Source organism: Rhinolophus sinicus, chromosome 5, assembly GCF_057876585.1.
Source record: "Rhinolophus sinicus isolate RSI-liver-muscle chromosome 5, RSI-T2T, whole genome shotgun sequence".
Lineage (NCBI taxonomy): Eukaryota > Metazoa > Chordata > Mammalia > Chiroptera > Rhinolophidae > Rhinolophus > Rhinolophus sinicus.
This window is the reverse complement of record NC_142505.1, coordinates 10074663-10218841: the sequence shown is the minus strand read 5'-3', so window position 1 is coordinate 10218841 and position 144179 is coordinate 10074663. Positions and strand designations below refer to the sequence as shown.

The 144179-nt window shown below is 44.0% G+C and overlaps 2 long non-coding RNA genes across 3 annotated transcripts; one reads left to right on the top strand and one right to left on the bottom strand.

Annotated features, from left to right (window-relative positions):
* The first annotated feature begins 28620 nt into the window (after positions 1-28620).
* On the top strand, positions 28621-129825 carry LOC141567169 (uncharacterized). The gene is made up of 3 exons (XR_012489600.2): positions 28621-28815; positions 32803-32861; positions 129401-129825. It is a non-coding gene; the product is annotated as an uncharacterized LOC141567169 (long non-coding RNA).
* On the bottom strand, positions 125481-132597 carry LOC141567168 (uncharacterized). Of its 2 annotated transcripts, XR_012489599.2 has the most exons (5): positions 132422-132597; positions 129897-129975; positions 129703-129768; positions 128421-128519; positions 125481-126747 (listed from the first exon to the last, which is right to left on the bottom strand). It is a non-coding gene; the product is annotated as an uncharacterized LOC141567168 (long non-coding RNA). The 2 variants fall into 2 exon arrangements; XR_012489598.2 differs by lacking the exon at positions 129703-129768 and having other exon boundaries at positions 132422-132587.
* Between the last annotated feature and the right edge of the window lie 11582 nt (positions 132598-144179).

Below are 144179 nucleotides of genomic sequence, written 5' to 3'. Positions count from 1 at the left end.
TAGGGACATTTTGCCAGCCCCTGCACGGCTTCACTTAACATGTGAAGCCTGGTCCAGCAGCATCAGCAGCACCTGTGAGCTTGTTAGAAATGCAGATTCTCAGTCCCACCTGCAGACCTACTAACAGCGTTTGCATTTCAATAGATTGCCAGATGCTCCGTGTGCACATCTGTCATTTAGAAGTGCTTGCCTCTGGGAAGGGGATTCAGGCGGGAACCAGAAAGTGGGAAGGACTAGGCTATTGCTGTTAGCTGGGTGGGCATAGGACTAATGAAAATGTAAAATAATACAGGAAATAGATGCTTTAGAATATTATTTAAAGTTATAAAGTTTAAAAACAAAAGAACTACATTTTTTTTAAAAGACACAAATTGTGTGAAGTAGGGTGAGGGCAGAGGGTTAGAATACATTTGCTAAATGTCCTATCTTTCATAACAAGGAAGCCAAAATATGCAAGTTAAGAACTAGAGGTATAAACATGTCATTTAAAAAAAATGTGGATAACTACCAGAAAAAAAACACAGAAGCAGAATCATTTTAAAGCTATTGGGTTCAGGGAGCAATACTAGTGGAAAGGAGGTGGGCAGGAAAAAGGCTTTATTTTTTATGTTGGGCTTTCTGTCCTGTTTGAATTTTTATTGGCATGTGCATTCCTTTGCTATTTATAAAATTTGGTTTTAGAAAAGGAGAGAGATTAAAGCTAAACAAGGTCACAGGGTAAGAAAGGGTGTTTTAGCATACAAACGACTTGGACAAATTTACAGGCAGAGGATAAGGGAAAATAGAAAGGTATTAAAGACCGAAGAAATAAGTGGCAAATGGACCTTGGTTCTTTACTTGTCTGTGCCTCTGCCAACCTTCCAAAGAACCTTGACAGGAACTTACATTTTTCTGAATCGTAGAACATCATCACTACCCAGTTTTTCTTTGTTAAAATTTATTCTTTCCCTTTCGATTGCAAAAGCCACCCCATTCCTCTCCCTTCCTCAAAGCTAATCAGTGTTTTCAGTTGGGTGTCTTTTGTTTCTCTATCAGCAAATGCTACATAACTACACTTTGGTGGTACATGACACTAGACCTTTCTTGCTTGCATGTCTGGTGTGGTCGGTTTGGCAGTTCTACTCATTTTGACTGGGTTTGCCCACAAGTCTGAGGCTTACCTGCCTATCAGCCCATCATGGGTGGCCTCAGCTGGGACAACTGACGTGACTGGACACTGCTCCATGCATCTCTCCTTTTCCAGCCAGCTAGCCTACGCATGTTCTCTGAGTAACGGAAGAGGCACAAGAGCAAGCAAGCCCCATTGCACCAGTATCTCTCCAGCTTCTACTTGTGTCACACCAGCATCCCATTGATTCAAAGAGAATGATAAGGCTGAGCTCAGAATCTGGAGGAGGGGGTGAGACAAAGACACATAGCAACGGGTACCGATACAGAAAGGGGTGAAGAACTGGGAGCATCACTGCAATCAATCACTCTACTAGATCAGCAGTTGGTAAGTTATGGACCACAGGCTGAAGCTGGCCCACCACCTGCCTTTGTAAATCAAGTTTGATTGGAACACAGCCATGCTCATTCATTTATGTCTTGTCCATGGCTCCTTCCACATTACAATGGCAGAGTTAAGTAACTGCAACAGAAGTGACATTGCCTAAAATATTTACCATCTTGCCCTTTACAGAAAAGTCTGCCGACACTGATTCTAGACCTTTTTCTAATCACTAATGTAATTATATATATATATATATATATATATATATACATCATGTTAACTGTTGCTTTTATATATTTTATATATTTTATGTATTTTACATAAAGGGGAAACACATTGTACATATTGTTCTATAATTTCTTTTCTTACTTTAACTATACCTTGGAGATCTTTCTATGTCAGTACATATAGATCTACCGCATTCTTTTTTTAAACTTTTGCATAGTTTTCTGTTGTATAGCTATAGCATAGTATATTTAACTATGCGCATTCATGGGCACCCCCTACACACACCTTTTGTTTTTATTTTCTGCTTTACAAACAATACTGCAATTTCTACCCTTATATATAGGCCTCTTGGCACACATGTGAAGTTTATTTCTTTAGGATAATAACTAAAAATATACAGAGTGAGCCAAAGGGTGTGCTTAGTTTTTCCAACACCTTATTATAAAACTTTCAAACAAACAGCAAAGATGAAACAAAGTTGAATACCAATATATCACTACCTGTCATTCTACCATTAACATTTTTGTATGCTTGTCTTATCACATATCTGTTCATTCCTCTATCAATTCATTAATCCATCTAATTTTCTGATGTATTTCCAAGTAAATCAGAGAAATCAGTACAGTTCCCCCTAAATAATTCAACTTGCATATAGTTGACTAGAGTCAAATATTTTCGTTTATTTTGATGTAAAACTTAGGCACAATAAAATGTTCAACTCTTAAATGAACATTCATGGAGTTTTGATAAATTGTGTACCTGTGTCACACTGAACTTCATCAAAATATAGAATATCAACCTCACCGGAGAAAGTTTCTTCATGCCCCTTCCTGCTCAATCCCCCCACCCTACAGAAGCAACTACTTTTCTGATTGTTTTCCATCCTTTTGCCTGTTCTAGAACTTCATTCAAACGGAATCATACAGTACATAATTCATTGCTGAAACCATCTGGGCCTAGAACTTCATGTGCCAGAAGATTTTTGATGATAAATTCAATTCCTGTATAGTTATAGGACTATTCATATTTTTCTTCCACCTTATGTCCATTTTATTTGTATTTGTTAAGGAATTTGAAGGAATTTTCCCATTTCATCTAATTTATCAAGTATGCATACATTGCATAAAATTATTTCTAATGTTCTTTTATTATCCTTTTAATACGCATAGGAGCTGTAGCAATAGCCTTTCTTCCATTCTTGATATTGTTAACTTGTGTTCTCTCTTCTTTTAAATTTGTTTTCTTGATCTGTCTAGCTATTTGTTTGATCTCTGGAAATAACCGACTTTTAGTTTTATTAATTTATTCCATTCTTTGTCAGTGTCTATTTCATTGATTTATATTCTTTTATATTTTAAAACATAATACCAAACAGACTTCCAGAAAAGCTCTCAGTATTCACTCCCAACAACAATGTATAAGAGAGTGCAATTCCCCTTTGTGGTCTTCAATTCAGGATATTTATCAACATATAACCTTTAAATAATTGGATGAATTAAGACTGACGCTTCATTGCTTTAATTTTTATTTTCCCAATTACTGTTGAGATTGAGCATTGTCACATGTTTATTGGACATTTGTCTTTCCTCTGTTAACTGTCTAGTCATATTTTTCTTATTTTTAATTGGGCTGTATTGACTTTTTTCCTTGGGTTGGTGATTTTCTATATATCTTTACATCAATTTGTTCTTACCGTGTTTCCCTGAAAATAAGACCTAGCCAGACAATCAGCTCTAGTACGTCTTTTGGAGCAAAAATTAATATAAGACCCGGTATTATACTATACTATATTATACTATACTATACTATACTATACTATACTATACTATACTATACTATATTATATTATACCTGGTATTATATTATAGTAAAATGAGACTGAGTCTTATATTAATTTTTGCTCCAAAAGACGCATTAGAACTGGTTGTCCAGCAAGGTCTTATTTTCGGGAAAATACGATATGTATGTTGCAATTTTTTTTAGGTCAATAGCATGCAATATGATTTTTTAGAATGTCTTTTATACTGTAGTTTTTAATGTGAAAAAATTTAATATTTTACATTTTGGGTCTTCTTAACAAAGCTAAATTTACTCCCAAAGCTGTAAACATTCTAATTCATAGTTCCTTATATGTCTAATAACTGCTCTGTAATCCACCTAAAATACTTAGGTTTAGGACAAAAAATAAAATTTAAGTTTTATCCCCTCTTCAAAGGGATAGCAAATTATCTTAACTATGCTCACTGAGTAGTCCACTGAATTTAACATGCTTCTTCACTGAGTTAAACATGCTCCCTTTGTCCTATACAAAATTCTCATGTATGTGAATTTGTCTGAACTCCCTTTTCTGTTCCATTAATTAGTTCATTTCTAGATCAATACCATACTTTTAATTACTAAAGCTTTACAGTATGCTTTTGTATTTGGGATACTTCATTGTTTTTCTTTTTCAAAGATATGTCTTGACTATTATTATTTATGTTCTATCCAGATTAATTTTAGAATCATCTTGTCAATTTCCAAGACATCCTGTTGGGATTTTGTTTGACTTTATATAAAACTTATAGACTAATTCATTAAAAACAAACATCTCTATTTTACTGAGTCTTCCTATCCAAGAAATAGTATATCTCTTCATTAATTCACTTCTTTTAAATATTTCAGTGAATTTTGATTATCTTTAACATATAGGTTTTCTACATCTCTTGTTGGATTTATTTCAAAACACTTTATTGTTTATATTGCTATTGTAACTGGGATTTTTCTCTATTTCATTATTTATTTTGTTATTGCTAGTGTAAAGGAAAGCTGTCGATAACTTTTGCTACCACGCAAGCTGGAAAATTCGCTGAACCCTCTTATCAATTTAAAAAAGTTTCAAAAGAAGACATATGAGTAAAATAACTGAAAAATTAACTTTTAACAACCATAGATATCATCTTCATTGTTTGTGGCAAAAACAGCAAAATAATCTGTCATTATTTCGCTTCCTTGGAATTCACACCAGATTAAGGTACAAAAATATTCACACTTATCATCCTTATCTGTGGGTTAATTTTTCCTGATCCTGGTTTACATTAAATTTAGGATTAAGAGCCTTTAATAATGATTATAAGACCTAAAATGTAAAGTGCTGCCTTGACATCTTTGAGCCACACGGTGCCCCATGAGTTCCCCTGCCCTCTCTGGACATGCTCCCCACCCCACACTCAATGGAAAAGATTCCCCTCCAGGCTAGTTCCCCATCAGCCAGACCACTGTACCCTACTTAGTCCTCAACTTCATGGGTTTCACTGCTCTGCCAGCCTGTGAAATGAAAACCAGTCCTTCTGCAGGAACAGGTGGCACCCCAACCTCTGGTTACTATAAAGCCTTCCTCCCATAGCCCCTCTGGTTCACTTGCTCCCCCATATAACCCTTGTGTGGTCCTATGTGGTGTGTGGTGTCCTCCTCCCATGGGCTGTGAGATTATGTGACTAATAAAAGGCTACCAATTTCATCTGTCCGGTGTCAGATGTGTGTTCAGCTGCTTTGTACTATGTAAGGCAGGAAATCTCTCCTTCGCCAATAGGGTAAATAGGAGGTGATCAGAACAAGGAATCCAATCATTTTTGTTCTAATGATGCTTCTCTTTAGGCTTAACTGGATGATGATGGTGAACTAGATAGAATTCTTCTTGAAATTCCTAAAGATGGAGGAGCAAGGTTCTCTTTGGACCTGACTTGCCTTAAGTCTGACTCACCAAACTGTAGCGCCCATGTGCTCCAAGGCAATTGGAGCAATTTGTTCCAGAAGCAGACCCAGGCATGCATACGTTCTCCGCTCAAAGGAGATATTGCTTAATGTGTTTTGGGTAGCAGGCCACCTAAAACACAGTTCTCACAAACACTGCAGGCCTCGGCAGGCTCAGCTCCATCTTGGTGCTCTCTGTAAGGCACATACCTCCCATCTCTCTCTCTCCTTCTAAGCGCCTCTTTATCCCAAAGAGAAGACTCTTAGTGTATTAGTTTTCCTTTGCTGTATAGCAAATTACCACAAACTTAGTGGCTTAAAACAACACCAATTACACATCTCACAGTTTCTGGGGGTCAGGAGTCCAGGCACAATTCTGCTGGATCCTGTGCTCTAGGAGTCCAATCAAGTTGGCCAAGGCGGTGGGCCCATCTGGAATGTGGTGTCATCTTCCAGGTTCATTGAGCTTCTTGGCTGAATTCAGTTCCTTGAGGCAGAACTCACGTTGACTTTCATCTTCTTTGAGGCCAGCAGGAAAGCATTTGCGGTAGCTTTAATCTTTCTGACTTCTGTCTATGACTCGAACCCCAAATTTAAAGGGAGCACAGGATAGTATCAGTCTACCCAAGAGAACTTCCCTTTTGGTTAATTCAAAGTCAACAGATTAGCGTCCTTAATTACATCTTTGCTTTATAGAAGAACCTAATCATGGGGTGACAGCCCATCATGTTCCTAAATCCTGCTCACAGCCAAGGGAAGATGATCTAGAGGGTGTGTCCTCCAGGGTCGGAACCACATTCGCTGTCCCTATTCTCTCCCTCAGGCCCTCAGTCTGGCTTCCTCTCCAATTCCTTCCAAAGCTCCTCTGCCAAAAGTCACTTGACCTTATTACCATCAATTAGCATCCCCTGGACAAAGTGGGAAATACCGTTTTTGTCCCTGTTCCTTCTAGAGAGAAGGAATTTTTTTTGGCCTTGAATTTCATTCTTTTCCTGCCATTTTTGTAAGTTTTGGGTTGTTAAGCTTATTTTCTCTCTTTATTGCCAACTTCCCCATGTCATTTGTTTTAAGTGTATCTCTTATATAAACAGTATCTATCTAGTATTGTGTGTTTTTTAAGCTAACTAATCTTTAAACAGGTGAATTTAAGACATCTACAATTGTTTTGAATACTGATATGTTTGGAGTTATTTTATGTTTTTGCTTTATCCTGCGTATTTTGTTGTTCCTGTTTCCCTCTATTGTCTTGATTGCATTTTCTTTGCTCCATCTTTTCTAATAGTCTGGCAGATATAATATACTCTATTTTCCTAGTTATTATTCTGTAACACAATCTTAAACTTGTATTTATCTAATAATTTTTAGAAAGATTCACCCTCTATATTCTCACCCTAAGAAGAAAAGAAAACCTTATCATAGTTTCATTTTCTGACCTTCATTCCCATCTTCTGGTTTACCACCTATATTGATTTCTTTTTTTTTTTTTTTTTTTTTATTAAACAATCAATCATTACTTAGACCTAACAATAAATTGTACTGGGGTTTTTACTAACCAGTGCTGTTTTAGATCCTACTTCTTTCTCTTACATTCATTTTTTTTTCCCTCAGAATGTATCTTTCAGGCATCTTTCAGAGAGCACCAGAGGCTGGTTAACTGAGTGTTTATGTCTCTGAAAATACCATTTCAATCACACACTCACCTGAGAGTTTGGCATCCTATGCTTAGAACTTCAAAGCTATTACTCCATTGTCTTCTTGTGACCCAGCTGACCTATAAGAAGTCTGACAATACAATTTTGTTCCATTGTAGTTAATATCTCTGGAAGTTTTAGAGTTTACTTTTTCCTTTGGTGTTCTGAAAATTCACTACAATTTGTCTAGATTTGTGTGTGTGTGTGTGTGTGTGTGCACGCGCGCGTATGTGTGTGTGTGTGTGTGCACGCGCATGTATGTGTGTGTATGAAGGAGAGAGAGAGAGATTGATTTTCATTTTATACTTGATGGGCCCTTTTTATTATATTGGAATATCATTTTTTTATAGTTTGTATAAAGGTATGTTTTCCTTCTATTACTTTGTGTGTTCCATTTATTTTCTCTTTCTAGAAATCCTGTTAGATGAATGTTGAAAGTTTTGGATGTACCTTATCTCTTTTTTTTTCTTCATGCTTTCAATTCTTGGTCTTTTTATGTTGTCTTCAGGGAGAATTCCTTGATTTAATCTTTCAACTTAATTCATTGCCTATATTTATTCTCTTATTCAGGCTAGCTACTGACCGGTTTTTTGTTTTTTTAATTTCAACAATTGATATATTTTATTTCTACGTTTCTACTTGTTTCTGTTTCATGGATATAGCAAACTTTAAAATCTCACTCTGTTTGTTCTATTAACGCTGTTTCTTTGGGCATACTTTTTTAATTGGTTAAACTTTTAGGGTATCATTCTTTCTTTGATCCTCTCACTTACCTTTTATATTTTAGAGATTCCTCACCGTTTCTGATTCACCAAGAATGTTCCTTGTTATTGTCCAGTGCAGTTGTGGATTTATTAGTTTTTCTATCAATTTTCTTTGATATTTAATTATTTGGGGCAGGAAGAAAAGGTTAGACTAGGAGCTTAGTCCATAAGCTGTGTTGAGGAGTTTGGATTTTAGGCTGCAGAAAATCCAGTGCAGGTTCCATCTCCTCTCCCACCTCATCTGCCTTTGCACTTGAGCCATGCATGAAGAGAAGTGTCCCCATTTCTCCCATGTATCTGCAGGTCCCCACGTCTTTACATCCTCTACATTAAAATTGCTTCCCTACCATGTGCCAATTTCCTACTCATTTTTAAGACCTGGCACAAACATTATCTCCTTAGTGAAGCACTCAGGGACTTGAGGACTTTTATGTCCTGATAAACCCATTGTAAGTTGAAAATATCGTAAGTCAACACACATTTAATACACCCAAACTACCAAACATTAGCGCTTAGCTTAACCTACCTTAAACATGCTCAGAACACAATATCCCAAAAAACACTGGTGACGCAGTACACTGTAGAGTATCGGTTATCTATACCTCTGATTGCCTGGCTGCCTGGGAGACTCGAATCCCTGCCAATGCCCAGCATTATAAGAGAGTATTGTCACTAGCCCAGGAAAAGATGAAAATTCAAAAATCGAAGTATGGTTTCTGCTGGATGCAAAAACAAGTGTATCACTTTTGTACCATCTTAAAGTCAAAAAACTGTAAATCAAACCATCATATGTCAGGTCGTCTGTATTTTAGGCTGCATAAGCCATCTAGTCTCTGTTGTAACCTGGCATTGTAGCACAAAAGAAGCCACAGGCAATACACAAGTAAATAGGTGTTCCCATTTGTTCCAATAAAGATTTAGTTCCAATATACATGTGTGTTCCAATAAAACTTTATTTACACGAACAGGCAGTGAATTGGATTTGGCTCATGAGCCATAATCTGCTGACCCCTGTCCTAGGGCTCAAGGGTATCCACATATGGGTAAGGGATTAGAAATGACCAGCAGAGGTTGTCAGTGCCATGCATATCCCCTTACCCTTTTACTTTCTGTGCTTGCTGCTAACTTCTAATTGCCAGCACAGGCATTTCTGTGCCTGGGGGCTTTCTCAGACCTAGAGCCCACTCTGTCATCCATGTACCAGACCAGTAGTGCCAGGGAATCAATGCCCCCTAGAAGCAGCTTTCCGTCAACATATAAATATATTAAGTCACTCACCTCTTGAATGGGACAATCTGAGTTGCATGTGCAAAAGTTAGAACCACTGCCAATTTGGAGGAAGTCGCACATCCACAGAAGACCACCTTCACTTCTGACACCAATTGCAAGTTTGGAGTTCCCCAAAACCACCTTCAATTTCAAAAAATCACTAGAGGGACTCGTAGAACTTAATGAATGCTGTTATACTCACAGTTACAGTTTACTACAGAGAAAGGAGAGAGATTAAAATCAGTCAAATGAAGAAATACATAATGCAGAGTCCAGGAAGCGTCAAAACATAAAACTTCTAGTCTCCCCTCAGTGAGGTCACGGGCAGCATTGACTTCTCCCAGCCACAATATGCGACGATACGCACGGAGTATTGCCAACCAAGGAGGCCCACTCCGACCTCAGTGTCGAGAGTGTTTATTGGGGCTCGATCACATACTGCCTGTGTGGCTGACCTTTAGTCTCCAGCCCCCCAGAGGCAGAACTGATACCACATGGCCCAAAACCCCCATCATGAATCACATTGTTACACTGTTTGGTGGTCAAATACCCAGGCAACAAAGGACACTCCTATCAGGCATGACATTCCAAAAACCTAGAGATCACCTCTCAGTAGCCACGAACAAATGCCAGACCACTCTTTGGATAAGGTTAATTCTTCACTACACATATTCTGCATTGCCTCTCCAAATCTGAGGGGCTAAGCTCTAGATGTCCACGGTGGTAAATTTTTGATTATGTTCTCTTTATTGCCTTCCTTCACTTCCCCCAATACATGTCCATTATTTACTCCCATGATGATGTTTCTTGGGATCATCCCCCAAATAGACGAAATACATTTGAATCTTTGTCTCATGGTCTGCGTCTAGGGGATCCACACCAGGGCAAAATGTGACAAAAAGCACACAAAAACATTAAGAATTGAATTCTGTTTCGAGTCAGTGACCTGACCTGGCTATTGCTTGAGAGTAATTTTCCAAATTCCTCTAGTTCCCATTTATGTCATTGTTCTTCGAATACTGAGTCAATGTGCAGAGAGTTTTCTACTAGTGTAGACAAGATACTTCTGTCAGCCATTAAGGCTTAGATGAAGTCATAAAAAAGGATACAATGTCCAAACAAAAAGAAAGGGAAAAGCCCACCCCTCTCAGGTTCCAGGAGATTGTGGGGAAGAGAAGAGGCAAGAACAAAGCAGGAGAATGAGACAAGCAAGTACCGGTCACACACGTAGCCACATACACTGGCCAGACATTAGTATTATGGAAGGGAAGGTGGCACCACGGATAGAGAAGGGACTCGACCCATTCCCAATCTTCCAACTTCCTGTTCATGGTTAGGTTTGTAAATCAGTTGTTTCAAAATCTGACTACCGTTGAATCAGACTGATGACTCTTTGCCTCTGAGGGTAAGATCTCAGAATCTGTGCCTCTCTTAACAGCCACCTGGCTAGTTTTTGTGTAATGTCATTTTTAGCAGATATTGCCACTAGATTTTCAGTTTGAAAGCAATGGTCTGGATTACCTGTGAACCCCCACACCACCTCACCTCACCCCATCTGACTAAAATTCTGAGTTTAATTGATATTTGCTGTTATTTTTCACTGTGTGTTTCCTGAAAAGTGCTCCATTGTCACATCAGTGTGGATCCCATTGAAGGCTCTGGGTTCTATTGTCTTCTTTTGCGTAGGGAAACACTTTTCATTAAATAGGAAATGGATTATGAACATTCATAAAGAATGCTCTCATCCTCCCACCCTTTCTACCTCTTTCTTTTACCTGCACATCCTCAAGGCTGAAAGGAAGAAGAGGAGCCATTGTGCCGTCTAAATGGGCTCTCATTTGTACCATCACAAAACTCTATGCTTAAGCCTGAGTTTTCACATCAAGCAAATTAGGGGTAATTTTTTGCTTATAAAAATTATTCTTTGTTGTACAAAAGGATTCAACGCTTGTTTTCTTTTAATATCCAACTTCTTTAGTGCATTTCAAATATAGTTCAGTTTCCAACAATTCAGTTGACTTTTTTTAAGGAATACATCAATTGTATAAAACCAGTATGCCAGAAAGTTATTGGTTTTTACGTCTTTGAAGTTCAGGGATGAAATTCTGTAAATTCATAGAAGATATTGGAGGACCTGGTTATGGTTTTTGGAAATGTAATTCCCCACTGAGTTCAGATGAAAGAAAACTAAGAAAGAAAAATCACAAGCTACCCTGAGACCCTATAATCTACAATCATGCTCTATTTTTGATAATGTCATTTTTTAACAGATATCGTCACTAAATTTTGCAAAAACAATGATTATAACTGATATTTCAACTTGAACTACTGGAGTCATCTTACTTCCTAAAGGCTTTGAGGTGTGCAATACTTGTGTTCCCATCTAACAATCCAGGGAACCAAGGTATCAAAGATTGACTGAAATGCCTAAGATGACAGATTTATCTGCACACTATGAAACACTTAGCTCAGGGCTAAGTTCACTAGTCGGTGCTCAATAAATACTTGTTAAATAAAGAATCTGCATCTTTCATCTGGCTAGTTTTGCAGACTTTTCATTATGCTGCCTCCCAATTCATCAGGGGATACTCCTTAACATATCCTGCTAGTGAGGGACCAACTATGCGGCAGGTTGGAAGATTTGTCTCCTGTTTGCGTTATTTGTGTATTAAAATTCAACCTACACATAACTTTTCTATGTGCTCAGGGTGTTCAGTCAACTTGGATGTTTTCTCAAGCGAGGGGTGGGGGTGGGGGAGTGACTTTTTATACACAGACAGAAAGTGTGAGACCTGGGCAGTCATACAGAGAAGGGCCATGTATTTGGTTTAATACTCTACTTTCTCTACTTTGAAATTCTTAAATTTTTGAACAAGAGGCCTATATTTTCATTTTGCACTAGGTCCTATAAATAAATAGCCCATCCTATGGCCAGAGACCAATCTTAAAAAAAAAAACACACAAAAAAAAAAAACAAACCTCTAAAATATTAAGCCTTTTGATATGAGTGATACTTAAATGAGTAAGATTTTCAAATGTCATGTAAAGAATATCTTTGTTTTAAAATCTGACTTATTCTCTGTAGTAAGTGGGGGTACTGAATATTTGTCGTGGGCAGCACAACATTCCAGGACCTTTTATTGTCTCATTTTAAATGTGAAAGAACTTTGGGGGTCCTCTAGCCCAACCTGCAAAGATTACAGATGCAAATAGTCAACCTTGAGAGTTGGCTCCACAAGCCCATGTCCACATTGATGGTTAGGGGCACACTCAAGGACTCTTGGGTCCCAGTGCTGCTCATACTGCATCATGGTCTCAATATCAGAATGCAGTAGGTCAAAGAACATGGTTTCTGCCTTTTTTGGCAGGCTAGGCACAGACATGAATTTTTTTCCCAATAATTGCATTTTATCTTTGTGATGATATGGTCGTAATAACAGTGAAAGCTAAAAAGAATCAGGGAGACAGAAAATGCAGAGGAAAAATAAGAGGTCAGGCAGTTTTTACTTAGCGCACATAATTGTCTTTGAAGAGGCAAGTTAATGAGACTAAGACGACCGAGGTGACTGTTTGCCAAGGTCAGTGTTTTCTTCAGTGACCACATAAGTGGGGAGATGAGAACCTGCTTCCTACACCAAAGGCACTGATATGCCTCAGATATTTTAATTCCTATCATCAGATGGTGGAAGAAAATACCCTCTAATTGATGCAGCAGGAAGCCTGAGTGAAATAGATTAAGGTCACCAAAAGTAAACAAAAACAAAATTGGAGTGGGGATGGGAGTGAGGGAGGCACGCTTAATAGTGAGCCACTGCAAGCAAGAAGGAAACACCTTTGTAGTACAGGGTAAATGTTTTTGACAAATCATAAGCTTTTTGCAGAATTTTATTGTGACAAAAAATAGATAACATAAAATTTACCATTTTAATTCTTTTTAAGTATACAGTTCAGTGGCATTAAGTGCATTCACAATGTTATGTAACCATCATCACTATCCATTTCCAAAACTTTTTCACCGTCCTAAACAGAAACTCTTTAACCATTAAACAATAACGCCCTATACCCTCCTTTCCCCAGCCCATAGTAACCTCTACTTCTGTCTCCATAAATTTGCCTATTTTGGCATCTCATAGAAGTGTAATCATATAATATGTATCCTTTTTTATCTGTCTTCTTCCACTTAGCATAATGTTTTCAAGGTATATTCATGTGGTAGCATGTATCTGAATTTCATTCCTTTTAAGGCTGAATAATACTCCATTTATGTATATTCCACATTTTGTTCATCTGTTCATCTAATGATGTACATTTGAGATGTTTCCACCTTTTGGCTATTGTGAATAATGCTACTATAAACATGATGTACCTGTTTCAGTCCCTGCTTTCAGTTCTTTTGGGGATGTACCTAGAAGTGGAATTGCTGCATGATCTGGTAATTCTATGTTTAACTTTTTGAGGAACCACCAAACTGTTTCCCACAGCAGCTGCACCATTTTACATTCCTACCAGCAATACACAGTGTTCAATTTCTCCATTTCCTCACAAACACTTATTTTCTGTTTTGTTTTTTTAATAGCCATCCTAATGGGTGTGAAGTGGTATCTCATAATTTTGATTTGCATTTATCTAATAACTAGGGATGTTGAACATCTTTTCATGTGCTTATTGGCTATTTTTATTTCATCTTTAGAGAAATGTCTATTCAAATCTTTTGCCAATTTTTCAATTGGGTTATTTGTTTGTTGTTGTTGAAGAATTGTAGGAGTTCTTTAGATAGCCACTTATCACATAGATGGTTTGAGAATATATTCTTTCATTCTGTGGATTGTCTTCCTATCTCTTGATAGTATCCCATGATGCACAAAAGTTTTAAATTTGATAAATGTACCTGTTTTTTCTTCTGTTATCTGTGATTTTTGGTGTTATAACCAAAAACAAAAATCATTGCCAAATCCAATGTCACGAAACCGTAAGCTTTTTTTTTTGGACAAAATGACTTTTAGAATGTCATCAATTGCCAGCAAAAAAAAAAAAAAAAAAAAAAAAAAAATTAGAAATGCATAAATGTTTAAGTTCTATTATATACATAAGATAAAATTGAAAGGATAAAAAAAGATATATCATTCAAATATTAATTTTTTCAAAAACAGGAGTGGCTATATTAATTCCAAACAAAGTAGTCTTCAGAGCAAATCAAATTACTAGAGACAAAGAGGAACATTGTGTAATGATAAAAGGATCAATCTACCAGGAAGACATAACAATTCTAAATGTGTGTGCACCAAATCACAGAACCTCAAATTATATGAAGCAAAAACTGATAGAGCTTGAAGGAGAAATAGACGAATCTATAGCAACACTTGGGACTTCAATATCTTCTTGTCAGTAACTAATAGAACTACTAGACAGAAAATCAGTAAGGACATAGAACTCAACATCATCATCAACCAATAAGTTCTAATTGATATATATATATATATATATATATATATATATATATATATATATGAATGAAACATTCCACCCAACAACAGCAGAATACATATTTTTTTCAAGAGCCCATGGAACTTTCACCAAGATAAATGATATCTTGTCTCATAAAACAAACCTCAACAAACTTAAAAGAATTGAACCATACACAGTGTATTCTCAAACCACAATAGAATCAAACTAGAAGTCAATAACAGAAAAATAACAGAAAAATCTCCAAACACTTAGAAATTAAAAAACACACTTCTAAATAAATTATGGGTCAAAGAGAAAGACTTAAAACAAATTTTAAATATAATAGAACTGGATGAAAGTGAAAAAACAACAGGTCAAACTTCATAAGACACAGCTAAATTAGTGCCACGATAAAAATTAATAGCACTATATGTGCACATTAAAAAATAGGGAAGGTCTCAATCAAATAATGTAATATCCTATCTCAAGAAGCTAGAAACATAAAGCAAAAAATCCCCAAAACAATCAGAAGGAAGGGAGAAATAAAGATAAGAACAAAACCAATGAAATGAAAAATAAGAACACAATAGAGAAAGATGAATGAAACAAAAAGCTGGTTCTTCAACTGGAACTATCACTTCAGATACTGCAGTCAATAAAATGGAAATAAGGAATACTATGAACAACTTATGTTCACATTATTAAAACAATTTAGAAGAAATAAATCAAGTTCTTGAAAACCAAAAACTATCCAAACTCAACAAAGATGAAACAGATAATCTGAATTGTCCTATAACCATTAAAGAAATTAAATTTGTAAGAAATGTACTCATTTAAAATATTTCCAGGCCCAAATTGTTTCACTGAAGAAGTCTACCAAACACTGAAAGAAGAATTAACACCAATTCTATATAATCTCTTCCAGAAAACAGAAGAGGAGTGAGCACTCCCCAATTCATTTTATCAGGCCCCGATACCAAAACTAAACAAAGGAAGTACAAAAAAAGAAAAGTTTATGTCAATATCTCTCATGAACTTAGATGCAAAAACATTCAACAGTATACTATAAATTGAACACAAGAATATGTAGGAAGAATTATGCACCATGACCAAGTGGGATTTATTCCAGGTGTGCAAGCCTAGTTCAGCATTCAAAAACTAATCAATGATATTGATCACCATATCATATGATCATATCAATTGATGCAAGAAAAGCATTTGACAACATCCAATACCCATTCATTATACAAATTCTAAGTAAGAGAGGAATAGGGGAGAATTACCTCAACTTGATAAATAGCATCTACAGAAACCCTACAGATAATAACTATTTGACGGTGAAAAACTAAATGTTTTTCCCTTAAGATCAGGAACAAGACAAGGATATCTGTTCTCACCACTTTTATCCAACATACTACTGGAAATTCTAGTTACCGAAATAAGGCAAAAATTAAAAATAAAAATAAAAAGCATACAGATTGGAAAGGAAGAAATAAAACTGGCCCTATTTGCAGATAATATGATTGTTGACATTAAAACTCCTAGAACTGATAAGTAAATTCCGCAAAGTTGCAGGATACAAGATCAATATACAAATATTAATTGCATTTATATGTATTAACAAGGATCATGTGGAAACCAAAATTGAAAAAGCAATATCACTTACAATTGATCCAAAGAAAATGAAACCCTTAGGTATAAGTCTAACAAAACATGGATCTGCGTGCTGAAAATTGCAGTGCTGATGAATAAAATCAATGAAGACCTAAATAAAAGAATAGATATACCATGTTCATGGGTGAGAAGATTCAACACAGAAAATATGTCAGCTTTCCCCCAAAATTTATCTATAGACTTAATGCAATTCCTATCAAAATCACACCAAGTTTATTTTATAGATATAGCACCCATTCTAAAATTTACACAGAATAGCCCAAGACCTACCATAGTGAAAGAAATCTTTTAAAAGGGAGAATAAAGTTAGTCACTCTACTTGATATTAAAGTTTACTATATAGCTACAGTAGTCCAAACAGTGTGGTACTGATGAAGGGATAGAAACATAGAAGAATGGAACTGAATAGAGAACACAGAAATGGAACTGCAGAAACACGCCAAACAAATTTTCATAAAGATTCAAAAGCAATTTGATGGAGAAATGATAACAACTGGATATCCATATGCAGAAAAAAAAATCTCAACCTAAACTTCATACTTTATTGGAAAATTTAAAAATTGATCACAAAGTTAAATATAAAATGTAAAACTATAAAATTTTTTTTAAAAATTGGAGAAAATCTTCAGAATTTAGGGCTAGGAAAAAAACTCTTAGACTTGATACCAAAAGTAAGAACCATAAAATTGAAAGATTGATAAATTGGATCTTATCGAAATTAGAAACTATTTTTCTGCAAAAGCCTATGTAAAGAGGATAAAAAAGACAAACCAGAGACTGGGACAAAATATTTGCAAACTACATATCTGGGAAAGGACTCTTTAGAGTATATAAAGAACTCTCGGAAGAGTGATGGCAGCAAGATGGCAGAATAGGAGATCCCAGCCCTCATCCCCCACAGAAATACTAATTTAACAACCACCCATGGATCATCATGAGAGCTCCAAAATCCAGGTCCAAGGTTACATCATGCCAGTGGAACACAGAAACACGAAAAGATGCATTGAGAGGGTAAGAAGAATAGTTTTATTTTACCTATATCAGCCTTCCCCCAAGCCAGCACAGTACACTGCAGTGCCAAGAGAGATCCCCTCAGCCTACAAGTTCTCCCAATGGGGAAAAGAAAAAGCAAGCCCACCCACAGACCCTGGCACCAGGCCCACCCACAGTCTCTACCAACCAGCTTGCTCAGAATCTCTGGCAAGGCTGACTGATGAAGCCCTTTTCCTGCTAAAGACAGTCTTTAAAAACTGGAAGACATGGCTGCTTTTACAAATGCTCAGAAACCAATGCAAGGCTACAAGAATCAAAGAATCAGGGAAACATGACACCACCAAAGGAAAAAAATAAAGCTCCAATAACTGACCCTCAAGAAACAGAGATCTAAGAGCAGTAAGGGGAAGGAAAAATAAAGCTCCAATAACTGACCCTCAAGAAACAGAGATCTAAGAGCAGTAAGGGGAAGGAAGAGAAAGAAAAACGTGGGGAAAAATATTATAAGGTCATCAACAACTACACCCCCCCCCCAAAAAAAGAAAAGAAGTGGAGACCTATAACCATAAAGAAACGGAAATCTCTGAATTGCCAGACAAAGAATTCAAAATAATCATCTTAAAGAAGCTCAGTGACACATATAGGACACAGATAGGCAACTAAACGAAATCAGGAAAACAATAAATAGACAAAATGAGAAGTTCAGCAAGGAGATAGAAACCATTAAAAATCAAACAGAAATTCTGGAACTGAAATATACAATGATTAAACTGAAAAACTCCATACAGAGCTTCAACAGCAGACTCAATAAGCAGAAGAATCAGTGAACTGAAAGACAAGTCATTTGAAATTATCCAGTCAGAAGAATAAAAGGAAAAAATAATTAAAAAAGAGCGAAGAAAGCCTACAAGATATATTAGAACCAAAAGAAAACCAATATATACATTATGAGACTCTCATAAGGAGGAGAGAAAAAAAAGAGGCAAGGGGGCAGAAAGCTGGTTTAAAGAAATAATGGTTGAAATTTTCTTAAATCTGCAGAGGGAAATGACAGCCAGATTCATGAGGCCCAGATGACCCCAAAAAGATTGAACCTAAAGATGTGTACACCAAGACACATTATAATTAAATTGTGAAAAGTGAAAAACAAAGAGTTTTGAAAGCAGCAAAAGAAAAGTGACTTGTCACATACAAGTGAATCCCCATAAGATTATCAGTGGACTTCTCAGCAGAAATTGTAGGCTAGGAAGGAATGGGATGGTATATTCAAAGAAAAAATTGCCAATCAAGAATGTCATACCCAGCAAAATGGTCCTTTAAAAATGCAGGAGAGATAAAGACTTTCCCAGATTAACAAAACTAAAGGAGTTCATCACCACTAGACCTGCCTTATGAGAAGTGTCAAAGAGAGTTCAAGTTTAAACAAAAGGACACTAAGCATAACACAAAAGCCATGAAAGTATAACTATCACTGGTAAAGGTACATATATAGACAAATACAGAATAATATAATACTGTTATGGTGGTGCATAAATTACTTTTGATCCTAGAATAAAAGTTAAAAAAAACACACCATAAGCATTAAGAATAACTATAACCATAAAAACTTGTTAATGGATATACAATATAAAAAGAAGAAAATTCTGACAAAAATAAAAGAGGGGAGACTAAAAGTGTAGTTTTTTTTTTTTTTAATGCAATTGCACTTTAGTTGTTATCAGGTTAAAACACACAGTTAATATATAACAATTATAAATATATATGCACCCCAACATCAGAGCATTTAAACATATAAAGCAAACATTGACAGATCTGAAGGAAGAAATAGACAATACAATAATATCAGGAGACTTCAATACTCCACTTTCAATAATAGATAGATCATCCAGACAGAAAATCAATAAGGAAACAGCAGACTTAAACAACAGTATAGATCAAATAATCCTAACATCCATATGCAGAACGCTCCACCCAACAGCAGCAAAATACACATTCTTCTCAAGTGCATACAGTACATTTTTCAGGATAGATTACATGGTAGGTCATAAAACAAGTCTTAATAAATTTCAGAAAATTGAAATCATTCCAAGTATCTTTTCTGAAAACAATGAAATAAAATTAGACATCAATAACAAAAGGAAAACAGAAAAAAAACTCACGAATACATGGAAATTAATCCAAACACTCTTGAACAACCATTGGTTCAAAGAGGAAATCAAAAGGAAATTTTAAAAATATCTTGAAACAAATGAAAATAAAAATACAACACACCAAACTTATAGGATACAGCAAAAGCAGTACTAAGAGGGAAGTTTATTCTGATAAATGCCAACATTAAAAAAAAACTCAAAAAAAAACAACTTTACACTTCAAGTAATAGAAAAAGAAGAACAAACTAAGCCCGAAGTTATCAAAAGAAAGAAAATAATAAAGATTAGAGCAGAAATAAATGAAATAGAAAAACAATAGGAAAAAATGATGAAACTAAGAGTTGGTTTTTTGAAAAGATAAGCAAAACCAACAAACCCTATATAAACTAAGAAAAAGAAAACTCAAATAAATAAAATCAGAAATGAAAGAAGAGACATTACAGCTGATCCCACAGAAATAAAAAAAAATCATAAAAGACTATTGTGAATACTTACATGCCACCAAATTGGACCACCTCGAAGAAATGGATACATTTTTAGAAACATACAACCTACCAACGCTGAATCAAGAGGAAATAAAAAGCCTGGAGAAACTAATAGCAAATAAAGAGATTGAATCAGTAATCAAAGCCCTCTCAACAAAGAAAAGCCCAGGACCAGATGGTTTTACAGTGAATTCTACCAAACATTTAAAGCAGAATTAATACCAATGCTTTTTCAACTTTTCCCAAAAAATAGAAGAGGGAACACTTTCAAACTCATTTTATTAGGCCAGCATTACCCTGATTCCAGAGTCAATGACACCACAAGAAAAGAAAATTATAGATCAATATCCCTGATGAATACAGATGTAAAAATCCTTAAGAAAATATTACCAAACCAAATCAAACAGCACATTGAAAAGATCAAATGTGACCAAGTGTGATTTATCTCTGACATTCAAGGATGATTCATTGTATGCAAATTATTCAATGTGACAAAACATGTTAACAGAATGAAGTATAAAAATCATATGATCAACTCAATAGATACAGAAAAAGCATTTGACCAAATTCAACACCCTTTCATGATAAAATCTCTCAACAAGTTAGGTATAGAAAAAATTTACCTCAACAAAATAAAGGCCATATATGAAAAGCTCACAGCTAACACCATAAAGAAAAAAGAAATGAAAGCTTTTCTTCTAAGATCTGTAACAAGACAGGAATGTCTGCTGTCACCACTTCTACTCAATATAGTACTGAAAGTCTTAACCAGACAATTATGCAAATAAACAAACCAATAAATAAATAAATAGCATCCAAACCAGAAAGGAAGAAGCAAAATTATCTCTGTTTACAGATGACATGGTCTTAAATGTAGAAAACCCTAAAGATCACACACACACACACAGAAGTGACAACATTTAGTAAAGTTTCAGGATACAAAATAAACATACAAAAATCAGTTGCATTTCTATACACCAACAACAAACTATCTGAAAAGGAAAATAATCCCACTTATAATAGCATCCAAAAGAATAAAATACATAGGAATAAATGTAACCAAGGAGGTGAAAGACTTGTACACTGAAAAGAAAAAAACACTGATGAAAGAAAGCTTAAAGCAACATAAATAAATGGAAAGATATCCCATGTTAATGGATTGGAAGAATTAATATTAAAATGTTCATGCTACCTAAAAAGATCTATAAATTCAGTACTATTCCTATCAACAGCCTAATGGCATTCTTTACAGAAATAGAAAAAACAATCCAAAGATTCATAAGGAACCACATAAAATCCTGAATAGCCAAAGCACTTTTGAGCAAAAAGAACAGCCAGAAGCATCACACTTCTTGACTTCAAAATTTATTACAAAGCCACAGTAATTAAAATAGTATGGTACTGGCATAAAAACAGACACATAGAGACTAGAAACAGAATAGAAACCAGAAATAAACCCCCACACACACAATCAACTGATTGTCAACAAATATGCCAAGAATACACAATGGGAAAAGAATAGTCTCTTCAATAAATGGTATTAGGAAAACTGGGTATCCACATGCAAAGAATGAAATTGGACCCTTATATTACACCACACACAAAAATTAATTCAAAAAGGATTAAAGGCTTAAACATGAGACCTGAAACCATAAAACTACTATAAGAAAACATAGGGGAAAAGCTTCTTGACATTGGTCTTGGCAATGATTTCTTAGAGATGACACCAGAAGCACAGGTGACAAAAGCAAACATAGACAGGAGGGACTACATCAAACTAAAAAGCTTCTACCCAACAAAGAAAACAATCAACAAAATGAAAAAGACAACCGACACAATGGGAGAAGATATTTGCAAAATATATATCTGATAAAGGTTAATGTTTAAAATATGTAAAGGACACCTATAATTTAGTAGCAAAAAAAAAAAAAAAAAAAATCCCAAATAATCCTATTTAAAAATGGGGAAAGGAACTGAATAGATATTCTCAAGAGAAGACATACTAAAAGGTATATGAAAAGGTGTTCAACATCACTGATCTTCAGGGAAACGCAAATCAAAGCCACAACAAGATATCACCTCACTCCTGTCAGAATGGCTATCATCAACAAGACAGGCAACAACAAGTGCTGGAGAGGTTGTGGAGAAAAAGGAACCCTCCCGTATGCTGCTGGTGGTAATGTAAATTGATATAGCCACTACAGAAAACAGTATGAAGGTTTCTAAAAAAAAAATTAAAAATAGGACTACCATATGATCCAACAATCCTGTTTCTGGTCATACCTCTAATGGAATTGAAATCAGGATCTGGAAGAGATATCTGCACTCCTGTGTTCATTGCAGCATTATTCACAATAGCCAAGACATAAAAGCAACTTAAATATCCACCGGTGGATGAATGGATAAAGAAAAGGTAGTGCATACATATGCTGGAATATTATTCAGCCTTTAAAAAGGAGGGAGTCCTGACATTTGTGACAACATAGATGAACCTGAGGGACATTATGCGAAGTGAAATAAGCCAGGCACAGAAGGATAAATACTACATGATACCACTCATATGAGGAATGTAAACTAGTCAAACTCATAGAAGCAGAGAGTGGAATGTTGGTTGCCAGGGCCCGAGGTGTACAAGGCGGGGAGAGGAATAGGGAGGTATTAGTCAAAGGGTATAAAGTTTCAGTTATGCAAGATGAATGAGTCCTAGAGATCTACTGTATAGCATACTGTCTATAATTAATATTGTATTGTATACTTAAACATTTGCTAAGAGGGTAGATCGTAATTGTTCTTATAACAAAAATAATAATAAAGAGGGTGGCAGGATATGTTTATAGACTGTGGTGATGGTGTTACAGTTGCATACTTCTCTCCACGCTCATCAAGTTGTATACATTTAGTATGTACAGCTTTCTGTATGCCAATCAGACCTCAATAAAGTGCTTTGAAAAAAATAAAACAGTAAAAAACACTAGAAAATGGGCAGAAGATGTGAACAAACATTTCATTAAAAAAAGGGGTACAGAGATGGCAAATCGGTATATAAAAAGATATTTGATATAATTAGCCATCAAGGAAATGCAGATTAAAACCACAATGATGTTACTACACCTATCAAAATGAAAAATAGTGACAACACCAAATGCTGCTGAGGATGAGGAGAAACTGGATCACTCATACACTGAAGGTGGGAGTGTGAAATGGGAGGCCCTCCGGCTAAGAGCCTGGGAATGTCTTATAAAACTAAAAATGTGCTTACCATATGACCCAGCAACTAACCTCTTGGGCAATTATCCCAGATAAATGAAAACCTATTCACACAAAAACCTGTATACAAAGGTTCACAGCAGCTTTATTTGTAACAGCCAAAATCTGGAAACCACCCAGATGTTTGTCAATGAGTGAATGGTGAAATAAACTTTACCTTTGTGGCACCTCCCTACCATGAAATGCTGCCCAGCAAATTTTTTGTTAATGAACTATTGATACACACAATGACGTGGATGAATTTCAAGGGAATTATGCTGAGGAAATAAAGCCAGTCCAAAAAGACTACGTTATTGTGTAATTTCATTTACGTAACACTCTTGAGATGACAAAATGATAGCAAAACAGATCAGAGGTTGTCAGCCTCTCCCTACCCCCAGGTAGGTGTGGTTATAAGACCACGGGAGGGGTCCTGTGGTGATGGAACAGTTCTGTCCCTTAGCCATGGTGGTGGGTATGTCCCTACCTACACATACCATAAAGCTGTATAGCATTAAATACACACAAATGAGTACAAGCTAAGGAAAGCTAAATAAGATCGGCGGAATGTATCAATGCTGATATCCTGGTTGTGATGTTGTATGATAATTTTGGGAAGTGTTATCATTGTGGAAAACTGGGTGAAAAAGTGCTCAATTTCTCTGCATTGTTTCTGAACAACTGCATGTGAATCTAAGATTATCTCAAAATACTTTAATATGTTTAATGTGGGAAGTCTCCTGGGCTATTAACTTTAAAAAAAATAAAGTACAATCCTCTTAAAAATGCAACGGCGAGGGGAAGGCTATTTCAGACATTTTAAGAATCCACCCAAGCTCATAAATGCTACTCCCTCGCCTTGCTGTCAGCAACGTGATGTGGGTTGCACAGTGTTGGAATTGAGAGTTTGAGAGGCGGATATTGGCCGTGGCCTCGCGGTGTTCAGGTGTGTGTGTGTGTGTGTGTGTGTGTGTGTGTGTGTGTGTAGGTGGACACTGGTGTAAGCGTGAGAAAGAAAGCAGAGGGAGCAAAGCTATGCCTCCCCTACTGTCAGGGAGGGTGGCCGGCTGGTGAAGGTGCTATACTGACAGCCTGGGAAGTGTTTAAGGAGGGTGCCTGTGCCTCGGGAACGCCCTCCTGCTGGATCCTCCAGGAGGCCGTGGCGGTGGCTGAAAGCCCGGGTGCAGTTACTGAACCCCATGGTCCACAAGAAAAGGTGAGTGCAAGACGCGGGCGGAAAGTGGGGGCGCTGGGCAGCGGCCCGTAGGCTGGACAGCCCCGCTCACAGAGGCGGCGCCCAGTCTTGGATGCGGCAGCCGAGACGCCAAGAAGACTCCAAATGCAGGGATCGAAGCGTTGCGGCCGGGGAGGGTGGGGCCGCGCGGAAATCCTGGTGGCGCCAGCCGGGTAGCATCTGCAGGCCTGGGGCGCGCACACGAGGTGCACGTGGGAGTGGAAGAATCGGCGCCGCGGGGTCTCCTTCCTGCAGCGCCGCGGCGGCCAGGTGCCGGCGCTGGAGAAACAGCGGGTGGCGTGCCTGCCAGGCGCCCCAGCCCGGCACCCAGCCGGCAGGCCAGCGACGCGCACCGCTCTGAGGCCCAGCGCCTGGAGGCGCTCTCCGCGCGTATCTCTTCTCTTGTGTCGAGGCCTCCTTCCCGCTCCGGTGCGGGAAGCTTGTCGGCTTTGTCGGGAAATGGCTGGGGCTGCGGGCGGCAACGAAAGGGCTTCCCTACTGGCCAAACCCTGGCCTGCGGGAAAGACTGGGATGGACAGAGACCGGTGGGAAAGTCGTGGGGCTTCAACGGAACCGCACGCGGAGCCGAGAGTCGGAGACTGGCGCTGGAGACCGGCGCGGGCCGGCAGGCTCCACTTGGGTGTACCCCGAGCTGCGAACAGTAGTGGGGTCACGGGACGCCGTCGTGTGAGCTCCCCTACGCCAGCACACGAATGCGGGCACACGGACCTGGGTTTCCACAAACCTTGGCGGGGTTGGCCCGGGGAGCGCGCAGCTCGGAACTCAAGGTTGCTGTGCGGGGGGAGGGTAGAGGGGGATGGTAAGCGGCCTAGGTGTGGCCGCGGGGGAGGGGGCGAGAGGCACTGCAGGCTGTGGCCCAGCGGCTACCGCAGCAGCTCCGCGGTTCGCGTCCTGCGCAAAGGAGGCGGCGGGGGCGGCGGGTTGCACCCAAGTCCCTGCTGGCATTAACCTATCCTCCGAATGGAAGGAAAATGGTCCATGTAAAGGGGCGAGGGCAAGCTGGTTCCAACCGGCTCGGAGGGGTTTGGCCGCGGGCATGTGGGAGTTGCAGGGCAACGCCCGGTGTCCTAATGCGGTGAGGTGACCGCGAGCGCTGCGGCGCCTCCACCTGGGTTGAGCTCCGGAGAGCGCGACCCGAGACGGGGGGAGTCTTTAAACTGGGCATTTTCCAGAGTGGTCCCAAACCCAGTATTAACCTCTTTCCATCCCCAACCCCCTCCAAATTCCTAGTGGAGAGTCTTTCAAGCGCTCAGTACTACCAGCTTCATTCTATGTAAAAAGCCAGCACAAATTCTTCACTTTGTTAACCTCTCCCTTCCCAGGTCCCCCAAGAGCAGCTTTTCCCAGCCCTAAGACGTGGTCATTCCAAACCCACAGCGAGCTGCTCTAGTGTTCCGGGTTTGCTCCACAAACTCCGGACGGTGCCACCGGAGGACGCTGGAGGCAAAGTCTCGGCAGCCCCCGGGCGCCAGCGAGACTGCGGCGCGAGCCGAGTGTGGAGCAGCCTCGCGTCCTCCTCCCGTGGCGAGCGGGGCTTGCGCCGACGCTTGGTGGCTCTTTTCCCTCTCCGGTATCGCGCATTTTCTCAACAGAGCGTGACCCTGTAGACAATGAACTCGGAATCCCGAGAACCCACCTGACCCGGTCCCGTCTCTGCCTCTCGACACCTCTGGCCTTCACCGCGGCCCGCGATGTCTGTGCATCCGGACCGCCCCGTCACCTCCGTCCCCAGCTCCCTACTCTCCACTCCCCACTTCCAAAGCGGTGGGAGGAGGGCTTTTCCGAGTTACCTGTCTCACAACAGCAGCCACGCCGAGGCCGTCCCCCTGTCTCCGCTTCCGAAGGGCAGAGCCCATAGAAGTCCAAGGCACGGATGCCACTCACCTCCCCCATATGGGGCCAACCCCTGCGCGTGTGTGTTGGGGGTGGGGGGGTTGACATTTAACCGCACAAATTCCCAGACGTGCAAGACAAAGTATTTCAAGCAAAGGTGGTCCAGAGTTCAAGTAAAAAAAAAAAAGAAGAAGAAGAAAACTACAGGCACTGAGTCACTGCTTGCCCCTTGCCTCGGCTTCTAGAGCGTCCACATCCGGGAGAAGGGATTTTAACTGAATTTTTTGCCAGATCCGCTTGGAAATTACCTCTTCTGGAGATGCCGCAACAAGTGGCCCGCCACCTGGGGCTACAGTCTCCCGGTCCCCAATCCTGCCTAGCGTAGCTGACTGTGTGTGTGTGTGTGTGTGTGTGTGTGTGTGTGTGTAGGATATGGGCTGCGGGGGAGGAGCACTATTTATTTTTAATTGTGAAAATTGTCTGCGTCCTGTGCTCTGGGATTCTCTTGTTACAATCACCCTGCAATTTTAACGTGGCGGTATCATTAACACCTGGAAATGGAAAACTTACCGACCTTCCTATTAAAGAGGCGTTTTTTGAACAAAGCATTTTTCCTCCCGACGGACTTACACTTTATTGGTGCGACTGTCCCGACCTTTGTGGTTTGGAGACATTGGGGGAGGAAAGGGGGGCGTAATGGTAGGAGGGCGTTTCTTTCTGTCAAGAGGCTTCTCTCTCCCCCCCGCCCCCATCCAATTTATAGTGGTTAGAGTCTCAGCTTCCGCAAACGTTCCCTATGTAGCGTTCGTGCCAGAATCTTTATCGGTAAGCCCCCTTTTTGAGTAAAACTGCTCCTCACTTGTCCCACGCACAGCGAAACCCAGGTACCAATGGGTCAAGGTTCCCGGCTTCAATACGAGAGTCACATTCTGTTGGAAAGGTCCTCAGGGTAGAAAAACGTGGTGCCGGTCTGGTCGAAGTGGAGAACAGAGGCAGCAGCCCCGGGGGTCCAGGGGCTGCCGTCTTCCTCCCTGAGGTTCCCGGGACTCAGCTGAGTGCCGCCGCGACCTCAGCTGGAAATCACGCCCTAACCGAGTACGAAACGCCCATGGACAAAAGTTTGAAAGAATCTAGTGTATAGACTTCTCCTTCCAATCTGATTAAAATAAATAATCATGGAAGTACACCCACATAACCACCCAAACGGAGAGCAGACGCCCAGATTCGCGGTCCCCACGTGTTGCTGGAGTTGGCGCAGCCGCGTCCGCGGGCACAGTGGCGAACGTGACACCGCATTTTCTCCAAATTCCTGCCTTCTAGGGTGGTGCAGCCAGGAGGGAGGGCCTGGGAGCGGTGGGGAAGAGGTTGCGGAAGCCATTGGTTCTGCGGGAGCACTCGGCTTTAGAGCAGCGCGCAACTCCGGGGGGTTCTCTCTCGATCCCATTCTCCCACCTGAGAAAAGCAATGCTTGTTGTAGATGATTAATGGTCCGGCTTCCCACGATTTTGCGGCGAATCCCTTCCGGCACCACTACCTTAGTTGTTTTAATTTGATCTTTATTATTAAAAACGTCCTCCCAGAGGCTGGGAACTGGATTCACGCCCCGAAGGCCTCCCTCTCCCCGCTCCACCCGGCCTGCTTCCCGGGGAGGATCCGGGATTTGCAGCTCCCGCGGCGCCCCTCCTCCTCCGAAGGGAGCAGGCCTGAGACCCATTGCGACCTAACTCGGGAACTGTCAGACATCCCCGGGTGTGGTCCGGGGTCTCCCGGGCCTTGGAGTTGGGCGGTGTCTGCAATGCATCGTAGTGGGTTCTCTCGGGCACAAGGTGCCGGTGTGCGGAGAAAAACAACAAAACCACACTCTTAAGTGCCACTGGCTTCTATTGAGTGGCGGTGGTCCATACAGCGTGCCTGTGCCTGGAGGTGTGGGGGGAGGGTACTGCGGCCAAGGGCAGGGCGAGAGGACAGAGAAGGCTGGCTGGCCGCGGGGGAGCCCTTCCTCTCTGGGTAATGACTGGGAGCACCCCAGGCTGCAGTTAAAGGGGCTGGTAGGCTCTCCTGCACCCCGCGCGCTCTCCCGCCTTCCCTGTGTCCCCCGGCTTTTCCAGGAGGGAGATGGGGTGCCCAGCGGGGGTGGGGCGCGCCGGGCCGCGGGGCCAGGCTGTCACGTGCCCCCCCGCCCCCGCCACTGCGGCGGGAGTTCCAATCAGAGCGCGCCAGGGGGCTCCTCCTGGGCTGGAACCACCCGGCTCCGCGGCGTAGGGTGGGCCGCTGTCACCTGACCGCCCGCCCCCGCCCCCCGCGAGTAAGGGGCGGTGGTAGCGTCTGCTCGGTTACAAATGGCCCCTCCCGCCCCGCTCGCCCGCTCGCTCCGGCTCGGCGCGGACTCGCCCGGGCGCGCTCCTCCCGCCGGCTCCCAGCATCGTGCTGCCCTGCCCGGAGGCTGCCCGCGATCCCGCCACCCCGGAGGGCGCTCCCGGCACCTAGCGCTGAGGCTTGCCTGCGGAGGTCGCGACGAGAGGCTGGACCGCGGTGGCACGCGGCTTGCGGACCCGCAGGTGATTGTGCAGTGTGGGCGTGGGATGCCGCGGGGACAGTGCGGGAGACATGCGAGTCTTCGGATGCGGACACAGGTCGGTGCGGTGCTCAGGTTAAGTTTTGCAAAGCGAGTCCGAGGTCTCTCTCCAGCTCGGCCTCCTCTCGCTGCTCCCGTGGGTTGGGAGCTCCCGCAAAACCCCCGTCTTGAGGGAAGGGCTTCGAGAAATTCTTGTCTTGAGATACTTGACAAAGGTTGAAAAGATACATCAGGTGGAACGTGTGTAGCTGCAGCTGAGGGGGGTTACACAGGTGCATTGAGTGTGTCTTCGCGTGTGGCTTCCGGGCGAGGAGGATGCGCCGAAATGGAGCAAAGCCTCTGCGGCGGGTCATTTCATCCCCAAAAGGCACTTAGATACCGGAGAGAGAAATTGCACTGCTCTGAGGTGGTCGCTGGATGATAGGGAAGCAAACCAGTGACCCCCGTGTGTCTGATATGCCCCTGTAGTAGCAGAGGGGGCTCGTTGAAAAGTGTGTGAGGTTTTATGGCACCCAGAAAATACTCCCTTTGCCTTTTTACTTCTTGGCATAAATTAGTATTGAAAGTGCTGAATCATGCAAAAAGACGTGGAAAATAATTGACTTCGTTTTTTCGTAAAGTTTTTCAAAGCTAATAATATCTGTGTTTTTGGAATAAGGCTTTAAAAATAAGGTGTAGGTGCTGTGTATTTAAAATCACATTCAGAGACTGTGTCCTTGGCTTTATGGCTTTTGATTGCTTTTCTTTCTATAGGGTGAGTTGTATCCATTCATTGTGTCTTAAACACTCTACCCCCTCGAAAAAAAGAAAAAGAAACCCAAGATTTTTTTTTTTTTTTTGCTGTGTCCGTGATCGTACAAGGAGCAAAGAAACAGTCCTCAGAAATAGAAAACATCCTCCTTTGATGAGTGCAATGATGGCCAATTTAATTTATCATATGCCACTGAAGGGAATGTCAAGCTGATAACATGCAGACTAGAGAGAAAAAGAAACAGGAGTTGCCCATCAAGAAAGAAATGAGCCCTAATCCAATTGTGCTCAGTAATAGAGTGAAGGGAAGTGCTTCCACAGTGGAGCCTGAGTCCTGTTTGGTGGAGGTGGAGGGTTGCAGTTTTTCATGCAGTTCTGAGGTCTGACACCAAGTAGCATAAAGACGATTTTTTACAAAACCAGAGTCAGGATTAGTAAAATGGGTGTGTCCAAAGACAGTTCTTGCCGGTTTACTGTACTGTCTGAACTGTCAGTGGCCTGCTGACTCATAAGGGAACCAGTCTGGCTTAGGGTTGTGGATTTTACTTGTGGACTCTAAAGAACCATACCTGTGAAAAACAAACAAACAAACAAAAAGCTTCAACAGCCATGTCCATAAAGAAAGAAGCTCAAAGCTCATCTCTCCCTCATATTTCTTCTTCAAGGCGATCTTCTCTGATTCCTTGAGTTGTCACCTTCATTTCAATACCTGTCATCCATGCTCGTGGCACAGAACATTTGGTTTGACACAAAGATTTTAATCTGAATCTTAACATTAGAAATAGTGGCACTCTGAACAACGTGATTATTTGAAAGGTATTTGGGAAGGATACTGAAAACCTGGAACATGAACGATTAATTGAGTTTTCTTTGCGGCACAGACTCCCTCACCATTGCATGCAAGACCAGGGAGCCCCACCCTGTTTCTGAGCATCTGCATGAAAGGCCAGGAAATGAATTCAGCAATTGCAGTGGTGCAGAGAGAGGCAGTTTTTAGGCTTGGGGGTTACATTTATTTAAAGAATCAATGAAATTTTAGAGGGTAGGCTTGAATCCATAGGTAGGTCTTAAAAGCACAATGTTATTCAATTTCACCTGTCAGCTTGTTAAAAATGTCCATTAACTTTGAGACGTTGGTTTTGATGGAAAAGGGATATGAAGTGAGAGCTGCTTCCAAATTTTAGATCCTAGATCTAAAAGACACAGTTAGAAAAACATATCAAAGCATAGAGTGAAGCCAAAAAGAGTTATTTTTGCTCTGGTATTCCAAATAAAATTTCTTTATAAAAGTAAGGTTTGTTTGTTTTTTTTAGAAAGAAGGGGCTCATTTTCAGGCAATAAACCTGCTTGCGGAGTAGACAAGCACCTGGTATCTCAGTTAGAACAGTGATGCATAATGGGAGCAATGAGCAGGTGAGTGAGCTTTTTACTGCTTGGTCCTTGCACCAGAACCCAGTCGTGTCAGGTCAGATTAGAGGAAGGCCATCTCTGCAACAAGGCGAGAATATTTCGTGTCTATAGGAAAGAAAATGTTTTGAGCTGCTGCGAAGAAAGAGGCGTTCATTATAAATTCCAAATTCATTATTGTCATAACCATGTTTACCTACACTGCCTACTGCAGACAGCGGGTCCAACCATGAGGAAGAGAGAAATCAAGATTTCCTGCTTTCCTTTTTCAAAAAAAAACAAAAAAAAAAAACAAAGAAGTTTTCCAGAGGACACCCACTTGATGTTACCATTCACTTTTTAAGGCAAATAAATCCTTTAAAGAAGAGAAAATGATACTTTTCTCTGATGGCTATTGGGAATTAATGCATTGCTAAATCTGGATGCAGTGACCAGTCAGCAATATCTCAGCAGTGTGAAGTAAGACTGCAGATGGAACTAATGTTAAGTTCAAAGCCGCTGGAACCACCTTCTGCTTTCCTTCCTTCTTATACTATCTTAACCCTCTTGTAAATCCACAAACCACACCTACAAACCCTAGGACTTGGAAGGCTTTGAGATTTCACCAGCAACACACGATCAGATAAATTGCCTGTGATTGCGGATCATTCTACACTCATAGATTTCAGCTTTGGCATCAAGAATCAAATTGGTAGGACGTCTCTGGTGCTTTCCTCAGACACTGGCTCCCTGGCAGCTTGGTTTCAAAGAGAGTCATTTCCTAATATTTGCAATGATTATTTTGTGACAGTTAGCTCTGTCCACTTGCACAGTTAATTACAGCGTGAGAAGTTTCCAGAACAGTACCTCCTTGAGTTCTGATAGTGACAGTGTACACAGCACTGTATGAAGAGCATTCCAGAACACCCATCTCCCAGTGATGTGCTGGCTGAATAAACTCCTAGGCTGCTTTCGTCCGCCAACCAATATCATCTTTTACCATGTAAGAGATTGTGTTAATGTACACCCAGCTTTGGTGGGATCGAGAGAGCCTTGCAAAGGGAAGAGGGGCATCTGATGTCTGACTTCTTTTAGAGTCGGCCTCTACTGTTTCCTACCTTTCTCCGTTTACGTTTTTCCTTTTAAGGATGTCCAGTTATGTGCATTTTGCAAGGAAATTAAAGAAAACAAACTTTGTTAATTCACTTATTACATGGAGTTATAAAATAATAATATCATTGGCTTTAAGTATTTAAAAATTAATATATTCATATATTTTGGGGTGTGTGAGTATTGAATTGGGTTGAGTATCAGTAGGGAGTTGCCTTTAAAAACCCGTCTGGAAATCGCTGCTTTAAAATTATGACATTAAATACATGCGCATACATCTCTGCAGAATAAAAGAATGATTTTTGGTGGGCATGTTTTGCCACATACACCCTACACAAACTAGAATTGCTATTTAGGATTATTCGGTTACTTGTTTTGAGGTGGTCAGGTGAGTTTTTATTTGCTTTCCTGGTATACATTAGGCTCTGATTTTGCTGTGCGTGGGTACCTTAGTACTTAGGACTCTCAAGAAGAGGCCGCAAACAAATACAGTCGTTCATGTTATAAGCAAAATATATTTTTTGCAATGTGTCTTCTTTCAGGTTGCCAATTTAAAAGTAGTCATGCTCTAGGTTTTAGAATTAGAAATCACGAGTAGTAACTTTTATCTAGATGGAGCTCGGGATACATCTCCTCTCGTCAAATTACTGCAGATCTTCTGTGCTACTCGTGAAATCTGGAAGCTATCCAGACTGCTAATGATCTAAACATTTTGGTCTTCCAGGTGTTCCTTTGGTACAGTGGATGGTGACTCTGGTCTTCTGCCTGAGAGTGGTTCAAAATGTAAGTTCAGCAAACTCAATCACATATCGATAATTCTAGACCTCTATACAGAGCAGTTCTTCCCATTTTCATTCTGTCTATCCAAGACTTTAGCCTCATAAATCAGAGTCTAGAAGGAGATTATATCATCCCCTTGGGTGGGGGAAGGAATGCCTAATGTAGACCAATGTTTGTTCACTGTACAGCAATGTAACTTTATATATCTGTCATCAGTCATCGGTTGGCATTCTTTTCCACCCCTCCCCACCACAGTATTTTTCTGGGGGAAAAAAATGTGAATCTTTGGTGTCTGGGTAATGCTGAATTGACACTTCCCCAGATGTCGCATCTTTCTGGGTGGCCCTGCCTATTCTAATCTTCTCCCGGCTCCAGCAGACAGATTCTCTAATATGTAGCTACATCCAGCCTCAGAGTTCTTTTGTACCAGATGAAATCCTGTGGCTACGATCGACCTACCTTTCCTACCATGTACATTAAGTAAAATGCTTCTTTAGTTCCTCCAATGCTGGTCACACAGTTGGGATCTGGTAGACTAAAGTTATAAAATGGAAAGCTGTTGAAATATGCAGGAAGCTATTGCTCTGCCACACAAACTCATTGGATGGTGTGGGATTTTAGATTTTCCAAGGATGGGATGATCTGCCTTCTCCACTTTATGGATATCAAGTACTTCCAAGGATGGCTTTTGATGGAGGGAACTGTCGCTTCTTGAAAAAGGACCCAGTGCTGGTTTAGACCACCCTCACCCCACACACACACACACACCTGCTTCTTTAGAGACCTCAACATGTAGTTTAATATATTTTTGAAATATTTGTAGACATTTAAAGCATTTCATTAGTGTTCAGGGTCTAGAAAGTTGATTTTTATTAGGAAAAACATCTGCCCTACCTTCTTTTCCCCTTGTTTTTCTGCTTTACTGTCTCTGCTCCCTCACCCAAACATGGATTTCCATATAACTCGGTTCACTAAATATCTCTCCATTTTTACGTTGCTGCGGAGTTTATTGCTAGAGCTGCTAAGACACTTTCAGCACAAATAGTATATTGATTACTTGAAATCTTGTTTGAGCTTGACTGAATATACATAATAGGGTGTCAATCGGGGGGGAAAATCTCACAATAAAAGGCAAGCAACTTATATGCATGAGAAAAAATATCTTGGGCAAAATATCATGTTTACTGTACCATGACAGACTGATTTCGCTGGGATCCATCACCTCTGAGTCGATATTTAACACCAAAGGCAGGGTTAAAAGACCAAGATCCTGGAACCTTTCTCTCTTTGTTTATATGGGGAGGTATTTTTGTACACTCTACAGAGTACAAACACCTTCTAGAACCACAGCCAGCAAGAAAGAGCCTTTCTACCTGAGGAATTCAGAAATTGCAAACAAATCTGTTTAAGTTGGTGTAGATTTAAAATCAGCTACTGATTTATGCAGTCCATATTTTTTAAGTTTTTACCATGTGTGTATCAGTGCACACACTCGCTGTATGCAAATATTTTCAATGTGTATCGGAGAGCACAGTATATTTAGAAAAAATCCTGCTTTACATAAATTATTTTAGCCATGCGTTAGGAAAGCTAAACCTTTTTTTTTTCTTTTTAAATTTCCCATTGAATGATAAAGTGATCTCAATTTTAAAGTTTTATGTGTAATTCTTTAAAATCTTATCTTCCTGAGTGAGCAGTGATTATGATGCTTGGTATTTCTGGGCGACTGATGTTTTGGGTTACTTTCTGTAGCTGACTTCTATTTGACACGGTTGCTATCGTCTGTGTGAAATCTGACCACAGAGGGACATAGGGTATTGTAGTAGCTGTAATCCAGCTTCACCCCACATGAGTGTAGGGTCCGTTCCACTTCCCCAGCCCACTAGCTCCCATCAGAAATTCTTTGTCTCCTATAAGTGAAAGAAGCCAACAGGCTTCACTAACCAGCTTTTAATTTGCGTTTTTTATGGCCAAAAAAAAAAAAAAATCACACTCTAGACAAATGTTTCCTCCAGTTCCTGTACAGTATTCAAGATTTTTGAAAGTGTATTATGGCAGAGTTTTCAATTTTTGAATCTCAGATCATATCCAATAACCAGAAAAATCTACTTATCACGAAGAGTGTGTGAAATAGGACAGGAGAGGCTATTAAGGTATATCAGGCATGACATCAGGCCCTGACTATATCTACTAATTTTCCAGGGGGTTTCAGGAGCTTTTGCTTGTTTCTGCCTACTTCATTAAAATGCTCCTGATCTGTTCTTCAAGGTTTCTGATTAGAGAATGCAAAGTTTGCTGAGAAAATACGATGATCTCAGAATTAGCCAGGTACAGAAGTTCAACAGTATGTGATTGTAGAAGAGCTCATATTTTGGTAATATCTTTTATAAGTAAAGATTTGTATCTGTATATTCCCTTATATATGTATACAGGTTTGTAACAATTAGAAACTATTTGTAGTATGTGGCTTTTTGCACAAAGAGAGGCAATCAAAGTTGATAGTTTAAGCTATGGGAATTAGGTTGTGGAGATTTCAGCAAAAGCTAGGTTATACAATAACTTTAAACTCAGGAATTAGCTATTTAGATACACTTCATTACTTTTAACCTACAGAGAAATGTATGTCTTCAGATGTTAAAACTAGGACTTATTGGGTACCACCAATAAAAGGAAAAAATTAAATCCCGGGGTAAAGAAAATTGGAAAGAAAAAATTTCCCAGAGAAATTCAAGTCTGAAACCTGTATTTCTAAGCCTTGCTATTGTCTTAAATTGGGGATAGTTTTACTAATTTATTCAATAAGCTGAAGGGAGCCCAATTTATAGGAACTAAGTTGAAGTTACATGAAATATTTTCTGAGTAAAAGATATTCAAGATTATGTGTTGGATGTAAGTACCCAGTTTTAACAGATCGCTTGCTTACCACTCATTACCGTTTTATAATGAGCACATTTAAAGACAAATAGAACACCTGTAAGCACATAGCCTTTATCAGTCTTCTCCGTAGAACTAAAAACATCAGTGTAATCACCAGGTTCTGAGTAAAGCTTTTAAATTATTTTTTTATATAAAAACTTTATTCAATATAAATTTCAAAGGCAGAATTAAATTTGCAGCTGTTTCACATAAATTGACATTATAATTTCTGAGGTTTGCTTTTTATATTTGCTAAATGAAGCTTAGGAAGTACCTGGAACTTCTGCATTTGTGTTGTATTAGAACTGCTATATTTTCATAAACAGAAGAGTCTGGGTTCTCTACCATTAAATAGATGCAGCATATTTAAAGTTATATGCATTTAGTAGAAGAATAGCAGTGGGACCAATTTTCCTTCCAGCAAGGATTTAAATAATAACTAGGTTGATGCAATGGATTCAGGAAAATAATGCTTTTTTAGAAAAAATTGGTGGATTTTTTTTTTCACTTTAATAAAAACACATTGAGGCAAAGTAAAGAAAAATTGCAATATACTAATTCAATTATCAGTGTAGTAGTAGTTTGGTGTATATTACTTTTAATAAATCTAGCTTTACATTTAATAGAAACTATTTTCAGGTTTAGCTGCTCATGCTAATAGAAAATCAACAGACAGTGTTCTTAGGGCTTGTAATTGCTGAGCTTTTTTGTAAGTTAGTTTCACTAAGAGAAGCACTGTAACGCAGAAGAAACCTTTATTAAACCTCCACCTGCCTCTTGTGAACCCATATCCTCCATATAAGAGGGGATCACAACCAGCTGATGACTTCTTATAGTATACTTATTACTATATTAATAATATGTGTATATTATGTAAGTATATACTATACTTATTACAAGCATATTGTTATGCTTTAATGCATATACCATTTCAAATGAGATGAAACCATTCCAGTTTAATTTGAAACCTAATACTGAAAAATAGGCATAGCAAATGTCCTATAACATTAAAGAAAATAGGCCTGACTACTTCCCCAGCTTAGTTTTCGTTTGAGATGCATGCTGTGGCAAAAGTTCCTTTCTTACTGACAGGCGGATTCACCGTGGTTATGTTGGAATTTAGAGAGAGTAATACACAGTGATTTTTTTGTTTTGTTCTTGGTGTGTGTGTGTGTGTGTGTGTGCGTGCGCGTGCGCGCGCTACAGAATGGGAGCCTCATTTTTAAAAATCTAAAAATCAACTTAAACCAGTTAATCCCACTTTCAGTTTAAATTTCTTTATCTTGCCGTGGCCTTGTCCACCTCAGACTGTGCTTCTGTCACACTGACATATGGACACACAAACCCATCATCTGATGGACTTTGATTTTGTCTCAGCCAAGCCGAGGGGGTGGCCCACCTGTGAATTTTGTCCCCAAACCAAGAATTTGAAAACGCAGTGTCATAGCCTGTGTTAACCTCCTGCAAGGTGATCACACCTTCACCTTCAGAATCACCATTTCATCGCTGTGCTCTTTTCATACTTCTGCAAACTCCTATACCTTTTCACAGGTTTTTCAAAATTGTTTTTTCTCTCTTATTGTTAAAAATAAAAGATAAGCATTCAAGATAAGACTTAAAAATGTGAAACATTCTGTAGACCCACGTTGTCAGGCTCTTCTGCTCTCAAATAATCTCGAGAAATGATGAAGGGGTATGAATTTTCAGCCTGGACAAAGCTCTAACTCAGGCCTTCATCATGGATCTTGTCTTAGGAGCTGGGTATTTGCAGAGCTGGGATGCTGGGTTAAAACACACAGATAGGCATGCTCTCGAAGGCAAGGATTTAAATTGACAGTTAAATTAAAAAACAGCATAAGGTGAACATTTATAGAAATGAGAACTGCTACTGTTTCTTCGGAGATGTTAGTAAGTGCCGAAAATCGGCCAAATTCCAGAGTTTTTCTTTTGTTTTTTTCCTCTTGTAACAGTCCAGGAATGCCACTGATGGTGGCCATGATGACTAAACATATTCTTAATTTTTCTAGATCTAAACAAGAGGCTGGCTGGATTTGTTGAGCAGCATTGTCTGGTGGAATTTTCTGTGATGACAAAAATGTTCTGTGGCTGCATTGTCCAAAACAGTAGCCCCTCGCCCCATGTAGCCGCCGCACACTTGAAATGTGGCTAGTTTGACTGAGAAACTGAATTTTCAAAATTGTATTTAATTTTAATTAAAATTAAAATTTACGAAGCCACAGGTGGCTAGTGGCTACGTACTGGGCAGCGTCGTCTTAACCAATGGGGAGGTGGGTTAGCTTTCCATAAAGTCCTCTTTGTGGATGGGTGTGAGCAAGGGCCGTGCACACTCCAGAAACTGGAGACCAGTCAGTGCTGACTACGGCGCCCTCTCAACATGGTGGGGCCTGTACAGCTGCCTAGGAAATCATGGTCGTGCTTGTTGCATTCTTGTTTGTAGCCTTTTAAATAGAACCGAAGCCTCCTGGTCGAGACACAGTGTGTGATATTGTTACTGGTGTGTGTGTGTGTGTGTGTGTGTGTGTGTGTGTGTGTGAACGCTTAAAATGAGACCCACCCTCTTAACAGATTCTTAAGTGTACAATACAGTATTGTTATATATAGGCACAATGTCATACTGCAGATTTCTGCAATGTAGTCATCTTGCATAACTGAAATTTTGTAGTTTTGATTAGCAGCTCTCCAGTTCCCCTCCCCCTAGCTCCTGGCAACCACCATTCTGCTCTTTCCTTTCATGAGTTTGACTATCGTTGCGGCCTTGAAACCCAGTCCCCAATTGGACTGTCTCAGTTGTTCCAGAGCCTCGCTTTGGTCTTGGCTAGTTTGTTTGGCTTTGAATGTACATCTGAGGTGATCTGAGAGAGAAGTCTGGCTTTGGGATGAGGGGTTTCAGGACAAAAGTCTGGATTTGCCCTTCCGGAAGGTCCTTCTACCGCTTCTTCCTCCTTTTTGGCACCACACCCTGTTGCAATGGTGAAAGCTTCCCCATTTGATTAACATTTGGACCCCTGTGCCTGAAAGGATTTTACCTCTAGTGTGCTTTAAAAAAAAAAAGGACAGACCCCTTTAGTCAAGGCAAGACTGAGTAAGAAGTTGTGACAACTCACTCATCCCATAGACAAAGACGTCTTACTAAAACCAGCTAAAGCTTTCCCCATAAATGCAGAGGGTCTCCTGACTGGATTGAGCGTGACGTTTTTAGAGCCTGTTCTGAGACACCAGTCCTTGGGCAAGTGGACTTTTTATTCCTGGTGGAACTCCGTTTCTTCAGCTCCCACCATCCTAAGACTTTACAAACAGGTGTGTGGGGAGGGGAAGGGGTAAAGGCTGCCTCGCCGCTGTGACCATCCTCTTTGTGCCTGCCCCGCACACACTGGAGGCCTTGCTCTGTGTGGGAGAGACAGACTAAGGGTGGCAGGCACAGGTGGAGAAGGCAGCGCTGTCCTCAGGTAGCTCACTGCCTGCACCCCACCAACTGCCCCTTGAGGTGACATCCTGCAAACGGGCCCTACCTCAGAATCACCTAGGAGATTCTTAGGAAAAACAATACTGGTAAACAAATTCCTCGGCCTCACTCCTCGTTTGTGGAGTTAGAACATTTCTTTCAGTTCTCTCAACCCTGTCTTCGTGGTTAGGGGGTTCTCCAAACATGCTGATACAGCTCAATCTGCGTCTCTGGGGCTGGGACCTGGACACCTAAGGATTTAAAGTCCCCCAGAGGCTTCTGATGCAGCCGGCACCTGGCTGTGTCAATGGAGGATGTAGGATGTACAGTGAGATTCTGGCTGGGAGGTCCACCCCTTAGCTTGTTGTACTCACTTCCCGGGCACTTGCTATGGGCCAGGCCCGCCCTGCTGTGATGTGACGTGTCCTCTTCGGTCTCATCCCCTTTTCCTGCCTCCTTTGCAGTCTTTTCACTTCTGCTCGGCCCACTGAGCAAATGACCCGCAGGCCTGTGTCCCAGCAATGACCTTTCCAGACCCAGCTTTCTGGCTCCTGGCTCCCTTTCCTGTTTGCCCTGCTCTGGAAATCGCCCTGCTCAGCAGCTGCTGCGTCTCCACATTGCAGTCCCTAAGTCCCACCACGTCCGCCGCGGTCCCCTGCAGTGCCGGTTTCTCTGGTCACTCTGATGTTGTCCTGGCACAGGCCGGCACCACCTTACGCCCAGGCTGATTAAAAGGGCTCTGAGCTGGTCACCGCCTCCCTGATTGCTCTTCTCTCCAGTTGTCTTTCCCAGATGCTAAAACAGGTCAGTTCACAGAACTCACACCACTCAGAACTCTGAAGGACATTTTGGTGAGGACGGGCCCATGCACATCTCTGTCACCGGCCTTCATGGCCCCTGCCACACAGGCTGCTCGCTAGGCCCTCCCTACGCTGCAGCCCAGGCCTCGGTGCGCGGTCCAGGCACTCTTCTGTCCTCTTCCTCTGCGTTTGCTGACCTCGGTCTCCCTCAAGGCCTGGTTCACAGGTCACAAGCTTCCTATCATGCCTTGGGCCAGAGCCCTCATTCCCAAAGCCTCCCAGCACTTTGGTGGGACTGTGGGAACACAGTTTCCTCCACCCGCTTCTTCTTGGACAGAATGAGACGTGTAAGATACAGCTGGCAAGGATTTGTGGTAGAGGGGGAAGGAGACCAGGAACCCTCCCCTGTGCTGTCTCCTTACGTCCCCTGTTTCCAGCTCAGCCCACCCGCCGGGACACCTGGAGAAGCACACGCCACCCAGCACAGCATCTCTGTTTGGGCCGGCCCTGGCCGTTCCTGGTGAGGCCCCTTCTTGGGCTGCTGCTTCTAGGGGAGCCTCAAATGGCTGAGCCAGACCCTGGGGGCCACCCTTCTCCCTCTCCAGGGAATGTGGGGACATCCGGGTCCCTGCTCTGGACAAGTGCTTGGACACGAAGAGCACTGGCTCTGCCCGCCCTTTTTCATGGGGGAAGGGCTGGAAACACATCAGGAGAGGGAGACATGCTGGGAGGAAGTTGATCCAGGGTGCTAAGGGCCTCATCAGGCAGGCCGAGCTGGAGACGCTCCCAGAGCTCAATCTTGGTGAACGAGGAGGAAGAAGAAGGTGTCCGAGGCTGAGGTTGTATGCAGAGGCTGAGGGAGGGTGAGAAGGCAGCTTGTTCAAGGAACTGCAAGTATGGCAAGTATTTTAGTGTGGGGTGGAGATGGCGGTGGGGCAGAAGAGACCAGAGTGCTGGTTCTCGGGCTGCCTGGATGTGCACAGCCTCCTACACTCTCCAGTCAGGGCAGAGAGAGCAGCTCAGCAGCAGGGCACTGCAAATCGCCAAGTGGCCGACGTGGGCCGCTTTCCTCATTCTGCCTCTATCTGGGAGCCTGCCCCTCTCAGGGCCACCACACTGACACTCCCGGCTGGCTGGGCCAGGGCCTGGCGTCCCCTGGGCTGTGTCATCATCCCAAACCCAAACCACACCACACCCACCATGTGGAAAGCTGTTGCTGTGGTGTCCACAGTCGGGTGAGGGGACCCCTGAGGCTCACCCTCCCCCCCGGGCTGGAGTGGGCATTTTCTCCGCCTTCCACAGATGGTAGTTGACACACAGCCTCACGTGGAAAAGGAGAACTAATCCCAGAGGGGAAATGACCATGAAGCCCCAGTGGATTATGGCCCTAAGGATGAGCAGTAGCACATTCCAAACTCGTCCCTCAGCCAGGAGCCCCTTTGGTGACTTTTGGGGGAAAGAGCATAGCCAAGCTCCCTGGCCCCACTCAGGTTTCCTCCCGGCTACAGCCCCACCCAGTGCTAGGGGCACATCAGGCAGATCCCCTTCCCAGCCCGTCCCACGCCCACGCCTGGCCACAGCCTGACGGTGACTCAATGGGGCCCCCCAGTGAGTACTTCCCCTCAAACATGACCAACGCCTTCTCCGCTCTGCTGTCAGTCTCTGGGCTGACAATTAAGGCACTGAAAAAGGACGATTCACAACAGGCTTCCACAGAGAAGTCCTTTTATGTGTGAGAAAGGCCCAGTCGTGCACATTAGTACCATTTATATCTTTATTTGTAGGAGTCTGTACTTGAGAATGGTCAAGCGGCGTTGCTTTAGATTTAAAGCACCCTGAGAGGGTTCACTGTCCCCAGGCAGCACGGTGGCCTGGGCCAACGCCGGGATTTGACCAGTTTGCTGAGTGGGCGTCAGAGCGGCAGAGCACAAGCTGACACAGAGGGCAGAGCACGCTGGCAGGGCCTTTGTCATGGAGTCTGTGGGCCGGGGGAGGTGGGGAAGCTGCCTCAGGCATGCAGACCGGTGACAGGCCCAGCCAGCCAGAGGCCCCCTGCAGGATGACACAGCAGCCCATGTGGGCAGTGGGGAGCCAAGCTCGCCCTCTCACAAATCCAAGAAGCTCAGGTCAGTTAATGATTTAAGGTGCTAGTAAGGGGATCCCATGGACACCCCCTGAATTTTTCACACCAACAGGTTGGCCTGAAGGGGTTGATTGTCAGAGACCCAGCACAGGTTTTGAGATAGAAGAGGCTCCAGAGTACATGGAAAGCCTTCAGCTTGTCCCGTCTTTTCCCTCGCCCTCAACCCGCACCCCCACACACCCCAATTCGGGCCACTTCTTTCTGGTCTCCCATGTCTGCAGTACCTGCTCTGCCCTGGGGGCCGGGGACAGATGGGGTGGTCCTGGGGTCTCATTCCTCCCAGGGTCACACCCTACAGGTGGCTCCAGCTCTAGGGACATCATTCAAATCGAGAATGTTCAGGTATGTGCACTCTACCCCTTGGAGCTGGACCTGCGTTGGCCACCCAGTCCCAAGCAGCATGATCCAAGACATAAAGATATTTGCTGGTCTTCCCTACACCCCCTTAGCCATGGGTTTATTATTACTACCTTGTTAACTGCCTCTTTGTAGTGTTTCCTCAGATCTTTTCATTAGGTCTTTTCATTTTATCTTCATCACCATTCACATAGTAGGTACTGTTATAAACATTTTGCAAATGACGACATTGGTTCAGAGAGGGTAGGCCAATGGCTCAAGGTCACACAGCTAGAAAGAGGTCGAGGTGGGCCATGTTGTGATCCTGCCTCTCCAAGGCCTGAACTCTGAGCTGCCTTGGTCCGGATCCTGGTCCCACTCAACACCTACCCCAGGTGTTTCTGAGTCATGAGCTGTGGAAGACAAAAGAGAAGGGGTAAGTCAGAAGCTCAGATGAGCTCCAGGGGCTGCATTTCTCAACCTCCTCTCCCAGCTGCGACTCAAGGCCCCTGTGATCCTTCCCAGTGGCTCCCCGGGGCCCACTTTCCCTCGCCTCCATGCACATCAGTGAGTCATTTCCTCAACTTTTTTTTTTCCTTAGGGTTTTATTCCTATTAGAAGAAAAAGTTCCCTACACAATGATTTATGTCTGCCTCTGCAGATCATTTTTTGAAGTGTTCCAAAGACTTTCAGAATTATTTCTTGTTTGAGCATTAGATGCCTGTCTCTGGAAAATAATGTAACCATATGCTATCAACTCTGGAGATTAGCTTCAGTGAAATATCCATCCTGACTCTTATCCCAGATAACAGTCAAATGTTCTGTCTCAGGACCACCTAAACCTTAGCCAGAGAGGTGCTGAGAGAGTGGGGAATGGGATCGTGCTCAGGGCTACAAGTGCCTGTCATCCCTGATTCCCCGCGTACCCATAGAGCAAGAAGGGAAACCAAGACAGCTGGGCACAGGCTTCAGGGCTGGGGGAGAAGAGGGACGGAATAAGTGAAATCCTCAATGCAGGGCTGAGTTCCTGAGCCTATTTATGACAGTGATGGATGCAGGCTTGGATTCTGACAGCCTGAGTTCACATCCTGGCTAGTCTACTTGCTCGCTGCTGTGTGCCTTTGAGCAAGTTACTTAACCTCTCAGTGCATCAGTTTCTGAATCTGTAAAATAATGGTGCTGCCTCAAAGAATGTTTGCGAGGACTGAATGACTGCATTCGTGTAGCGCCCTGAGAAACGTGCCTACCACATCATAGGTGCTCGGTGCTGTGAGCAATGAGAACAGACTGGTATCTGGAAAGGGCTGTTCAGAGTGACGGCTGGGGATAGCTTCCATCCAATGAAAACCAGTAGTAATTCCTGTTTGATGTAGGCAGAGACAGTTGACAGCTCCAGGGAGGCGCCCACCTAAAACCAGAAGAGGCCTCACCAGCCACCTCACAGGATTCAGGGAGTTTAGGTGCTTTATGGCTTATTTAATTTATTTATGCCATGCCGAGTTCCACGTGGGGTCTGAGCTGTCTTCTGTCTGCTTTCTCTCGATGTGCTGTTGCTTCTTGGTGAATGAGATTAGGTCAGGAATGGCCCCGGTTCTGGAAGGTGGACTGGTCCTGTAAGAGCAGCTCTGTTCTTTGCGTGTTCGTCAGCACCTGATTCACTGCTTTTGCCTTCGGCACCCTGGGCCATTGTGTACACCCCTGGGTTTTTGAAAGGCACCGGCTCACATGACTCTGTCCCGTTTAAGAAAGCTCCTCTCACGATCCCAAATGAAGGCCTCACCCTGTGGCACAGTCGTCTGTAGGCCAACTGGGTGTTGGGGGCCAAGTCAGGTTTCTCACAGGCACTTCTACCGGGTCCAGATACCACACATGAAGCAGACATCAGATGGTGGCCCAAGGGCTCAGGCCATTATCTACAATAAGGGGTGTAGTTCAGAGACCCCCACGTGTTTCCTTGTGGAACATTCTCAGCCTTATGGCCAGGATGTGGGTACATTTCAGGGGACCAACAAATCTCCCCTGTAGTTGCCAGGCACCGGGAACCCCAGCAAGCCAGCTGCATAATCCTCAACCCAGCTGTCATCCCTGGCACTTTTGTCTCCCTCATGCCACATCCTCTACCCCATCTCCAGAGTTGCCACCCAAGCAAAGGCCCCCACCTCCCCCTTCAGGCCCCCATCCTGGCCTCCATCTGCATCTGGTCTCCCTGTCTCCAGCCTCTGCTCCCAGTTCCGCAGCCATACAGCATCCAGGGTGGTCTTTAGAAGCATAAATCTGATCAGGTTCGGCCCTCCCCCACCCTCCCCTGCCGTGGGCTCTAGCTTCTGTGTTTCCTCATAGCACTCTGCAGCCTACTTTGTTCCTCCTGCCCCCGTTAGCTGCTAAGGGCCGGGAGGGCAGGGCTGTGCCCGTGTTGCTCGCATCTGTATCCCAGCAGCCAGCATGGCCTTGCTGTCGTCACTCGGGGGTGGGCAGAGAGAGAAGCCGGGAAGGTCTAAAGACAGAAATGTCTGGGACTAGCTCCTGGTGTGTGAAATACTCAGTAGGTCAGAGAGGATTACCGAGATTTGTTGAGTTCCTTTGGTGCCAGATTTCTCACACATCACCTCAGTTCGTCACAAAACTTGGTGAGGTTGGCTGTACGCTTCTCATCTGACTGATAAGGAAACTGAGGCTCAGAGAGGCTAGACGCTGTCCTGTCTTCTCCACTCCTGGTCTGCCAGCCAAGCCAAAACTGAATAAAACTACTAGAAAGCAGCAAGTGTTCAAACCCTAACTGGCTTCATGTCATCAAATCACTTCATTTCTGGGTCACAGCCAAGATGAGGTCCCACAGTGAGGAAGGGTCAGCTATGATGATGGTCTGTTAAGCCAGGTGGACAGTTTTTGCCTGAAGAATCTAGGAACCGTCTGGGCCTGTCCAGGAAAGAATTGCTCGGGGTTGTCAGTGTGTAACTGGGATAATGACTCACCTGTCTGGAGCTGTTGAGGTCTGACGACAGGGTCAGGAGTTGTCACTCTCCAGATGGAGCACTGACAGTGGCAGGGACACAAACAGTGGTAGAGGTGGAGGAAGAGCAAAATCGGATCTCCTTCTACGGGGCATGGTTCTGCCTACGTCCCTATCAGCCACTGAATATTTTGAGGTGAGAGCTTAACAGATGACAATAAATGGGGTAAATGGAGTTTTTGTTAGGGCAGCTGTGATAGCCAGGCCGTGAGAGAAAGACTGTAAGATGGTGGTAGGTGAGACACAGTCAAAGCAGAAAGACCAACGCACTCAGAAAACAAGAATTAAAGATACTTCCTGACCTTTTCCTCCTCGGCCTGAGACCAGTCACACCCTCATGTGTCAACTCTTATCGTTGCCCAGGCCCCAGGTCCTAGATGCTGGTGTGGGTCAGATAGACTCAAGCTCCGTTCTTTCCACACAGATGGAATCCCAGGAAAGGTGGACATCACACAGGGGTGACCTTTACCTGTGCTTATGTAAAAGAGTCTCACATTCAGTCTCAAACTGCAGCGTCGCTCATGCTGATGGGCCAGGCCGAGCAGGGAATGGTCGTGACCTTTAGTATGTGGGTGAAGGAGATTAGGGTTGAGAGATGGTGGTGAATAACCAGACTTGCTTTCCACAAGGAACCACAGGACAATCCCGTCCCAATATTAACTGGAGGGAGAAGACCCTGAAATCAGTAAACCTGATCTTGGACTGGATCATTGGTTTGCTGAGTCATCTCATTCCTGTCATTTTGCCTCTTCTACAAAATAGAATTGCCACCTATCATCGTATGCTGCAGTGTCAAGTTTGTATAAATGCAAACCACATTCGGGTCTACTGTATTTTCTTTTCAAACACTGATGCTTTAATGGCTTAAGCTACTCTGACCCGGTAACTCTAGAGGGTAGTGTTGGTTTTTATAATTACTATCTTGTGATCCCTTATGAGCAACTCACAAAGCATATGTGGTCCAACCAGAGACCGCCTCCGTGAAAACAGTGAGGATCACACACAGCCAATGACAATTAGCACCAAAGCCAAGGAAGGAACATCCAAAGGAATCCAGACCAGGAGGAAAGCTCAGGGCATTGGCCATAGGATGCGCGGCCCGAGTGGTCCAGACTCCTTCAGGGAGGACTCTGTTGACACGGACAGCCCTCCCCCCAATGCAGTCAATACCCTGGCTCTCCATCCTTTCACAACTTGGCCAGAAAGCAAATCAGCTGGCTCTTCAGGCTTCAATGGTCCTGCCTTCGTCCTTTTGTTTTAGGGGTATGGACTGATGCTCCAATAACTTTATATCTGGTACTGTTGGGTGAACAATACAGAAGGGGGGCTCCAGCTCAGAGAACATTAACAAGTGCCAAAAGGCCAAATGGAGCTAGTCCTGCTCTCAGGTGAACAAAACAGGGGTTTTGGTCTGAGTAGTGCCAGAAATAGTTGAGACAAAAAGCTCAAAATGTATAAACAGCTGTAAACCCTGTGAGCAGTGGAAATAGCCCCCACATCCTAAGAAGGTTATTTTTTAACTCTAATCATTACAATAAACATTTTTCTATAGAAGATAAAAAATTCTAAATCTGAACACTAGTCTATAGTCTGTGTGATGGCTATGAGAATAATGAGGTTTTTATTTCCCCTTAGAATTGGAAAATTCTTGTACATACCACTCAAAATGTTTTTTAATACCAAAGAGGAAATTGTTTATCATTAATATGTGTTCTCCCAATGAATAATAATAATGATGATTATTATTATTATTTGCTATAAAACAATTTGTTAACATGAGATGTGGTGAGGCCTTTTTTCTTTCCTCCCACCAAGGTGAATTTTTCCCTACTTTAATAATGGCCTCACAACACACTTGCGCAGTGGTTTTTATACAGGAAGTAGGGGTGACCCCTTTGTCCCACCTGGTTAAATTTATACCCTCTTCAAAATTCTATTAATTCTCCTATTAATACTTTGTCCTGTGGAATACTTGATGTGCTTCTGTGATGGCTAATAAGAAGCTTGATATTGACTTTTAGCAAACCCATACTAGTTACTTTCTAAATAATGAATTTATTGAGACCCTTCTCTTGAACAGAAGCTGTAATCTGGATGCAAATGCTTCATGATAGAAATTGGATGAATATATCACAGATCCCAGCTGAACTCAAAGGAAGTAGTTTGGTTAGATGTTGAATGCAGGAATAAAATTCCACCGCTTCTGAAGCTCAAGTTAGAATGTCAGTTGCCCAAAAGAGAGGGATTTTTAAAAAGGGAAATTAGTTTTTTAAATCAGCAAGCTAATCAACCACAGCAGATTTTGAATTCCTGACCAGGAAGCCGAAGAAAGAATCTTCAGATGTGCTGTTACGAGGTGGCTGTGTATGTGGAGAATACAAATTGATTTTAATGTTAGAATAAACACAGCATAAATTTGAAATGCCAATCAACAACACATATATTGTCTCCCCAAACCTATTATACTCGTATATTTGTTGGATGAACCCTGTCATGGCGTCTTCTGAAGGGTGGAGGTGAACGAGCAGAGACGTTTATGTTCAAGACAGATCCTTGCTGGCAGCCATGTTCGTCTGTGAGTGGTGAAAAATACAGGAATCTGAAGGTGATTTGTCCCACTGTGGGCCTGATAAATTAAAAATTTGCATGTGTGTGACAATAGTTTCGCAGTCCTAGGAAGTGCGTAAGAAAGTAGAAAGCATTTAAATTAAGGTTGCTCCTAACAAAGCTTTCAGAAATAGACAAATATAAATGATATTGATTGATTTAAATTGATTTTTTTTTAAATCTTTTATTCTGTGGAGTCAAGGAAGTGACCCAAAGCTTTGAGGGAGTGTGAGAGCTGAGTGCTATGTGGCTTTCTGTTTTTATGAGAGCGGGAGCAAATCCGAATATCAGTGTTGCCTGAACATTTTCTGTTTTCAGGAGACCTGCACGAGAAAACAACACCCGTTAAGTGGGAACAATGAAGCAATCTGCTTTGTCTGCATATAGGGACTTTGAAGGGATGCTCCAGCTATAAAATACTAACAGTCTCCGCGAGCCTCCTTTCCTCATTTCATTTCAGGACATTATTTTTTTTAAAAAGCCAGTATCTTCTAGGTTCTCAATCTTTGTGTGTTTCTGCACCACAGATATGTTCTTCGTACCTATTCCAATACTTTCCTGGGAATGAATGAGGAAAATGGTGTGGTCCTGGGTATTTATTTTGTGACACTGCCCACAAGGGCACACTGGCCTGTAGGCTGGATGCCAGCCACCAGCCCATCATTTCTCAGTGAAAAGAACCTTTCAGCTCAGTTACCTCCTGGAGAGAGCTGATTTTCCAGCAGTCAGGCTTGATCTGGGTAAATAATTAGAGAGCTGAGAGCTAAGACATCACCCTGGTGCTGTCTGTGATTTTACTAATATAGCCAGACCCTGTGATTCCATCGCTGCTGCAATCTTAGTGATGCCTTTCTCTAAAGCTGGAGAGAGAGAAAGAGAGAGAGAGAGAGAGAGAGAGAGAGAGAGAGAGAGAGAGAGAAGAAAAGAAGGGAGGGAGGGAGAAACAGCAACAAAGCCAGTTGCTTGCATATTTGTCTTGAAAGGATTAATGACATTTTTTATGCTTTTGGTGAAACCAAGAAAACAGCTTCAGTTCTTCATGTACATATAAGGTGAATCTCAACATACCTTCCTCTCTCCACCATCCCCACCTACGGGACATACATGCCCGTACAATTACTTCCCCAGATTGATTGATTTTAAAAACTATTGCCCCTAGTTTACTGGAATTTGCAGGGCTCTTGGTTGTCCAAGCAGATCACATTTGTCAGAGAGCAGATCCTGGAGTAGTTAATAGCTTGTTGTTGAACTTTTGCAGCTGCTCATTAAATGCCAATTTTTAAAAAAGAAACACTGGCTATTGTAAGGTATACATGTCTCTCTACATGTATCCAGCATTCTGAAACTTTATCACATTTTATCCTGTCTTCCTGTGTGATCCCCATGGATAGAGAAGAGCAAAAGAGTCGGGAATTAGAAAAAAAACGATTCTAAGATTCTAGTGAAATTCCCAGTTTTTCTCTCACTTGTCTTGGGTCGCAACATCCATAGTTATTGTACCATTAATGCTCATTGATTGAGAATCATGGTAAGAAGGCCAATCTGATTTATTGAAAAGTAGTAAATTACATTAATGAAATTTTATTACTTCTGAGAATGATAATATAGTTATGAATGAATACTAAGAACTACAAAGATGTAACTTAATTAAAATAATTAAAATTCACAACAGGCATGTATGTTTAACATGATAGTTATGTATTAACTACAAAGGTCCCTTAACAAACAATTTTCTGGACCAAGAAGTGGAAGGCATATTGAAGAAACAAAAGCCATTAGTTTACATAGCCTTCCCCCAAGAGTGTGGAAGTTCTTGGATATCAAGAAAGTTGGAGTCAACTAGTCCCCCACCCAGGGCCCACCTCTGCTGATTTATTTATTACAGATTTCAAAATTACTGAGGTCTTAATTGAGTTGAACTGCATACTTTTCCAGCAAACGCTAGGTGAATTTGTAACAGGGGTTGCTCCAGTCACCAACATGGCAGGCGTAGCTGCATAGTTGGTGTGTGACAAACCAAGAAGGTCTGGCCATCTAGGCGATTAAGTAGGCCAGCCAAAGGGCACTGCATAGCAGTATTTTGTATTTGCCCTGCTAAAATGCATTCAGATTGGTCTCCTGACCTTAGATTTCAAAACAAAACACAAAAACAAAAATTTCACCCATTTAGTAAAACAGTTCGTCTTGAAAATGAAAGCATCAATAGTTGATTGATATTAACCACGGCATCTAAGCCCTCCCTCCTTCCCTCCCTCCCTCCCTCCCTTCCTCCCTCCCTTCTTCCTTCCTTCCTCCTTCCTTCCCCCTCTCCATCTTTCCTCCCTCCCTCCCTCCATCCCTCCCTCCATCCCTTCCTCCCCCCTCCCTCCTTCCTTCCCTCCCTCCCCAAACCCAAGGAGCTTTTTCAGGCTGTTCTGTGGCAAGACTGAGGAAGGTCTTCAGACTGGAGGCAGGTAGGGTGGGTGTGTCAGGAGAGAACCTGGGGCCAGAAGGCGGCCAAGTGCTTTCTGGTCTCACACAAAGGAGGTTGGGAATGGTGGTGTGTGTTTTTTGGAGAATCGTGGGACATGATTGTCTCACTGCCATGGGACAGCATCTGGGACAGTGTAGGACTTAAGTATTTCAGGGTGTCATGAAAGAATCCCCTGGAGAAAACCAACGTGTAGGACCCCTTACTGTAATGCCACTTGCGGGTTACCGCTCTCAGAGCAAAGCCAGACTGGGGCTCTGCCCCGGGTGAAGTCTTTGTCTGCCTGCACGCCGGGATCGCTCCGGGCTCGGGATTGATTTTTGGCCCCCGCTGCCGCAAGTTGGGGGCTGGCAACGAGTGTGGAGGCGCCTGGGGGCGGCGTGTGACTCGCCTCCACTGCACCAGGGAGCCCGCTGCTGCTTCGGCTTTTTGTTGTTTTTGTGTGTTTTTGAACTTGGAATTTCCTAGTGACAAAAAGAAAGCGGTTTCTCCCCATCTAACGGAGCCATTAGCATCTATTAGTAACGCCGATGGGGTAAGTAGCAGAGCCGCGCGCTCCTCGGCCGGGCTCAGGCGGCCGGTCGCCCCTGCGCTCGGCTGGTGCGCCTCCGGGCGGGCGGGCGGGCGGGCGAGCCGGTGCGGACCTAGGCAGCCTGCCCGCCTGCTCTTCAGCTTCTTCTAGGTGAGGGGCCGGCCTCTCACCCCCCGGAGCTCCTGCAGGCTGAGCGCCCCCTCCCCCGACTTCTTTGCAGAGCATTCTCTCCTGCCGGTAAATTGCGTGCATTTCTCACGGGGCATCGCCGGCGCCTTCCTGGAACTGTTCTTTCATATTTCGTGATCCTGCCCCGGCACAGAAGCTCTCCTAGGAGGTGGCGCGTATGCATATTCATTTTGTCTAGTAAGCGGCTGTCCGTCTTGCCACTGCAGGCTGATTTATTGATTTATGTATAAAGTGTGTTTCATTTTCGTCATTAGGCGATCTTTGAATTCATGGAGCCGTCTGCCCTTCTCAGTCATGTTCATTGCTCGGCATGAGAGACAAAGGTTGTCTTATCACCTCTTCCCCAGGGCCCCCCACCCTCATTTTTTACCTACTGACCACTGACTTGTGTTGTTTTATGGAAAGCTAGGTGGGAATGGCACCCCCCTCCCACCCCCACCTCACCTCCCAGAGGAATTACTCGATGAATTAGTGTTTATAAATAAAGCACACAGTAATTTTTTAAAAGCCCAACATTTGACAAGTAACTCCTGGGATGTGTTGTAGAGAGGGGACAGTGGCATGTGGTTTCAGTTTGGGGATGATTCCAACTCGAGGTTTCTTCTGTGAAACAGCCACTGGTGCCATCCAGGTGCATGAACATAAATGTTGTCTTTCATTACAGAGGGTTACAGTGCAAAGGGAACCATCACTTTGTATTTTCTCTGTTCCTATTTTGTTCTTCAACTTCAGTTTTGTCTTGCCGTGCTCCCTCCCCTCCACTCATCCATCCACCGTCCGTCCCCATCATGAAAAAAAAATTATCTCCTCAGACCCGCTTATAGTTTTCAGGAACTCTATTATGCCTATAAACTTGACCTGGATTGTGTTACTAATTTGGTAGGTTATTCTGTGATACAGGAAATCACAGCCTATGGGTCGATATGTCCATATGAGCTGCTCTGCCAAATTATCTAAATTGTTTTTAAAAGATATTTGTAGGCCAGTGAACCCTTAGCAAAAATGTCTTTACAGAGATCCTAATAGACCTATTTTTAGATGGAGAACTTTAAAAGCCTGTTCAACCCAACCAGTTCTAATCAACGTAAAATGTACTTGTAACAAAAGATGCTTTTACTGTTAATGGTTAAGTCATTATAAATTTCCTTTGTGGGAATAGCTGATCTAACAATAGAAATTTCACCACATAAAGTATATTACTCTGATTTTAAACTCTAGAAGAAAGTATGTATTTCTTATATTTTAGGGGGGAAGGAGCCATGTAAATAACTAAAAGTAGAGTAACATTTGTTTGGGGTTTGTATTTTCTGCAAACTTTTTGTATATTCTGTTTGATACGCTTCTTTCACTTTTTAAAATTGATCTAAATGTTCAATATACTGCTAATTTACATTATATATGAAATAGATGAACATACTAGACATATACACATAGGTGATTTAATCCATGGGTAGAAACGACAGCCATTAGGGTAAGAATAATGAAGCATCTGCCTCTATGAGAAAGAGCAAGAGAGAAACCACTCCAGATCAATAACTTATAAGTAACCACATGAAAGGGGGCCTAAAAGCTTTTCTTTTGCTTCAGTTCTTAAGCTTTTCCTGCTGGCATCATATTCATGTTGGAGTGAATAAGTAAAAACAAGACAGTACATTTACTAGGCAATATGTTGTTTTTATGTTTACTACAAACGTTTTTGAAATGCCTTTATTGTCTGCTGAAAAGTAATCGTAGAATTGATATTCTGAAATTGGTGTGAGGATGGATTTTTAGGAGTCATGGCAGATATGAGTTGGGATGTGATTGTTATGCTTATGGGAAAGAATGTGGCATGTAGACATAGAGTGTGTTTCTTGTGTCTTTGTGTCTGTTTTATAGGAAGCACGTTCCCGTTGTCTGTGAACCACAGCACTGATGTATCGCACATGGAATGAATGTGTAACGACTTAACACAGCAATAATACATTTAGCATAGTAAGCAGTACATAGACCTCTCTGAGGTCATGGGGGGAGAACAGAAACTTAACCACAGAGAATGTAAGGAAGGAAAGAATTAAAGTGAGCTGGGCTGGCTAACCCCAAGCAAAGAGACAGTAGTCTTGAAAAGTGGATTTTTGAGGAAGCGGACAGTAATAGTCCCCCTCACCCCCAACACACCTCCCTTTAGTGCCACTGTCTCTCTCTGTGGCCTTTTGTTTGTTGTAGGTGGAGTTGGCACTAAATCCCGAGGAAGATTATGGTGTATATAATCTTTCACCGATGATCTAAATTCTATTGTGCTCCTACGAAATACATACAAACACACATTTATTTTTTATTTTATTTTATTTTTATTTTTTAAGGAGGGCACAGCTCACAGTGGCCTATGCAGGGATCAAACCGGCAACCAACTGAGCTAACCGCCACTCCTAAACACACATTTATTGGATAGTAACCCATGCAAACATGTGCAGGCCTCTTTAAATTCATTTAAAACACTATATTTAAAAATGCCATGCCAGACTATTACCCTTCAGATCACTAGTTGTGATTTTTTGTTAACCTAGAAAGTGACCTTTTCTCTACCAAAAACTCTTGAAGATTAAAAAGGGTGTGTTGTTTATTTCTTTATTTCTTTTTTTCTTTTTTTATTGTTTAGGCTTCTGTCCTAAGAAAGAATAGCAGTGGAATATTCCTCAGTACCATAAACATTTAAGACAAACATCCTATTTGACTGATAAAAGGATGCACTAAAAATATGTGTATTGTCCTCATTTTGATGAGTAATTGAAAGGGAACTAATATAAAAGCCTATACCTGGGCAAAACTATATTGTATCATGGTCTGCTGTAGTGGAACCCAGAAAGAAGGGAAAAGTAACGTCCACTTTGGAAATACTATTAGTCATCTTTCATTTGTCAGGGGTGATGTTGGGAAAGCAATGATTGGGTAATATTAGAGATGATTTGTGCAAACATTTACTGGCACACAAATCTATTCTTTGTAATTTTAAATGTACCTCAAAGTAGGATGGAATTCTTTGAGTGGCTGTTGGTATTGGCCTCCTGTGCACTGGAGACTAGGGTATTCCAGTTACCCCACTGGGATGTCTTGAATCCCCTGAGAAATTTGATGGAGTGAAGACCCATTCACACGAGTAGAGTTGGCCTCCCTTGGCAGCCAGCATTTAACGTCTAGCTACCTCTAAATCAAAGCTGTCTCTAGGCTCATTTTAACATTATCATTTTAAGGTCAGGAAGATTCCCCTCCCCCCCCCAAAAAAACTACATCTTCTATGTACTTGAACAGGACTTGATTTGGGTATAGTTTTGCAGAACTCAGTTCCAGGGAGACAGTAAAATACCTTAGTGGTTCATCTTTATGTAATTTATATATTTTAAGCTCTTTATTTCAGGTCAGTGGCCTACTTTGCTACTCTAGATGATGGACCAATGTTAACAAACCCAGTGCATCTTAGAAAGAATAAATTAAGAATGACTCTGGCAGCCCCTAAGGCCCTCAATAACTAGTTTCTAATAGATTCAAAGAGAAAAAGCTCTCGCCCTTTCTTCCAACTTTATCCCAAATACAGCGCTCTATGGCTGACAATCAATAATGATTCATGTGGGGTCTGATTTATAATGACGCTTCAATGTCTCTGCCCCATAGGATTTCTGTGTAACAGTCTCCAGGTGGCTGAGGGGTTAAATACACACTTTCCCACTGGGCTTCAAGGATAACAACACAAGTGTACAATAGCACCAAGGTATTGTTTCATTACCTGACAGCTTATGTGTGTTGTGTTTTTTTTAATTAAAAGGGGTAGTAGTAGATTCATGAAATGTCTAAAAATGCATGACAAGTCCTGGGTAGTAGATGTAGTTATACAGCCCAGAGATAAACTTGTGTGCCCTATTCTCACATACATTTTAAAGCATAACTGTGACAGCATCGTAACTGAGTGTCATGTGCACCTAAGTAAAATGTGGATGGGGAGAAAAATAGGAATGTGTGTTAATCTGGTCCGAGTGCTCCGTCGGGCTTGGCAATTCAGCAGTCTGCATTTTGCTGAACGACAAAACCCTTAAGCCGGGGACCTGTCAAGCTTCAGGTGGAGGCTTGTCGCTGTATGGAACAGACAGCACTGATCAAATGTTGTGGTCGCCTCTTACACAGACCCGTCTGTCCTGCTCCGAAGAAGTTCTCTTCTTCCAAGGAAGCTCGAGGCCGTAGGAGAAGTAAGAGCAAGGAAGGAAAGCGATTGCTGAGGCCCTCCTCCCCTGTCATGTGTCTTGATAAAGCAGATAAGCACGTGTGTCGGGGGCACTGGTGGGGAGTTTGCTGTGTGCTGGCACAGCAGAGTAACCTGACACCCAGGAAGTGGCGCCAGGAGACCCTAACTGACAAACCATTTCCTGTGTGCTGTGTGGGTCTTGAGCACACAAGAGACGCCCCCTGCGCTGTGTTTCTACCATCAGCCCCCTGAGGGGTTCAAGGGCTCCTTCTAGTTCCGCGGCCGATGTCCAGGACTCTCTTGGAGGACCCCATGGTGGTTGCCGGCATCACAGTCTTATTATCACATTGTTCTTGGTCCCAGGGAAGGTCTAACAGGACAGGAATCAGGGTGAACTACAAGAAATTGCCAATGTTTGGCCATTTCTGACCTACAAAACCAGCAGTCACTCATTTCCCAATTTTGAATCTTGCTCTACTTCTCCTCACAGCAACCAGATCATGTAATTCCCCTGCCTAAAAATGTTCCACTGCCTTCTCGGGGCGCTCAGAATAAAATCCAGGCGCTTTACCTTGGCCTCCGTGGAGGTCCTTCAGGACCTGGCCCCTGCCTGCCCTTCCCCCATCTCCCTGCTCTCCCACTGCTCACTGTCCTCCGGCTGCCCTGCCAGCTGTTCCTACCACTCACCTCAGGACCTTTGTATTTGTCCCCCCCCCCCCCCCCAGTGTGCTATGGGTGGCTCCATCTTATAATTCAAGCCTCAATTCAAATTTCATCCACTAGGGAGGCCATTTCTGGTCTTAACATCTAAAGGAAGCCTTTCCCTTAACCCCATTAGCCCATTTCATCTGCTTCTGAGTACTTTGTCCCTATCTAAAATTACCTTTTTTTACCTGCTTGCTTCTCCATTGTCATCTCCTTCCTGACAGTGGACGAGGGAGCAAGCATCTTAGCTGTGGTGTTCTCTGCGGTGTCCCCGCTCCCTGGTACACAGCTGGTACTTAGCAAGGATTTGTTGAGTGAATATATTAGATGCCTTGTGCACCGCTGCAGTTCCTCCCAGCCAGCAGCCTCGGTGCAGCCTGGTAACAAGAACTGGGGGCAGCTCCCTCAGGTGCCACCAGGGTGCCCTGCCGGGAGTCCCTCTTCTGCTTCCACCTGTGCTGGCCGTGACCCCGGTAGCACCTCATCCAGTGGGGTGGGGTCTGGCAGAGATCTGCTTCCCCATTCGTCCTCCACTGACAGTTCTGAGCCCATTTCCTTAGGTTCCCAGGACTGTCCTTGGAAGACGCAACCAACCCATGCCATTTTCCTGTCCCTACTCCTGCTAAACTATCTGCCTGCAAACCCCTGTCACAGGCAAGGCTCTGGGGGGAAACTCAGGGTAATGAAGGTGCAATAGGTTTTGTGATCTTTTTCTAAAAAAAAAAAAAATCTCCCTCTACTACCCAGTGAATTTGGTTACAGCCCCCGTGGATAGCCATGGGACTGACTGGTGTGGCCACATTCCTGGAGACAGAGTCTCAGGAGCCCTTCCAGAGTGCATTCCCAGCCGCCTGGAGGAAGGGAGAGGTAGGCTGGGGTCAGACTTAGATCTCCAGGCCACCTGATTCCTCTGCAGGGACCCCCACCCACTGTGGGCAAAGTCAGTTCACCTCCGCCCTCTGGGAAGCGGTGAAAACAGCGCACTTACCTGCCTCCTGCCCAGTCCACGCACTGCAGGGCATGTGTTTCCTGCACGTTTTCTGACTAGAGGCGATGCAGTATTGCGGTTTCTAATGGGTTTTTATGCTGAGAATGTTGCCCACCCAGAGACATAGTGCGAACCAGAGGACATGTGTTAGCTTTGAGAAATGCTGAAGTGGCTTTCCTGCCTAGAGCCCTCCAGGTAGCAGGTGAGTGACCTGGAGGCCACTGGTTATGACAGATTGGCACACCTCAGACTTCCTGTTTCAGCATTTATTTGTGCAGACTGCCCATGTCCTTCAATACGTAGAACTCTTAACTTGGTAGGTAATCCATTTCCTGTCCACACCCAGGATGCATGGGAATAAAGAGCATTCCAGGTGTAGCTTCAGATTATATGCTGTTGATGGTATTTACAAAATCAAGGAATAAAACATCAGGCTGAAATGACCCTGAAAACAAAGTCTCTTTTCTTGCCAGGCCCTTCCTATGAAGAAGGTAGAACCTTTGAATAGGAAAGGGATAAATTGTCCCGGGGTATCTCAGTACTTTGGATTTCTAATGCAAAACTAAGTCACACTTTGAGAAAAGAAACTTTCAAGTCTTATCTTCAACTCTGATGGTAGGTACCAGGGTCTTTATGGAGCATAAGGGACCAGAACAGCCATTTTTCTTCTTCTAGGTATATCATCATGCCCAGAAAAGAATACTCTAAAATAACACTCTGTTTTTCCACTTGGGCCTCTTTAAATCCCATAGCTCTAAATAGCCCATTACCTGGTTTTGGAGAGGAATTTGTTGACTGTTTTCTGAGGCTTTTTCTTTAATATTATCTTTAAGACCTTGTTCATGATTCTGTGATTCTCTTGCTTATTAGCACATCCAGTCAGTTTTTTCAAAAGCAAGTCTTTTATCTTCCTGTTCCTTCTGGCGGAGCGTATGTATCATTTACAGTGCTGTGTGTGTTTCTGCCGACAGCTAGAGGGCAAAGCGATCAACATCTTTCCGTAAAAATCTGCATGTAGTCCAAAGATCTTTTGTAGATCAGTCCAACTCCTTATCTTTTCTAGACTTTATAGCCCCAGTTGATTTGTGACTCTATCCTCCGTCTTATTTGGAGACATAAGAGGAAATGTCCCTGTGTTTTCAAGACTCTGGGGGGAAACTCAGGCTAATGAAGATGTGATAGGTTTTGTGATTTGTTTCTGAAACAATATCTCAAAAGAGAACTGTGTCGAATGTTTTAATCTTTTGCTCATTTGTTTTTTAACCATATTTTCATGTTTCTGAAAATCTAGAAGTGAGAAAGAGAAGCAGGAATGTGGAAAGGTGAAACTGTAACTGGTCAGCAGATTAGAAGTGCAAAATTACCAATAACTAACACATCAGTGTCAATGTATAGAGCTACCACCGTACCTAATTTATTCTAGTGTTTTCTTCACTGTTCCCTGGTCACTTTCAACAGGAGGGGGTGGATTGGCCCTGTGTACTGTGGAGAAGCACTTTGCATGTGAAATGGTTGACGTCCTCGCCCCTCTTCCATTTAATTTTTTTGTCCTTACACAGGACCATTCTAAAACCCACTGGTTGCTCTTGGTTATCATTTTAAAATTCATGTTGATACCAGTATTATGTGAATGAAGTACCTTACAGATTCGCATGATGTTGGGGAAAAACAGAGTAGGCTGGCTTAATTTGCCCCCGTATAGACTCCATGAATGCATCGGCTGGCTCAGTTCCCAGGACAGTGGTTTAAACCTAGAACTCCCACATGACAGGAGTTTATGTCAATCGAGGGCGATAAATGGGAAGACATATAGGGAGAGTATCATGTGGGCCTCCCAGTACCATGATCACCCAGGGACCTAGCGGTTCCTAAATAGAGGTGCATTGAGACTACCTGGCAGTAAGTTCAGATCCCCAGGCCACCCCCTCCCGAAACCTGAAGTTCTGATTCAGTTGGTTTGAGGGTGGGGCTTTGGGATTGTACATTTTAACAACCACTCTGGTGGCTTTGACTAGCAGCCTGGTTTGGGTACTTCTCTTAGCTGCGGTTTTTATCTACATCCCTAAAAAAAGAGTAATAACATCTATTTCACAGAGTTGTTGGCAGGAACTGAAAGAATGTGTGGGAAAAAGCCCTGGGAACCAAGAAGTGAGACAAATTAGGACTTGCTGAATTAGTGGGTTTAACTCTCAGCCTCCTTCTAAGAGCTCCAGATTGAAGTAGGCGCTGCCCATGGGTCCCAGGATGCTGAAAAATATTCTGTTCCCAATGGAATATCACTGTCAGTCTTCATCTTTTCACAGCAAAATGCCAGGAAGGGTCTTCTACCCCCTAACTCCTTCCTTCCTTTAACAAATATTATATCCATTGAGCACCTGTTATTCGAGGTGCTTGGGACACCTCTCAGCTGGTTGTCCTGTCTTTCTTGACCCAAGTGGGTGGAAATGCATGGTGATTGGGTCCACGGAGAGAATAATGTCTGTCTCATTTCTGCCACTTTTCATATAACCTTTAAGATAATCTTGATCAGAAATGACTACACTTTGTCCTGAAAGCACTTCCTAAGAGAGACGTGGTGGCTCAGAGCCCTTCTAACTCAGGAAGTAGCAAAGATGGGCTTTCCCCTGTCACACTCAGAGTACCCACATGCGCTCCAGGGAGACTCCTGCCAGGCGCTGCCCACAGCTGAGCCCAGAGTTGGAGATTTCCTCATGCCTGCCTCATCCAGAGGGCCCAGAAACCTCTCAGACTAACACCAATCCCTGGGCAAAAAAATCCCGAATTTTTTTTTTTTTTAACTTACTACAGACTATAACTAGAACAAGATAACAAGGACTGTGAACTAAAGATATGTTTTAATGAGGTAGCTTCTCAATGACTATTCCAGCCCACGTGACACGGGCAGTCCTTCGTCAATACAATTTGATGATAATATAGTAGTAGATGCTCAATCAACAGAAGAGAACGTATCCCAAGCTCCATTTATGAATGATCTCATAGGGTTTGTTGGAAGAAGTAATGAAAATAGGATTGTGGGAGCTGAGACAGGGAGGTGAAGAGCTTGCCCAAGGTGGCGCAGCTTGTGAATGGTGGAGCTGAGGTTTCAACCCACGTGTCGTGACCGCCAGACTATTCTGCCTCCCCTGGTATAGATAGTAGAGCTTTGTATACTGCAGATTTGGCTTTACACCCCCTGAATGAAATATATAGTTACTAAAATAACAAAAGGAGTCTCCTGAAATACAGTCAGTATTTTTCAGTCAGTTCCATGAAAGTATTAAGCCCTCAGCTATCTATCATGTAGTGAATTAACTGTTCTCCAGTGCATCTAGGATGGTACCAGTTATGAACTATCCTTGGGAGAATTGAGAAACCATTCTCTTCAAAGCTTTCCCTTACCTTTAAAAGGAAGACCACAATCCTTTACCCTGCTCTCAGGGCCTTGCACTCTTGGGGCCCTGCCCATCTTTCATTTCCTTGAATGAGCCATGCTTCCCCCCACCATGGAGATCTTGCCTTGAAATCCTCACCCTCTTCTCTATTCTCATTCTTCAGATCTCAGCTTAAAAGACACTTCTTTTTCTCTTTTGTTTTTCCAGCCGAATTGAGATGGTTTTGATGTATAACACGTGTAAGTTTAAAGTATACAAGGTGATGATTTGATACGCATATGTATTGTGAAATGATTTCTACAATAAGGTTAGTTATTAACACCTCTATCCTCTCATAGAATCACCATTTTTGGTGTGATGAAAACATTTAAGATTTGCTCTCTCAACAACTTTCAATTATCTATTACCATACTATTAATTATCATCACCATGCTGTACGTTAGATCCCCAGAACTTATTCATCTTATAAATGGAAGTTTGTACCCTTCGACCAACCTCTCCCCATTTCCACACACCCCAGCCCCAAACCTGCACCCCGGCCCACCTCAACTGCACCCTAGGAACAAGCCACTGCCCCTAGGCATGCAACTCGGATCTAAAGGCTGTTTCCACTTGGTGGCAAAGTTGAAAGAGTGCCCCCCAGTGTTCTCTGGCATGGTGGCCCAGCTTTGTAGCGTGGTGCTCCCAGCCGGGTCCAGTGGGCCCCCGCCTGCCTTTGTAGTCAGACGCCCCACGACTCACGTGACCCTTCAGCCACTCCGGAGTACTCACCGCTCTTACAGGGGGGTTTTAAAGAAGATGGGGTTTGCCAGGGCTAGGAAGGAGGCCACCAAAGCAAGAAATCGGCTGGCTGGCCTTCCCTAGTCTACACCTTCTGGCCAAAATCCCCAGGTCCTCCTCATTATCGTGACTTCCTCTGATGTCACCAAGCCCTTTAACTCTTCGTCAGAGGATGTCTGGTATTGCAGGTCATTTCTGTTACACACCTCTCTCTTCTTCACTTGACTGATTTCCTTACAGACAGGAATTTTGGCAAATCTAGCTTTGTCTTTAGCATCCAACACAGTGAGTGGTACACTAAATAAATAAATATGGATGGATGGATGGATAGATGGATGGACGGACGCATGCACTTCTGGCTTTCATCAGCCAGAATAAATGGAAGTATTTGCGGTTTTCACTACTACACTCCAGACTGTTAATTGTGAAAAGATCAAATGCTTTGCCTAAAACCCACATTCTGTTTCTCTGTTACCTGCCCAGTTACCTTGGGGAAATCAGCTCGCACAGCTGGCCCTTTTTACTGGTGCCCCTTCCTTGCCGGCCCTGTCCCTGGAATTTCAAGGTGCCTTTCGCCCTGTTGTTCTGGCTTTCCCATCCTCATCCTGAGATCCCTACCTGGTGTTCTGGGGGTATATGAAGTCCTTTCCCCAGCATGTGGTGGCTCCTGGCCAGGTCTCACACTCACCTGACATCCGAGCCAGGGCAGGGCCACCACGGCACTGGCTGCTCCCTCTGAGGAGAGCTGATGGGCAAAGGGCAGCTGTAGGCTGCACGGTGAGCTTTGTCCAATGGGTTCAGGAGGTTTGGGGATACTGGGATGCCGTTTCCCTCGAAGTGGCTGTGGCCCTAATCTGAACCCACCTTATCCCCCTAACCACTCCACCTCAATAATTAAATAGTCCTCTCCCCATCAGTGTCGTGTGGTGCAGTTGCTGGGATAAGAGGAAACTCACTTTTGGGCCTCTTTAATGCTATTCCTTCAGGAGCATTAGACATTCTGAGATAAAGACCCAAAATCAAAGATGATATTCTATTTCAGATCTTTTTTCAAAGAGGAAGGATGTGAATACAAAATCCCACACAGTAAAAGTACTCATTCCTGTGGGGATGTAATAGTCTTTCTCTTTGGCGATAAACTCCAATTTCTCATCATTTAAATTCATAAATCTAAGGCCATTCTCCCATTTCAGACAATTTACCATTTTACAGAATAATATTATACTAGTAATAATGATACTAAAACAATAAGGTGATCCCTAAATGAGCCTCTAACTGTACGTTATGTAAAAATAAGGTCATTCTCCCTGAGAAACTTTTCTTGTGTCTTCAGGGTTGAAATTCTAAAATACTCCTGAAGGATTTTCTCTGTTTTCTTGTGGCCCCTCGTTTTGCAATCACAGTGCTGACGCGATTCCTCGGGCTTTTAATCACTCATTTTGATAGTCTTAAAAGCCAGTGTTCCAGCTTTTTTGTCTTGGGGTTGGAATCAAAGGCTCTATTTTCTCTGGTGACGAGACGTGAGAAGCTTTTCTGTCTCCACCCTCCTGGCCCATCTGGGAGAGCCACACCTCAGTGGAGCCCTCCTTTTCATAACATCGCCCCTTCTTCTAAGTGCTAGATGGCATGCATTTGTTTCTTACCCTGTTCTTTCTCTGTTTCTAAATGTACTATATGTTCATTTTAGACAATTTAGAAAAATACCAAAAAGTATAAAGGAGCAGTAAATACCACCCACATCTGTACCCCCGGGGATGACAACGGATGACACTTTCATCTGATTCCTCTAGTCTTGGGCGATGCACGTATGAGCTTGAAATTGGAATTCTACTGTACGCACAGTTTCATATCCTGTTTTCTCCCCACTTCTCATTTTATGTGGAGCATGTTCTCATGACATTAAATATCCTCTGGAAATGTAATTTTAATAGATCATATTTTACCGTGTGCAAGAACCTGAATTTGTGTCATTGTTTACCTACTGCTGGATATTCAGGGGGTTTCTCTTTTTCACTCGTACGAATAGTGGTTCTGTCCATGTCATTAGTAATAAACCGCCGTGCCTATCTCTGGCCCTACACGTCTGCTCCTGTACCTTTTTAAATTGAGGTATATTGTCCGTCCAATAAAACACACAGATCTTTAGTGTCCATTTTTACATATGTGCACACCTGTGTGTTATGTCGTGTTTGAAGGCTCCTTGTCTCTTCCTCTCGAAATTAATTTTGCTTTAGGTTGTTCGTTCGAAGTATTGAAACCCAAACACTTACCGGGGACTTTGTCCTCCTATATGGTTTTATTTAATGCTCTTGGGCAGGTGGATGTGGAGATGCTGTTACTCCGATTTTCTAGGTGAGAGCGTTGAGACTCCAGGCACCTAAGTAGGTTGTCCAAGGTCATAACAGCCCGTGAGAGTGGAGAAAGGATCAGATCCCAGTCTTGCCTGCACCCAGAGCTTTGGCTCTTTGTGATACTGTCTCTTAGATAATTAAAAGCTGCCCACATCCTTTGATAGAATAGGAAACCATGGGTTTTGGTTTTGTTTGTTTTTCCCTTTTAAAGTAAATGTTAGGAGTCAGTAACTGACTGCTGACTCTCCTGGTTATCGTTTACATTTAAAATCCGCATAGACCTGTCATTGCAACTTTCTGATTTGGGTTGTGCTTTGCTCGTACATTCTGCTCAGGGCTGGAAAGTGCTCTCACTGTCATCGAGTACAAGCCATAACCCACCCACTCACGCCCCTCCCACGGACTCAGGCTTTCCCCAGTTCTGTTACCAAGAAGAGGAGCAATGCTGAGGACAGAAGCTTATGAAAACCAGTTAACAAGTTGTCTCAGGCTTTGTTGGCAAAGCCTGGAGAAAGGAGGCTTCAGTTAAGATGCACAGTTTGGATTTGAGACATGAGCGAAACTTCCGGGCTATCTTGTTCATCAACCTGCCTGATTTGCGAAGGTGACACTGAGCCCAGAGTCCTCTGCCTGGGGAGACAGCCTGTTAAGGGAAGGCCTAAGACTGGAACGAAGGATGTTTGCCTCCAGCACAGGGTGCATCTCATCAGGACACTGGACACTCGCATGGGGTGGGCAGCCTGGGCCTAAGGTGAGGCCAGAGTCACGGCTTCCTCTTGAGGACACAGCCAGATTAAAGGTAGTTAGGTTGGACAGTGTCCCGAGAGCATTCCCACTGCAGGGAAATTTGACAAGATGGAGAAAATTGTCTTTCCCAGAACTCCTCAGTGTGTGGGCTTTCCGGCATAAGCCATTTGGCGTTGGATGGGGGTTGGACCCCCAACTCCCTCAAAGAACAAGCTAAGAATAGATGATGGACTGCCATCCAAGGTGCGGGAGGCCGGTGAATTCTAGGGCTGCAAGTTTGGGGCCAGAACTGCCTGGCAATAGGGCCGCCTTCACCTAGGAATTCAGACACAGCAGCTGGGATTGAGTCCTGGTTGTAAGTCTGGGACCGTTGTTCCCCTCTCAGGGCCTGGTCAGCACACTGGGGATGACAACAGCACTCACATCCAAGGTTAATGAGCGAGGGACCGTGAAATGTTTAGAACAGCACCTCGCAAAGTGGAAGCACTTGATCCGTGTAAGGGTCACTGCTGCTGCTGCTGAAGATGAAGATGACCCTGCCGCTCCCTGGGGCCCTGGACAAGACACTGACCTCGGCCACCACCAGCCTCTGCAAAACGCCCTTGGGGCAGCAGGGAACCTTGCACTTTAGAAATGCTGAACAGTATTTAAAGCCTTGATTTACACAAGTGGCAAACCACGGACTTGCCCAGGGCACTGGCATGCCTCAGTCTCAGCGAGACATGCAGACATTAGACCAGCCCCCTCGTTGCAACCCAAGGCCCCACGTGGCTTCAGGAAGATGTCACTTCTGAGGGGTTCCTTCTGGGGAAGTAGAACTGGAGGTTAAGAGGCCGGTCACTGAACCCCTCGTGGCTCTCAGCTGGTTTCTATCTTCTCTGTGGGGCTGATGAGAGTAAGAATGATACCACTCAGGGAGGTTATGAGAACAAAATAAGTGAATGGATGCAAAGCATTTACAATGGGGCCCAGCCCAATAAGACCCAAAATATTGGGCTTTATTTTCCTCTTCCTGTTTCTGACCCTTAATCTACATTCCATTTTTTTTCCTTTTTTCTCTCTTCCTGGTATCTTCCATAGTATTAGACTTCTATGCAACTGTTCTCGACAGAAGGCTTCAACCATGCTGCTCTGTGAAATCCATACTGATTTAGTTTATTTAGAGATAAGCCTCTTCCTTTTTGTGTGTGGTTTTTCTATAACACGTTGCATTTTTCTGTTAAACGACTGAAAGTTTTGGTTTAAACATTGGAGTTTCTCAGCAGATAGTAGGCTCCTTGAAGGCAAGGACTGCTGGGTCTCCAGTGCTTAGCCAAGATTCTGGCCCAGAGCAATTGCTAGCAGATGTTTGCTGAGTCAGTCTTTCTCCTTACAAAAAAGCCATAGGTAGAGAGGGTCACTGGAGGCAGATAGATGCCCTCAGGAAACCTACAGAGACACTCATCGGCAGCCTCATATCCTCACTCCCACAGCCAACTCTGCCTTCTTTCCCCACCTTGCCTGACTTCTAGGGTCCTTTCTGCAGCAGATGAAAAAAATAAAAATGTTCTTTTACGTTGTCCTTCTTCCATCTCCTCTGCTCCTTTGCTGTCAAGGCAAATTGAGGAAAAGATGTAGGAGCAAAGGACATCTGTTCTGTTTTCTACCTGGGGCTTGGAGGTGATGAGAAACCAACGTGGGGTTTTTCCCTTTGGGTTTGTGGCATCTCTGAGAAGTAGATAGATCATCAGCGTTTCTTTTTTTTTTGTGGGGGGGGGGATTTTTTTTGTGTTCTTTTTTTTGGTTGTTTTTTGTGGTTTTTTTTTTTGAAAGCTTATAAGAGTTTATTTGAGCCAAACTGACAACAATTGCTGGGAAGCAAAATCTCAACGGATTGAGAAAAGGCTCCGCAAAATGGCAGTTTGCAGCTTATTTTATCGATCATCAGCATTTCTTATTTGTTGAGCTGGCTGCTAGAATAAGGGATCTGGGGTGCTGTGGGGTCAGTGTGCCCCCCCTAAGCCCCTTACAGCTCATACCATCTCCTCTTCCCTCATCCTTCAGGTATGAACAGTCCAGAAGGCAATACTGTAATGGTAGTTGGGCTGCGTTTGGTTTCTGAGTTCAGTGAGGATAGCTTCTGACATGGAAATGACATTTTCAGACAAAATCAAATAAATACATCTTTCCAGGGCATCTGTTGTAAAAAATCTACTGTGCAAATAATTTTTAGACTTTTTCTTATTGTATAAAAAGTATTTACTATAAAAATCTTTGGCCCTACAGAAAAGTAGAAGAAAAGATTATAAAGAGGATCATATCATAGGTACATCACGATGAGGAAATGCAAGGATGGCTGTACGTTTGAAAATCTCTTTGCAGAATTGACCACGATCACAGATTAAAGGAGAAAAAGTGTTCAGTCATCTCAATAAATGCATAAAAATGTTTGGTAAAAATTTTACACTCATTCCCAATTTAAAATTATGGATCAATGTGAATAGTGGGACTAATAATGGGTATCTACCAAAAACTTACTGTAAACACCCTGCTTACTAGTCAAATGTTACATGCAGAAATACAGCAAAGATGCCTGATTCCACCACTTTTCTTTAGCATTTGTATTGGCAGTCCTAGCCAGTCTGATAACAACCAGGAAAAAGGAGGTATTGAAAAGAGAAGAAATTTGTCTCTCTTTTTTTTTTTTTTGAAACCCATATGGTAGTCTTCTTTAAAAATCCAAGATAATTTACGTGATTAGAACTACTCAGTGAATTCAGAAAGTTTTCTGGATAAAAGTTCAATAATATTCCTAAACTGGCAACTTCTAATTAAAAAATGAAATGTAGAAGATTCCATTAACTACAAAAACTGAGAAACTCAGAGATAAATCTAATCAGAGAAGTGTGAATCTATATGGAGATAATTATAACAACTTCATTGAAGGACAAGAAAGAATAAATAAATAGAGACCTAAACTAATGCTGTAAAAATGGTAAATTTCCCCAAAATTAATATATTCATTCCGAGCAATTTCAATAAAAGCTTTGATAAAATCTTCCACAGAATTTAACAAGCTGATTTTCAAATTCATGTGGGAGAAAAAAGGGCCAAGAGAACCCAAGACAAAGAATGGAGAAGTAGCCTCGCACAACGAGATAGTTTTTTTCCATAAAGATAGTGAAATAATGTGGTATTTGCAGGGACATATTTGGGTTCTCTAGTCTGTCCCTTTGGCCTCAGTGTCTATCAGAGTTTTAGTTCACAGGTGGCATGATTTATCAGTGGGAAAAGGGAGCCAAGTCAATATATTGTGCTAGGATGACCGATTTTTCCTACAGGAAAATAGAAACTTTGCTTTCTCACATCTCACACAAAAATAAATTCCAGATGGATCGAAGACCTAAATATGAAAGACAAAGTTTTAAAATGTTTAGAAGAAAAACAGACAAATGTCTTTATGATCTTGGGGAGAGAAGGATTTCTTAAACAAGGCACAAACAAACAAGCAAACAAAAAACCACAAATGATTAAAGGAAAATTATGAATGACCATAGAAGCCATTTTTAGAAAGTGGAAAAACTAGCCCCTACCTGGGAGAAGATCTTTGTAACTGTAACAGAACTAATTCTGTTTACCCAAAGAACTCCTAGGATTTAATGAGAAAACCACCAACTAGCAGAGAGAGAGAGAGAGAGAGAGAGAGAGAGAGAGAGAGATTAAAGAAAGTATAGGAAGAATCTCACTGCAGAAGGGGAAAACTGATCAGCCATAACATATGAAAAGATGCTCAATTAGAATGAGGAAATGCACATTAAAACCTCAAAAGGCAACCATTCCACAGCCAACAGATTAGCTAAAGTGTTGAAGTCTGGCAAAAGCAGAGCATTGGAGAGGAAGCATTGAAGTAGAACCTACCATACTGGTCAGTAGGATTGTAAATGGGGATAGTGCCTAGTACACCTCAAGATCCAGCCCCTCCCCCAGCAACTCCCCTTCAGTGTTCTACCCCAGGGAGACTCCTCCATGAGCCCCAGGAGATGCAGCACCTATGAGAGAAAAAATGGGGAGAACAACCGAAACACCTACCTATAGGGGATGAAAAATTACTTTAGGGCACATCCAATTAACGCAATTCTGAGGGGCAATTGAAATGGCAGGGATTAACATGGATAAACCTCAAAAGTATATTGGTAACTACAGTTGCTAAATGATACAGTGGTGGAACTTATGAAAAAAAAACCTTTATCTATATTTATAAAAACTTTTTTGTTGCTGTGACTTGCATTTCCTCGACAACTCCTGGGCTTGGCCATCTTTCTTTGTGTTTATCGGCTATTTGAATGTGCCCGTCTGTGGCCTGTCTATTCGTATCTCTTGCCAAAATAAGAGTTCTTGTCATTGAGCTTTTAGGTCTGCATGTTTTAAAGGCGTTCTCTGAGCTGGGAAGTGAGCAGTGATTATCATTTTGGTAATAAGTATTACTCAGCAAACAGGATGCCCAAGATTTTTGTCCCCACTACTCTGCCCCTGTCGCTTGTTTGTGGTGTCCCATTAGGGAAACTGAGGCCCAGAAAAGGAGGCAAAGCACTTATATGTAAAATGAAAGGACTGCATGATTATTTGTAAGGGGTTTTCCAGTTGTGGTACTTTGTGCTGCTACTATGGACAGGATTGGAGGAGCATTGTGTGCCCTCCACTCACCAGAAGTTCAAGTGTCCCCTCCTCCTTTGTGACCCATCACTGGATAAGCTGATCTCTGGGACTGGAGTCCACCTTTCTGGGCAGATAGGGACCCTTCCTTCAATTTGTAGATTTGATTGCGTCTTTGTCCCATCTGGCATTCCTCGGCTGGGAGGCAAAGCCTTTGCCCATTTCAACCCTCCCTCCCTGCTCTGAGTAGGGCATGGGTAGGAGTTTCTGGTTCTGGAGGTAGGGGGAATCTTTATTTCTTTTCAGAGCAGGCCTGTAAAAGCAAAGCCTGACATCAGGGCCAGTGTTTGATGGCAAAGCAGCAAGGCGTCAGTTACACATATCGCAAGCCAGAGGGGTGGAAGGAGGCCAGGAGATGTCAGCCCACAAGGGAATGTAGCAGGTTCTCAGTCACGTGTCTCTCTGCTCATTCTGATCCAAATCACTTATCCCAAGAGTACCTTTTACCGGTGAACACAGTCATAGCAATGATGATGCCAATATTAATGACCCAAGCCATACAGAGAAGGCAGGTCGTCGTGCAGTGGCAGGGCTGTGTCAGAACGTTTGGTGGAGAGGAGGGCAGGTTGGTCCCAAAGGGGCTGTGGAGTGCTGGAGGGCCGGGGTGTGTCCTTCCCACCCGCCTGGTGGTGCTCCGCTGGTGAGCGAAGGCTGTCATGCATTTATAATAGAATGCTGTGCAGTGATTGACCGGCCTTGCCGAGTGGACTTCTCCACCATGTGTCAGAAGCACCACACTCCACACGCGTCTCTTGTTCAGAGGTGTCGATGCAAACTTTTGTTTTCATGGCTGAGGAGGTTGGACAATGCCCCCAAATGGTGCCCGTTTGATAAAAAAATGTGGGTCAACCTGTTTTTCTTTTAGCAACAGACTTTCACCAGTTTACCTCCCAATGTTTACTACCATGTTCTGGAAGAAGCCTGTCATTAAGGGTGAGGACTGTAAAAATCCACTTGGACAGGCTGGGGAAATCAGCTGGCTGGCATGTGCGGTGGGAATGTGAGGGGGCAGGGGTGACAAGGGGAGCTGCCCCAATTGAAAGCCAACACTGACCTCCTGAGTACCCAGAAGGGGACAGTGGAAAGCAATGCCCAGCTGTACCCTTCGCTCCCCTGTGGCCTCGTGCCCACAGCACATTAAATGGTGGGCATAACCCTGCCAAGGGCGTCCGGTAGCTTCTGGCCTTCCCACAAGCCCTAGACACTGTCCCCTCTTGGTATATAGTGACTTCACATTGCTGAGCCCTTTCTGCATCTTGAAGAACACCTTCCAAGTTCCTAGCTGTTCCTTCCTACAGACTGGAGCATGTAGAGTTCCAGTAACGCCCAACCTGTGAACTTTACCCGCCCTGCAGCCTACACACAAAAGCAGTTTCGTAGTGTCACAAAATCTTGCCACTCGGGATGGCAGATGGTAGTTTATTCCACCCAATAAGCTGCAGCTTTTCTGTACCACGCTCTCTCCTGAGGAATTTCCTGCTTTTTCCTCGGTGACTTGGAAGGACAGAGGCAGCCACAGAAGTCATTTTTGTGGTGTGTCTTGGACACGCGTAGTGTTCTTCCTTGTTTTCCTGGTTTTTAACATAACGAGACTTGTCACATTATGAAGTCTGGTCATCATTTGCATGAAGTCTAAGTCATCATTTGCATATAGTTGTTTCCGTTGGAACATCATCCAGCACACATCTCTAAGCAGCTATAGTCAGTTTCTCAACTGTACATAAACAGTGGGACCCCGTTAACTCAATTCTTTCCAAATCTGAAACTCATATTGTTCCATATAACGAACATCCATGGGGTGTACACCACGTATAGATCTCCGCACTCAGCATCTCTATGGAGCAGACTCCCCCCCCCCATCAGTCTGAACAGTGCCTCTGCCCCGTTATTAATGATTTGGAACTGGAGATCTTAATAGAGAAGAACAAAAATGCTATTTTAACATATCTGAGCTGATAAATTATCATTGGATATTTCCTATTTTCATTGTTAGAGCTTTTTTTTCTATATATAGTTTTGTTTTGTTTTTTTTTTCTAAAAAATGCAGAAGGAGAAGACTGTGTCCTGTTTAAAATCAACTTGTTTCCTCATTGTGCAGTCAGTCTGCTCCTCCGGGCCTAAACATTTGGAGCTTGTCACTGGTCCCATCACACGCTGCCCTGCCTCTGTGCGTCCCCACAGGCTGCGAGTGCCCCTCCACGCCACCTGCACCACCTGACCAGCTGCCCTCACCCATCACCTCCAGCCCGCCGACCAGCTCCTCCCCACAGCTTTTCTGCTCACCCATGTTCAGGTTTCCCCACAATGTCCTGCATCTTGCTCAGACACGCATGAGAACACCCTGGGTTGACCTCTTTCTTCCTCACTCGTCCTGAGCTCTTGGAATCCAGGAGTCTTTACTACCATCTGTGTTCCCAGTATGTAAAACAAAAAACAAAACAAAAAAACAAAAAAACTCGCCTCTGGAAGGCCTCAAGTATCTATAAAACAATCACAGGAGCACACAGGCCTTACACCTACTCCTGGACGATGTACTTCAGGTACGAAAATGATGTAACGCATCATTTTTGGTTTACCAAATTATGATTATGTTGAACAATGTTTTATAACCCTGGTTTTTTCACTTAATATGCATTTGTCCTCGTCAAAAGGGTGGAAATAAGATAATGGGGACAGGGTAATGATCGTGAAGGTCATTTGTGGTGGTGTGGCTTCTTGGTTCTGAGACTCAGACCTGGAAAATCTGCCCTTGTCGCTTACAGTTCCTTTGTAATCCAAGTGAGCGGTCATTTGCTCGTTCTTTTTTTCATTCATTTGTTCATTCATTCATTCTTCAACAATGGTCCTGCTTTCTGCTAATTCTTGGGTGTTAGACCAGCTGCTGAAAATTTTAGTGACTCTTCAGACTCGCCACCTGGCCAAGATGGACTTGAGGTTAAAATATTTTTATGAGACTGTTTTGGGTTCACATAGTTAAGAGGTGATTTTGGTTTTTTTTTTACTTTTGATCTTCATCACCCTCCAAATTTGAACTTGAAAGAGTTCTCTCATGTCACTCAGAACTTGTTTGCAGGAAATAGAAAACCATGCGGATTCTCAGCATTTCTTATTGTCTATTTTAGAGACAGATCTGGATGCAGCATTGCACCAAGGTGTTTTGACTTTCCTGAATGTCCTAATTGACATCAGATTTTCATTTTTTTAAAAAATCAGAAACCTCTGATATTATTACTCTGACAGCTGTCTATTTATAGTTATAAAATTCTGAGCAGAAAAAAGAATCACTAAAGCTTTTCTATTTAATCATCTCTAGACAAGCCATCTGAAAAAAATAAGGAAGTGCTTCATTCTCAGAGGTTCCATGAAACTCAGCCAGCTGCGTGGAGGTCCCCAGGTATAGCTGCTGTGAGGCTCGCTGTGGGAAGGGACTTTCAGGCCAGGGAAGAATGAGTTCCTGCTGGTGTTCTGCCAGGTGCAGATGGTCGAGGCCACTCCATCATCTGGTTGGGGGTTTCCAGGATGTGGCTGCATGTGAGAGATGTGAGTGGTGGGGTTTTCTGGAACCCCTGCCCTGGAAGCCTTCCAGAGAGCAAATTAACATCAGCCATGTCATGCTGACCACTTTCTTCTCTCGTTGTCTAAACTTGAGATCTCCAAAGTGGGGTTCACCCAAGGTAACCCGCTGTGGTACAGGAAAATTGCAGGTTGTTACACTAGAAGAGTTCTATCTTTATACATTTGACAATGCACCTAGTATGTTAGTATAATAGTGCATGCATCTACTTTATAAATGAACATGTATACGAGTATATTGGTGGCATGACCGCGGTTTTTCTTTTACTAATGAGGTCATGTGCTCAGAAAAGTTTGGAGACCACTATGTTAGCCGATTGCCATTAATCTAGAACAGAGAAGGTCAATTTTCAGTTGAATAGATGAAAATGCTAAGAGACTTCAAACTAAGCATCAATTGTATAAATCAAGTATATGGTAATTTTCCTCACAGCATCGCATGGTATGTTGGTGGGTTATTTCCTACAGAAATCTAAAAGTGTGAGAGGATGTATTTTACATACATTGTTAGCCTCGGTGTGTGCATAATACAATGAAGAACTTTCTAGGTGGGGTACAATACCATCGATGCTATCAATCTATATGATATGAAAACTGCAGAGGTAGATGGTTAAGGGGACCACCATTCATATTTGGCTCCATGTTTCAGTATTTTTTCCATAAGTCATGCATCATTTTTGGTTTAACAAATTATGATTGTGTTGAACAATGTTTTATCACAATCTTTTCACTTAATATGCTTTTTTCCTCTTCAAAAGCATAAGAATACGATAATGGAGACAGGGTTTTAACGATAGTGGAGGTCGTTTGTAGTGGTTTGGCTTCTTGGTTCTGAGAATCAAATGCTGGAAAAGCTGTCCTTGCTGCTTACACTTCCTTTGTAATCAAAAAACTCATCAGGTGCTTTGCAGTGAGAAATACCAGCCTCCACACACACCATAATTCAGGTAGACCAGGAGTGCCTTTCTCTTTCCAGCATAGAAAACCGTATTGAGATGAGGAGCCTTTAGAAGATGTGTAGACATGACCTGAAGCTGGAATTCCTCCCAGGCAGGTGGTACCTTAGGCTCCCTGGGCCGAGCTGCTCCAAGCAGCGACCTCCTCGGTCCATTTCCAAGTTCTCCATCAAAAGATTTTTGATTGCTTCAGAGAAAATTCTTGTCCCTCCACCACCATCCCAATCACAGGCATTAGCTAACATTAACGTGTGAAATAGAATTCCACGGGTATCTTTAGATTCCAACAAAACTCACAGTAACAAGATCTCGGGCAGGAGAGTAAAGCTCAGAGGTACTTAGTAATTGCCATTAACAGGACAGGATTACTGGGTACTCACCAAGGGCAGTGGCATAGACACAGCAGGCTGCCAGCGATGAGCAGTCCCCTGGCAGTCACCAAAAGTCACCCCCTCTCTCCCACTCCAGCAGCTCATTGGAATGCAAGGGATGTGGTTATAAGGATAGACCTGACAACACTATTTTTAGAAGCAAATCTTATTCTTAAATTTTTAACACTTTATTAACTCTTAATAGTTCAAGTTACTGCATGACACAGCACCATGCCTCAGAAACTTGGCTGTGGGTAATCGCCTTCTGAGCACCAATCTCCACTGCTGATTGTCTTTCCACCGTGAAACCTGCTCCCCCTCCACAGGGGTATTAGGAACTGTAGTGCCCTCACTGGATTTTTGTGACCCGATCAGGGTCCAAAAGTGTCCTCAGCATCCACATTTCTTATATCCCGTTCTGTTAACAGCATGGGCATGTTTGTAGAAAGCCACGGATTCCTATCCCTCTGTTAAGCATCATGTTCCCAGGATGAAAGGGGCAGGAGAGTCTTCTGCAGTCTTTAGAGTGGTCTCTGGGTTCCACCGTCATGAACCAGTGGAGGCGGCTCATGATAGAGGGTAAGCCGGTGATCCAGTCACCACATAAGTGATTTCACAGCCTCTGCGACTTCCTTCATTATCTGTGGAATGCAGTTTGACAAGAAGGTCTGGCTTCCAAATAAGCCATATTTTATCAGTTCTCTCTTAGTGGCCAGCCCTCCATTGCTAATCAGTTCACAGCAACCCAAGAGGTCTTTGGTGAATGGTCATTTCAGCTCTTTGTAAATGCTTCTGAATTGGGACATTTCTCTATGAACAGCCCACATAAACAAAGGCCCCAGTGTATTGGATTTAGTTGGTATTTTTAGCGAGTTTGTTGAGCCAGACTTCTTCATTCCAGTCCATTCTTGGAATTCTAAACGTGACTGCTGGTCGACTTCTGAATGCTATCTTTAAGCACAAAGGTTTTGCAATCCATCCTTTTAGCAGTGTCCCTAGGTTTGTGGTCCAGAAGCTGTAGATGAGGAAATTGCTTTCTGGGTTTGGACTGGAGGATGTTCCTTGTCACAGTTGGGGGACTTCACTGAGGTGTGCAGAAGTGAGTTGCTGCCTGAGGTCAGTGTTAGGAGGTATGAGGTTGCGTGTGATTGATTAGTAATATCTTCTGTGGGGCCAGATCACGTGCTGTTCATCTGTCACCCCAGAGCCAACCAACAGTGTGAGGTCCCACCCCACCAACCCTTGAAGCCAGCCATTGGGGGTTCACACCACCTGTGGGGGAGGCCTCTTCACTTACCTACAAGCACCAGGAGTCAGCTTCCGAACTCTGAACACTGTCGGACCAAAGCATTTCTTCTCCCCTAAGAGAAGGTGAGTTTTCTACCTCAGAGTCTGTGCATCTGCATTTTCAGGGCCTTTTCGGAAGCGCAAAGACTCTGATTCTGTGAAGCATCTTCCAGATTCAGACATCTGAGTCGATGGCTGTTCTGTAGGCAGAACTGTCTGGGTTGATCAGGGTTTTCTCCACACATCTCTCTGTCAAAGGTAAGAACTTTTAATACAGCTGCAACTCCATGGTGCCGAGCTCTAGGAGACAGTCTAGATTTGGTGCTTGTACTCGAACACGATGCCATCGATGTTAAAGAGCGATCTTCTGATAATAGTTTTTATAAGAGGATTTGATTTGGGGATAAAATTGCATTTATGGTTTTTGGCCCACTCATGCCGTTGCATAAGATTTTGAAAAACTAGAGTAAATAAGTAGATATTTTTATTGTACTTCTTTGCCACGGATGTTTTTATACATCCGTGTGTGAAGGCCCTTTTGGCTCATGGCAGCAAGATTTCTTTTTTCTACTTTTAAGGGAATTTTATCTGCACACTCATTAGATGTCACTTCAGTCTTCACATTTCAAGGACGATTTACCTCTCAAGCTTAATTCAATTTCAAACATCAACTTTAGTTCCACTCGGAAATCAACATATCGTTAAGCTGCTGAGATTCACGTGTGAAACTACAAGGGCGGATGGTGAAAGGGTGTCACGCCGTGGGTTCTGTGGCCTGTGCTGAGCAGAGATTACAGGAGTGTAGAGAAGAAAGCATTTAGTGGAGACATCGGCACCCTCTGGGCATATTTATATTTCTGTGGCATCCACCTTGCTGCCTGCAGAGGGGCAGTCAGTCACCCTGAAATGCTGCAGAACGAACCATCCTGAGCAGAAAGCAAAGGTGTACCCACTTCTTTCTCAGTGGCTCTCAGCATCCACAGCTACCCCGGACTCGGACTGAGTGGTTCCACGTGCAGGAACAATGGTAGCAAAGATCCCCACTGTTCAATTGGTGCAGCGTGATGCCAGGGGCTTGGCTGACAGACACTGGTGAGCTGCAGCCCTGACACCACTGTCTGTCTGCTGTCCCTCGTGCCGGCCTCTCCCAGAGCTGAGTGCCGAGCCTTGCACCTGGTGGGACCTCAATACATTCTTGTTGAATTGAAATGGCTCCTTCATCCCTGGTCCTTAGACCCCTGCCCCTGAGGATGGGCCCAGCACAAAGGGCTTTCCATGGAGCCGTTGACGGCTCTGAATCAGTCCTTAACACATCCTCAGACATCTCCAGATGGACGTGGCTGCTCACCCCACCCCTCGCCAGTCAGCACATCTGCATTGTCGCTGGCACAAAGGACAGAGCTGGGTGGGGGGCAGGGGGCTGGTTGGAGTCTGATAGAACTCTCCCCAACAAACCCCCACTGTCTGTCTGATGCTGCTGATACAACAAGCCCCATGTATCTGTAGAAATGTGTTTAGTCTTGCGCTTTAGGTCACTTTTATATGTATTTTTAATAAGCCTCTGTAGCCTATGGGGTATGAAATCAGTTTCAGAACTGTTGGGTATCTTATACACATGCCTGTATCCCACTTTACTGAGAAGCAAACAGAAGCATGATTTTTTTTCTTTTTAAGAGTAAAAACTATGTGTTTTCTGAGTTTCAAAGAAAACAAGCAAATGCAACATGGACTCCTTGATAAAACTGTTTATTGGGCTTTCCCTTAAGGAATAAGAGGAAGTAGGGGAGCCTTCAGGTTTGGGGGGATGCCAGCCATGTGGAGGGCGGGGGAAGCAGAGTGTCTCAGGTCCCCAGCACAGGTCTCAGAAGAGGCGTTGTGGGACGAAGACTGGGAGGAGGGCAGGAGAAAAGCCTGCACAGGAGAAGGGTGCGGACTCCCCGGCCCCAGGACCGAGCTCTGAGTCCCACTGATGAGAATGCTTGGTGTTAGGTTATCAGTGTGTTCCTATCCCCTGGGGAAAGCAGAGGAAATGGTGGCCACAGGACACCCACTGAGGGAGAAACTAGAGACCTCTGTTTATCCAAATCAGCTTAGTCTGCCATTAAATGCTCTCAGGCCAAAATGTTTGCATTTGCAATTCAGGGTGCCTGGGGCCCAGGGAGAGCTCCCTGTTTAGGGTGGGCTCCAAGCAGCCCCTCTCTCTCCCCCCACCTCTTGGTTTGCCATTCCCACACCCAGAGCAGCGTCTGCCCAGCAAGGAAGCACATTCTCCACGCCCGAGGGCTCTCGATACAGACACAAACTGAACAGTTCTGCCCACCCCACCAGCCTGGGGGAAAACACAGACCACAGTTCCTCTACTGCCACTCTGGGCGGGGTGGGGTAGGGGTTTGGGGTAGGTGGTTCCCAGACCAGTTCTGCCAGGGCCTGATGCTGATTCTCTGCCCCGACTGCTGCTCGTCCCCAGCCCCTCTCCCTGCAGGGTCAGGGCCACCAGCCTCCTGGCACTGACGCTGCTGCGCTGTGTGGCCTGGAGAGAGCAGGGAGCCTGCTCCTTCTGTCACTCAGACCCCATCCCCTGAGCACAGCGGAGCTCAGCCTGCCACGTTTAAACCCAGGTCAGCAGTGACTTGTAACAGAGAAATGGGAAAGTGGACACTGGATAGGCCTGCCGCTCCACAGACGCCATCCAGTGAGCACCCATCCCAGCTCTCTCCCTTCTCAGAGGCAGAGGATGCCCCCCCACCTGCAGAGAGGACCAGCCTCCCCCGCCCAAGGGCCCACCCTTCGAACCCTCACTTTCTGCACCAGGTCTGGCTGTGTGAAGTTAAACTCCCCCCAGAAAATACTTTGTTTCTTACACCAGGCTGGCCTGTCTTCTTTCCCTCACCAGGAAAAGGGTCCCCCAGCTGGACCCTTGGCCATCACCCTGACTGCTGCCAACTGTCTACCTTTCAATGGGGAGTGGTTCTTATAGGGACACACCTGAAGGATTGTGGCATGAGGTGTAAACGGACACGGGCTGTCAGTCAGTGACACTGTGACACACCTTAGGAGGTCTGATGAGTTGATATGAAGGAAAAAGTAAATAAGACCTTTTCCTGCCCTCAGAAGGCTAACGCTGTCGCGGGGCAGTCGAGGCAAACCCTTGCAGCAGGAAGATCAGGCTAAAGCATGAATGTGGCCACGTCGTCCTGCCACCTAGAATATCAGAAAGCACGAGAAGGGCTTCCTGGCTCCCCTCTCCTAGGGGAAAGCTGGGGAACACAAGGCCTGAGGATTCTTTGGCATCTGGAGAAAGCTAAGGGGTTTTGACTATTTTCAAAACCAAGAGGGAAAAGGCTAGATGGGGGAGGGCAGTGGGTATCTCCAAAGCTTGAACAGGCCTTAGAGAGGGAGGGGGTTCTATAAGTTAGGACAGGGCCCTCGCAAGCGCTGAAGGAGGAACTGGCAACTGAACTCTACAGGCTGAAGGGCAGGCTCTCTCGGCCATGACTCAACCGTTTACATGTTTTTGCTCACATGAAAATACTGATTAAGTGACATGAAAATATTCTCGCTAGTGTAAGTGCTGATATTGAAGTCTGGGGTTGGGGGAGGGGACACCATTGTGACGGTGTGTGCCATGTACTGCCAGGTGCCCTCTTCATTAGCTCTAATTGTCATGAATCCCACGTGGAGGCATTATGGGCCCACTTGTATGGACAAAGAACAGATAAGAAAATGAACTCAGGAAAGTTTAAAAACTTGCCCATCGTCCTACTGTGTTTCCCCCAAAATAAGACCGGGTCTTATATTAAGGTTTGCTCCGCAAGATGCATTAGGGCTTATGTTCAGGGGCTGTCATCCTGAACAATCATGCTAGGGCTTACTTTCTGGTTAGGTCTTATTTTCGGGGAAACACGGTACCACCAGAAGACCTGGAGTCAGGCTTCACACCCAGCGTGGCTGGATGGCAGGCTCTCTCTTCCACCTCACCAGGTCACCTCTCAGCTTCTAAATGGCGCCAAGGCTAGTGCAGTAGAAGCATCTCTGGGGCAGTTTCCTTATTTGGAAAAACACCTGCTGGGGGTGAAGGGGTCTATGCCTCAGAACAGTGTCTGGGCTCAGTGTCCTGGATTCAGTCCTTACCATGCCCCCCATTCACTGTGTGATAAGACGCGTGGCTTCTAGGAACCTGTCCTCATCAGGAAGGTGGGGAGAGGAAAACTCTAGGGTGGCCGCCAGGAGGAAGAGGCTGCTTGGCCTGGCTCCGGGACAGGGTCAGTGTGCATAGAGAAAAGGCGGCTGGAATCAGGAGCGTGGTATCAACGTGATCAAAATAAGAGTGCATCACCACAGCTGCCTTTTAATTAATTTAGGATCTGTGTTGTCAGAGCAGTGGCATTTCTGTTTCCTTTGTAGAAACATCGGCCAGGGGGCAGCTCTGCCTGTGGGCAGGTGCAGTGCCTCATGCAGGCAGGTCGCCACCAAGGTGAGAGCAGACACCCGCAGGGCCCCAGGAAGGATGAGGAACCCACCCCTGCGCTGGCTGAAGCTCCTTACGGAGTCTTGGCTTCCAGACGCCGCGTGCACATCTGCTGTTCTGCTCAAGTGGCCAAATGACCTGGGCTCAGACAATACACGGGTCACCCACAAGCTAAGTCACCCTCACAAGGGGCGGATTGGAAAGTGACAGTCAGTGAGGCTGATGGGAGAGTTCTCGTGCTCACAGGTCCTTCATACAGCAGTATGCTGTGTGCTGGTGGCCCTGTCTTGATAAGGGATAGAAGACAGGCCAGCCTGGTGTAAGAAATGGAGTGTTTTCTGGGCTCCCCCAAACCCAGGTATGAATGAAGGGGGTCCTGTGTGGTGAGGATCCAGCCTTGGGTACCGTAACAACAGCTCCAAGGGCAAACTAGGGGGATTGTAGATTGAGAGAAATGATCTAACACTTTTCACCATAACGTCCAGCTCCCTGCTGTCCGGGGTCTGCCAAGCGTGGGATGTGTGTGACACCCCACGTGGAGGAGGGGATGAGCATCAGGCAGGAGCAATGAGCATCCGCAAAGAAAGTCCACTGGATTATCAGACACAGTTGTGTTTAAACAGGATGAGGCAGAATATCAAGGGGAAAAAACATCGGTGCAGGAAGGAAGAAGGTGTTTAAAAATAAAAGAGGTGACATTAAAACCAGAGAAAAAACCCTGCATTCCTTTGTTTAGTAAAGTGTTGCTTTTAAAAATCTGGATCTGACGCAGAGAAGGCAAATAGATCCTTCTCTACATAGTCCTGAGGGTGACTACCGCTGATTGATCGGGCTTGGCATCTGAGATGAAACCTGAGACCTAATCAACGCTCAGCAAGAGTCCTGTAATTGATTATTAATGTCTGCCAAGGGCACAGGAAGGAGGAGGTTGGCTCAAGTGCCATTCATTTGCCATCTTCCCCGACCAACCTTTTCCAAGTCCTCCTGTCCATTCCCCCCAACCCAAGAAGATTTCCATTCATGTAAAAAAGGGGAAAGCTTAGCTGGTCCTACTAAAGCTGCAGTCAACTGACTTGGCCATTCATTCAGTCGTTCATTGTTCACTCAAAAAGTCATTGTTTGTTGCCTGTACAAAAGACACCAGGCGAGTGTGCTGGAGAATGCTGAAAAGACAAGACATTTGCTGCTTCCAATCCCTTACTACCTAATCCCAGAGATGGAATGAGCGATATCATTGATTACAATACAAGTGATCACTGATTACAATACAAAACGACCTAAAATAAAAAATTTTAAAAAAGATGGCCTTGAGTTCCTCAGCATTGTAGACGTTTGTTCAGTACCTGAGGAGCACTTTCTAAGTGTTGTTTGTTTGCTTTTTTTGTTTGTTTGTAGTGTAGGCAGCTAGACTTTTCCCCTTCCAAACGCACACAAAGTAATGTTTTTGGTAAAGGGCAGAAGGCAGAGGAAAGTCCCTGAGGGTCAAAAAAAAAGTAAGCTAAATTTGTAGACCTTTGATGAAGGTTTCAGATATACCCAAGAATATGTGGGCTGTGTTTTCTGAAACTTCTGGGTTGTTTTGAGACCTCGGTGTTCTGTGAACTGTAACCTTGGGGATAGAATCTCTCTTAGCTATGCTTTTCATTTCTTAAAAGAAGCAGTATTTACCTAATTGCAATAACCTAAGATAGAATACCCTGCAGTTGTGGAATGGATGAGACAGGCAGAACGTTCCACTGAAAGTATGTTTATGTAAGAAAGCCAAGTCTCTTCATGAAGTGAAATTGTGGTCTTCCCTCACTTCTCCTTCCCTCTCTCTGTGGAAAAGAGGACAAGCAGAGTGAGTCAGCCAGAAGCTCAGCCAGTGCCAGGAAGAGCATGTTTGGATTTTTTTTTTTTTTTTTTTTGCGTTTTCTCCTTTTTTAAGTGCAATTTGCAATATGAGGTGAAAAGGTTGGTTATTTTGTTTTGTGTAATCACCTGGCATCATGGACATGGGGTCCCTTTGAGAAGGTTGTAAGCCTGGGGGTACACTGTGGGGGTTCTGTGGACTCATGGGGGACTCAGTACCCCTGCAGAATGCTTCAGGGAGCTGCGGTTTAAATGGAGGCGTTAAGGCCATCTGTGGGAGGCAGCAAGGGTGAGGGACATGTGGCCGAAGCAAGAACAGAGGCACACCTGCTTCCGCGTCCCCCTCCTGCCGAGAATCGGTGCTTGTAGTAACTTCAGCACATTGCTCTAAAACTCTGTAAAGTGCTCGATACTTCCTGGAGACAGAGCCCGATTCCTTCATCCTCCCTGGTTTTCCCAGGGCCAGACCATCACCGTGGCTCTTCTCCCTACTGACCAGAGAAGAAAGTTTTCTGGGCTATAAACTACAGCCCTTCCAACCGTGGTTGTAAAATGCCAGCCTTTTCAGTCAGGAAGCTGACCAAGGTTCTCATATTTCTTTGGCTTTTACGATCGTGTCTTGTGCCCCCATTTCATGGTCGGTCCCACCAAGATCCTTGTTTCAAGCTCACTTTTGGTCCATAGTTTTCAGCCCCACAGCGTTGGATGATGCTGTGTTAGTTAATGGCTGGAGGTTGACCTCTCACCATGCACTTGACCCTCCCCTCAGCACTGAGGTGTGCAGGGCACAGTAAAGAGGTCAGCTGCCCGTTGCCTGGGACCCAGAAACGGGGAGATGACAGTTCTGCATGAACATGCTTCTCTTCTGTGTATTTCCTGCCCTGGTTCCACCATGAGCTCCACAATCTGTCGTACCCTGACCCCGGCCACCTACCCTCAACCTCTCACTGTGGATACATCCTTTTGCCTCCGTCCTCACTCAAGCCCCCATCCTGTGACTTCTGCCTTCAAACTGTGTCTCCGTTTTGACCATTCCTTTCCACCACCACTGTTCTCACCCTAGTTCTCCCCTCTGCACCCCCCACACTCTACCTCCACACCAGAGCCAGTCATCTCTCCTCCCCAGCATTTGATGACCATCTCCTCCCAAGGGGGTCTTAGGGGAGGCATGTCAGCCCCTCCGAGCTGAAGTCACCAGCTCCCTTCCGAGCCTCATGTGACCGCTCCCTTGAGCAGCTGGCAGATAGGCCTCACGCCTGCCCATCCACTAGTGGTTCCAGATATCTGGATGCCCTCCCCAGCAAACCCCTCTTCCTTCCCCTGCCCCAGCCAGTTTTAAGGCCCAAATGCTGTCTCCATCAGGCTCTCCTTGATTCTGCTGTGCGTAACGTAGTTCCTCCTGTGTTCCGTAATGTTTCCTTATATTGGTTACCTTCTCTGGTGGTTTCATATACAGCGGTACCTCGGTTTTCAAACGTCTCCAATGACGAACATTTTGGTTTACGAATGCCGTAAATTCTGTGGATCTATGGTATCATTAGACAGTAAAATTCATGCTAACTTTGCAGTTGTAGGGGTTGATTTTAAATGTCTGGAATGGATTAATCCATTTTGCATTATTTTCTATGGGGAAACCACGCCTTGGTTTTCGAACATTTCGAACATTTCAGAACTTGGTCTACCGGAATGGATTACGTTCGAAAACCGAGGTACCACTGTACTTGCCTGCCTTCTTCTCTCCCCAAATCATCAGTGGTGTAAGGGGCATGGCCGTTCCTCGTCCATCTCTGAATGTTTTTGGAGCTGAATCCGCAGTTGTCTGAATTCCCGTCTCTGTGCCAGGCAGGTGAATGACTTCTCAGTATGTTAACGGTGACTTGAATATTTGGGAACCTGTCTTCTTCTCAGTTGTTAAAGGAGAGGTAGAGAATAGGGCGCACTGTTGATAAATCCCATTTTGCTTTCACTAACATTCTCGCCTACTCACTTTGCCGTGTCTGAGGATAATTCTCGGTGTCGTCCCCCTCCCCCCACCACCACCACTAGTGGCCCTGCGTCAGGCACGTCCCTGGTGCCCAGGCTTTAGGTTGACCAGCACTGACAGTGTCAGGGCTCAGCCCGGCACGTCTGTTGTCTCGTCCTAATTTCTGTCCACTCCGCCTGGCTTCCCTCCTGTGCCAACACGCCTGCCCCAGTGGGACTGGGGGCCCAGGTCTGAGACACTGCTTTCTTTTGGGGGAGAAGTTCCTCCTCCATTTCAGGGCAATGAAATGGGAGCTCATAAGTCAGAGGCAGGCTATTTATTCCCAGAGAAATATTTTAAGTCAGGCAGGTGTGTTGTTTTTGTTTGGTTTTGAGTGAGACAAATGTGCTTTTCAAAAGACGGTGTGTGTGTGTGTGTGCGTGCGCGCTCACACCCCTGAGTCTGCTTGAACATCTAACACCCACCAGCTCCCTGACAAGAACATTTGTGGCAGATAAAAGGCATTAAGAAGTCCTAAGAATGAAACAGGATGAGTCACAGGGAGAACGAGCCTGCCAGAGCCTTTGAGAGCAGCGGGTTGCAAAGCTGTCCTCCATCTCCTCGTTTGCTCACACCTCTGCGGAAGCGGCGGCGGGGTGGGTGTGATCTCCCTCCTTCAGCCCCTGCCACCTCCCACACATAGCACACACACACACACACACACACACACACACACACAGTGCTGGGTTCTTCTGAGTCCTGAAGGTTTTCTTTGTCAGCTGGGGCTGTGGGAACCAACCGAGGATTGCTTGTGCCCCAGACACTGAGACTGGTACCCCAGTGGAGTGGCTGTTTGTCTGGCCAGGCGGATGCATGGTAGCACAGGGAAGCAGCAGGAAGGTGTGCCCTGCTGAGGCTGGAGAGATTGGAGAAGTGCCTGCAAAACAGCTGAGAAGATCTGCAACTGAGGAGCACAGGAAAAAGGGATCCTATCCTCTGTATTATATACACGGCAACCCCTCCAGTCTCTTTCACCAGGGGCTGCCTCATCCAGCCGCACACTCCTTGCTTTCAGCATTGCGTGGCTGTTTGCAGCCAGGAGGAGCGGGGACCCAGGAAGAGCAGGGAGGAGACTCCTGCTCACTCCTTTGTGGAGCTGGGGACCAGGGAGTCACTGTGGCAAAAGCTGGGGATTCTTGTGGCGCCTGCTGCTTTCTGAGGTCTTTGAGTAATGCTCAGAGCTGATTTAGGAAATGTGGGTTCTCAGGGAAATTGGAACAAGAAGTGGGCATCGTCATTTGTGGGAAGGGAGGATGCCTAGACATTTGGTGAGAGATGTGTTTGCGGAGTAATGAAAACGAGTGACTTGCTGAGGAACTGGGGATTGGAGCAGCTGGGGAGAGTTCTTAGGACCCCCAAACATGCCGGGGAGAGCTGGTGACAAAACCCATTCATTGTCTGTGTTCATCCACATCTCTTTAGAGCAGGGGTGTCCAAACTGGGCCCGCGGGCCAACTGCAGCCCATGATCCATTGTTAATTGGCTCGCAGCAAATTCCAAAAATATATTTAGTTTACTTAAATAAACCAGGTGAGGCAATATGTACTTCACCTCGAGTGAGTGGCCCGGATGTTTGTGTATTTTACCACATATGGCCCTTGGTGAAAAATGTTGAACAAAGTTTGGACACCCCTGCTTTAGAACCTATCGCCAGTACTTCAGGGGCCTTAACTGGAGGGGATTCTGAGCCCCACGCTTGCTTTTCCCAGAGTCTCATGAGAACCCAGGGTCACAGCCACACGGACACGCCTGTGGCCATCCAGAGACCTGAGAAGAGATGGCGCTGGCACGGGCAGCATAGAAACTTCACAGATCTTCAGGTCAGCATGCCCCATTGCTATTACTAACATGATAGCTGTTGAGTGAAGGTGATAGGAACGGCTGATGCCTTGATGTGGAACTGCTTTTGGGGTGCACCCTTGCCTATGTTCAGGACACACCTGGGTGTGCCAGGTGCAGCCGTGCTGTGCATGCTATTTTGTATTCTGAGCTCAAGCTCTCTGGAGAACCACCAATGAAGGCCTTTGACCAGGTTTTAGGAAATTCAGTCATAGGGGAGACGGCTGAGCCTCCAGTGGTTATGGGAACTACTCAGCTCTAGGCTGGGCCCAGCACGTGTCAGACTGTGGTTTGGAAATTCAGTTCAAATATGGTAAGCAGGTCCTTTTACCCCTAAGTCGCAATGTGGCTATTGTAAAGAAATGTGCCAATGAAAATGTGTTCTCATTTTTTATTTATGCAGAAGCAGGAGACGGCACATTTAAACCCCAATTTTAATCAAACCTGGGGGGAAAACACTGTTAAGATTTGAGCAACTCGTTGGAACCTTGCCTCTGTCTTTTTGTTTCTGTATGGGTCTGTTTCTTCATAATTACTAGAATCACTAACAGAACACAGTGTATTTAGTTAGTGCATAGGGTTCACATTTGTTAGGCCATAATGGCCCCACTGGAAACTCAGAAATGGAACTTGCTTTATTAGAAAACTTGAAAGAAGGTATCAAAAAGGGAGGAAAAGAAAGAAAAGCAAAGCAACTAGCCACAGGTCTGCCTCATCAAACAGCCAATCAGTGTGCCCACCAGAATAAAAACAGCACATTTCTGTAGCCAGCTGGCAGCCGACAAGAACACAAACTCTCCTCTACCCTGTTCATTTGACAGGAGCCTCGGGAGCTGCATTCATCATTTTGGTCTTGCACAAGGGATGTCGTTTGTAGAAAAGGTTTTCTTTTTTAACCACTTTTTCAGGTATGGTGTTTTTTCCCACCATACTGCAATTTACCCTGGAAGTTAATTGCCTTATTCTTTTACATTGACCTTGCGAGTATTTCATATCTGAGAAAAGTGACGTGTAGGTTTTCTAATTTAGAAGCACAAAGGAAGTTGAGAGAGATAGTGTGTGAACCTGATTCAGACTTTGGGGGAAAGCGCTCGAGTTAAATTATAGACTCCTGGAACTGGGAGCCGAGATAACAACACCCTTAGATGCATGCATTAAATATGGTTAATGGGACTGCAGGGATAACATCAGTGTTCCTTCGTGAACACAACTGTGGCTTGCATTTCATCCCTGAAAATGTGTGCAGGTTGAAGGCTATGAATATACACCGTGAAGTTCTGGGCTCACTTCAAACCCTAACTTCCCCGGCCATAGCCAGCAACGCTAGCAACCATTTGTCCCGTTTCATAGTCTGCTGATTTAGAAAAGGGGACACTTACCCCAAGAAACACACTAATAGAAATGTCAGCCCGTTGGCAATAGTCACTGTGAGATGAATTAATGGAAAGAGAAGAACACCAAAATTGGCGGCCTGGGAGGATGGGGAGCTTAAACTTGCCTGAATCAATTAGCGTGCTCTTTGACATTTTTCAAGGGTGGTGAATGTGATTTTACCTGTCAAGTGAGGGGCTGGGTTCCTATGGATCCCACTCACCCCAGGGCTGGGCGAGGGCTGCTAATTCTTGATGCCAGCACAGGTTTCTGGAACACATTTTGGTGATGCTTTGCGTCGTCTCATCTCTCAGTGGAAGAATTAGAGTTCTTATTCAGCTGACAGAGGAAGCCACATTTAAAATGCAATGATTTTTGGAATGATAATGACGGAGGGACAAGGGCAAAATGTAGCTGTCAGCGTGTCCTTCTCTGGGGAATATGTGATGTCTTAGTCTCCTCAAAGAAGAATAAAATCAAAGGCAGGGGCAGGACTTTTCCTGGCTGTAAATATGGTGGTAGGTGGTAGGGTTCATGCAGTGATCTGAAAGGCAAAACAAACTTGAAAATGGTTTCCTTTCTCCTTGTCAAGATCAGAGTAACTTTTTTGTGTGTTTTTATACACTTGAAATAAAAATGAGAAGAACTAATACATTAACCCTATGGCGGAATTTTAATTCTGTTTAAAAAAAAAAATACTTTCTTTACCCTTTTCTTGGAAAGCACCACAAACTACTACTGACTTTAAGGTTCTCTCCTAGATTTGAATTTACCCTCTAACTATTTAAACAAGAATATATTTAATATTCAGCTGGCTTTTAAAAATGAAATGTATTGGTTTAACCTTCATTGTTTTTGTATTTTTATCATCATAGCCAACACCCATTGCCCATTTATTGGGGTGTGAAAAATAAAATTGACAAAAGTTCGTTTTTCTCTCCATAGCCAGACCTAGCCTCTCCGTTCACCACTTTCATCAGCCCAAATACTTTCTGTAGGGCTTGTTTGTGTTTGTTTGATTCCTTTCAAACTGCTGGTTCCTGCCCAGTCACTCCCAATCTGGCTCTTAGGTGCTGGTTTTCCAAAATCTGCAGACTGCATCCCTGAAAATTGACAGTGTGTTAAGAACTACCGGGGGCTCCACCGGGTCTGGGGCCAGCTTATCACAGACAGGATCACGGCGGGGCTGCCTCCGGGACGGGCAACCCTGCACTGGACACGGGGTCCTGTCCACTTGGACAAGATGAGAACGGAGGTCCGAGGCAGGAGGCAGTAAGAGGATTAGAAGGAGCAGAGGTGGGACACGGGCGGTGTGTGAGCAGTCAGGACAGCAGTCCTGTCCCTGACACAGACCACATGAGTGGGAAAAACAAGAAGCAAACGAAAAAATGGGTACTAGGATGCTGACAAGCAGGAATGCTTTAAAAGCCTATTCCCAAAAGTGAATGTGGGGAAAACTGAGAAATGGGAGACCAGGCAGGGCCTGGAAGGGTTGGCGGACACACGTGAGGCAGTCACTGATGTCTGGGAGGGGAGGGTCTGTTCCTGGAGGTGGGAGAAGCTAAGAGGGAAGGGATGAGCAGAACGGACTTGGGGTGACAGCCCAGAGAGGGCTGGCCATTCGTTCAGCTGACGTGCTTTTTCAGCCAACAATGCCAAAGAGCGGTTACAGCCGACTTTCAAGTGACCACCCTGCACATTGTCTTGAGCCTCTTAGTGAGACTGCCATCGCCTGCCTCTGGCCCTCCAGGCGCTCACTTTCCTCCAGGGAGGCAGGAAGTGGCAGCAGTGTGTAAGTGATGGGGCACCTCGGGCTGCAGAAGGTCTCAGGCCTTAGAAGTCAGGGAAACACTGCTCGGCGTGCAACTCAGAAAGAGGGAGCGGTAGCAGCCTGAGCGCTTACACTGATGTGGCTGGAAACGCTAGTCTGAAATTGAATGGGGGTGTGCCTGGGAGGCTGTGCAATCTCGGAATCTAAGAGACTTCAAACGGGGTAGGAGCCCATCTTTCTCAAGTGCCATAGTCTAGTTTAACCAAAAAAATCCAACCCTTGTAGTATGTACTGGGCATATCGTATCTTCCTGGGCTAGAGGCAGCTGGATGGCGTGGAGAGGAATCATGAAACCAGCTTTGTTCTAGCAAGTCTTCAGCCGTGACTATCAGTTGGCGTCCACTGCCTCCGGCTAGAGGAGCTCAGAGAGGTATGAGTGCCCGAGGGCTTGAGACTGTGGCCCCTCGGGCAAATCGCTGGTCTCCCCGTGCAGTCACTTCCTTTAACTCTAAAATAGGAATTCTCAAATCCTGGGTCAGAGCAGGATAAAATGAAAGCACAGTGAAACGTAGCAGGTCCTTTACCATTGTGTGTATGGCCACTCGAGGAAATGGTGCACCCTTGGGACCTGGCTCTGAGAGGCGCCCCAGCCAACAGGAGCATTGTGGGTGTTACTGTCGTACCTCCTCAGTGACCGAGGAAGTGCCAGGCGCTTAAACACGGGGCACCAGCTCATGCTTCTCATGCATTAGCCCACCCACTGCCTGACGCAAGTCAGTCAATAAGCTTCCTGTAGTCAGAGGGCTGAAGGGCACACTTTCACAGCTGCACCCAAAGAGCAGAAGGATGGTGGGGAGGGGGGGAGGGATGTGTGGACGGAGAGCTGCAGAGAAGGAAAGATGGACGCAAAGAAGGATGGAGGGGTAGATGGATGGATAGATGGCTGGATGGATGGACGGACGGATGGACGGATGGACAGATGTGTGAGGAAAGGAAGGACTATGTTGTGTCCACAGTCCATTTTCTAGTAGAGCAATTGCGCTTCCCCCCACAGCAGTATAGAGAATCGGTAAGACGTTGTGGCTTTGTTTTAATTGAACACAATTTGTTGAGCACCTACTCCATCCCTAGTCCACACTCCTCCCCTCAAAGAGCTCACTATTAACACAGGACAGAGAGAGCAGCAGAAGTGGAAGGGCACACAAGGGGCAAGTGTGATGACCGCCCGCTAGGAGCTGAACGTAAAGAACGGGGAGGAACGATGGTGATGCACAGAGCCTTCCATGGAAATGCTGTCCCTCCCTTGTGGGAAACAGCAAATGACTCCTCAGGTTTGTGTGCAGTTTCCTTGGAAGTGGAGGGGGACCTCCCCTGGGGGAAAGAAAGAAGATGTAGATGGGGGCCTTACTACGAACAGCCCTAAATATTAGTCTAAGACACATGGACAATTTTTCCTGTTGAACATGGAGTAACTATATGCATATTTTGGAATATTCTGCCACGGTTGGCATATGTACCAACATGAATCCATTTCTGAGACCTGTCGTTTAATGGAAAATGCAAGTTGCAGAAAAATGTGCCTAGTGTGATATCACCAGTGGAAAAATACTACACAAAACAACTCTTGTGTTTATGTTCTCTGTGGATCTGAGAGGACCCACACTGGACTGCTAACAGCAGTTACCTTTGGGGCAAAAAGAAAAAACGAGGGTTTGGAGTGAGGAGTGTTGAAGGAGGATCTCAGCATTTTTGGTAATCTTTCAGTTTTATTTTAACAAGGAAAATGTTATCTTGCCATTAAAGTGTAATTTTAAAATTCAAAAGATAATGGAGTCCTTGGCTTACTTCCTAGCTCTAAGATTTTTCAATTAGAGCTTGCACAGTCTGAGAATTGGAAAGATATTCTCTGAAACCAAACAAAATCCAGTGGTTAAAAAAAAAAAAAAAAGCCCCATCCCCTCGGAGCCTGCAGAGAAGGAACTCCTCAGGCTATTTTATCACAGGCCGAGCGGCATCATTTGTTAGATTCATCCATGGTCAGTTTCAGGTGATGAAGGCCGCTCTTGACCCACAGTGACCTTGCAGAATCATTCAGCTCTCCTGCCCCTGACTGGATTCCACCCCGTGGCGGTGGCTGGCTCCGGGCAGCAGTGGTGACTATGTTTTTCTCTTCCCTGGCACCAGGATCATTTTCTTGGAGCGTCTCTGCGGACGTTGGCAAATAGTTTTGGCCTTCTTCCAAGAGATTGGGTTTATACCAGTCGAAATGAGGCAGGCATTTAATCAGTCACCCAGGGAACACGCTCCAGGCCCTCTGGTGTCTTCTTTATAATTAATTTTTAACATTTGTTTTCAGTATAAAATTTGGGCCTTTATCCTCTTTGAAATAAAAACATAGCATGCATGTTAGACTGTATTGGCACTAAACTTCACACACCATTCTTTTATTCCTTCCCAACTATTAACTCCTATTAAGCAGACAGAGAGATAATAAGATCCCCCCCCCCCCCCCCCCCCCGCCGCCGCCGCCCCTGCACACCACTGGCTGGCAGGATGTCTCATCCTCTGCAATTGCCTTTGGTGACCGAGCCCTTTCCTGTTCTTGCTGTCCATCAGGAGCTACTTGTCAGAGTCCCGGCCACCTCCCAGGCTGCCCCCTCTGCCACGTCCCCTTCTGTGCCTTGGCCTCTCCCTGCTCCAACTGCTGGGAGACCCTGGTCCTCTGAAGCGCTTGTTCACAAGATGCAGAGGGTATTTCTGCATTTTTAACCCTGGGATTTAAACTTGACCTGCTGGAGATTATTTCCTGTTTGTTTGTTTATTCGACCAGCCCTTGGCTCTCAGGGGCCCGGTCTGGGCCAAGGAGACCAGAAACATCGCAGTGGTTCTCGAACCTGGTGCATTGAGTGAAAGTACAGATTCCAAGGCCTCTCTCCAGACCAAGTCAGAATCCCCAGACTGAAGGGAAAAACAACAACTGGCTTTTTTTTTTTAAGCTGTTTGCTAGTAACTCTATTCAGTGATCATTTTTCACTTTTTCAGAGGTGTTTCAACACAAACATATCACTCGCTTTCTGTGTGTTGGGCTTGCCCTCAGGGCTGCCATACACCTTTGGTAAAAATTAGAAGCAGGGACCCTTCCTTCTGGGCAGCTACACAGGAGACAGAACTTGGCCTGTGGAGCCCAGGGTGGAGTTGAGCTCCATTTGCCTCCTTGGCCAGGAGTCTTTGTGCCGTTAATAACCTATCCTATCACACGTGGCAACCCTGCTTCCTCTGTGCTCTGACAAAGAAAAGAGCTACTCCTGAGTACCTACATGGGTAAGCATGGGACCAGGCTTTTTTCCCTTCTTCTTCCACAGTTACTATCTACAACCCTGATAGCAACTCATAAGGTTTTACATTGAGGAAACCATGGCTCCGAAAATGTGATTTCCCTAAAATAACACAGTCAGAAAGAGTCTGAGCTGAGCTGGATCCGAGCCAGGCTCTGATTGGTAAGACGTTATTTACAGTCAGTGCCTTGTTTCTCCAACGAGGCCATAGGTAGTTCTTGTCCTTCTTCCCGCTGAGAAACCTAGGAACTCAGGAGCCTGGGAAAGATCCCCAGACCTCTCTCTGCTGTGGGCGCCTCAGGCCTCCGCATGATGAAAGAGGAAGTGTTTGTGGAGCACCAGGGGACCTGAGCGAAAGGCATAGGACATGGCAAAGCTGTAACGGTGGCATGTTTATTATCAGCAAAAGGGCTACTTCTTCCAGCCCACCACCAGGATTAAAAGTCCAGTGTCTCTTTTCATTATCTGTAGCAATGGGAGGAAAGGGCTGAACCTCAGGAGGGATCACACAATTGGAGTCAGCGACGGCCCGTCACAAAAGTTGTCCTATCCTCTCAGTGAGCAGTGGGTGCGTTATCTTCCTGAAGGAGGAGATGCCCTGAGCAGAGTCCTGGGGGTGTGACGAGTGTGCTGACACTCCTTGCCTCCCCTTCTGTTAGGAACTCCTGCTGGGGCTGCATGAGGAACCACCCCAGACTCAGTGGCTTCAACGACCCTCATGTCGTCCTGTGTCTGCAGGGCTGCTGGGGTTCAGCGGATCCAGGGTTGCCTGGCCTGGCCCCTGTGCTTCAGGTGGTGGGAGCTGGGTGGCTGCGCTCGTCATATCGTTCATTTTCCTTGATCCAGCGAGGCAGCCTTACACACTGTGCTCACGGTCAAGGCAGAGGAGCAGAGGGCACGTGAACACCCATCAGGCTTCTTGCAATCTCAGCTCCCGCTGGGTGCCCCATCAGTCGGCCTCATTCTGCTGCCCAAAGCCAGCTACGTGGCCGAACCTGAAGTCAATGGGGAAGTATGTTCCTCTTTAGTGGGAGGAATTGCAAGTTCATATGGCAAAGGGCAGGGATGGAGGGTCAGAATCAGGGCCATATATGCCCCCCACCACAGCCCCTCATTCCTGGAGACTATGTGGTGGAACCTTCTTCCACTGCCCTCCCCTCCTTGCAGGCAGTGTAGGAAAGCCTGGAACCTTCTCCCACCCCCCTCCATCCCAGTATGCTGTCCTCAGAGCCACGCTCTCACACAGCACAGAATTCACCTAGCAAACTGCTCACATTTGCAGAGAAAATCTGTCCCCCATCAAATGGTCTTCTTTTCATTCTCAAAAGCTTTGCAAGGGAATGTTTCTTTCTAGAAACGCCTCCCTCCACACTTGCAGATCGCAGCCTCAGTTTTGCATTCTTTTCTGATACATCCTGAAATACCTTGATTGTCTTCTTCACAACGATGGTAGCTCGTCGGTGGCTCTTTTTCATCTTGGGTCCTTTTCAAACAGAGACAGAGGGACGGGTCCTCTCCACCCTTGTAACACCTGTGTGATCTCTGGCCCTGGCTGCACCCTCTGGCGATGCGTCCTTCTCCCCCTCGCCACCAGGTGGCACACGAGCAACCTGGTCTCCTTTCTGGTCCTGGTTGAAAGGCACCATCCCAGGCTGAAAGGCAGTTTTGAGGGATCCGCTAATCTGTTGGTCCCTGGAACTGATTGGGCATTAGAATCAGCTGAGGAATTCACGTTCATATTTCTGGAGGGCAAGCTCATCTGGGAACGACTAATCTCAGTCATTTCACCTACTGCCCCACCTCCACTTGGAAACGACACCCTCTGATTATTTGTGACTCAAACCAGGAAGATATGGTGGCATTAAAAAGTGTTAAGAGAATTAACAAATACCGTGTTTCCCCGAAAATAAGACCTAGCCAGATAATCAGCTCTAATGCGTCTTTTGTAGCAAAAGTAATATAAGACCTGGCCTTATTTTACTATAAGACCCTGTCTATAACATAACATAATATAATATAATATAATATAATATAATATAATATAATATAATATAATATAATATAATTAATATAATATAATAAATATAATATAATATAATATAATATAATATAATATAATATAATATAATATAATATAATACTGGGTTTTACATTAATTTTTGCTCCAAAAGATGCATTAGAGCTGATTATCCGGCTAGATCTTATTTTCGGGAAAACACGGTACCTCCTTGTGAAGACAGGAGACCCCCATTCCTGCAGTTTCTGAAAACCTCACATTGCAATGCGGGCAGGTGATGGGAAATAGCACTGTCTCTGTGGCCCTACGCGCACTGTCCTTGATAAAATCGGTCCCCTTGGGCTCCGTCAAGAGTCCCAATAAAGAAATAGGCTCAGCACAGAAATCAGTTACTCTGAACTTCCTATTTCCTGCTTTAGGCTTTCATTTACTAGGGTTCAATACTGAGCAATATCTCCATAATCCTACCCAGGACTGGCTCTGAGGGGCGGGCTAGCCTCTCGCCCCATTGTTTCTGGGGCTACTGAAATAGTTCTTTTGAAAGGGTGCTGGGCCAGGAATCACAGACCCAGATTTTAGACCCAACTCATTTCTTACTCGGACCTTCCCTCCCCAGGTCATTCCCCCACTCTAGACCTCAGTGTCTGCATCTGAAAATGAGATGGTTGAATTGGGTTATCTTCAATCTTGCCATGCAAAGTGTGGTCCATGGGGACTTGTGAGAAACACAGCATTTGAGATGCTACCCAAGACCGGCTGACTTGGAATCTGCAGGCAACTCATGTGTGCATTAAATTTTGAAAAGCCCTGTTCTGTGATGTATCTCCTAGGGTGAAACCAAAGCGGGACCTTTGTGTGGTACCAGAAAAGGCGGGAGAAGCCGGTGGCTCACTCTGCTCCTCCTTTCCTGGTGAGGGAGCTCTTTCTAGCGGGGCAGTTCCCTCTCCGTGCCGAGCAGTGCCAGCGTGGGGAATGGGATGGTGCAACACAAAGCCGTCTTCCCTCTCTCCTTGTGGGTTATTCGCGGGCTTTTTGTTCCACTGTGTTGCTAACATTTCTTATGTGGATTCTAGAACTCTCCCAGAGCTGTTTTGTTCACGCATAGCTGTCTAATTGTTGATGTTTGTCAGAGGCACACAGAAGCAAGGGTCTCCTGCATTGCCATTTTTCTGTAGGTTTTATTCAGGTGCCGTCTAGAGACCGCCAATTCAGTCCTGTTGAAACCATTGTTATTCACTTGTACCTTCCCTGTCACTTTTCCCACCGATTCCTTTTGTGAAAGCCTGTCTCGAAGATGGTTCTGGTCCCTGATCCGGCCATTGTCAATGTTGCAGCTCATTCATAATGCTGCCTTCTAGGTCTTTTCATGCCAAGGACCAGGGGCCCGGAAGACTGGAGATACTTATAACCCATGAAAAGTCAAGATGAGAACTGTAGGTAAAGTTCTAAGCAAGCCTCACTCAAGTCTGGGTCACTAGACATGTCAGGATCACAAAATAGATTGAATGTTACTCAAGCAGGGAGGGGCAGAAAATGAGCTAGAGAACCAACAGCAGGGAGAATGAAGCATGCAAGAAACCTATTTTCCATTACTGCTTGTCAAAAATATAGGCTGACATATGCCCAGGAAAAAAAAAAAAAAAGGTTATAAATTCCCCTTGCCCATTTCCTTCACTGTTTTTTAAAGAGGAGTTTGAAGGGACTTTGGAGCTACGGTGATTGGCAATTTATTTGTGAATTCTTTCCTGAAACAGGTTTCTCTCTTCTTGGTTCTCTGCGATTCACTGCAATTAACCATCGGTTTGGAGGAAGTTTCCTTTTCCCTCCCCACCCCATTTCACCCTATTGTACCCCCTGCAAAGGATATGACCATTGAAACAACAGGCCCCTAAAGCTAATGGAAGATATATTTTTCCTGGGCTCTCTTAGAACCTGCTGAGTTTTTCCTGCCTCTTCACGGCAGCATGTCAGCTATTATGCATTCTTGTGTATTCTATCAGAAAGCTTGGGCAGTTTGTGCAGAAAAACCAAAAGGGGCAGCTTTCATTCATATCTCAAGGCCTAGTTCTGGAGCCAAGGACCCTGCAGAATTCTGGGTCATTGGATTAGGGGCACGTCCCAATCTTCTCTAGACCACAGTGACACAGGCACGAGAGACACAAGCAAAGTATCTACTCTGTCCATGAACTATTTTAATAAGCAGTTGATTGAACAGGTGCTGGGTGGGCTAAGCTTTTTGTACTGACGAGGAGTCCATGAGGTAGTGTGTGTGTGTCCCTGTTCTACAGGTAAGGAGACACATGAAGTAATTGGTCAAGGTCCCAGGCCCAGCAAGGGGGATGGGGAGCGTGGGTCCAAATCTAGCCCTCCTAGCCCCATACCTCACCCTGAGCTCCTGTCTCCACATTATTGACTGGGAAAAAAACCCTTCCTCATCAAACCATTGCTTACATACTTTTTTACAAAAAAAATAAATAAATACTGTAAACTGTTCCTACTTAGTGTTTAAGACCCAGCTAGCAGTCTCCTTTCCTGGGAGCCTTCTCTGACTCGCAGTTGCCCCCACCCCATTCCTGGCAGGGTCAGTGGCTCCTTTCTCTACATAACCAGCACTCTTATCACGTTGTCTTAAAGCAAATTCTCCAATGCTCTCTCTTTCCCATTAGGCTCTGACAACCTCAAGTTGGAGACCATTGCATCTTCCAGGTCCCTGGCATAGTGTGAATGTCTTTTCTCCTGTAAGAGTGGGTGCTGTGTGTTAAAATAATGCAAACGGAAGGCGTGTGTGTACATGCATGTATGGCTATTTCTCTACTCATGTGCCATATTCGATTGTGATCATCACACTTTAAAACATTTGTAACTTGGCACAGGAGATGGGACTAAGACTATTTCAGTGACTCATGAAGCAAGATGGCAGGGCCTTGTCGGGGGCTGCCCTCGTGGCAAGGAAGACCTCCGTCAAAAGTCAGAATCCTTGATGTCTGATTACCGTTTCAGAAGATGTCCAGGGTTTGTTTCATTCCGTCAAAACCCTGACTTTAGCCATTATTCATGCAAAACTTCTCTGACCACGGGTCAGCAGAGCTTGGCAAGTTGAGAAAGGTGAGCAGACATTTGTTTTTCCATGTGGATTCCTTGTGACAGGGAGACAGCTCTGTTCTGAGGCCCAGAAAGGGAGACAGCAGACGCAGAGCACAGTGACTGTGTGAAATGCAAAGTTTGCCTCGCAGTTGGACTTCTGGGGAATCTGTGTGGCAAAGCGGTTAACAGTGTGGATGCTGGAACCTGCTATCCGGGCAGGATCCTGGCTCATCACTTAATAGCCAGGTGACATTGGGTGAATTGGGGCAGTGGGGCTCAGTTGTTTCCTCATTCCATGATCCGCAGATAATAATACCTTCCTCCAAGGGCTGCTGAGAGGATTAAACAGGGGGATAGATGTGAGGCATGTGGAAGAGCTATGGACGACATTGTCAGCACTCATTGTCCTGGGTCATGACTAGTCTGCCTGCGACTAGCCCACAGGCTCCCAGAGGGTGGCCCCTCCCTGTCTCAAGCTTTTTTGTGCGTTCACAGACCCCAGCACAATACGTCAGAGAGGATAAATATTTGTTGACTAAATGGGGATTACTCCTGACCTTGGCGGGCAGATTGGAATAAGTTGTGAGCAGACAAAGAAGTAGAGACACGTGATGGCTTTGTGGAATTTAGTAAGCTCCATTTTATAATCAGTGGCTGTTCCTTAAAACAGCTGCCAGCCCTGCAACCATGGCAGGTCTGTCCCAGCTGAGGGTTTTCAGTCAAATCGGTGGAAAGCGGTCATCCTCTGAACGCCAGACACTGCATCAGGACAGAGGATAACATGATCTGAGACCTCACAAATGACATGAAGTCACTGGCAATGAAATGGTGACCACAGATGGGTGTGGAGGACATCTCCTTTAAAAGCCCACTCTCTGGCTCTCCCTTTCTGATGTTATGAGATCTGTGTGGCTAAGTCACTGAATCTGCTGCAGTTTGCAGGAAAGGGTTAGCGTGGCAGAACGAGCCTTGCCACAGAAAAGAGAAAGGAAGGCAGGCGTGACACTTCGACGACCCGAAGTAAAACTCAATTCTCTGTACCTGTGCTGGGGGAGGCTGGGCCTGGCCAACGTGTGTTAGGTCTGGACCCAGGCCTCCACCTGATTTGCTTCTCCCCCTGGCTGCCTATACAGGGGAGGCATGACACACAGAGGGGCTGATGGAGCCCCCAAAGGTAGGTGGGCACAGGTCTGCAGGAGCAGGATTCACACCAGATCTGACTGCCCCTCAGGCCTCTACCCAAGGTGGTCGCCTTGGAACAGCAGTGGCGTCACCCTACATGGGGAGACACGACTTGATTTATTGGGTAGGGGAGGCCAGCCACGCACCAGAAGGGCGACTTGACTTGTCTCAGCAAGAGCCGACAGCTGCCATCACGAGCCCGGAGCAATCAGAAAGGGTCCTCCACACTCATTTTCCAGGAGGCTTTCCAGGCCCATTTAGGGCAGGATCCCCCTACTACGATGGCTTCCATGCAGCCCTCTGGGCAGCGGGGCAGGGATTGTTTCACTGTGGGTGAATAAGGGGGTTCTCAATGCGCCGAGTACACATTGTTCTCTGTTCCCTCCTCCATCATCACCTCCCTGCACAAGTGAGCGTGGTGCAGGCCTTAGATTCCCCACAAGCAGACACTGGGAGGACTCAGGTACAAATCGTTTGTCTGGAAGATGAGCTCTTGTAATGCTGGTTAGGGCGGGGGTGAAGGGAGAAGAGGGGAGGGAAGGGAGCCAAGACAGGAGAGTGGGTGACTATGGTCACCAGGGGTAGGGGGCTGGGGGGAACATTCACCCCCAAACCCCCCTGCTCATCTCCTGGGGCTGTTAGTGTACCAGCCCTTCCAGCCTGCGCTCTGCAGGCCCAGGGAGGCTCAGACAGAGAGTATCCAGGGTCAGGAATGAGAAGCCGTGGGTGGCATCAGCAAGTGCCAAGGGGATGTGGCTCCTGCTGCAGTTGGCTGCCTGGGGGAGGGGTTGTTTGTCTTTCGTCTTTTGAGGAAAATTAAAATTAAACCCATTGTACAGAGGGAAGAACCAAAAGGTGGAAGCAACCCGAGTGTCCGTGCAGATGAATGAATAAGCAAACTGTGGTCTATACGTATAATGGAATATTATTCAGTCTTAAAAAGGAAGGGAATTCTGACGTGTGCTACAGAATGGATGACCCTTGAGGACATTATGCTAAGTGAAATAAGCCAGTCACACAAGAACAAGTACTGTATGATTCCTCTCATATGAGTTTCCTGGCGTTGTCAGATTCATAGAGACAGAAAGTAGAACGGTGGTTGCCTGGGGCTGAGGGGAGAAGGTTGGTGACAAAGGGGTACAGAGTTTCAGTTTGGGAAGATGAAAAGCATTCTGGAGATGGATGGTGGTGATGGCTGCCCAACATTGTGAATGTACTTAATGCCACAGAACTATGCACTTAAAAGTAGTTAAAATATTAAATTTTATATTATGTATATTTTACTACAATGAAAAAGAAAAGAAAACCAGAGCCAAACATATGAGTGACTTCTCCAGGACTACTCAGTGGCTAGCTGTCCCCGGTGAGGCCCTGAGGACAGGTGTCTGCTGCCACTGCAGGTGCCAGGCACACTGGCTCAGCCTGTCACCTTCTCCCCAGCTGAGGACCCACAACAGGAACAGAGCAGGTTTCTCTGGGCATCTCAGCTCAGATTAATTTGAAACAAGAATAAAGACATGTCAGGAGTATAAACCCCTTGGAATGGCTGACTTCACTCTGAATTCCCCCGTTGTTACCGTTCTATCTTGAGGAAAGTGAAACTGACACATTGAGGACCTACTATGCGGGAACTACCAGGTGGAAAAGGAATCACGCCAACATCTCTGCCTCTTAGTTTACGTCTTGTGGGCAGGAGACCCTGTAGACAGAGATTAAATGACATTTAGGCAAAAACCCAGAGGATGGTTTAATGAGGCTGCCAGGTGGAGGAAGCCTGAGCAGGAGTTGGGGGAGGGGTGAGCCATCCTGACGGGACGGCAGTGGAGATGGCCTTGAGGAACTGAAAGGTCGGGTTGATAGAGAAGGACGCGATCGACTTTGCTTTTTTCCAATGTTCTTTTCGCAGTGGGGGAGTGGATTAGACTGGGTGCGGGTAAGGAGAGGCAGCCAATGGGAAATGATGGTAACTTTGCAGGTGACGTGTGACGGGGGCTTGCACCTGAGCAACAGTAACATTAGTGGTCTCACATGAGGGTCATGATATAGAAACATTTCAGCATCTTTAGAGAAAACCATCTGTTAATTGTAACCTAGTTTAAATAGAATTTTCAATATTTTTAATCAGTCATAATGAGGTCAGATTTATACAGGAAACAGAAATTAGAAACCTCATTTTAGGTGATTTGCAGGACAACAGAAGTTGAAATGACTGTCCCTGTGCCTTCTCTGGTTGACAGGACACTCAGAGACCCCAAAAAGGCCTTTACCATCTTTTATTCATATATGACCCTGTCGTAACATTGAGGGTAGTGCTGTCTTTCCAGCACCTTCCATTGATCTCACACTCTGCTTGATGGTAACAGAGAGGCAGAGGTACACAAAATAAGCAGTCAGTGTCCAAAGAGCTTCAGGTCTGGTTGGGGCAGTTAGTTAGGCAGGGGCAGCTGAAGAGTTAAACGTGTCTTTTATAGCCAATCACAGCAGCCAGAAGTAGGACGTGATTAACTGTTTACTGATAAATGGGACAGAAAATAAGGGACTGTAGGAAACGAGGGGAAGGGAAAGCCCCCTAGGGTTTCTGAGCCAGATCTGAACTCGAGAAGGATGCGGCATTGAGACAGGTCCACGCCACTGGCAACAGCATAAACAAGCAGAGGGTGGCAAGTGTGTGGTGGGCGGGTGGCATTGAGCTCACGCGGGAGCCTAGGGGGAGGGTTTATGTGCACAGGTGAGAGGACGCTGCAGGTTGTCCTAGGGCTGGTGAGGTTAAGGTGGCAGGACACCACTTATGTGCCAGGGCAAGGGGCTTGCCCGAACTGGGAAGCCTAGGGCAGTTTGGAGCTGGTGGCTGATATGTTCAGAACAGTATTTTTAAGATTAAGACTTAATTGTCCCAGTGGGTGGAATGACTTAGTGTAAGAGCAGCTGGAATGGAGAACCCGTGAAGGAGCAGATGGGAGAGAGGGTGCCAGGAGAATCACGAGATGGGCATGGGCAGAGGGTATGGACAGGGCAGGCGGGCATACCACTCTGAAGCACCCATGTCAAGAAAGGGGGCGGAAAGATGGAAAGAGCCTGAACTTGTCATCTGGGGGCCCACGTCTTAAGGCAGCCGGCTAACCTTGGGCAGACTGCTCACCCAGCTTCAGTGTCCCGTTGGGTGGGGCCAGGAATTCTTAGGCCTCCCCCAGCTTGACGATTCTGGGACTCTCTGATAGTGGTTGGGGGGGGATGTGAGTTGAGGGGATGGCAAGGTAGAAGCCTGGGTGGGGCAAGTGCTGATGCCCCTGGAAGCGGGTGGAGGGAGCCGATTTGGGGAGCAAAATGAGTTATGTCAGACATTCTGAATGTGATGTGTTATGAGGGGATCCAAGGAGAACTGTCTTTCAGATGCAGCAGAAAGAGGATGAGGGTGAAAGAAACCACCACTGAGTTTATCGTTCAGGAGGCCATGGGCACCTTCAAGAATGGGAGGTGTGCAGGGTAGCAGAACTGTGCATCAGTGGTCAGGAGCCCAGGAGGAGACAGACTGCACGCTCAAGTTGGGTAATTTGAAGAGAGCTGAATCAAGGGACAGTGGACAGAGGTGTGGACAGGGGGTAGGGATGCCATGGAATTGACACAGTACCGGGACTCGTAGCAGTGGTAGCCAGCCTGCAGGCACCGAGCAGGGAGTTACCACAAAAACCTGAGACAGAGACAATGTGGGGAGGGACCCGGCAGCGGGTGAGGGTATCAATGTCCTGACCTCACTCGCCTCCCCACCCGGGGTCCTGCCTGGATCCCAGAGCTGGGTGACAGAGGAGACGGGATCCATCCAGAGGGGCAAACAAACGACATCTCATACCCACACCGAGCTTCAGGGCAAGGAGACAGGACACGGGAGATGATGCAGACACAGTGGCAAGTTAATGGAGGTGGTGAGAACGGAAGGGGGTGGGCCCTGTGCAGCCTGAGCCAGTGACGGTGGTTGGCTAGAAGCACAGCTGTACATGCCGGTGATCAGGGGAGGAGAAGATGGAAGGTGACTGGACAGCAACCAGGATGGGAACGGGGTAGGTTCGAGCCCAATGATCAGGTCAGCCCAGAAAAAGCATAATTGAAGACTGAATAACAATGATGAAGAATGTAATGTAAGCTCCCAGCAATTGATGAGCCTTTCTAGCCTATGATTTGCTTTTATGAAATTAGCAGAAATTAGCAGAATTTTCCAACCTCTACCTGCCCTGTTTCTTTCCCATGAAGGTCTGACCCAACGGGCACTTGAGAATAATACTCTTGATCAAGTAGCCTGTTAAGACGCAGCCTCTTCCCCACGCCTCTTCATTTGCCCGGAATCTGCATGTTGGCAAGGTTTGCCCTAGAGAGGGCACCTCAGGCTTCCCTAGCACACCCAGCAACCTTAGGTGCAGATTTCAATCCCTCAGCTCAGAAGTGGCCCGAGGATGTGCATTGCTACCGGGTCTCCAGTGAGGTGCTGTTTGTCCCTTTGCAGGGACCTCTCTGGAGCCCCGTGAGCAACAAGGTCCTGGGAGGCCTTTTCTAATGATTAGAGGGGAGAGAAAAGAAGCAGGAGCTAGGTGATTGCAGGTTTGAGAACCAGATGGTAAACATCTATACGCCCCCAAAAAAGCATTTCGAAGCAATGCGCTCGCTTCTACCCCAGCACAGTCCTGCGAGCAGCTTCAAGGCAGGTGCTTCTGGAGGCAAAACCTCTCTTGCACATTGTAAATTACCTGTTAATAGCAGTGGTACCAAAAATAGATTGGCTTCAGGGGTTTGCTGAGTTCCTTCTTCTTGAAATGGTTCTCTAGTTCAAATGCTAGGGTTTTTCTCACCACCACCCAGCCCCCCTGCAGAGATACTACAAGTGGTTTTCTTCAGCCTCTTGGGGTGATTTGAGTCCATGGATGGAGGCAGAGAGTTCATGAGCTCTTCTTTTAAACAACCACCATCTGCAAGGCTGGCCTCCTGTTCCCTCTGACTGTACCAGTCAATTTCAGGAAAACAGGTCTTCAGAATCTCTTTTACTCATTAACTGAAGAGGGCAGTTGTACTTCTGCTGGGTTTGAAAAGGACCGACCATGGACGATGGTGATTTCTCCCACCCGCACTCTGCGCCCTCCATGGCTACGAGGAAGCCAGTAGCAGAACAACCAGTTCCTTGGCTCCTCAGCCCCTGAGGGTCGTGGGCCCTGCTTTCACTTGTTCCCTGTTATTATTTAAATCCAATCTTTGAGCGACCAGCTGAAAGCTAGGGGTGTACGTAGTTATTGTCATCAGAAAGTTTATTTTGAAAATTAAGGTCGGTGAGGTAGAAAAACCCATTCCACTTCCTCTCTCCAGGCCTGCCGCATTCCACTGCCTCTTCTTGAACGTAGAAAGCAGACTGTGGTATTTGCCATCAGACATGGTCTTCCTATACCTGGTTCCAGCCGTCATTTTCTTCTCTGTCCTGATTTCTTCACACCTGCTCAGACTCACCATGCAAAACAGATTCACTTATAATCTCTGGCTCATACTAGATGCTGGGAGACATAATTCACCCCAGGTGGAGTCACCCCTTCATTCCAGAGCTGCAAATGCCTCTGCAGCAGCATTCTAATAACAGTGCGCATTACTGAACACCTACTCTATGCCAGAGACTGCACCCAGACGATACACACAGCAGCTCATCGCCAAGCCGGGGTGGGGGGCACAATCACACTCCCCACCTCACAGAGGAGGAGATGGGGACATACATGGATAAGTACCTTTTATAGGGACACCCAGTTGGGAATAGTGGTATTAGGCCTGCCCAGCTCCAGAACCCAAGCTTCTAACACTGCTGTCTAGTGTGAGAGCCAGCTTGAGTGGCTTCCGCCCTAGCCAGACATGGTCAGGGCAAGTTCAGGGGACCCACATTTGAACAGGGGAAACTTAATTAGAACATTACAGTCTAACAATGTCAAGGTGCCAGTGAGGAACTGAGCATTGTGTGCTTCACAAATATCGATATCCAAGGCTTCTGCTTTGGCACGTTCCTTCAGTGGAAAGTCCTATCCCTGCCCCGGGCCACTGTGGGCCTTTTCAGGGAACTGAGTGCACCTTCCCTGGTGACCTCAGCATCAGGGCTTATCCCATGCTCTGGGAGGGCCTGTGTTCGTTTCTGATTGAGTTGGGCACCTCACACATAAAACTGCCAGACCCTGACTCGGGGATTTCTGAAAGCTGGGTTATTTAGTTTGGGTGAGCAAACTTACAGTTCAGCCAAAGCGTGTTGTATACCTACTAAGTGCAAGCCATGACGGGGTGAGTGGACAGGCCAGATAGAGGGGTAAATAAGACCCAATCCTATCTCTGTCTAGGGCCTCAAGGGCACTGGCAGTGATGACATATGTCAATCCAGGCACACCACTGAAGCTTTGTAATGTCCTCTATATGCCAGGGGTGGAAGGAGAGACCTGGCTGGCAGGTTACTGGAGGGGCCTCATGGAGGAGGTGGCATTTGAGACAAGACTAGAACAAGGCAACAGGACTCAGCCAGGCAAAGACTTCAGTGGGTGAGGTATTGCAGGTAGAAGCAGGAAGGCCCCTTAGGGCTTTGAAAAGTGTCAATCAGGTGGTGTGGTAGGCAGAGGGCATTTGAGGGCCTGGGGCTGTTTTGCCATGTGGGCTTAGGGAGAACCTGGCATCTAAATCCACTAATAACAGACCTGACATCTAGTCTCAAACCACAGAGAATTTCGGAGGCATCCTCATTGATTCCTCCTCTCACCCTCAGAGGTGGATTTTATTATGTCCATTTCACAGATGGAGAAACTGAGGCCCAGAGAGGCTAAGGGACTTGCTTCAGGCAAAGTGAGGAGTGAAATCCCAGCAGGCGCTCTTGAGAGGCCATGCTCCTTACCTGGGCTCTCTGCTCAACCATACCTGACCCCTACCATAGGGAACTGAAACTTGTCACAAAACCACCGAGGTCGGAAGCAGTGAGAGCTGCCCCTCACCATGCATGAGTGGAAGGTCTTTAGGCCAGACCAGGCTCTGAGCCCATCCCCTGCATGACATTGGAGATGGAGGTGCTTTGGGGACCTATGTGGGCCCCTGCCTTGGTGGCACAAGCCTCCAGGGCAGAACAGTCCGACCATGGCCCGTGGCACAGTCACCGCAGCCCCTGCTCTCCCCACCAGCCGCGTGCTTGAAAGTGCAGAGCTCCACCACCCAGGGAGCTCAGGTCACTTCAGAGCCCCCAGGCCGAGGGAGACAAGGCGTAGCAAATTAAAACAATTGAAGTCACATCGCTTGTGCCTCTCGGAGGCAAGCCATAAATACATAAATACTCGAACCTGCTATTCTGACTCCAGCTAATATGCGGAACTGCAGTGTGTGCACTCAGGAAGGCAGCTGTGAGGGGCAGAGCAATAAATTGGATTGTAAAAGCGCAGGATAGAAAAATGATTGCAGCATTTTTACAATTACCTGGTTTTCCCCAGTCCACAGAGTAGAGTGCTTTCTCTTTGTACTTCTGCAGTAAAAAATGTATCCAGGTTAAGTCCATTTCATGATTTTATCATCATAATCCAGCATTATTGATTGCTCACCACTCACCGAGACACAGGGCACATGTAACCCTCACACCTACCCCACCCACAGGCTCTCCCGGGCGTCTCCTGTTCCGAGGAGTCAGCTGAGGCATCGAGAGGCCACGGATATGCCAGGCTGGTAACGCTGGCACAGGACCACAAAGTGTCACACTCCAGAGCCTGCTCCTCCCAAGGGTGAAAGTTTTGTGAGGGGAAGGGAAATAGGTCAATTTTCATTTTTCAAGTCCCATATTCTTTTCACACCTCAGGGATCGGAACTGTCTCTGGGTCCCTGGGACTTAAGCACGTGCTTCCTCTCGCCCAGGGGCCAGGTCCCCTCTTTTGTGTTCTAGCATGTCGCTGTTTTCACTGGCTCCCTACACGAAAAATCTCACAAAAGTGAACTTAGATCTGGTGTACCAAGTACAAGCTGCTTTCTATTTTTTGCTCTTCTACTTAAATTTTCAAAGAATCGAAAATAGCAGTTGCCATTTTTTACCACGTTCTCTTCTGAAATATTTAATTCTCCCTCGGGCGGTTTAACTTTGCGTTGCCCAAGGATTAACTTCCATTTTTGAAGAGAGTCTATTTAGCCGTGAGAAGCAGAAAATGTATTTCACCGAGTGGCAGACACAGGGGCCGAGGGCACAGGCGCAGAGAAGCCGGAGGCCCACGGCTTTGCCTTGTGAAGCTGCTGGCCCATCAGCAAAGCCAGGACCCGTTCCCTTTATTAAACACGTGCTGATTTTTAAAAAACAACATTTCCCTGCAAAGGCCAATTTTAAGGGGATTAATGCTCAGTGAATAATGCATCAGAGAAAGAACTACAATAGTCATACTTAATTGGAAGAGGTGAAATCAACTGTGGAGCTGTGCAGACGTCTCCTTCTAGATGCACAGTGAGTTCTAAAAGGCTCCGTGGGTTCTTAATAGGAAGGTGAGGGCAGCTCCCTGGTCACCAGCCTGAGTGGTGACGGTCAGGATTGTGGGCTGCCGTTGTTCCTCCGCTTGCCTGTTTCTTAGTGACTGCTGGAAAAGAGGTGAGGGGAAAAAGCATGAGCTGAAAGCTTTGGTGATGTCTGCCTTTGTATTTGAAGGTCCTAATCAGAAGCACAATTTCTCTCTTAAATAATTAAGTCAGATGATGCTGATCTCAGCTCTCACTTGAGTCTGTCCCTGACCTTCCACTCCTGTTTCCCTTGGGCCGGGTCTAAAACGTTTGAAGTTTATCCCCTCCAGAGGCAGCTTTTTCCAACGGCCTTTGGGGGCTAGCTGTGGTGGTTTTACTGCCTTTCTCCATGTGTCTTCCCCTTCTTTCTTGCTCCATTCAGGTGTTGTTGTTTTTTTGCTTGGGGGATATGCAGTGTTTTGGTTCTTTGACCAAAGGGTCAGAATTCACTCAGTGGTAGCAAGACAAAAAGATGGTTCCTCCCTTCATCCTAATTCTCTTGGATTTGAAAAGAAAGGTGTCTAAGCCATGATGTTGCAAACGTTCTCGCCAGGTCAATGTGGGAAAATGTAATTCTTGGCAATTAACTGCAAGGCTGACTTTCCCAAATCCAGATTGGGTAGTGATGAACTGCTAACCCTTGTGAACTATCATTTGCTTTTTATTCCTGAAAAACAAGATGAAAGGGGGTTTCTAAAACTTAGAAAGGAACCATAAGCATCGCACTTTTAGCTCGTTTCCCACCTTGCAGCTGGTCCCCACGAGAGAGGACACTTCCGTTTTCCAGTTTGCCTCAAGGTTATAACTCCTCTGGGAAGGCTGAACCCCAGGGAGCTGCCAATGTTCGGGGTTCCCCAGGATGCTTCACAACATCTTTCCCCCTCCTGGGAAGGCTGGCCCTCAAGCTCCCATACTCTCCCCTCTCCGTGGTCTCTAGGTTTGTGATAAGCTCAGGGTGAGGTACAGGATAGAGAGGTGTGAAGAACACCCCTGATCTGTAGCAACTAGAGTTCAGGGGGCTGAAACCTTGGTGCCCATTAGAATTACAGGGGTTGGGGGTGAGGAGCTTTTAGAAACCCTCTTCCCAGACTGGCACCATACCGGTTAACCTGAGTCTCGGGGTGGGGACCCAGGCATTGGTGCTTTACCAAACAGCCCACATGACTCCGTAGTGCAGCCAAGTTTGAGAACCACTGATCACAGAGATGGCTTTGAAGAACTTGCATTTGGAATTATACCGCCTGCGTCTTAGTCCCCACTCATGTGGTAGAACCTCCAGGTTTTTCATACTGTTCCCATTGATTTTTCTTTTGACACATTTCCTTTTGCAGTTCCATTTGCCCTCCGCAGCTGGCACAACCTTTAATAGTCGTGTTTCTCACCAAGAAAATGGTTTAAAGCTTTATGCCCTATGTGACTTTACACTCTTTGTCCAACTGGTTAAAACGGCTGGCTTTTAACCATGGTAGCGAAGATTTCACGATTCTAATGTAGTTAGTTTCTTGTACTTCACTAGATTTTTTTTTTTTTTCTAAATCAAGGATGTGTTGGCTTTGCTTTGTAAAAGATTACAATTTTTTTTTTTTAATTAAGGATGTTTTGGGGGCCAGGAGATTCCTTTTATGCTAGAATTATCCCAGCCGTATTTCTTTAGAAAGTGAGTACAGCTCTTCCACAACTAGAATGTTGGATGTCTAAATTGCTACAGTAGGTCTTGAGTATTGACTCAATATCTACCAAGTTTTTAAATTTACATTTCAGGAGAAAAACAGGTGGAAAGTTGAGGTGTGATGTGAAGCAGGAAGAACAAAGTGAAACAGCCATTATTGCAATTAGGCATTCCTTCTTTTTAAGACTGTAACAAGTAATGTGTTTAATTTCCCACCAGTAGGCCTTCCAGGATACATAAAAGCATGGTACGGTGCGAGGTTGAACTCTCTGCTTCAGTTTCTGACTCATCCACTGTCTAAACATGAAATGCTAGGTATAATATTTCATTTCTTGGGATTGTTTTTATACTGCTTACCTCAGAGGGCTATTATGTGGTTTCAAAGAAGTGTAGGTGAAGGCACCCTGAAAAGCCTAACGCACTCTATGATATCATGTAAAATTAAAATGTTATTAATTAAGGTTTCACTGTCTGCTGTGGCCTATTCGTACATGGGGACAAGGCTGCCCTAAAATAGGCTCATTCAAGCCACGATCTAGCAGAAGAACGGAGTTGAAAGGGAAATTAATAATATAACAGATAACTTTTCAGTGCTTTTGCCCTAATGGCAATGGGAATTCACATCACCACCTGCAGAGGGCAACTCATTAGTTAAAAGACCACTATCAGTTAAGATGATGCTTTTAAAATGTCTTGCACTGTGCCTCCTGACAGAAAGGCAAGGGGACTTTGGAAGGGAGATGGATTCTCAAATAGGTAGATATTCTTTACATAATTTTTATAAGTTATTTAAAGAATATTTTTTATTGGGGAATATTGGGGAACAAGGTGTTTTTCCAGGAACCCATCAGGTCCAAGTCAAGTCATTGTTTTCAATCTAGTTGTGGAGGGAGCAGCTTACTGGCTCATGCAGGACTCGAACCAGCGACCTTGGTGCCATGAGCACCGCGCTCTAACCACTGAGCCAACCGGCCAGTGGGCTACCCACAGGTGGCTCAACTCCAAGCTCAAGCCGTTGTTTTCAATCTAGTTGTGGAGGGCACTGCTCACTGGTCCATGTGGGAATCAAACCGGCAACCCTGTTGCCAAGAGCTCATGCTCCAACCAACTGAGCCATCTAGCCACCCCATTTTAAGAATTTTTAAAGCTACCTGGACTTGTTTCATAAGTTACATGGATTTTCCACCCTGAGGTTGACCGGTGTCTATTCAGAGACAACCTGGAAAGCAGGGCGATACTACAGCTGGAAACTATGGCTTGCTGTGGGCTGTACATGAGTGACTGCCGTCACTCACTCAGTGCCATGTGTTTATGCCACAAGACTCCTCTTGCTGTGTTTCAGGACAGCAGAAGAAAGACATGAGGGATATGACCTTATATATGTATATGCTTACTTTTCTCGGGGTAAGCATCTATTACTGGTTTTAAAAATCATTAAGATGGGGACTACCCTCTTTTAGAATGATGGAGGTAGACGTGAGTGAAAACGTACCCTTTTTTACTCTGTGTATTTCTGCATTGTTTATAAAATGCACCTCACTTCTACCTCACTTTGTCTCTGTCCCTCTCTGGAAATCATCACCATTCACCATTCAGTGTCGATGTTTTCAGACATTCGCCGTGTATATAACATCATGTCTTTACGAACAAAAACCAAAATGGGACTCTGTTATACTATTAAGTATTCATCCACTTTCCACATATTAATTGAGTACCTACTATGGAGTGAGGCACTGTTTAGTTGCTAAGGATACAACACCAAAGAATTGGTAAAGTTCCTGATCTCAGAGAGTTTGTACTCTAACCTTTCATAACTTAAAAAACAACAACAATAAAAAAACAACTCTATTTCAGAGTAATTCCAGATTCACCAGAAGATTCAAAGAAAGCACAGAAAGGTCCTGTGCGTATTTTATCCAGTTTTTCCCCGTGGTTACGTCTTATGTAACTATAGTACATTATTAAAACCTACCATACAAAAATCTACATGTGTAGATCTGTGTAACTGTCACCACAATTGAGATGCAGAGCTATCTATCACCACAAAGATCTGCTTCGTGCACCCCCCACTTTCCTTCACCATCTCTAACCCCTGGCAACCACTAACCCGTACACCTCTATAATTTTGTCATTTTGAGAATGTTATATAAATGGAATTGTGTAAGATGTGACCTTTTCTAATAGGCTTTTTTTACTCAACATAATGCCCTTGAGATCCTTCCAAGTTGTTGTATTAATAGTTTTTCCCTTTTTATTGTGAAGTATATATTCCATGATATAGGATGCACATAGTTTAACCATTTACCTATGAAGGGATATTTAGGTTTCTAGTCTGGGGCTATTATAAGCAAAGCTGTTGTAAACAACTGTGTACAAGTTTTCACGCACACATAAGTTTTAATTTTTCTGGGACAAACGCCCAGGAGTACAGTTGCTGGGTCATATGACAAGTATAAGTTTTTTTTTCTTTTTAAGAAATTGCCAAACTGTATTCCAGAGTGGCTATACCATTCACATTTCCAAAGGCAATGTATGATTTTTTCCATGTCCTCTCCAGCACCTTGTGAAGTCACTATTTTTAATTTTATCTGTACTAACCAGTGTGTAGTGATATCTCATCACGGTCTCAATTTGTATTTCCCTAATGGATAGTTGTCTTGAACATTTTTTCATGTGCTTATTTGCTATCCATATATCCTCTTCAGTGAAATGTCTGTCCATTCATGTCTTTTGCCCATTTTCTAATTGGATTGTTTGTTATTTTAGTATTGAGTTCAGAGAGCTCCTTGCATATTTTAGATAATAACCCTTTGTGGGGTATATGGCTTCTAAATATTTTCTCTCAGTCTGTACAGCAAAAGTTTTTTATTTTGTTAAAGTACAATCATCAACTTTCTTTTCCTTTATGGTGTCGTGTCATATCTAAGGATCCTTTGCCTAACCCCAGACCCCAAAAATATTCTCCTATGTTTTTTCTAAGTTTTATAGTTTTACATTTAAGTCTATTATCCATTTTGAGTAAATTTTTATGTAAGATGTGAAGTTAAAGATGAATTCGTGTGTTTTTTTTTTCGTTTGTCTACGGGTGTCCAGTTGTTCTAGCACCATTTGTTGAAAAAGCTATCCTTCTTCCACTGGATTACTTTTGCACATTTGCCAAAAATCAGTTGGGCAATAATGTGGAATTATTTCTGAGTTCTCCATTCTTTCCATTAATCTATGTGTCTCTCCCTCTGTCAACACCACACAGCCTTGTTACTATCTCTCTATAATAAGTCTTGAAATCAGTTGATTCCTCTTACTTTATTCTTTTTCAAAATTGTTTTAGCTATTCTAGTACCTTTGTCTTTACATTAAAATTTTAGGATAATCTTGTTTGTATCTGCAAAACAGGGATTTTGTTAAAAATTGTGTTAAATCTGTATCTATGTGGGCAGAATTGACATCTTTACTATGTTGAGTTTTCAAATCTATGATCACAGTATGGCTCTCCATTTCTTTAGATCTTTGATTTCTCTCATTAGCATTTTGTAGTGTTCAGGATCCAAGTTCTGTACAACTTTTGTTAGATTTACATGTATTTCTCTTTTTGGTCTTTGAGCAGTTATAAATGGGATTGTATTTTTTAAAAATTTGGCAGTCATGTGCTCATTGCTAGCATAGAAAACTACAATTGATTTCTGTATGTTTATTATATTTCTCTAGTATTCTGTGACTTCGTTGAACTGCTTTACAAGTTCTAATTCTTTGTTTTTGTTTTGTTCAGATTTGTTGGAATTTTCTACACAACCTTATGGTATCTAAAAATATAGACAGTTTTATTTCTTCCTCTTTATTCTTTATGCCTTTTATTTCTTTTTCTTGCCTTATTGCACTGGCTAGAACTTTTCAGCACTATGTTGAACAGGAGTGGTGAAAGCAGACATCCTTGCCTTGTCCCATTTTATGGGGAAAGCATTCACCATGAAGTAAAAAGTATGAACAAAAAAATACAGTGAATTTTTAAATTAAAAAATGTATTACAGTAAAAGACATATGGCCTTTAATCCCCCTCTCTTCAAACACACTTATCCCATCATTCTTGCCACTTTCTGAAGCAGTTCTGGAAGTCCTTTTTCGTGAGTGCCTTTTTCATTGCACTGTCGTGGCTGCCTCGATGTCCTGAATTGATTCAAAACATTTTTCTTTCATGGTAATTTTGACTTTGGGGAAGAGCCAGAAGTTACATGGTGCCAGATATGGTGAATAAGGTGGATGAGGACACACCATAATGTTTTTATTTGACAGAAGTTGCCATACACCAGAAGTGACAACCACAGAGCGTTGTCATGATGGAGGATGAAGTAAAGACACATGGTGTATAATTCCTCTTATATATTTCTGAATTCTATTTGCTAATGTCTTGTTAAGGAGTTTTGCATCTATTTTTATGAAAGATATTGATCTGTAATTTTCTTTTTTATACTGTCCCAGTCTGGTTTTGGTATTAGGATAATATTGGCTTCATCAGATAAGTTGAGAAGTGTTTCCTCCTCCTCTGTTTATTGGAAGAGAATGTATACAATTGGTGTTAATTCTTCTTTGGTAGTATTCTCCTAGGAAACCAGGAGATTTCTTTTCTGGGAGATTTGAAATTATAAATTCAATTTCCCTAATACTTATGGGGCTAGTCAAATTATCTATTTCCTATTGGTTGAGTTTGTGTTAGTTTGTTTTTTAAGGAATAGGTCCATTTCATCCAAGTTATCAAATTTATGTACGTAGAATTGTTTATAGTAATCCCATATTATCCTTTTGATGTCTTGGGGGTATGGAGTTATATCCTCTGTTTTAATTCTTAATATTGGTAATTTTTGTTTTCTTTCTTTTTTGCTTTGTCAGTCTTGCTAGAGATTTGTTGATTTTCTTGATCTTTTTCAAATAACCAGATTTTTGTTTCTTATTTCCTTTTTGTTCTATTTTCAACTTCACTGGTTTCTGCTCTTTATTGTATCCTTTCTTTTTTTTTTGCTTGCCTTGGGATTATTTTGCTCTCCTTTTTCTAGGTTCTTTAGGTAGGAGCTTAGATTATTATTATTTGGGACTTTTCCTTTCTAAAATAAGCATTTAGTGTGACATATTTCCCTCTTAGCAATGCTTTAGCTGTGTCTCACAGATTTTGATAAATGTTGTATTTTCATTTTAATTCAGTTCTATATATTTTATTTCCCTTGAGACTTCCTCTTTCAGCCATGGATCACTTAGAAGTCTTTAGTTTCCAAGTATTTGGAGAATTTTCACTGTGGTCAGAGACATACTCTGTATAGTTTTGACTTTTTGTTTTTTTTTAAGTTTGTTGAGGTTTGTCTCTAGCTAGTTACTCTCTGTATATGTTCTATGGGCACTTGAAAAGAATGTGTATGCTGCTATCATCAGGTGGAGTGTTCTATAAATGTTGATTAGATCTTGTTGATCAATGATATTGTTCAGATTCTCTATATCCTTGCTGATTTTGTGTCTAGTTTTTCTACAGCTTTTGAGATAAACATGTTGATGTCTTCAACTAGAATTGTAGAGTTCTCTGTTTCTCCTTTCAGTTCTATTATTTTTGGTTCTTATATTTGCTGCTCTTTGTTTGGTGCATACGCAGTTGGAATTCACTGTGTTTTCTTGATGGATTGACCCTTCTATTATTATGTAATATCTATCTCTGTCTGGGGTAGTTTTCTTTGCTATGAAGTCTCTTTACCTGATATCAATGTAGTCACTCCTGCTGACTTTTGTTTGTTTGTTTTTGAGAGGTAGAGGAGCAAAGATTTTTATTAAAGCGAAAGTACAGCTCTCTTATGAGAGGGGGTACCTGAAACTGGGATGCCCCAGTTCTGCTGACTTTTGATTAATGATTGTATGATATACCTTTTCCCTCCTTTTACTTTTAGTCTCCCTTTGTCATTATATTTGAAGTGAGTTTCCAGTAGACAGCAGATAGTTGGGTCATGTTTTTTATCCACTCAGCCAATCTCTGACTTTTAATTGGTGTATTTAGATCATGTACATTTAATATAAATATACGTTAGCATGTAAGTTGGCCATTTTATTTTTCTTTCCTGTTTGTACTCTCTCTTTTTTCATTTCTCTGTTTTCTTTTTCCTGTCTTCCTGTAGGTTTACTTGAACATGTTTTGGAATTCAATTTTATCTATAGTGTGTTTGAGTGTGCCTTTTTAAATACACTTTTAGTGGTTTGTCTAGGTATTACATTATAAGTATGTATGTATGTATGTATACGTGTGTATGTGTACGTGTGTGTGTTCTGTGTATGTGTGACTTATCACAGTCTATTGGTATCAACATTTTACCAGTTTGAATGAAGTATAAAAAAACCTGTTTGCCTGTACACCCTTTTACCCTCTCCTGCTTATAATTGTCTTCAATATTTCCTCACCTACATTTAGAACCACATCAGACAGTGTTATATTTTGTTGAACCATCAAACATAATTTATAAAATTCAAGAGAGAGGGACAATATATTGTATTTACCTATATTCTAATTCTTTCCATTTTTCTTTCTCCTGATATTCTAAGGTTCCTTCTTTTTTCATTTCCTTTGTGTTTATAGAACTTCCTTTATCCATTTTTTATAGGATTTGTTTTCTGATAACAAATTCTTTTAGATTCCCTTCATCTGAGAATGTTTTGATTTGACCTTCATTCCTGAAGAATATTTTCACTGGGTATGGAAGTTGAAGTTGACAAATCTTTGAAAAGCACTTGAGAAATGTTGTGCTAGTTTCTTCTTGGCCTCCATGGTTTCACATGAGAAATCTACTGTCATTCTGCTTTCCCTTAAAGTATCATTTCTATCTTGATACTATCAAGATTTATAAATGTAATTTTCAGAAGTTTGACTATGATGTGTCTTGCTATGGATTTCTTTAGATTTATCCCATTGGGGGTGCACTCTGCCTCTTTAATCTATAAATTTGTGTCTTTTGCCAAAATTTGGGGAGTTGTCAGCTCTTATTTCTTCGAGGACTTCAACCTTACTGTCTTCCTCCTTTCCTTCCAGGACTTCAAAGACATGACTGCTAGATCTTTTGTTATAATCCCACATGTCCCTGTTAATTTTTTTCCACTTTCTCTTGTTCAGATTGGGTTGTTCAGATTGGGTAATTTCTATTTTTCTGTCTTTAAGTTCATTCATTCTTTCCTCTATTCTATTCATTCTGCTGTTGAGCCCATCCACTGAGTTTTCTATTTCAATTAATGTGTTTTGCAGTTCTAAAATTTCCATTTGGTTCTTCTTTATGTCTCTATTTCTTTGCTGAGAACTTGTATTTTCATTTGTTTTAAGAATGTTCCTAAATGCTTGCTGAAGCATTTTTATGTGGCTACTTTAAAATCTTTACCAGATAATTCTAACATCTCTGTCATCTCAATGTTGGCATCTATTGGTTGTTTATATTTATTCAAGTTGAAATTTTCCTGCTTCTTGGTGTTGTGTGATTTTAGATTGAAACTTGGACATTTAGGGTATTGTGAGACTCTGAAACTTATTTAAAGCCCTTTCTGTTTCTCTAACGCTGCTCCCGGAGGGGAAGAGATGGCACTGCCTTGTTACTGTGGGTGTAGAAGTCCAGGTTCTTCATTCAACCTTTGTTGACACCCAAGGGATGGAGGAGTTCCTCATTATTGCTTAGCAAGTGTAGGAGTCTCACTTCCACAATAAGCCCGATACCACACTGGCTGGGAAGGATATGAGTATCTTATTGCTGCTCTCCACATGGCCTGCACTGACACCTCAGTTTGGGAGTGTGGTTTACCTCATTCCACTGTTGAAAGTCCTGACTCTCCACTAGACCTCCCCTGACACCACGCCAGCATGGAGGAAGAGGTGTACTTCATTATTGCTGGGTGATGGTGGAAGTTCAGGCTCCCTACTCAACCTTCTCTGACTCTACTGTTGCAGGGATGGGAGTGGAGGATATTCAGGTACTTATGACAGCCTGGCAAAGGTGAAAGTCTGGGTTTCCCCTTTGGTCTTGGTGTGGATTGGGGTGGGTCATCCCCATCTGTGGTGGTAGGCTGGAGTGAAGTGGTCATTGTCTAAAAGTTTTCTGTCTTCCTAGGATGCCCCTTTCCTGGCTATAAAGAGCAGCCTTTTGTTGGCTCTTTTTGACTGCCTGTTGGTATATCCAGGTTGTTGGCTTCTTTGCCTACAAATCTGAGATATATGACACAAAAAGAAAAACCAGGAAACTCACCACTATGTCATTCTTCAGAGCCCAAGGTCCATAGCCAGTCTTTTTCTTCTATCCACTTTTCACCTCTGTATCTCTATGATGTGAGGATATAGAACAGGTAAAGATATTCTGTGTCTAGGTACCTTACTGAACAATTTTAATAGTGCTACCATTTTTCAAGTTGATGGTATTGGATTTTGGAGGATGACAATCCCATACTTTGAAAATAACTATGTTTTCTCTTCCTTTGCAATATTTATACCTCACTTCATTTCCTAGTCGGTGCCTTGCCCAAGACCCCTGATCTTCTGCGGATTAGCAGTGATGATGGGCAGCCATCCTGCTCTTCTAACCTTTCAGTGTTAAGTAGATTGTTGTGTAGGTTTCTGTTTATATCCTTTATCATTGTTTTCTCTGAGCTTAGCTTATTAGGATTTTTTTTTTTTTTATTAAGAATGGATGCGTAGTTGTATTAAATGCCTTTACTGAATTTATCCAGCTAATCATGTGATTTTTCTCCTCTGATCTATTAATGAGTTGAATTATAGTAAAAGATTTTTTCTACTGTTGAGTCTGCCTTACAGTCATGGGATAAACCGTTTTAGGTCATGGTATGTTATTCTTTTAAGACACTACCAATTTCGATTTATCATATTTAGGATTTTTGCTTATGTATGTATTAATAAGATTGTGCTGCTAAACCCTGCTGCTGCTGACCTCTTAGATGGTACATATGTTCTCCATGCTGCCCTAGAGCACTCCCTTAAATTAATACTAAATTTCCTATGAAATATTAACTATCTTCCTTTTAAATGTTCTGCTTGGCTTTTGTAGACATTTTGAGTTACTGAACTCTGGTTTTTGCTCTGCTATTTTTGTGCCATCATATCCATTTTTGGTATCTAGGTTATACTAGCTTTGTAGACTAAATTGACAATCTTTAGATATTCTGTGTTCTATAGCAGTCTAGCACACAAATTAATATATACTTTAAACTTTAAAGGTTGTTAAAAGTAAAAAAAAAAAAAAAAAAAAATTAGCGATTAGTAAAACCATCTGGACCTGGGACCTGGTTGATGGGGGTTGTAAGTGGAGGGATCTGTGACCAACTGTTCAATTTCCTTTTCCTATAGTTACTGGTCTTCTTAGGTTTTCTGTCTCTTATTGATTCAGTTTAGTAGCGTATATATGTGTTCCCAGAAAATTATTTTGTTTCTGTATTCAAATTTATTTTTTTCAAATTTATTGGACTTTGCATATATTCTCTAATTTTGAAATCAAATCCGTATCTGTAGTTATACCCTCTTTATTATTCTTTGTTTTTATTTATTTTTTATCAGACTCTTTTATTTGTATCTAAACATCTTTTGGTTTTAATAATCAAACCGACTTCTTTTTCCATTTCATCAGTTCCTGCTGTTATCTTTATTGATTCTCTTTCTTCTACTTTATTTAGCTCTTTTTAAAAAAATTGTCTTGAGATCCTTGTTTAGTGCATTTCTGATCTTTTTTTGTTTTCTAAATGCATCTTAAACTTGGAGCCCCTCTTTGATGCACCCTGTAGATTGCGAACTGCGTGCTCTCATTATCTCTCATTGCTATGTGGTCTCTAATTTCAGCTTTGATTTTCTTTTATAAATTACTCCTGTGTTAGAGTCCAAAAGGCCTGTAGTATTGACCTTTTAAGGGTTTTATTGAGATTTTATTTGTGGCCAAATATTTGGTCAGATTTTTTTTTAAGTGTTACATGGAAATTTCAACATGTTTCCTTTTAGTTGGGAACTGAATTTAAATGTGAAATTGATGTAGCCTGATGATTGTGTATTCAAATCATCTATAGTCTTACATTTTTTTGTTTGTTTACTTGATCTGTCGATTTCTGAGAATGAAGTGCTAAAATTTCCCAATATGATCATGGATTTAATAGTTTCTGCTTGCATTTCTAACACTTGTTACATAGTTGCATGCTGCATTGTTCAGTAAAAAAGATTTGACTATTATTATCTTCTAAATTGTATCTTTAATCTATATAAAATATTGCCTTACTTTTGGCTTTGGATTCCACTTCTGTCCATTATTAATACTACATTTTTTGCTTTCTTTTTTGTAACAGTAGGTTTTATCTCCAGTCATTCTGTTTTGTGTCACTTAAAGTCTTTTGTAAATATATAGCTCAGTTCTACGTAGTTCCCATATGAACATTAGTCTTTTAATAGGAGAATTAAACTAGCTATATTTGTTATATTGATATGTTTGGAATGATCCCTGTCATTTATTTTCATTTTCTACTTAACATGTTCCTCATTTCTCTCCCTGTTCTTTATAGCAAGACTCAATGTGTTTCCTTTTTTTTCCTTTGATCCTCTAAAAGCTCTACATCCTATTCTTTAGTTGTTAAAATAGAACATTTAATTCTCAGCATTGGTAGGAATATATCATATTTTTAATTTATTTTTTTAATTTATTGGGGTGACAATTGTTAGTAAAATTACATAGATTTCAGGTGTACAATTCTGTATTACATCATCTATAAATCCCATTGTGTGTTCACCACCCAGAGTCAGTTCTCCTTTCATCACCATATATTTGATCCCCCTTACCCTCATCTCCCACCCCCCACCCCCCACCCCCCTTACCCTCTGGTAACCACTAAACTATTTCACTGATATGTGGTATATAAACCAAAAACAACAAAAGAACAAGACAAACAAATGAGAAACAGAAACTCATAGACACAGGAATCTATCATTTTAATCAGAATTTGTAACCTACCCTTGAACAAATTTCCAAGATTCATACTTATCCTCGAACTCGTTTTCACAGTAGCCTGTTCTTGTTTTATCAATGCAGTATCCCTCTGAAGATGCCCTTTTTCCCTGAAAATAAGACCTAGCCAGATAATCAGCTCTAATGCATCTTTTAGAGCAAAAATTAATATAAGACCCGGTATTATGTTATATCATATCATATTATATCATATCATATTATATTATAAAGACCCGGTCTTATATTATAGTAAAATAAGACCTGGTCTTATACTAATTTTTGCTGCAAAAAATGCATTAGAGCTGATTGTCGGGCTAGGTCTTATTTGCAGGGAAACACAGTAGCAATTGTGTGTGCATGTCTGACAAGGTGTAACTTCTCCGCATTGGAGTCCAGTTCAGGTTATTTTTTTTATCTTTATAGTGCAAGTAATTTCCTCAAATATCTCATAATTCTTGCTTGTCCACTCATATTAAAATACAAAATGTGTGGATTGGTGTTGGTAGCTGTCACGTATTTCTCCAGCAATCATGTGCCTTGGTTTCCGCTACAGCTCTCTTCTGAATGGGAGGGATGGCTAAGAACTACATGTCAGTTCTGGGGGCCCCCAGAGGGAAGCTGTGCCCTGAGGTTGAGTAGTTTCCCACAGCTCCCTCCTGGAAGAGCCGCATTTCTCTCTTCTCCTCCTTACCCCCTGCATTTGTCATGAGGTACCTTGAGCTCTTCCCTGACTAATGTTGTTCTTTAACAGCCACTCTCATAGCATTACATCTGTCTTCTACCTACTAGGGGGAGGGGCAGGAAGGCATGGTTCAGGTGTATAGGGAAGACTTGTAACTAATCTCCCTCACAAGTGTCCCCATGTTTTGCCCTCTCTCCAAATTCAGTTTTTCCCACACACCTTTGGGAAGACTCTCTGACCTTGGCTAAGACTCCTAATGGGCTAGTTAGGGGAGCAGTTTACACCCTTCTAGTTTTTCTGTCAAGCTGACCTACCTGCTTCGTCCTCCAGAAATTCATCAGTCTAGCTGGGGCACTAATGGTGCTTTTTCAATGCTATTAAGGATTTATTTTTCTTTCTTGGTTATGGGAAGAAAACACATGTGCTTGGTCTGCCATCTTGAACCAAAAGTCTGAAAGAGGGTTTAGGATGCCCCAAACAGGTAGTTTTCTGAGTGAGGAAAATAAATCACTAAAATATTGTTTCTATAAATAAATCCAAAAGAGACATCCCTTTTCCTGCCCAGGAAAGTCCAGTAGAATGTAAGAGTACAAGGGGTGTGTGTCTACAGCTGGAAGGAAGTGGTGTGCAGTACCGTCCCAGGAAGGCTGGGTGCCGGGGCTGTGTTTGTTCCGTGTTGGCAGCATTGCTCACGGACACTGGCTACTTCTATTAAAATGTAACTATTAGCAAATGAAATTAAATACTTCCGTTGCTTAGTAACTAATCCCAGCTGAGAAAGAAGCAAAAATAGAATACCTAAACTTAGAACTTTGAGGCCATGTGCCAAGCAAAATATTCTTATGTGTATCCTTTGGATCATCTGCCATTTGAATGGATGAAAGAGTATGACAGTGGCAAATAGGCAACATTTGTGATGACTTTGCTTGCTACAAGTGAATACACCTTGATGACTAAACATTATAAGAGAGAGGCAGGCTTCCCAAGCCACCCCAGGCCCCAAAATTACCAATTAGGGGCAGGAGCAGGAAGAACCTCTGATTAACTACTTGGAATTTACTTTTCTGATTTAATTTAAAAAGCCAAAGGGCATTATGTGATTTGTCACATTATACTGTTGGAAGAAAAGTATAAACCATCTGTTTTACCCTTTTCCATATAAAATAAAAATATCATTTTTCCTTCCAAAGCAGCTTTTCAGCAAGACACAGAAAATTAAGAATCAGTTTAAAATTATGTAATATATGAAGTAATTACTGGGCTCATATAATATTGGAGTTTAAAGAAATACCATGATAAATTAACATTAAATGTAAGGTCAGTTACTTCAAATATTACTTTTTTCTGCCTTCTTAAAAAAAGACACTGATGGGAACCACTTTGAGCACCTCTTGTAATTGCAAAAGTCAAACGTGACTTGTATTCATCTTTTGTTATCGGTATATATTATTACAATTTTAGTACAGTTTTTTCCTTTCTTGAAATGTGTATACATTTTTTGATACCCTCTGTATACACATACAGTTTTTCCTAAACCATTTGAGAGTATCTTTAGATATTTCAGCTTGTATTTCCTGAAAACGGAACCGACTGCAGTTATCCAATTCAGGAGCTTTAATATTGATATAAAATTACTGTGTGGACTGTGTTGATATAGTATCACAATCCATATCCAAATGTTGCCATTTGTCTCAATAATACCCTTTAAAGTAATTTCTTTTTCCCTTGCTTAAGGATCTGGTCCAGTAGTGCTCATTGTATCTGGTCCTTATGTCTTTTTTATCTTCTGTAATCTGAAATAGTTCCTCAGCCTGTCTTGTCTTTCATAACATTGACATTTTTTAAGAGAACAGAGAATGTCCCTCATTTGGGGTTTTTCTGATGTTTCCTCGTGATTAGATGGAAACACATTTTTGGATCACTAATTGTAATATTCTTTTAGGTATTCTAAGTCCTTAAGAGGATTGTTCAGTAGAAGACAGTTAGCAAACCTCAGAGTCCTGTCACTCCAGGTCTGGGTCAGGCCTGGCCCAGGTACCAGGTGCTAAAGGCTCTGGCCTCAGCTTTCTGGTGTGTCAACACTCAGCGCTCAGTAGGCATTTTCTAACAAAGTATCCAGGGACTCATTCCAAAATAGAAAAGTAACCGTTTCAACCTGAAATCCATTCCCCCTCCTCTCTTTTATAAGTGTTTTAGAGATATAAAAGTTCACAAAAGAAAAGGCCACATACATTGGCAAAAATATTTAAGCTATCTAAATAATAGTAAAGAAACGTTTTTCTGGAAAATGTGTATACCGTATGTGTGTGTCAGGGTTTATGTTTACACATGGTTGGATCTGGAAGAAATATTCAAAGAACTGAAGAAGTTCATGGCTAAGTCTTCCAGGGCCTCAGGGCTTCCGCTGCCTGGACCAGTTTCCCCCACACCCACAGGCACCCACTCTTCTCGGCCTCTCTATGTGAGCTCTTTGCTTAGGCCCAACTTCGTTGCTTTCTACGGCACTTCCTTCTCCTCCCCTTGCTGTGTTTCTGCAGTGGTTTACAGTCTTAAAAATGCAGACCGGGGACATCATAGTAATTGTCTCTGGGCTGCGATGCCAGGGTCTTGGGCTTTTAACCCCGATACTTAGTGCATCCTTCTGATCTAGAGCGCTTATCTTAGCCATAATTCTGCGCTTAGGTTCTCACCTGTTCTCCTTCAGCTTCCATGAGAATCCCCTAAATTGCTCCCTCACTGTCCTGCTCTGTGCAAAGCCCAGGGGTATTACAAAGATCGAGGGGAAAGTGGGCAGCTCTATGGAACAAAGATGTTGCTTCTCATTCACTCATTCAGTAAGCATGTATTGAGCACCTACTATATGCTAGGCATTCCTCTTGGAGCTAGAGATACAGAGGTGAACATGTCAGACCAGATTCCCCCCCTCATGAAGCGTATGTCCAGTGGAGAGTCTTGTGATATACTAGTAAGTAAAGCCAGGAAGACCATAGCTCCAGGTGACAATAAGCTCTGTGAGGAGAATCAAACACGTTAACGTGAAAGATGGTGGGAAATGGTTAGGGCACTCACCCTGGCTCCCCTACTCTGTCGTCTCAGCTGGATGTCCTCTCTGAGTGTGGGTTTTGCCCTGGTGCTTCTCTGCCCAGGCTGCTTGCTGTTCCGTCTTTTCCCTTGGGCTGGATCCAGGATGAGTAGCTGCAAAGATGCCACAGGGCGCCAGGAGCTCCTTACTGATGGTCTATAGGAGATGCTAAGTCATTGCAGGTTCCTTGGAGACAAAACAGGGTCGTGTACATCGTACAGGCAGAACCTGGGGTCAAGGAACTGAAGAAGGATTCATTTCCATTTCATAATTTGACAAATTCCCAAAGAAAAAGACGTTTAGTTTGCTCAGGGGAAGCTCATTAGGCATTAGCACTTGTTTAACCTACTTTTTATATGGAAAACAATCAGAACTATATACAACACATTTAGAATAGACACCATCTTGCTTATGCTTTCTAGACATGATGGGACGATACTGTGTCGTTAAGTCAAATGATTTTCTCTACCTCTTGGCAAGTCATTAACATTCCATTCACGTTTGCCCCTAAAATTGGGCCACATGCCAGTCTCTCCTATAGTATTTATCTTTCCATTCAGAAGGTACCAGACTGAAATTATGACTTAAAACAGGGTAGGTGCTGTTTTTTCACAACTTTTCCAAAAGTCCTGTCTCGGAGCTCCTGAGGTGTGAATTTTCAGACTTCATGCAGGTAGCCTGGATGGGGCATGACGGGAAGGAGGGGCTGTGCGTGCTCAGGGCTGGGCTGGGAACGCGCCTCCAGGCCATCATAACGGATTCTTCTCCTCTGGTGGCGGCCTGAGAGTTTTATTATGAGTTTGGTTGTGAGCAGGGTTGTATCGTGTATTACAGAAAGGCGTACATGCCCACTCTGATAAACATATATGCTTTCACCACAACTTGGCTAAGGCATGCACTTGAGGGGTGAGGAAGCAGGTGGGTGTGATGCCAAAGGTGGGACAGAACCACTGCATCCAGCCAGGCTGTCACTGAGGTGGGGGCTTCTCCATCACTCTGAAGTGGGTTCCCCTACTCCCTCCCCCTCACAAACCTCAGGATTCCTGTAGCCTTCACCAGTGTGGGCACCGTGGCCAGATGTCCCCAGGCTGATGGCTTGAAGGGGGGAGTATTGGCCAGACAACTGCGATGCATGCACCTTACCTGGAGGGGAACAAAAAGCACCTCTCTTCTTTCCTTTCCTCTGCTCTAAACTCATTCCAGAAACCTGGCGACAGCAAAGACCCACAGGAAGGGCTGAAATGAACAGCCCTTTTGTATTTCCAGCCGAGGTGAGGGATGCAGAGGCCTCTCGGGAGAGACTGTGGCCCACGCAACCCTCACCAAGTTCAACAAAGCAAGGCCCCACGGTCAAACTTCCTGGCTTCAAGGGGCTCGTGAGGCTTCAAAGCTTAGAAATAGAACGTTCACCAAGAAGCAGAACTCTTGAGTGGCCCAGTGCAGAGATTTTTATCACAGTGAAACATGATGCAAGACGTGACAGGATTTCTCTACCATGCCCACACTCAGCACCAGTTTGCAACATCAGAGGGTTCCCAAGCAAAGGAAGCATAAAACTGGCCAAACCCAAGTGTCCCTGTGGTTCCCTGCTGACCTGTAACAGCTGCTCCCACACTCCCACCCTGATCCCAGAGGTCCTGCACTATTTCCCCTCCTGCATCCCCGATTCCTCAACTTGGCCTGTCACAGCTTAGAAAGTGTGGCCCATTCACATGCGCCTTACCCCTTACAGCCCCCTGATCCAGCGACAGACCGAAAAAAGAAGGTCAAATTATCTTCCATCTGTGAGAACCTTTCATTACTTTCATTTTTTGATACAATGCAAAAGTAACCTGAAAGATGAAAATGTAAACTTGAGGATTTAAAAAAAAAAAAAATGTAGTGCCAAGCGCTACGTACTCGATTACACTCCATCACGGTCAAAATTCAGCAGGGAGAATCACTGTCCCTTGGTAATTATGCGCATCCATTAGCGTGGCATCCATTCTTTGTCAGAAGCATTTGGTGACAGTCTCTCTCCAGAGAAGCACACAGCTCATGTGGCCTGCAGTTAGATGGCCACCACCTACCACCCCGGGGGCCATGCCGCCGATAACACCATATTAAAGGCACAGCTTCTTAGTTGTTTTGTTATTGTTGTTTTTTTTTTTTTTTTAATCTCAGAGGCTGGTGCAGAGACCCAGAATGTTTATTATAATTTTATAGGCACTGCTTAACAAAAGCTTCACTCAGGGAGGAAAATTAAATGTTATGGTTTCATGGATGATGGGGGGTGGGGAGCGGGGCCTGGTAAGCTGCAGAAGGTTGGGAAGGAGAGGGGAAGTGTCATTTCCTTTCCTTGAGGAAAGAAAAATATGGGGCAAACCATAAACAAAGCTTCATTCCCAAACCAGCAATTGTTACCCTTAATATGTTTTGTCAGACAAGTCTTCAGTACAGATTAAAATGAAATGCCAAGTCATTTCCACCTCTCGGCCGCTCACGTCTATGAACAATGGAGATTGTTTTGATGAATGTCAGTTAATGGCACTTGCACGCTTGTAGATCTAGTCGTAGCATCAAAGACTAAGGAATGGGGGGAGAGGGGTTATCTGTGTGCAGAGAGGAGAGATGGGGAGGAAAGATTGTTCCATAACCCCTTTTCGACTGATTTGGTTCATAACCCAAATCGAAAGCAAACCAATCAAGAACAAAATCAGGATGGCAAGATAAGATGACCGTTGCTTGTTAATTAGGCTGAAAGCATAAAACATGATTTCCACGAGCTGAGTCCACTGGGAGGAGGGTTTCTTTGTATTTAGGATGCTTTGTCAGGCAGGTTCTATTTCCATGGCAGGAAAGGGGGCAGCTGTGTTGCTGGGGTCCGAGCCTCTGGTTCAGCTGGGATGTTTGCAGCGAGTCTCAGCCGTGGCAGTCTGTCCCCTTCCCATTCGGTTCCATCCTGACAGAAAGCAGAGACTGCACACCCCACAGACTGAGCCACGGGATCTCATCCCCTGGCCCCATCACGGCTTTTGCAACTTCCCATCCGAAACTCCCAAGGTGGGGTCATTTTGACGAGTAGGATAAAAACGGAAGTGCAGCAGGATTCTGTCACCCCAGGATTTAAATGCTCACCTCGTCAGGACCGGCACGTGCAGAGTCCTTATGCGTTCGTCCTAGTCTTATGCTGGGTTGGGAGGATTTGGTTTCGGCTTATTCTCCGTTGTTTAGAATAGGAGTTTTGCGGGACGCGGCCAACCCATTGTACAATTAACACTTCTGTCCAGCAATGATGGTGAGGAAAGTCTCCGTGTTTAAAGTCCGGGAGGTGACACTGGTCTTCGCTTCAAAGCAGCGAGGAGCAGCCTGTTACTTTGGGGCTTACGTGTGTGTTCGTTTTTCAAATCGCTAGTTACCAAATTCTGCGGTGTCTAACTCAGTTTGCTTAGCAACTCAATCCGAAAGAAATCCTTGCAGGAATGCTGGGGACGTGGAAATTTTCTCTTCCTGCAACTAGAATGAGAGATTCAAAGGCAAAGAGAATAAAACTGAGGTGTGTCAAGCTCAACGATCCTCATTATTAATTAGTAGCATTTGTGCCCATGTTCATTTGGTTTGATCCCCACAACGACCCTCTAGGGGGTTACAGTCCCCATTTCACCATGAGGAGACTGAGGTCACATGGCTTCCCCGAGAACCCCCACAGCCAGGAATCAAGCTTGTGCGTCTCTCTGACCCAAAGTCCCAGCTCCCTCACCAAAGCCGTATCTTTCAGAAATGTTACAACTCTAACTCAGGAATTGGCCTTACTTGCTGAAAAATGGTAATTTCTCATTATACTTGTACACTGGTGTTAAATTATTGAAAAATTTTAAACTTTGCATACTTTGGGACAATAATTAGTCTCAAAGCATCAAACATGGTTTCTGAGAGCTGAGTCTATTGACACAGGATTGCTTTGTGTTTAGGAATCATAGACTTTCTTGTATACATTTCAGAAGCAACTTAAGTGTTCAAATTCTTAGATAATCTGAAGGTTCCATTTTGCTGCCAATTCCAGGCTTTTCAAAACTCAAGTTAAGGAGGTGATTCTAAAGCGGGAATAAAATGGAACCGTTTGAGTTGGTCTCCCTTCTGCAACCAGGGGATTTGAAAAGCGACAGAGAGTAGGCAGCCTGCCAACCTGCAAGAAAAGGAAGGGTGATGCTTCCTGATAATGCCGGGAGGCTCGAGGACTGTGGCCAGAGCCCAAGTCACATCCCTCGTGACTGACCCAGAAGCCCACGTCTCTCCTCATTTCACTGCCCCCTCCATGACCCAGACGCAGGCTTTGTTACCTCGTCGTCTGGGGAACGCCACACCAACCTCCCTGACTTGTTGTCACTCCTCTGGGAGCACGTAGGGATGTGGGGGGCAGCACATGGGTGAGACCGAGTCTCCATCTCCTCACCCATAAAGTGGGGGCAGTGATACCCACCTCCGTGGGTCACTGTGAGGCTTGAAGGTGTGTGGGGCACCTGGACCACGTGGCACAGTCAGGCTTGGTGAAAGGTGGCTGGTTACTGCAGCAGAGGCATTCTGGAAGCTGCCAACTCCTCCAGGATGTCTACCCCTCCTCAGCAGACCTGAACTCACAGTCTGTCTCTGATAGCAATTTAACATATTCTGGCATTTGGAGGGAGGAAAAGGTGGGAGTTCACAGTGCTGGCCCCTGCCTCCAAAGGTGATCAGAGAGGCAGTTCCAAAAAGCGGCACTGTCAGACTCCAGGGCATTTCCTCAGGCTCACTCCACTGGGACCCTTTCATGATCAAAGGGTTCTTCAATTTGAAAATCACAGTAAAATCTCTGGCAAAACACCAAAATAGAGCGGATCATCTCTGTCAGCAAATTTTGCTTCCCAAAGACTTGTTCCCATGGGTAGAAACACTGGTAGAAACTAGGGATGCAAAGATTTGGAGCCCAGGAGCTCTGCCTCAGACTAGACCCCTCCCCGTGGCATAGACAGGGTGGCACCCAGTCCCCAAGGCACAGGAGTTGGGAGAGGCCAGGAGGGGCATTCCTCCAAAAGGACTGTAATGTTTTGCTAATTTGTAATGGTGAGAACCTAAGAAATACACATAGAAATGGATTCTAAGAAAATTAGACTAAGGAAGGTGAAATAGAGAATCTGAATTTAACATGTTACCTCCAGCAGCTGCAAGTGGCTCTAAGAGATGCGTTCTGGTTGGCTGAAAGTTGGATTCCATGGTGCTACTCGTACATTCAGTGAGCTTCTAGAATTAACCTGGTATAACATAGATGGAAGGAATCAAAGGCTCGGGAAGGCTGGGATGTTGGAGTGGATTTATCACATGTGCCCTGTGCACCCACTTCCTCACTGTCCCCAGAGCAGCCTCCAAGGACATTCTCCACTAAGAACCTGAGAAATACATTAGTGAGGGCACACCAGCTGCCATGAAGAGCTCTGTGGTGGCTGGGCATGCTGGGCAATGCTGCCATTGAGATGGGCTCTCTCATTTCAGCGGGATGATGGAGGTCAGTGCATGGCAGAGCCCAGACAAGTAAGCACTTAGCCTTCGGGGACAAGGTGGGCACAGTTACCTAATGGGCACCAAAATGTTTTCTCAATATTGCTGTCCAGCTCTCCTACCCACATGAGTTATATAATGTTTCCTTTCTCCATTGTTTTTCTTTGCTTTTACTGTGCATACCTAAACACTGTGTAGTCAGTCTTGGCTATGAATAAGCAATCCTCTACTTTGATCCTATTTTTCTTCCTAGTATTTGATGATATTGCCAAAAACCACTTCCAAGAACATAATGGGTTCTACCCACATGTCACCCTTTGGTATAAAGAGCACTGAGCCCGGAGGAATCATTTAGAAGGAATGTTCAAGTGTGCACCTCTCCTCCAGGGCTCCCCAAGACAGAGCCAGCCCCAGGGACTCCCCACTGTAGTATTTGGGCTTATTTCTGTAGTATTCGGGGCACCTATTGGTGAGCCACCAGCGATGACCGTGAATATCTATTAAACCCAAGGATTGTCTGCTTTATTCCTTCTAATGACCAAGGAGGATAAGTGTTGTTGTCCCCATTTTACAGATGAGGTAACTGTCTGCTAATCAATGGCAGCCTGTCTCACTGACCTTTGTCCTTCTACCCCAGGTGCCCAGAGTGTCTCTGTGGGAGTCCCCTCAGAACTTCTTCACACAGAAAACTTCCTGCCAACTCACTCTGCTCGGTGAGTACTAAGTGGGCAGACACTTGGAATCAGCCCCAAAAGGTGAGCAGTGTTTTATAGTTCAGTGTGCTTTGCAAGGGGATATTTTGCATGTGACAAAGCCTTACATGGCCACATTATCTTGTTCAATGATAATAACAGTTCCCTGTTCTACGCAACCTAGCTGAGCTTGGGGTAAAAGTGTGTGTGGCCCAGGGTCACACAGGGGTGTGACAGTATCTCTCACCTGACTCCAGCTCTACCCCTGAAGCAAGGTCATGCTCTCATGTACTTCCATATGCTGCCCATGGTCCTGTTAACAAGGGATTCAAACTCAAAAAGTCAAGAGAAGTGGTGTTTGGAAATGTCTGCCGGCCTCCTGGGGGTTACTGTGACGAACCCCCACCCCCCTCACGTCCTGCCGGTGTGCAGTCTACTCACCCCAACTTCCTGCCAACTCAGTCTTGATAACTGTGTGGACGAGCTGCCTTGTTCTTCATCACCTTTTCACTTTGCTGGTCTAAACCCATTATTGAAGAAAAATAAAAATAAAAAGCATTAACTATAAAACAAAATTTGAAACATCTTGAAAGACATTTACAAAATATGTATGGCTCCTACCCACCTGTGACTTTCATAAAGGTTAAGAGGCTGCCCCTCAGAAAAGTTTGCTTTCAGCCCCACTGCCTCAGTGTTCCTCATCTGCAAAATGGGGATAAAACCATGGCCCATTCCCAATCTCCTCGTGTCCTAGTGTAGTGCATGTCAAGGACAGGGGGACAGAGGTCAGCTGAGAAGTTAAGCTTTGCAGAGGGTCTTCTCATTTCACCCCTTTCTCTTCAGCTTCCCTTGAACGTCCAGGTCTGAAGCTGTTGCCGCTGGGAGTGAGGTGACAAAGGAGTCCCATCAGCTAGGTTACAGGCTTGGTACTTTGTCTACAGAGTATTGCATCATCATCCCTCTTGTTTTGTTTTTTGTTGTTTTTTTTCTTTCTAAGGATGTGGAATGGGGGTGAGGGGAGGAGGAATGGTCAGGGTGCCTTCACCCTAAAACAGGCAACTCTTCATCCTCTTGCCACTTACGCTTAAGACCCATAAAAGCATGGCCCTAGAAGCATTGCATCAAACAATTGCTAAGAGGCACTTAAAGGTTCTTTGATAATGGTACGTAGCTGTGCCCTCTCGCTCTCTTAAAAGATACGCAAGTGCAGGCGAGAATCCAGCAGTGAGCCCAGGCTGGCAGAATTCCCCACCTCTCTTGCCCACCCACAGATTTGCAGCCCAGAGTTAAGATAGAAGATCAGTAATACAGTGGTCCTGCTTTGGGCCAGAATGGCTTCCCGTGAAATTCAGCTGAGTTCCAAGGTGGCCTATGCTGAGTCTGAAGTTAGACTGACTGTGACAGTGACCCTGTCCGGGAAATTTCTTGCAAAATGAAGAAGGAGACTGGATATCCTGTTTTGTGTCGAGAACAAGGACGGAGAGGCTTAGCAGTACCCACAAATCAGTAGGTTTTCTATGTGCCACGTGACGCGGTTCTGAGTTGGCTGTGGTCATGGGCAAAGTGCATAATGTGTGATTTCAAGGCCCAAGGGTGTTGTTATTCCCAGTTTAGCAATAAGGAAACAGGAACAGAGTGAGCTGGAGCATGTAGATGGCATTGCAAGGTCAGATGGGGTGGAGCTTCGTCTTTATATGCAGACCGATCTCCACCCTCCCCCGGCATCCACTTGGGGAAAGTTCTTCCTTGATCTTTTCTGTGTTATGGAGCCCGTCTCACCATACTGTCTTTAAATGCTTAAATACCTAGGGTTTCAAACGTGCTTTACTTTGAGTGAAGTCTCGGGGATATTTGTCTAAGTATTCCGCATTCACTTTCATCAATAATTACACAGAGAATTTTTTTTAAAATAGTGTTTCCAAGGTAGCCACATAGAGCCCTGAATTCTGCCCTCTGCCTTGGTCCATCTAACTTCCTGTCCTCCAGTCATGCCTCTGAATACCCTCTGCCCCAAGCATGTGAGCCCCTCCATTTGCAGGAAAGCTGCCCCTTGTCCCCAGAACTCAGAAGCACTTTCAAGGTGTGGTACATAGAGCCAGGGTGCCGGAGGAATCCACTAGCTCCAGCTGACTTGGGCCTCCTTTAGGGGATAACAGGAGTGGATTCTTGAGCTGCCCCAATGGTGACATTCTGTAAGAGTCATGTCAGTGATGTGCCTACGTCTAGAGTCTGGGGACAGGATCTTCCACATGATGACGGCTCCCAGCCCCCAGAAGCTGGTTCGTAATCACAGAAAGATTCGGACTTAAGAGTCATCCCCCACTTCGCTGGGGATCTCTCTGGATAAAGGCGGGGCCACCTAATAGACTGTGAACGTGAGACTGCACAAGTGTGAGGGTAGGTACGCCAGCATCTCCCCCAGTTCAGGGCTGTGCACCTAAGACAGGTGGTGATTCCTTGTTCTCAGAAGCCTGTCCCTCATTATCTTTTCCTGAGGATTTTGTGGTGTCGTAGAGTTACCTCATTCTGTTCTGAAGCTGAACCTCCCCTTGTTAATGTGTTAAACCGTTTCTTTAAAAGGTTGTCTTCCTCCAAGACTATATTACTTGCTGTATTTTTAATAAGATGATTTTTTGGGAGAAATCTGGAGAGAGGAGAGTGCAAACCGGTTGGGACAGAGGCCTGAGAGCCTTGCAGGGGAAATTCCCCCGGGCTCTGTGGCCAGAAACTGTGGGAGGGAGCAGGCCTTTCAAAACAGAAAAAGGAGGTCTCTGCTGAGAACCAGAAATGCCAGGCCTCTGCTGTTTTCAAACAACAACCTCTTTTCTTCCCTGAGAAAAACTGCTTGGTCAAGCTTCCCCAACGGACGTTTTTGTCTGACAAGAAAGCATTTTTGTCCTCTGGCAACAGAAATGTCGAGAACCAAAGCAAGAGGGGCCTGCCCGTAGGAAGGGAGCGCAGCTCACCTGTCGCTGGGGGTGGAGCCCAGGCCCCTTCCACAGCCACCTTCGTCTGGGGGTGTCTCTCCCAGGTCCAGGACAGCTGCTGGGACAGGAGAGGTCAATCACCCATGGACCCCTCAGCTCTGGTCAGTGGGTGATAGGACTTTGCATTTGAGCAACATGAGACAAGACTGTCTTGTTTGTTTATTAATAGGCATTTGTCACACAGCGGGTTAGGCAGTAACCCTCTAGTCAATGTGTCTTAATCCTCCATTGTCAATATGTCTACTGGGGCTTGCAGGGGAGGGAGGGCCTTTTTCAAAAGAAATCCCTTTTCAGGAGAAATTCAGATGTGTCTGCATACAATGGGCATGTCCCTAAAATGAAGTGTCTCCTGTGATATTCAAGGTATCGAGCAAACTTGCTTTTTAACAGGGTCCTACATCTCTTGAATAAGTCACGCCTTGGGTGGTTTTGTGTAAATAGAGACTTACAGGGTATTGGGTTTCTTTAAAGCAAGGTTTTCCTGCTTTTCGTTTGGTTGCTAAAATAGTAATAGAATTATTCTGGAAAGGCAAGGAGCTGACAGCCCTTTTAGAAGCTCTTAGCACCTCAGGTCTTAGCCACCTCTGCTGAACACACGTGGGATTTTCACTTCCCTGTAATCACCTCTCCCACACACACACCCTCAACAAGCCTAGTAACCGAGATGGCCACAGTAAAAGAAATAAGAAAATTTAACAACCTTCGAGCATTTTCAAATTCAATGAAGAGTTAGAAAAGCAGAGTCCTGAGAGCGAAGTCAAAAGCAGCTCTTTCAATTGTATGAAATTGTCAGATCCTTTTGAGTAGAGAAACCCCAGCACTTTCTGTCCCTCTCACAGGACCCAGTGCTGAACACATCTAAACACCAAAGAGACCAGATTTAGCCAACTTTGATTTGGCTGAAAAAGAACAGGAAAAAAAAGAAACACCACAACTAAGGCACCAAATTCGCACCATAGAAAAGAAGTCATAAACTCCCTCCATGATGCTGCAGTGGCATTCATGGCAAAAGCAAATTTTCTGACAGTGAATCAACCACTGAAAAAAGCTTCCTGCAGCACATTGGGCAGGGAGCAGGCTTCTCAAACCTCGTGCTTCTTATTCTCCTCCCACCCCTCCCCTCAGAAGGCTGCATTCCTATCCAGCAGCCCATCTCAAGGAGGAGCTTCTGTGCCGCTGAGATTCATCACGAGCAGGGGCAGGGGCTGGATGCGGGATTGCTCCTGCGGGCGGAAATGGAATGGGAGGCTAATGCTGCTTTTTATCCAGAAAGCAAAGTTCAGAGATGTTTGCATTCTGCTAAGCAAGCACCGTTCTCTCAAGACCCAACCTAGATGGACTGCCCTCTCAGCAGGAATTCTCGCCAAGACAACACACAGGTGTGCCTTGGAGGACTCAGCTAAGCCACGGAGGCCAGAGAGTTCGAACTGCTAATTTCGCAAATAGCTTGATTCCATCATGTTTTAATTAGCATGAGGTTTGCAAACCCATTTTATTCAAGAGACTGGCAAATGAAAAGTGGACTAAGATCTGTAGAATAGACTCGGGATATATAGGGTTTTTCTAATCATTGGAGCGTGCTGGATGCTGGAATTTCCTAAGTTTTGCAGAAAAGGAGTGTTGTAAGGTTTGTTTGTTTGTTTTTTACCATATTGCTCCCCCTTTCGCCCCCCCCCAAAAAAAAAAAAAACCCTGAGTACAGGATGCATCAAAAAATAAAAAGGGAAATATTGCATTTGGCATAACTGTAACTTGGAACAAATAAATGCTGAAGGGAGTTGGTAATTCAGAAGATTCACCCTTGACTTGGATGCCCAGCAGAAGAAATGGCGTCATAACAAAGATGTATTGTGTGACCAGCAGCCCTGGGCTCAAACCACAGCTCTGCAGCCACTGCAACTTTGGGTAAGCTAACTGTCAAATGAAATTGATAAAACAGTATTGTCTCACCTCAACTAGAATTCAACAAGATCACAACTGTGAAGTGTCAAGCCTGATGACAAGGACATAGTAAGTTCTCAGCAAATGACAGGACTTTATGACAAGATCTAGACTTCTGGTCAAGATGGTGGAGAAGGTAAACACTATGCTCACCTCCTCCCATGACCACGTCAAAATTACAACTAAATTACAGAGCAATAACCTTGAGAACCACCTGAAAACTAGCTAACTAGAAGTCCTTTGACTAAGGATATAAAGAAGAAAAGAAGAAGCCACATCGAGACCGGTAGAAGGGGCAGAGATGATGACCAAGCAGGTCCCACACCCGCAGTGTGGCAGGTAAGAAACAGGAGGGCTATCTCAGCTGCAGAGGTCCCCCACTGAGAAGCTAAAGGTCCCAGCCTCGCACCAGGCTCCCCAGCCCGAGGCTCCAGTGCCAGGAAGATATGTCCCCATAATACCTGGCTGTGAAAACCAGGGAGGATTGTGTCCAAGTGAGACAGAGGGCTGCTGGAGACCTAAGCATCCTCGTCAATGGACCATGCACAGACTTACTGTCTCTCAAACTCACACTCTGGGCTCCAGCACAGGGACAGCAGCTCGAAAAGTGCCAGGGACACACAGGGAGGAACTAAATGAACTAGCTTTAAGTCAAGGGCTGGAGGGACAGGGATCAGGACAGTTCTTTCTGGGGATGGAAGTGCTGGCAAGTGTCATTGTCCTTTTGTTGACCCCTACCCCCACCCATCTGATATGTGGGTTCCAAATCTGTGCTTTCCATTAACTTGGCCCTGGTGATTCCCTGAGACTTCACTCCACCCAACTTGCATGCCTGGCCCAACCTCTTTCAGCAGCTTTTCTACACAAGCAGTCTGCCTTGGCTCACACAACAGACTTTCCCAAAATCTCTCAAAGGTCCACAAACCTCAAACAAGCAGCAATTGGCTTTGGTGTGTCCTTTTCCTTTGGCTAAGTGGCTTCAAGCCTGGCACAAACGGCAACCATTCTCAACTTGTATTGCAACTCCCATCAGGTGGCCCCAAGCCTCGCAAGAGCAGTCGCCAGTCTTGGTTTGGCACATAACTTCAAATAACTGGCCACAAGCCCAGCACAAGTGGCAGCTGGCCTAAGCTCACATCATGATGCCCACCAAAGAGTCCCAAGCCTAGCACTAGTGGCAGCCAGCCTCGGTTCACAGCATAGCCTCTCTCAAGCACCTCCAAGCCCAGCAAAAGTGACAAGCAACCACAGATCCCTTTATAGCTCCTTCCAGGAGGCCCCAGGTTGAGCATAACCTGCAGCTGACCCTGTCCTGTCCTGCCCTGGAGCCCCTTCCAAAGCACCAGGCTATACTAGAACACCACCAAACCAGCTCCACAAATGATGCACCTGAAGGGCAGACTTGGCTGGCCCCAGAGCCCCAGTAAAGCGACTTCTGCTCCATGGGGTCAGCCCTACACAACAGCTCATCCACTGTAGTCACAGCCAGCCCTCACAGCCAGCCAGCCTAAGGATCAACCCCACCATCGTGCCAACAGCAATCAAGGCTCAACTGCAACAGGAGGGCATACAAAGTCCACACAAGGGACACCAATGGAGCATCCGGTTCAGGTGACTGGGGCGACTGCACCACACCACTGGGCCCCACAGGACACCTACAACATAAGGTCACTCTCCCAAGACCGGGAGATGCAACAGATCTACCTGATATATAGAAACAAACACACGGAGGCAGCCAAAATGAGGAGACAAACATGTCCCAAATGAAAGAACAGGACAAAATCCAGAAAAAGAACTAAATAAAATGAAGACAAGCAATCTACTAGCTACAGAGTTCAAAACACTGGTTATAAGGATGCTTAATGAACTTAGTGGAAGAATATATGGGCTCAGTGAGAACTTCAAAAAAGGGACAGAAAACAAAACAGAACCAGTGAGAAATGAAGAATATAATCACTGAAATAAAGATTACATGATAAAGAATCAATAGCAGATTAGATGAAGCAGAGGATCGAATCAACAATCTGGAACACTAGGTAGTGGAGAACATCCAATTGGAACAGCAAAAAGAAAAAAAAAATTTTTAAATGAGGATAGTTTAAGAGACCCTCTGGGACAACATCAAGTGTACCAACATTCTTATCATAGGGGTACCAGAAGGAGAAGAGAAAGAACAAGAGATTGGAAGCCTATTTGAAGAAATAATGACTGAAAACTTCCCTAACCTGGTAAAGGAAATAGATATACAAGTCTTGGAAGTGCAAAGTCCCAAACAAGATGAAACAAAAAAGGCCCATACCATAATTAAAATGCTGAGGGTTAAAGACAAAGAGGGAATCTTAAAAGCATCAAGTGAAAGGTCATTAGTTACCTACAAGGGAGCCCCCATAAGAACATCAGCTGATTTCTCAACAGAAACTTTGCAGCCCAGAAGAGATTGACATGAAATAAATATTCAAAGTGATGAAAAGCAAAGACTTACACCCAAGACTACCCAGCAAGGATATCATTTAAAATTCAAGGAGAGATAAAGAGCATCTCAGACAACAGAAATAATAAAGGAATTCATCACCACCAAACTGGTATTACAAGAAATGTTAAAGGAACTTCTTTAAGAAGACTACAAAGACGAAGAAAAAAGATAAAGATAAAAAATATGAATAATAAAATGCCAGTAATTACATAAGTACTATCAATAAGTACTTTAAATGTAAATGGATTACATGCTCCAATCAAAATACATAGGGTGGCGGAATGGATAAGAAAACAAGACTCTTACATATACTGTCTACAAGAGACCTACTTCAGATCAAAAGACACACACAGACTGAAAGTAAAGGGATAGAAAAAGACATTTCATGCAAATGGAAATGGGGGAAAAAAAAACTAGGGTAGCAATACTTGGACAAAATAAACTTTAAAACAAAGGCTATAACAAAAGACAAAGAAGCTCACTTCATAATGAAAAAAGGGATCAATCCAAGAGAATATAACTTTTGTAAACATTTATGCACACAACTTCAGAGCAACTAAATATATAAATCAAACACTGACATACATAAAGTGATAGATCAACAGTAATACAGTAATAGTAGGGGATTTTAACACCCCATTGACATCAGTGGATAGAGCATCTAGACAGAAAATCAACAAGGAAACAGTGGCCTTAAGTGACACATTAGATCAGATGGATTTAATTGATATTTTTAGAGCATTTCACCCCAAAACAGCAAAATATACATTCAAGTGCATGTGATTTTCCAATATAGATCACACTTTAGGCCACAAATCAAGTCTCAATAAATCTAAGATTGAAATCATATTAAGTATCTTCTCCAATCATCACGGTACAAAACTAGAAATCAATTACAAGAAAAAAACTGAGAAATACACAAACACCTGGAGGTTAAATAACATACTACTACATAATGAATGTGTTAACAACAAGATCAAGGAAGAAATCAGAAGATACCCTGAGACAAATGAAAATGAAAACACAACAACCCCAGATCTATGGAACATAGCCAAAGCACTTCTAAGGGGAAAATTTATAGCAATATAGGCCTACCTGAAGAAACAAAAATCTCAAACAATCTAACCTTACACTTAAAGGAACTAGAATAAGAAAAACTAACAAATCCCAAAGTGAGTAGAAGGAAGGAGATAATAAATATCAGAGCAGAAGTAAACTAAATGGAGTCTAAAATGAAATAGAATCTAAAAATCATAGGAAAGATCAATGAAACTGAGAGCTGGTTCTTTGAAAAGATAAATAAAATTAATAAACCTTTAGCCAGAGTCATCAAGAAAGAGAGAAAGAGGGCCCAAATAAATGGAATTCGAAAAGAAAGAGAAATGACCCTCGACACCACAGAAATACAAAGAATTATAAGAAAATACTATAAACAATTACATATGACAACAAATTGGACAACCTGGAAGAAATGCATAAAATCCTAGAAATATACAGTCTTCCAGGACTGAATCAGGAAGAAATACAAAAACTGAACAGACCAATAACTACGAACAATATCAAATCAGTAATCAAAAAACTCCCAACAAATCAGTCCTGGGCCAGATGGCTTCACAGGTGAATTTTACCAAAAATTCAAAGAATTAATACCCATCCTTCTCAAATTATTCCAAAAAATTGGAGAAGGAAGGCTCCCAAACTCATTTTATGCAGTCAGCATTACCCTGATACTAAAACCAGACAAAGACACTACAAAAAACATATAGGCCAATATCCCTGATGAACATAGATGCAAAAATCCTCAACAAAATATTAGCAAACCAAATTCAGCAATACCTTAAAAAGATCTTACTCCATGATCAAGTGGGATTTATTCCCGAGATGCAATATTGGTTCAATATCCGCAAATCAATTAATATGATACGCCACATAAACAAAATGAAAAATAAAAATAATATGATAATATCAGTAGATGTAGAAAAAGGACTTGACAAAATCCAATATCCATTTATGATAAGAACTCTCAGCAAAGTGGTGATAGGGGGAACATACCTCAACATAATAAAGGCCATATATGTCAAACCCACAGCTAACATCATACTTAGTCGTGAAAAGCTGAAATCTTTTTCTTTAAGATCAGGAACAGGACAGGATGTCCATTTTTACCACTTTTATTCAACATGGTATTGGAAGTGCTAGCCACAGCAATCAGACAAAAAAAGAAATAAAAGTCATCCATGTTGGAAAAGAAAGAAGTGAAACTGTAATTTTTTGTAGATGACATGACCCTATATATGGAGAACCCTAAGATTCCACCAAAAAACTATTAGAACTGATAAATCAATTTAGTCAAGTAGCTGGATACAAAATTAATATTCAGAAATCAGTTGTGTTTTTATACACCAGTAACAAACTATCAGAAAGAGAAATTCAGAAAACAATCCCATGTACAATTGCATCAAAAAAAAAAAACCTAGGAATAAATTTAACCAAGGAGGTAAAAGACCTATACTTGGAAAACTATAAGACATTGAAGAAGATACAAATAAATGGAAACATATAACGTGCTCATGGATAGGAAGAATTAACATCATTAAATTGTCTATACCATCTACCCAAAGCAATCTATAGAGTCAATGCAATACCTATCAAAATACCAATGGCATTTTTCACAGAACTAGAACAAATAATTCTAAAATTTAGATGGAACAGCAGAAGACCCTGAACAGCCAAAGCCATCTTGAGAAAGAAGAACAAAGTTGGAGGTATCACGCTATCTGATATCAAACTACATTACAAGGCCATAGTAATCAAAACAGCATGGTACTGGCATAAAAACAGATATGTAGATCAATGGAACAGAACAGAGAGCCTAGAAATAAACCCACATCTGTATGGTCAATTAATCTATGACAAAGGAGGCAAGAACATACAAAGGGGTAAAGACAGTGTTTTCAATTTATGGTGTTTGGCAAAACTGGACAAACACATACAAAAGATTGAAACTGGATCACTTTCTTATACTATATACAAGAATAAACTCAAAATGGATTAAAGACTTAAACGTAAGACCCCAAACCATAAAACTCCTAGAAGAAAACATAGACAGCAAACTCTCTGACACTGCCCTTAGTAGTATTTTTTTGGATATGTTTCCTTGGGCAAGGGAAACAAAAGAGAAAATGAACAAATGGGACTAAACCGAACTAAAAAGGCACAGTGAAGGAAACTATCAACAAGTGAAAAGACAACCTACTAAATGGGAGAAGATATTCACCAATGATATATCTGATGAGGGGTTAATATCCAAAATGTATAATGAACGCATACAACTTAACACCAAAAAGATAAACAATCCAATTCAAAAATGGGCAGAGGACCTGAATAGACATTTGTCATAAGAGGACATACAGATGGCCAATAGACATGAAAAGATGCTCAACATCACCCATCATCAGAGAAATGCAAATTAAAACCACAATGAGATATTACCTCATACCTGTCAGAATGGCCATCATCAATAAATCAACAACCAAGTGTTGGTGAGGATGTGGAGAAAAGGGAGCGCTCGTGCACTGTTGGTGAAATTGTAAATTGGTACAGACACTCTGGAAAACAGTATGGCGGTTCCGTGAAAAATTAAAATAGAATTACCTAATGATCCAGCAATTCCACTTCTGGGTATTTATCTGAAGAAATCCAAAACACTAATTTGAAAAGATATATTCACCCCTATGTTCATTGCAGCATCATTTACAATAGCCAAGATATGGAAGCAACCTAAGTGCCCATCAATACACAAAGATGTGGTACACGTATACAATGGAATTTTAATCAGCCATAAAAAGAATAAAATCTTGCCATTTGCGACAACATGGATGGACCTAAAGGGTATTATGCTAAGTGAAGTAAGTCAGAGAAAGACAAATGCCATATGATTTCACTTATATTTGGAATCTAAAAAACAAACAAAACAGAAGTAAATTCATAGACTCGGAGAACAAACTGACAGTAGCCAGATGGGAGGTGGGTTAGGGTGATGGGTGAAAAAGGTGAAGAGCTTAAAAAGTACAAATTACCAGTTACAGCAATAGTGACAGGGATGTAAAGTACAGCATAGGGAATATATAGTCAATAATATTGGAATAACGAAGACACGCCTGTGTGTAATTTCACCATGCACTTAGGTTAAGCTGTAAACGATGTGAGTTTTAACAATTCTCACAATCTATGCTGATATTATCTTACACCTACCCAGTACCTGCTATGGGTGTGGCAGCACCATTCTGAGCGATTAGCACACGGCAGGTGCTGTGCTTATCCCCATTTTACAAGTGACGAGAGCAAGGCCAGAGCAGTTAAACGACTTGCCTAAGGTCCAGGTAGAAAGCGGTCCAGCCAAGATTTGAACCTGGGCAAATCTGGTTGCAAGGCCCACACTCGTAACCCTGCCAGGCCACAGCCTAGAGCGGCGGTACAGAGTACGTCATGGAGATGATTCTCCTCTGTGACACAGGTGACTGCAGGAAGGGACGGCACCTCTCCTAATTACTCATGCTAATATTTCCACTATAGAGGTTGGCACCAAAGATAATGGGCGATAACATATGCCATCCATTCAGTCATCTCCAAGCCCTTAATGTGTGGAGAAGAGAGAAGTTTAGCAGATTTTCCTGTTTTAACCATTCCCATTGAATCATATTCAGCCGATGGCTGGTGAGGCTGCTGGAAAGAGTTTCGAGGCCCATTGAGAGCCCTGACATTCTTGTCTGAAAAACATTGGGGTGGGCACCTGTCCAAACACGGTGGTTGACTTTCCAACCACTTAATTGAAACCATATTTAAAATAAAATTTTTTTAAAAGGAAGGGGTGGGTAGCAGAGGAGGAGAAAGATCTTGGCAAAACCCGTATATGTACTTTTTCTACCACTGGATTGACCAGACAGGGCCACAAAGCTGATACAACAGGATTAGCAAGATTGCATTGTTGGACATAGGCACAGCGTGACATGTGCTACAGCAAAGGCATTTGGCAGGATTAACCTGCCAAGGATAAAGATGTAGCTGACAAGAGGCTGAATTAATGGACTGGCATGACCAAAGCGGGAAATCTATTTGCATACGATATTAACTGTGCTGATAAACTCCGCGCCGGGCTCGGCCAGCCAGGCAGTCCCCTTTGAACCAGGAGTTTGCACTTTAAAGCCTACCTGGAAGGCATGCGCCAAGATAGGCTGAGGCAGCTAGGCTTCACAGTCGCCTTTGGGGTTATTTTCACCGTTGTCCTAGAGTGGAAGCGCTGTCTTAAGTGCCTGTGACAGACGGCATGCGTGACTCACTGACCGTGCAGAATTATCCTAATACTCCAGTTTTGATGCCAAAAGGTCTTCCATCTGGAGAGTTATCGGCTATGAAAAAGCAATGAAGAAACACAACTACAACACCCTTTAGAAAACACCTACTTGCCGTGGGTTGTTTTGCCTGATTTGTGTATTCTGATGTTCTGAAAGCCGGGACAGGATCTGGGTGAGCAAACAAGAGAACTCAGGACACAAATTTTCAGGAGGGGCTCTCAGCCCTGCTGGTGCAAGAGCGGGCTCAGCATCTATGAGTGATTGCCTCGCTCTCCTCACCTCGGTCCCGCTCTGCTAAAAGTGACCGTGGGAAACACGTAGGATCTACCCATTCAAAACATGGGCGCACTTCAGTACACTTAACACCGACACGAACACACAGCTGAGTGTTGAGAGCTGGATCCAGGCAGCACTGTGTGAGGTTGGCGAGGGGAGGGCGAGGGAGCCAGTGAGGATGGTGTTATCCTTCAGGTTGCGGCTGTGAGCCAGTGGGGACCTCTGGGAGCCTGTGTGGGGCAAGAAAGAGGGGTATTGGTCCACCAACTCTAGTGCATCACTGCTGAGGGCTGCTCTAGGATGTTAACTGCCTGGTACGTGTTGCTGTGTGCAGCCTGACCACACACCTCCCATTCCTGACCCCAGGCCGAGGGCATCCTTGCCCAGGAGCAGTGGCACTGAGCACCAACAGCTCCTGCCATGCGGGCAAGATTTCATTTTCCTCTGAAGATGCTGAAGCCGTATCAGACTCCCACTGCGCTGAGGCTCATTAGGAACGTGGGCTTTTAACAGAGCCTAGATTTAGAGCAGCCGTTCCCAAATCTGGTTTATCACAATCCCTGGGGTGGGGGCTGGATCCTGGCTTCACTCCCAAACCGACTGAAGCAAGATCTTCGCGTGGGAGTGGAACCCTGAATCCCCTCCACCGTCCCCCTATCCAGATGGGGGGGATGTCCGGCACTGAATGGACTCCGCCTTGACCCATGGTCATTCTGGGAGGTGGTTGATGAGGAAACTACCTGTGTTTCTGTTACCGTCATCTTTTTCCAGAAGTCACAGACAGAAAAGTGTTTTGTTGATTAGCAACCTCTGATGTCACAAAGTTTAGATAAATGTCATGTCCTTGGGATTGTCTAAACCAAGTGATCATTATGTGACATTAAAAAAGAAAGAAAAAAAAAAACACACACACACAGAATTAACTGGTTTGACCCTACCAAGCGAGTAGCGAGGAAGAACTAACATAAGGCCAGAATGGGAAATAAAGAGATAAAAGGCTTTGGTTAAAATTGGTGCAGAATATTGGAAGACCAGGAATCTTACATTCTCTTCCAATGCCCCTGGGGTCCCTGAGGTCCTCAGAGAGGCAACAGCAGGTGAAAAGGCCCTGAGGCGGGAGGAAACGGGTATGTTCCAGCAGGGCCTCCATGTGGCTGACTGACACCCAGTTCTCCCCGCTTCCAAAGTCCCAATGCTCCACCACAGTGCCACACAGCCACCCTCTAGTCCATAGTGCATTCCGAGAACAGGTCCCCAGCCTGCAGAGCTGGGGGTGCCTAGGGACCATGTGCTCCAGGCCAATCGTCAACAGATGAGGAATCTGAAGAGGAGGTGGCAGCTGGACTCAGCCGTGTCCATCCAGGGAGTGGGAGGCTGAGCTGACGCTGAGTACCCTCCCCATCCTGCCTCCTCCCACTGGTCCTTCACCACATGAGTTCTGCACGTCCTTCTGCACGTCCCATTCCTAACCTAGTGGGCACATTGACAGATCATGGCCATCACAGGGTGTGAAGTACCTAGAACAACACCTGGCCGGGACGTCCAGCACAGCACACAGCGAATGCACAGCTGGTCCGTGCACGGCCTGCCTGGGAGCCTGGCACGAGCCAGCCACGTGTGGCAGCGATCCCCAACTTGGCAGCAATGTGGACCACAGAGGCCCCGGTGCAGACATTATGGCCTAATGTCCCCG